We start from the raw sequence: 143884 nt of genomic DNA, 5'->3' as shown, positions 1-143884 counted from the left end.
AGTGCATGTGACTCTTCAGGCCACAATAATGGGAACCAAAAAAAAAGTAACTAGTTTCTGAAAGACAATAGTGATTTCTACTCAATCTACCTTCCCAAAGTGCTTCATGTAAAATGCATCTTTATTTCACTGTGTCACATTAACGGCACTAAATCATTCAGAACATTTGATTTCATAAATGAAAATTGGATATTGTAACCTACACTCACCTAAAGGATTATTAGGAACACCTGTTCAATTTCTCCTTAATGCAATTATCTAATCAACCAATCACATGGCAGTTGCTTCAATGCATTTAGGGGTGTGGTCCTGGTCAAGACAATCTCCTGAACTCCAAACTGAATGTCAGAATGGGAAAGAAAGGTGATTTAAGCAATTTTGAGCATGGCATGGTTGTTGGTGCCAGACGGGCCGGTCTGAGCATTTCACAATCTGCTCAGTTACTGGGATTTTCACGCACAACCATTTCTAGGGTTTACCAAGAATGGTGTGAAAAGGGAAAAACATCCAGTACGCGGCAGTCCTGTGGGCGAAAATGCCTTGTTGATGCTAGAGGTCAGAGGAGAATGGGCCGAGTGATTCAAGCTGATAGAAGAGCAATGTTGACTGAAATAACCACTCGTTACAACCGAGGAATGCAGCAAAGCATTTGTGAAGCCACAACACACACAACCTTGAGGCGGATGGGCTACAACAGCAGAAGAACCCCCCGGGTACCACTCATCTCCACTACAAATAGGAAAAAGAGGCTACAATTTGCACAAGCTCACCAAAATTGGACAGTTGAAGACTGGAAAAATGTTGCGTGGTCTGATGAGTCTCGATTTCTGTTGAGATATTCAAATGGTAGAGTCAGAATTTGGCGTAAACAGAATGAGAACATGGATCCATCATGCCTTGTTACCACTGTGCCGGCTGGTGGTGGTGGTGGTGTAATGGTGTGGGGGATGTTTTCTTGGCACACTTTAGGTCCCTTAGTGCCAATTGGGCATCGTTTAAATGCCAGGGGCTACCTGAACATTGTTTCTGACCATGTCCATCCCTTCATGACCACCATGTACCCATCCTCTGATGGCTACTTCCAGCAGGATAATGCACTATGTCATAAAGCTCGAATCATTTCAAATTGGTTTCTTGAACATGACAATGAGTTCACTGTACTACAATGGTCCCCACAGTCACCAGATCTCAACCCGATAGAGCATCTTTGGGATGTGGTGGAACGGGAGCTTCGTGCCCTGGATGTGCATCCCACAAATCTCCATCAACTGCAAGATGCTCCTATCAATATGGGCCAACATTTCTAAAGAATGCTTTCAGCACCTTGTTGAATCAATGCCACGTAGAATTAAGGCAGTTCTGAAGGTGAAAGGGGGTCGAACACCATATTAGTATGGTGTTCCTAATAATCCTTCAGGTGAGTGTATATGCTTGTGGGCTGTAATAGTACGGGGCAGATTTACTAAGCCAGGTGCTAAATTACAAGTGCAAACTGAAGATTTGCTTGTGCTATTTGATGCACATGATGCTCTTATTCCTGACGCAGTTCTACCAGGCCTATGTAAATGAGAGCTTAGCATCAGAATGAAAGAGCACACGTGCACACGTAGGTCTTCAAAATATGTTCTCCGCTATGTCTATTTGTGCTGTAGCATTTTCTTCTGTCAATAGAATTAAATCTAGCTTCAATTTCCCCATTTTTAAACCATCAGCTTTACATCGTGCTCATTGCACCTGTGGGCACATAAGCCTCGTGCGCATTGCACAGCCAAATCCAAAAATGCGTCAAGGAGAAACAGCTGAAGCACGTGCACAAGAGACGTGCTGGGAGACCCAGAAAAAACCTTTACCGTAGCTTACTAGTGCTGTCGACAATACCAAGTCCAGAACATGTTCCACTATATGTGAAATAGCGGGAGAATAAAAGTGCAGGAACAAAAGAGTGGCATGCACTTGGCCATTTAGGGCTGGCACTGCACGTGAGGACCCAGTTTGATGGACAGTGCAGTTGTTGAAATGCTCGCCTCTTTTGTGGATTACGAGGGCCAGGGCCAGGTGTCACAGGTAAAGTGTGTCATTCTATTACGCCAACGCTGCCTTCTGAACAATACAATTATTATGCTATTCAGCTTGGTGAATTGGGAAGTGTAATCTTGAGCACTTTTATTTCACATCACTTTTAGAGCCCTGTTTGTGCACAAAATGTCTATTTTCATAGGTTTTTGCTCTCGTCATTTTGATAAATCAAGGATCACCCACAAAACAACTTCATCGGCATTTTCTTCTCGTTTTTTCCACTTTTGGGCCAAAACACCCAATTTTGCGTATACATTTGGTTCCAGGAGCAAAATCTGCTTTGCGTCTGTAAAGCGTCTATAAGAACTGTGCCAGCTTTTTAGCGTGTCCAATGTAATTAGCACCAACACAAATGCTTAGTAAATATAGTCCCAAGTGCACACCAGAGCGTGGATATGCTCCAAACTTTGACTGCAAACATTTCCAAGAAGAATATAAGTACAGTGCATCTTAAGAATGAATCATGTTTCAATCTAAATATAGAGATAAACAAATGTATCATTTCTCATCTGGTCAACAGCAAATCTGCAGGGTCCAACTGCAGTGAATTATTGATATGGCACAGATAGTTTTATTACACTCGGTGCCCTAAATGCCAATCTCATGTCTTAAAATGTCACTACATCACATTGTCTTCATATTGAGAGGTCTTCATACCAGTTTCTCTTATACAATCAACTCTTATCTACTGTTGACCTCCAAAATATTGTTAAAAATGTCTGATCTTATCATAAAAGCGCTCTGGCCTCTTTTTTTAGAGCGGCTGAAACCACAGCGCCATAGAGACACTCTTCAAAATATCAAACATAGAAGCCGTCTCATTGCTTATTAATGTGAAAGAATCATTTACACTTCAACACTTTGGTATTTGCTGTCAGGACTTTGAACCAATGAAACAAATACAGTACAAGAGGCTGATGTTTGCAGCGATTTACCCAAATGAGTTGAATTTGAAACCACTGGCTCTGCTAAATTCCCATTAACCCCCATGCACTGACAGACAGAGAGAGGAGCTTTTAACAGAATTCAATATTTTAACCGCAGCCGCCTGACGACGTGTGTCCTCTGCCCCGCTCGGCCTGTCACTCTGCTTAATTACTCCTGTTGGAAAACCTATCACCCTCCAACCAAGTCTATACCAACTCCCGCTCTGGTCAATACTGGTGTAAGAGCAGTGCTGGAGTAGATTGGTACATGTGGTGATGAAGTATTTAAATGCAACCAACGTGAAATCGTAATTGGAATGGTCGGTGTTACTGAATCTCAAAAACGTGTCAAAACGTTGTGAAATAGATGTGATTCTTGTTTGCATCAGTTAAACAGTTCATTTACTCAACTCTCATTGTAACATTAGTTTGAGTTTTATGCATTATTTTAGTTCAGTTTGATTCCTTTCCAGACACAGAATCAGTTTAACATTACTTTAAAGTTTAAAACCAAATGTAAAACCAGATGTATTATAGACCAAACCAATACTACCATTATAGGCTACTCTCTTTTCAATAGGATTATCCAGTGACCAATGAGCAAAAAGGTCTGGGAAACTCTGTACTGTACTAAAAAGTTAAAAAGTTATACTTAAAGGTCCTATATTACACAAAATTGACTCTTGTGAGCTTTAAGCCATGTTATAATGCTGTTACTTACACCACTGTTAAAACATACCTAGAGTTGTGTTTTGTTTCATTCACAAACGTTTAAGTAATCCTTTATTATTAGTCCGTCTCTAACTCCAAAGCTCAAAATGCTCTGTTCCACCTTGTGATGTCATGCTGTGGGAGTTTTAAAGTGAACAGCTACCTTTTACCTTTAGTTCAGTAGAAATGGGCAATTCCAGGGCTGAAATCATCTAAATTATTCTAGCGAAGGTGTAAGGCGTTTAAAAACACAGTTGAGCACTTCCTGTATTACCACATGACATCACAAGGTGAAACAGAGTGTTGATGATGAAACATTATCACATAGATCAGAAATTAGCGTAATATCAACTTTAGCAAAATACTGAAAGTTCATCATTTCAGCTGTGGAAGTAGAAAGATAATCCTAACTCAAATTGAACTGATCTTGTTTGTTTGGGACAAATAAACTGGTGAAGTTGTAAGCTGAAGCTGTTCCATGTTTGAAAATTCTGACCTTGTTAGTTGTTGACTTCTGCAGAAATCCACAGCCCATTACTGCACCAAAAGTTTTCCGATTCCCTTCAAACTTGAGTGTGTATCAGATTGTACTGGTCCTTATGGGCATTTGGAGCTCAGATCAATAACATTTGTAGATAATGTTTTGGATAATTTAGGGCAAATCAAACAGAACGTGGTTTGAAGTGAGGCCCCCTGTAGTCTTTAAAGCTAAACTCTGAGGCATCGGCTTCTTTAGCACGCTGATTGGACTTACTACTGACTCAGAATCAGAGAGAATATTTGCCATTAATATCCAGCTGTGAAGAACCTGAAACACATACTGCATATTTTTGTATTGCCAAGTTAAACAACAACTGGAGGCACTAATCATATCAGGTCAGTTTCTCTCCCTAACTTTGCTACAGTAAACAGTTCATCTTTAATACATATACACTGAATATGACTTTTCTGCTTGTCTCAATGGGGATATTATTTCTGAACTATGTTATGTTTCACTGTATGGCATCAAGTGATCTACATGGAAATAAACAGTGGTAGAAATCAACTTATATGAGCTTTTGGTTCCTCGTCATTAGTTTCCTCAGAGTCCTGTATTGTCCTGCTTTAAGTATTTGTTCTTGCAGTATTCAGTGTTGGAAGGTAATGAAGTAAAAGTTGTAAAGTACTGGTATTTTTAGGTATCTGTACTTCACTTAAGTACATTTTACATTGTATACTTTTTGCTTTTACCTCACTACACATGAGAGCAGGTATCTGTACTTTCTACTCCACTACATTTTTTAACTGGGCTGAAAAAGTGAAAAGTAGTTTTTATAAGATTTGAGGGGTTATTTTTACCATGTTCTTGGTAACATCCTGACTGAGGTTTTCGAGTTCAAGCTTCGGCTTTTAGCAAAAAAACCCCAAAAAACACATAAAATTCAAAAGAAAAATAAAGAAATCATCAGCACTTGTGTGAAATACTTAAAATACTTATATATTTTTAAATGGGTATTGAAATACTTTTACTTAAGTAGATTTTTCATGTTTGTATCTCTGTATCTGTACTTGTAAGTAACACATTTGAGTATTTCATTCACCTCTGGAAATAACTTACACTACCTTTGTTATGTCTCATTCTTGTATTATCAATAATGTACATACTGTGTACATAACTGAAATGACCAAACTTTACATAACATACTGTCAGTGTTGGATGAAGCACTCACTTTTTGGAAAAGTACAGATACAGAGGTAAAAAGTTACTCAAGTAAAAGTATCATATGGAAAAACCTACATAAGTAAAAGTATTGAAGTACCTGTTTAAAAATATACTTTAAGAGTAAAAAGTATTTCACAGTGTTTCAAGTGTTGCTAATGTGTTGAAGTGTTAAATGCAGTGATATTGATTGAAAAATATACATATTTTGGTCAACTGTAACAATATGAATCAATGTCTAAATTTTTCTGATGAATTTTGTGTGTTTATTTTTGTTTGCTCTAAGTCGAAGCTTGAATCTGAAAACTTTAATCAGGATGTTACCATAAAAATATAACCCCTCAAATCATATAAAAAGTACTTTTTACTTTTCAGTCCAGTTAAAAAATGTAATGGAGTAGAAAGTACAGACACTGCTCTCAAATGTAGTGAAGTAAATAAAAGTAAAAGTATCCACTGTAAAATGTAATTAAGTAAAGTACAGACACCTAAAAATTCTACTTAAGTTCAGTACTTTACTACTTTTACTTGGTCACCTTCCACCACTGCATACTGCAAGAACAAATACTTAAAGCAGGACAATACCTGATTACTCAAACCTGCATGAATACAACTGCGAGGAAACTAATGACGAGGAAACAAGGCTAAAAAGGCTCATAAAAGTTGATTTAGTAAAATAAGCCCTCTTTAAGCACTACTGGGGCCTATTCACCGACACTTAGCCTTCCCATTCCCCATATGTGATCACGCAGATCTGTCCCCAATCCAACAATCCCATTTTGAGATGCAAGGCCAGTATTTCACACCAGGTTGAGTTGTTGTTTTTATTTCCCTCCATCCTTCCAGCGATTGGTTTCTGCCCATAATCGTATCCGCTGACAACTGTTGCCATCTGTCTCCACTATGGCAGATCTGGAAATAGCATGCGGTCCGTGTCTGATGCACTGTGTCGGGCTTGTTCCATTTCAAATCTGCCTTCTGTGCTACGTCTCTATCCCATTGTAATTCAAGCTGCGATGGTTTTTTCCCCCCCTTACCTCGGACCACGGCGCGGGCTGAGAGTGGAAAAAACGCATTCTTCCCGCTACTCTCTGCATCCTCTTCATGCATAAATTGTATGTTTTCAAGTGGTGTGGTTATTTACAGAGCCTCCAATAGAAACAATGGGATATGCGTGTGCGAGTGTGTCTAATGCGTTTTGGGGTGCGCGCCTATCAATTGGAAGCAGGACAAAAGGGAAGGTCTTGGCGAACCTGGATGAGATTTTTGATGTGTTTTTATGGAAATCTTGCAGTGGTTGTGGAGGACAGTGTGGGCTGATTTGATGCCCCCCAGTACCTGCCGATGGAGTCAAGTCCCAATCTGCATACATGAATGTTAACAAGTGCATTTTACAAGTGTCCTCTGGGACCAGACGTATGCAATAATAAAAAAGACACGCCGCGCTCCAGACGGCGTCAAGTGTCTTTTCAATCAGCGAGATAAGTCAAAAGCAAAAGTTTATGTCTTCTTAAAAAATGGAATATATTTAAGTTATAGCTTCTTCTGTAATCAGATGGTGTGATAAGAAAGAAATTGTGTTCTTTAGAAGCTTCTATGAGTGTCTGTTTGACCTCTCAGGATAACAAATTTTGAGCAGGGGTGTCCGCACTTTTCTCATTAAGGGCCACAAAAAGTAAACAAAGCTGAGGGCCGACTGAGGGCGATAAACTGGTCAACAATACAGTGAATACTTCAAATCTGCGTTATTATTACAAGTTAGACTGAACCACGAGACTTTAATTCATGCTTACATCCTCAGTGGGACACATTAAATATTTGATATGGGCTTGTTAAAGTAGATTTTCAGAAATGAGAAAGTAAAAAAGCACTGTATTTGACACTCGGACCACAGTTTGGGCATGTCTAGTTTAGAGAAATATTGCAATGAACAATAATACTGAAACTACTTTATGCCACTAATTACGATTTAAATAATGCAAGATAATCCCCGTCTTGTTTATTATTTATTATTAGGTCATCTGTTCAATGCTGTATTGTTTTGGTTTGCCGATAAAGTTCGTACAAAGTCAGGCGCATCACTTCCTGTTTTGTGAGGCCAGGAGAGACAGGGAAGCCACATAGCCTGCAGCCATGGATCTGTTAAAATAACTGGATAGGGTATTGCTAGCTCAGAGCTGTCTCGAGTTGGAACTGAAGAAGTGGCTTGGATGAGCAGCGAAACGTCTTCACTCCTGCAACGTTTTGTCCAGTTGACAGATTTTACTTTGGCTTTTACTACAAAATGCTACTTCGTTTATCTCTTTACTGTGAATGGAGTTTTGCATGGTGTTTAGTCTACGGTTGTTGCACCTTGATGAGAGCACTAGAATCCCTGTAAACCATTTTTAAATAGACTGTTAAATTAAAAGACATGAACTGTAACAAATAAATAGCATAATGTACCAATAATTTCCCATAAAACTGACTAATTCACCTTCCACAGCTTAAATCTTATTGTATTGCGACAAAAATACCTCAAATCTCCCCATTTTTATACAGAAAAAGTACTCACGATAAATATTGAGGCTTGTTCCAGCTTATTGTTCCAGCTTTCATAAACTGAAGGTTAAGTCAATATAATTAATTATTGTGACAGGCCTAGTTTCTATTTTCTTTGTCTTTGGAAAACAGTGGGTTACAAAAGCAAAAGAAATCAAAGTGGAAATAAGTATGCTTTACCAAGAGTATATCTAAAGCATGAACGGAAAAATGCTGTAAAGTCCACTGATCAAAGTTAAATTAATTCAACTAATTCAGAGCAAATATGTTAACAGAGCATTACACAGCAACGTGAAACTAAAGGGCAAATGACTCACTGAAACAAAGATCTGAAATAGATAGAATGTGGAGAACAAAGTAATTCTGTGTAAGAAATCAGTTAAACATATGGGATTTCAACAATAGAAATGTTAATTAATTCTCAACTGCAAAAACATCGTCCTTGATGATGAAGATGTTTTCTTTTACTGTTTTGTTTTGGCTCTTGAGACGATTATCCATTCCAAAAGCAGGGTAAGATACTCATGTTTGGTTGCCAGATCCTATAACAAAAAACAGTTGGGAAAAAACTTTAAAAAATTCAACCTCTCAAAATGCTCTGTTCCACCTTGTGATGTCATGAAGTGGTAGTTTTCAAGTTAACGGCTACATTTTACCATTTGTTCAGTAGAGATTGGCAATTCCAGGGCTGAAATTATCCAAATGATTCTAGTGAAGGTGTATGGAGTTTAAAAACACAGTGGAGCACTTCCTGTATTACCACATGACATCACAAGGTGGAACAGAGTGTTTTCCATTTGAAAAAAAGAACCTAAATATGGACGGTTAAACATGTCTAAATGAAACAAAACACAACTCCAGGTTTGTTTGTGATGAGGAAACATAATAACATAGATTGGATAATGATGTAATATGTGCGCTTTAATCTATATTTCCCCGTGCTACTATGTCTTCTGACATCAAGATCATTTCATTCAACCAGAATAACCAGTCTTTTCTTCTTCATAAGTCTTACAACAGATCCTTTCATGTACTACAATTCAAATGCAGCCTCAGCAAAAGCCTGATATAAAACCCATTAGGCCTACGCTTCCCTTTTAAAGAGTCTAAACAGACAAAAGGACGATTCACGATAAAACCCAGAGAAAGTGCTGACAGCGGCAGAACATCAGGCTCTTGTTAACTAAAGTCATTACCACAAACCTGCAGCCAGTGTGTCATAATCCAATTAGCATTTGTGCATTTATAATCTGCAGCTCCCACTCATCACCACATTCGCTGGAGAGGAGAAGGAAAACAAGAGAGCACAATATAGAGGCAACGTATGTATGTTATTAATTGGTGATGGCGGAAACATAAAGCCTTTTGCGTTATTTAAAAATGGAAAACTAATGCTCACATATGGTTATTATAACAGTATATCATTTAGTTCCTATGAGAAATATTACACAAATTCACTGTGCTTCAAGAATTTTGAATAGTTGAGTAGTTGACTGATCTAAGCATACTGTTCACAAAATTCAGACTGTAGATGCAAACTTATTACATGTATTATGCATTTTTTTCAGAAATAAAAGCATGTGGGATAAGGAAGTGAGAATCAGTTACACAAACTTGGTCTGTAAGGCAAATGGATCTTTATTTATTTAAAGCAACTTTTTGGGGATGACGCGCCGCCTGCATGGAAAAAGAACATTTTAATTTCATGGAGATGGGTATGTTTTTAAAATAATACTGTGGAAGATAGCCTAAAGAACAACATTTTAATAGAGACAAACAGGTGAAGTAAGAGTCAGGTTTGTGGAGATGCAAGCCCTCTCACGGTAAAGATACATGTTTTAGGCTGAGATCAACATCACGGGGCTACAGATGAAAAATAGTCTTACTAGCTCATTGTGTCGTGTTTACAGAAATGTTAATGAATCGGCACTGTCTCTGAAATGAAAACATAAATCACAAAATACCAGATAAAAGCAGGATATGTCTTCTTTAATTAAGCCGGTTCTCACTGAGTGAAGCTGGTATCTTTCTCAGCTAACAGAGTTAAAGAGCTTTTACTTGTGCAGACCTACACTACAGTACAAGCAGAGCCATTGCAGAGGAAAAGTGGAAGCCCATTTAAAGCAGCCTAAGTGCTTTGAATTGAAATGCATTGCAAGTTCTGAGCGCTCTTGTTGTTCTTTCCACTGGACTGTGACAGGATTTAGACTCAAAATCCAAAAGTGATGGAATATTAAAGCACATTTCTTTTCTCCGGTAAAAACTGGGGTCTAAATGTGTCCGATTTTGACCCGTTTGCTCCGGTAATCTCCCGGCTTTAATTAAAAGTTGGATTAAATGCGCACACACACACGCACGCACACAGAGCGGTTGGTTTCTTGGTCGCCGTTCCCTGACAGAGGCCATTTGCTAAATCCTAATGGAATTCATTAGTTTCTTCATTTGTGTCCACGGAGACTGGAGACTGACGATGCTCCGGTAATCACCTCAAAGTCAATGAGGCACCCACCGATAACATGCCCAAAAATGTGGCTACCATGGAACGATTTCTACTAAGAGGGAAATTATGATGTTTGTTTTTTCTGTTTTTTTTGGCAGTTTTTATGTCAATAATTGCAAGCATAGTCAGGTTCTGAAGTCGACTCCTCTTTGGCTTAAAGAATCTGAACTTCTAAACTACAAGCAAAAGAAAAACTTTAGCTTCTAGAAATATGTTATTAACAATTTATTTAGCCGATTCCAAACTCTTACGAATTGCATCAAAAGAACATCCAACCCAAAATCAATCAGCTACAGCCAAGTTTAATGCCATACATTTGAAGCCAAGTTGTAATATCTTTATAGACACAAGCAGGTGGTGGATCCTCAGGCAGAAAAGTTACATAGTTTACCTTTAGTTCTCTTGTCCCCATGTTCACTGCAGCACTGGCCCGTCGATAGAAATTTGGGGGCCCAGGGCAAAAAGTCTCACATGGGCCCCCTCTAATGTAAATTAATAGGAAAAGGGTCCAATTCTGGGCCCTTAAGACTCTGGCTGCAGTGTGTTAGTGTATTGCTGACACAGACGTCCTAGTCAGCATGACAACAACACTGTCACATTATTGGGTTAGCACATTGCTGACTTTGACTTCTGTGCTGATGCATACTGTATATACATACTTTTTATACGGAGGTCTCCAGACACACAGCAAAAGTATACTGTATATTGGTTTCCATATAACTGTGACATACTACAACTACAGCACTTGACTGTTGTGCTTGTCCTGCACATTTTGGCTCCCGACCCTTGACCCACTTATTTAGAGACTGTCCCATATTTTCACTTTACACCCATATGAAATGTGCCTATTTACAAAATTCGCATCAGAAAAGCACGTAACAATTGTGACTTTCTCCCCATTTCCATCAAAGCCTTGGAGCACATAACTTGTATTGGTTACCTGGTCTCTGGAGCTTCCTGTCTGCTGTGCTGTGACAGCACTAATCCTACAGAGGACACAGCATGCATAGATTGATTGGTTTGTCTTTGATTGGTTTGTCTTTCTTTCTTTCTGTTATTTAGCTCTTTGCTGCATACATTTGTGTTGTGTCGAAAACTTATCATATTGTTTAAACTGTAGTAATTCTATAAATATTACTACCAAAGTAAAGACTGTTGACATGCCAAAGCACTGCACTGAAGATGAAAAGGAGTGCCCGCTGAAATCCTGCCACATAATCATAAAGTTTCTGAGTTTCTCCATTAATGAAGATTAGACAGTGTTTATGTGTCTCCGGGAAAGTTATTAGTTGGCCAACATCTTTATTTAGTTTCTACTTCACTCATTGTGCTGGTAATGCAACAATGTTTGTCTGGCTCCTCTGGAGGATCTTGGCCAAAAATAAACCATGGTGGGATTATTTTTGTTTTGTTCATCACATGTGTCCACTCTGGTCCGGTGTGGACATGTGTGTGTAGTATGACAATCACTTAGGTTTTGTATTTGCTTAATGAGCTTATGCTGCTAAATGCATATCCACTTTAACTGTTATGCGCTTGAATTAAAATCCACCTGCAGCGAGCAAATAGATAAAATAAGGGTTTTAAATGCAATATTTGGAGTTTACACACTCGTTACTTATGCAAAGCTCAAAAAACAAGTAGCAAAACATTTTGTTCTGAAATTCAGTTTCAGTATTCCATTCTCCTGCGTTAGGGATGATAGAAATCTGAAAATCATATGGTGTTATTGATTAAGTTTGAATGTGGTGTGTAAGTGAGTGTTTGGTGGAGGTCGGAGGGGCTGATGGCACATACTGGCAGCCTTGTTTCCACCAGTCAGCTCCAGGGCCAGCTACGGCTACATGGAAGGAATATTGATATTTTTTTTGGTGAGGAAACAACATAATCACATGCATGACCATTCCACTCCAGACGGCTATTTGCTTTTTACAATTGGCACTTGTGGAGGCAGATGTGTCTATAAAACTGCAGATATCATGCAGATATTGAATGAGATGCTATGTTGTGTTTTTATGTACCGTACACAGGCCCAGACAACTCCCTGTTGGCACGGTTCATTTTATTTCCCTGTACCCTCCATCTTTAGTAATATGTGCTCAGACAGTCTGCTTCCAGCTGATATTGCCTTAACTGGATCACAACAAACCTCCTATTTATACCAAGACATCCTGTGTTGCTTTATTTCTCTAAGGAACCGTATAATGCAGGTTACAGCTCAGATACATACACCAGCAAGCTACATCAAACCCATGTCAACATAATTAACTTTTACCTCCAAACTGCAAAACCAAAAAACCTTTATACTAAATTCCAGTAAGAAACATTGTAAACTATACAGTATATCAATTTCTGAAATCTTAATGTCTCAGGATGGTGCCCTGGTTCATTCATAGATAATCTTATGTTAGAGTAGGAGTGTAATGCGATATTGGTGATAATGTGTGTGCAGTATTTGACGAAAATAAATAAATAAATATACTGTATAGCAATAAATCGTGTGTTGGATAAGGTGGTTACAAAGAGAGAGAATGAGGACAGAACTAAAGGATGTGGACTGGAGGATGTTATTGCAGCTAATATGCAAAACAAGCACACCTCACCTGAAGATGTGCTGCTTCCAGAAAGTACTTCCAATGAGCCCCTCAAACAGGCCGTTTACTGTGTTCCAGAGTGCGACTGCTGGGTTCAAATCGGTCCAGGTGCATTGCTCTCGGAGCAAATGCTCTTTTACATCGATCTAATTAGTTGCAGTGTGAAAACAACTTGAGAACCTGAATTTCTCCAGAATCAACAATTGAAGCACCAAACTTGTATCATTCAAAACAAAATATATAACTTATTTTACCTGAGATAAATACAAGAATTTTTGAGAGATGTCTTCCACATTTGGCAGACATGTACTACAAATTAGCGGCTGTGGTTGGATCGTCCTAAGTTAGGATGGAGGTTTATCACACTCTATGGTCTGATTCATGACCCCTTGGGATTCAAACAGAATGTAAGAGGGACTGGGTGGTCAGTCTGATTTTACGGTTTGCAAAAGACTGGATAATGGAGACTTGAGGATGGGGACTGGAGAACTGGAGGAGCCTCTAGTCTACTCCCAGGACAGGACTCTATACTCATGGTAGAGCAACAAACTTGATTACGTATTTATGTATAAACTTCCCAAATACACAACAATGCAATTAATCAACCATATACTAACACATACATAGTGTAGTGAGCTGATATTTTGTGTTTAGTTCAGAGTTGACACCTTTTGTTGTTAATGTAATGCTTTTGTATGTGACACTCGGTTGCTATGCCGACAGGTTGATGTGAAAGTTGCATTTGTCAGTTACAGGTCTGTTCTGGAGACTGGCTCTAGGAGTTGAAACCGCTGTTGTTTTGCTCTTGTTTTGGTGTAAGTTATGGCCTAAAGTAGCTCTTGTGTTCAGAACATAAACAACCAGAAGAAATTCGGCATGTTTCCTTACACCAGAACGTCACAATACTACACAATCCAGTGTCCAGCAGGCACTCCCGGGCTCCAGAATACTAAGCACACTTGCAGTGCATCAAAGCAGAGAGCTGCGCAGATGGCCTTAAATAATACATAATGCAGGGCCCATTGGTGAAGCGCCTGTGTCAGGAAGTCCATTACGATAATGTGGAGATCTAAGAGGGATCTCTCCATTCGCTCCTTGTTGTGGTTTTGGAAGAGTTGTTTAGCCAAATGGAGGCTTTATGTCAAGTGTAATTACCACAAATACCATACGGTCTACAAAGGCTACAGGTTTGTGTGGTGAGATCTATGGACACGTGAGACAAGGTATTTCTGGCATCATAAATGACCCATATACAGTTTTTGACTATTGGTTGCAGGAAAGTGGAAAACTAGCTTTACAGCTTCAACATTTAACCTCAGTAAAAAGAGATAGAATGTCATAGAAAGATGTAATTTTAGTTGCGTTTGTTTACATTTAAAAACCTGGTGATTCATAACTAACAATAAAATATTATGATAAACCTGCCAGGACAGCACTTTTACTTTTAATACGTTTGCTTCTCCCGAGAATAAGATTATTCACTGTTATTACTTAGACAAAATGACTTAACAAATTACAATGCTTAGAGGAACAATGGAATATTATCTAAATTGCGTTGCAGTTTGCTGACGTGGCGTAAATGGTGCTTTTGTTTCATAGACAATAAAATACACTGTTGCATTAATCTCAATTCAGGCTCACACCTAGTTTAAAGTCTGCTTTGTGAATCAAATGAGTGTTCTTCTACGTTAACTTTGTTTTGTCCTACCTGATAAAGGGGAGAGTGCTGAAAGGAAGAAAAGCCACTTTCTTTAGTTTAAACTCGGGGTAAAGCAGACCTAAGGAGATAACAGAACACTTGGCATTAGCAGTTTATCTATTACATGTTTATGGGAGATAATGTTCTGATTTTCTCCACAAGGACAATACTGAACACAAGGCTTGCTCTTCTGGAACTTTCAGGGATGCACTTGTCATTGGTACATGGTCACATTTTTATATAACACTTTTCCACCTTCAAGGCACACAAAGCACTTTACATCAAGGAACCACTCACCCATACATTCACACACCAGTCCTTACTGTCCTTATTATTAGTTTAGTGTACAAGGTTTTGTGCCAGTTTGATTTATTATAAAGGCATCCAAAAACAAAATACCTATAATTTGCAGTCACTTTTCACCATTCAAACTGGAGCTAGGGATAATGACATGGTTTCCAGATCAAATATGTCATTGCATTTCATAAATATAACTAATTAGGTTCCCCAGAAACACATTTCTTTGAATCAACCCTAAACATTGACAAAAATTATTAAATTTATATTTTTGGGAGTACAGTACACGAATAACAGCATTCAGAGAGTATTATGTCAATTCAACATAAATGTGTACAGAAACAGGTCTGTAAATGTATTAGTAGGTTTACAGATTAGACAAATGTGAAATGACTGTAAAATCACCTACAAAAGTTCAGAAATAACACTCCATACCCTTATTTTGAAATTTTCTATTTTATTTTTAATCAACTCTATTTGCAACATTCTATTTTCCGTAAATCTACCCTAAAGACACACATAGTAAAAAAGTACTTTTTTAAGGTTCACAGTGCAGATTTTAAAGACTATCCAGAGTAATAACATTTATGAGACTGAAAGATGAACTGCTCAACAAATAGCTCAAGCAAAAATTATTCAGGAGATGTTTGTAGAAATCTACTGAGTTTGCAAATCCTGTGGAGACCTGATATTTTGTTGTTTGCAGAGGAAATTACAAATTAATAAATACAACTCTTGCAATTTACCAATTATTACCAATTAAATAGCTATTTCAAAATGACTGCGATGAAACTTGCAGCCCTTCTTAGTTTCCATTCCTTTGACATGCTGTGTATCAACAAGAACACAACCCATAGGCCTTGTTACTTTGTTCTACACTTGCAATCCCCTTGTACTTGGCACACTGTTCAATATTCATTTGGTGTTATAGATGTAACCAAAACAACTTAAGTGTTTATCCCCTCTTCTTGTTTGTTTGCTGCATATTAATGAGAAAATTAAGTGGAATTGCCATCAGTGTCCTACCAATGATTTTGTACCAATGCCTTGTACACATGTAGCCCGAATGCTTATCCCCACCGGGCCACTATCCACAAAACACAATCAATGGTACTTCAGACTGGTTGGAATAATTAGCAAAGCCAGAGGAGGGAGTTAGCATGTTACCTTTTCCCTGTACAGCTTTCCTTTCAAGTAGGATTAGGCCTCAAGGCTGGAGATAGGAGAATCGTTAGCAAGACTGAAATTTCAAAATGGCCACTGTAATGTTACAGAGTGAGGGATAGAGAATATATAAAGGAGTGAAGAAGCTGGATTCTTTTATGAGAACTAAAGTAATGGAGGATGTCAGACAGGGCTGGAACAATTAATAGGAAAAAACATATTTTTTGTATTGCATCGTTATCTGGACTATACAGACTCTAAAACACATGCCAGACAGAGACAGCTGCATTATTATATCAACATAAACAAGGTCCAATTTTCATCAACAATACACGTAGTAAATATTTTCTGTTTAGTATTCAGAAGCATTCCATCACCATAAATCAACCTTTATTTGAGGAAAATTATTTTAAAACTCTCAAAGTACAATAAAAACCATTGCTGGCCATCAGAAAACACCGTTTTACAAAGTCTGCTCACAAGCCGCTCTGACATCAGCAGCCACACATCTGCACAGGGCCAGCCTAGCCTTTAGGGCCCCTAAGCTGAATTTGCCCTTGGGACCCCTCTTCACTTCAGTGCCACATATTCATATTTTACAACATTAAGACATCATCACAACCAGTTGTTAAAAGACTGAAAATTTTAGAGGCTCACAACAGCAATAGCCAAAAGTATAACAGTATAAAAACATGTAAGTACAGAGAGTCTGCCAGAGAAATGTAAAAATTCTGGTGGATTTTATTGTGTTACAGTTGACTAAAAGGGGATTACATTTCTCAACTCTTTATGCCATAAAATGCAGAATTGAATAGAGTAGCCAAACGATGCACTTAAGCAAGGGTACACCTGCTTCAAAATCATATCAGTCAAGCAGTACAAAGTAGTGATCCAAATTAAGAGTTGCACAAGAGAAACAGGCTGGTCATAACATCAAATTTATAATAATCAGATCATTTGGAAGGACTGGACATTAAATAAGAGAGGATTTTAGGATCACATCATTTTTATGTTTATTGTTAGGCTTTGGATGCAATTTCACCTAAATGCACATATTAATGAGTAGGGATGCACAGATACCGATACCAGTATCGAGTGCCAGTACTCGTACTCGTACGGGGTGTCGATACCAAGAGCCGATACCACTGTAGCTGTGCTGCCTCTTGTTTGACTCCCAGCTCATCTCTCACAGAGCAGTGAGCTCTGGACATAAAGCTGCACATTCACTGTTCTGCACATTAAGCACAGCTGTGATCATATGTGACTGTCACATGAAAAATACAAATATTTAGGACTCTGAAGGGGTTTATAGTTCACAGATGATATCAGCGTAGTGCTTGCGTTTACAATAGTAGCATGCTAACGTTGCTAAGTAGCGCTGGCGATTATTTGCTTTTGCTGCATTGTAACTTATTATAATTGACGAACACATTTAGCGATTGAATAGAGCGGGTTCAGAGCTTTTACAAGAGGTACACCATGTCCATATTGGTGGAAGTGTGGCCCTGGTAAAAGTAACACAACTGTCACTGTTATGCTAACAGTGGTTTGTTAGCAGTTAGCTCGTTAGCAGTTAGCTCGGGCGCAGTCTGCAAAGAGGAAGGGGTAAATATTAAAGCCAGGTCTAAATACATTATATTTCAATTATACCTAACTACAGTGATTTCAGAAGATGAGTATTGTATGATGAAAAAGTAGTCTATATTATAAAAATCACACGAAATGAATTAGATTTACAAGTATAATCAAACACCAGTAAAAATTGTGTCGGTATCTGTATCTTCCCTCTGTATTAGCGAGTACTCAAAATGAAGTACTTGGTATCAGTGCATCCTTATTTGAGCATTCACAGCACATTCAGGAGTTGTTCACAGGTCATTCTTTCGTTCAGCAGATGTAACATAGAGGTTTCTGCCATAATCAAGTTTTTAATCTGACACAGGATCAGTGACGCTTTAACTACACTCACAACATCTGATGTTTAGAAACAAAAGGACAAGGCACAACCAAAAACAGCCTAAGTAATAAACAGACTCACCTGCTGTCTTCGTGCCGTTCTGAGGTGTGTCCTGTCTGTCCTCTGTCCGTCTGAGGCGTGTCCTCTCTGCAGAATTATACACGTCCAGCCTTTTATCTGTAGGGCCAGTAATGTAAAGTGGGGACATATTTCGAGTCCTCTCTGAAAAGTCCTGTCCCCAAAACGATCTCCCTTTGGGTTCTTCATACATTGTCCTGTACTTTAGATAAACTTACCTAACTAAAGTATTTTCGTCTGTAAAACAGCCATTCAAATGTCCCTTTAGTGCCTCAGTGCACCCGGAGCACACCTGGAGGGGAGGGGTCCTTCACACTGGTGTAAACACGTAGCTGTCCACACCACTGCCCCACTCAAAAACAAATGTAGGCAGCACATATTTAGCTACTGGAAATAAAACACACCTAATCGTTAAAGAAGGAAATTAAGACTAGTATAAACACCTGAGCTCTGTTAAGGTTTCAGAAAAAAGTCTTTTCAATCATTATTTTCAACATAAATGCATGAGCTCTTGGGGGCCCTCTGGTGGCCTCGGGGCTTAAAGGCTGGGCTGGCCCTGCATCTGCAGTTGACCACTTTACTAAATGGTGTGATGATCATTACTTATATGATAATGTGAACAAAACAAAGGAGGTTATAGTGGCCAACTGGAGCCAGTGATGAGGTAACGATACATGGACAGAAAATTGAACAAGTCTCAATTTATAAATATTTAGGGGTTCAAGTGGGCAATCATATAAGCTGGCATGAGCATGTGACATGTGTGTGTCCCGAGATACACCAGCGCCTGTAGTTTATTAGGAGATTAAGGGTGTTTGGAGTCAGCCAAAATATGATGTTCCATAGAGCTAGTATAGAGTCTGTGCTAAGGTATGGAATAGTCAGCTGGTTTGGAAACCTGACTGTCCCTCTCATGTGCTCAACACACGGTATGAGCTACTGCAGTCTGAGAGGAGATACAGGGTTCCTTTATGTAAAAAATCACAGGTATAAAAAACTTGTTCATTCCCCCGTCCATAAAATTGATTAACAACATGGAAGTGTGAAGCCTAAGTGATCGTATATTGTCCAGCTCTTTTTGTCTTTTGTCAAGTCAAATCTGTATGTTAATCCTACTGACCCCTGCTCCGAGTCAAATTTGTCCATGAGGAGAAGAAAATAAATTAAACCTGAAACCCAATTGTTAGTTGTATCCATACAGACAGAAAGTGGCTTGTCAAGTATTTTACAAAGATTACAAAATAGTCGCACTAACTTCACGTATATGTAAACAACACGATTACAGAGGATAGTTCAAGACTTCGAGATAGTTCGAGATAGTCCAGCACTGGAAAAACAGTCTAGTTAAGATTGTCTTTTAAGTAAACCAAGACTTTTAAACAATGTTTTGGGTTTTTTTAAACTAACTTATCTACTCAGCCAGCGACATGTCCAGGGGAAGGAACCAAGGGAATTCTATCTGTGAATGCTGACGGAATTATCAACAAGAAATTAATGAACTACGAGCACAAATATTTGTTTTAGAATCTGCTTACCACTGGAAATCACTGGATGCTACCAGTGATTTCCAGTGGTAAGCAGAGGGTGAAAAAGCTGATATTTTCAAGTTCAAACATAGTGATGGCGTGTGTTTTCCAAAACTCTGTAAAGACCAACATGCTAAGTCAATGCAGCCAGTAATAAAAGACAATGCTAACATTGTTACATTGATTTTCACCACGGTCACCTTTTTCTGTTTGTTAACATAAAAAAGAAAATGCATTTTCGTCACAAATCAAGACCAATGAAGATACGCTACTGTTAGGAGATGGTGATATCAGTGGTGTGAGCCGCAGAGGAATGGTGGGGTTCAGGTGGAGTGAGAGTGCTGATGAATAACCTCCTCCACGCTCTGAGGCATTGGCCTGGACAGGGTCCTGTGCAGCCAGTGAGAGAAAAGACGAATGAGAGAAGCATTTCTGCTGCGCCAGAGAGAGATCAAGCTTATGTGTCAGCACCACCAGCAGCACCACAATCACCTCCCCCAGCAAAGAATTCAGCTTCACCACCATGTCCACCTCCCCCAGAGTCAGCAGCACCACCAGAACAGGAATTAAGACAACTTCTGTCACACCTAATAAAACATAATTAAGATTTCTGGCATCAACTATGCTGAACTCTTCATTGTACAAAACTGTCTCACCACCAAAGGCCCTCCCAGCTATCCCACTTTATCTTTCACCCAAACTCCCACCTGCTCTGCCAGCTCAATTTGGAACATTCCCAAGATCTTTAAATACTGTGGTCATTAACCCTCTCCTAAAGAAGAGCAGGTTTAATGCCAGGGAATAATTGAACAATTACTAACCCATCTCAAATCTGCTGTTTTTGGGCAGATTTGAGAGTCCTTGAAAAGGTTGTTTACCAACAATTTAACAAACTTCTTCCAAATGAACAACTCCTTTGATGTTTTCCAGTTAGGTTTAGACCCCACCACAGCACTGAGACTGCTCTTATCAAGGTGACAAATGACATCCACCTGAACACTGATGCAGGCAAAGTTTCAGTCTTGATCCTGTTAAATCTGAATGCTGCTTTTGACACTTTTGATTATGGAATCCTCTTACAGAGACAAGAGGACTGGGTGGGCATCTGTGGTACTGTCCAAAATTGGTTCAAGTCCTATCTAGAAAGCAGGAAATTAGAAACTGTGTCTCGGGTCACATGGCCCTGACATGTGGTTGTAACCCAGGGGTCAGTCCTGGGACCCATTTTATTTAATCTCTATATGGCGCTGTTAAACCAATAAATTCACAGCAATAATGTGTCCTATCACAACTATGCAGATGACACTCAGATCTATGTCTCACTGGCAGCAGGTGAATATGGACCAGTGGATTCACTCAAAACAACTTTCTCCAGCTAAACTCAGACAAGACTAAAGTTATCGTCTTTAGCCCACAAAAACAAAGAGAAAGTGTCATCCATCACCTCCAGTCTCACTCTCTAAAACCTTCAAATCAGGCTAGAAATCTAGTCATAATAATGGGCTCAGACTTGAATTTTAACATCCACATCATATCAATAACATCTGCAGCTTTTTACCATCTAAAAAACATTGGAAAAATCCAAGGTATACTGTCTAAATCAGACTCGAAAAGACTTGCAGGAGACCGTGCATTTGTCTACAGCAGGTTAGACGTATAGGCGCATACGTCCTGTGCTCAGGTCTCTGCACTGGCTCCTGTGGCTCAGAGAATAGACTCTAAAGCAGCTCTGCTTGTGAACAAGTCTCCCCAGGGCCTAGCACCCAAGTATCTTCAACATGTTAGTGCCATATGAACTATCTCGCACTCTGAGGACCTCAGGGACTGGCCTCCTACTGTTGCCCAGAGACATGACTGAGCATTGGGAATCAGCATTTCAGTTTTATGCAGCTAAAATCTGAAGATGTCTACATTAAATATGTGCCATGCCATGTTTACCTTTAAAACAGCTTTAGTGCACAATTGGACCTTCTTTTCAATGATGTAGCCTATGGCCATTAAAATAGTGAAACAAAATTCACCAAACAGCATTAAAATAGAGAGAAAAAATGTTTTACGAATATCACAACCAATCAGTTTTATTTAATGTCAAGCTATAAAACAATAAAATTGAGAATGCATCATGTGGTCAACATAAAAACATAATTATAAAAAAAAATTCTTATGTTCATCCTCTTCCATACATCCAAGGTTGCTTGTACTACTTGTATTCCTGCTCTTTCTGTCCACATATTTCTCATTTTTCTAAACCTTCCTTTGATCATGCTCCTCCTCTTTGCTTTCTGCTGACCGTGGCACAGGCTTTTGTCTCAGAGACTCCAAACTCAGGGCCTGTCTTATCTTGTCTAATTACCAAATGGAGCTGACTCCTTTGTGAAGAGGGAGACAATGCAAGAAAAACAAAGGAAAAGTACTATGGATGCCTACGCTGAGATTATAATGGGGTCTTTGTTATGAGACAGAGCCAAATATATTATTCTATGCCATTATATGTTACATCAAGAATTTTCATGCATGTTATTTATCATACCTGGACAGGCCTGCCTTTATTTTTTTTTTCAGTACCTATACTTAAAGGGACTGCACCACATTTTTTATCCAAAGTAGTAATAAGCATGCAGCTCTTAGGGTCAGAATAAGACAACTGTGTGCCATAATTATGAAGATATAGCCTCCATCAAACAGGAAGGGTGATGGTAGCATGCTAGTTGTAAGAAGAGACATGACGCTGGAGTTAAAATGCGCAAGAAGTTTATTTGCCATCAATACAGGACCTGGGACCTGGGACCCGCAAATATGAACCTTCAGTATTTTCCATTCAAGTCAAGTCTCGCTATGCTTCCGTTGTAGGGAGTATTATACTTCTAATCATGTAAGCCAAGATAAAAACTGAGCTGGCAGTAAGTGGCCTTTGTAGAACACAACTGAAGTCTAGGGGATTTGTTGAGGTTCTCAAACTGTGGTATTGATTCCATAGTGGTACACAGGCTCAATAGAGCTGTACTTGAATACAGCAGCTCAAAAAATACAATATAACAATATAAAGGCATAAAATAAGTAACCTCTGATGACTCATAATATGTGTAATAAAATAAAGAGAGCTTGATTAGGTCTTATTGATGCTTGTATAGATCGCAGGATGTGATGGATTAGGTGAGTGTACTGAGCCCATTTCTTCTGCCTGACTTCACCATGAATGTAAACGCACTGCTCCTCTCATTTAGCGTCTGGGTGGCTTTTCCAATCAAACTCAGTCATCTTATCACCAGTTTGTTTTTCCCCTGGAGCCCCACGTGCCACGGCTCATTTATGCACCAATATAGATTATATTTAGAGATGATCATTTATCAGGGGAACTGAATTAAATCATTACTTTTAATGACAATCTATGGAATGTTTATTTATATATTGCCCATCTTTATCAGGCTCCAGTGAGCTCAGAAATGACATTTATGATATATTTTTTTACAAAGGGATTAAGACATTTGTGTGTATGTATTGCCACAGATTGGGGCTCATAATGTGACAGCAATGATTATTGAATAGTAACGGCTAATATATATTTCAAAAGGGAAAAAACTCAACTTCTTTTATGGCATGAAGTGAGAAAAGATGCTGTAAAAATAAAAATAATTAGACCTACATAACCATTGACCCATTTTATATAATTGTTAATTCATCAACGTCAACCTTGTGCTCAGAGAATCCTATTTTAATCCCTTCAGTGTTGCTTTTTGAACATACCAAAGTATACTACTGTTGTGTCTTTAGGCAAAACATTGCCTTGCCTCCAGTTATTACATTTAAGAAGTGTTTGAAGTCTGGACACATCTGAGTTAAATTTGAGATAATAAATGGAATCATATTGACTCTTAATTCCCTGCATGTTTTCGTATACTAGATATCTCTTGTTTATTGATCTCCATTTAAAAAAAAAACAAAAAAACCCTTAAGACGCCACTCCACCATGCCCCTAGGAGCTGAAACCAAAAAACACAAGAGTAAAAATAACATTCTAACAAGATAGTTCTTTGCTACATGCTTTGGAGCGATCAGCTGCTAATAATGACAAACAAAACAATGAAAGGCGAAGGGGGCTCGAAGGAGAAGACCCCCGAGCAGAAAAACAAACACACAACCACAAACAGCTGGAGAAATCATAATTATCGGATGTCTGGCAGCGCTGCTACAGTCATCAGTGACCTGCACGGAGGGGACATATGACCCAGCCACAAGGAAGGACGCTCTAAGAATGACAGAGAGGGACAATACACACTTTGGATGGATCTGAAATAGTTGGACTAGTCAATAGGGCTGCAAGATTATTCACATTTAAATCAAAATCGTAATTTGAATGGACGCAATTAGCAAATCTCAAAGACTGCAGGTTTTAAGTACTATAATTTTCCCCACAAACAACAAAATATCCTGTCTTATTCTGCATAAAGTGGCTAATCCTTTAGATCTTTAGATCTTGTTTAGTTTGTCAGTTGATATTTCTTTGTGTCAATTCTTATGGACATGTTTAAAATGGAAAAATAAATGGCAAATCTAAGTCTTCTTAGTGCTTGTCAGAAGTATCTGAAAAATTGCATTTGATATTTTTCCAACTTTGTTCAGCCCTATTAGAAAGAAGTGAGAAGTGAAAGTTGACTGGGACAGTATGGTAAAGGCTTGTAATGGACTAGTAAACAAAAACTGCAATATCTATAAACCATCAGAAATTATAATATAAATGTTGGCTGCAAAATTAAGAGGTGGGTTAAAGTGCATCTAGTAACTTTTCTAGTGGAGCGTCTGTCAATACAATATAAAGTTTGAACAAATACAATCAATGCGAGACAGACAAAATGCGCAGAGGTAAAAATGCTTTCTTCATTAGACACATCAGATTCTGTTCTATGCACTGATACAGTTGTCAATGCTGAAACACCTACTTGTATCTGTATCTGACCTTGGTATTTCTCTGTATAAATGTCCAGTCTGGCAGCGCCACACTCACTGAATGACCATTGTTCCTTCTGTGTTGTCCCTCTTTTGCATAAGATTAAAATAACTCTTTTGGCTCAAGACCATTTCATTCTAAACCCCACCACACACTACAGAATGTTTCAGATTTAAATGATTTTTAAATGTGCAGCAAAAAGAGCAGACCACAGACACAAAGAGAATTGGATGAGATTTTAAATCTCCAAGCGGGATATGGCAGCGAAGAGACCATGCAACGCAAGCTAAAAGTTGTGAGCACAGCTCGCATCAGCTGTTTTCGGTTTAGAGTAAAACAACTAAAAAGACCAAAAAGAATTCTTCTAACTGGATCAATCATGTTTTTTGTGGACTGGGTGTAGGGATGAAAATGCTGCAGTATAACTTTACAACTTTATGAGAGGTGAGTAATAAGGTTGTCTTTAAGATATTTTTGCTATTTCCCGAGTTTGCATCTTGCGCCTCTGTGTCTGTCACTCTGTCCGTGTTAAAGATCCAAAGTCGGGTCATGCCTCCCGAAGTCAGAGAGAAGCAAATCGGGTCTGAAATAAACTAAATTATCCTGTAGTGTGTAACAGGGGTTACTCAATTGTAAGACAAAAATTTCTGCATCAAACTTGGTGCCAGAAGTGGGATCCTAAGTTCGATCGCTGATGACCAGCGGGGCATGAATTTGATTTTAAACCCAAATGCCTCCACCCAAATTTGCTGAAAGATGAAGGACCCTTTCTGTCGCTCCTGGACTGACGCTTTGATCCAAAGTACTCAAAATTGCAATTGGCACAAGAAAAAAAATGTATCTACTAAAGACTATGACTAAAGACTAATATGATCTAAACACACCATCCCCCAAAAAAGATACATAATGTACCTCTAAGTATAGTGTGTTTGCACATAGGGTTAGGGGTAGTAAGATAACTCTCCAGACTTGTTCTACATATTTATTTTAACCCTATAGTGGCGGATGCTGTCATTGCCGATAGATAGCGGTTGCGGACATTACCGTAACTCTACAACCAATTGTGCTCTCATGTAAATTTAAACAGGATTTCAAAGCAGAGGCATGGGGCTATTTAAATATTTTACTGTCATTACGGTAAACTGCCTCCGTTGTCCCTCGAAGGTGACGAATGAGAGTGCAGGTGCCGCAGGGATTTTCCCAGTCACTTATTCAATGTGTCAAAGAAAAAATACAGAAGGATATGTAAATAGAGGCAGTCGTGTGAAAAAATGCAGTAAGTCTAGGCGAGCTATAAGGGTCTATAGTGCGCTCAGTCCAAATTTTAAGCTAATTCTACCTGTCTTACCAAGTTTCAGACAAGATTTTGCTTTTTTCTTGCTATGTGTGTATATAAAAACCTGTTTGTAACATAGGTCCTATTTGTAGAATTGTAACAATGTTTTAGCACTGATGCATTTGTCATTTGAACTGCCAGTGCGAACAAAGAAAACCATCATCACTCCCAAATCAAAGTGGTCATGCAGTGCTGTATGCTGGCATCTCTCACGCCTATTTAACAGATCTTAATGAGCAAGCACCCAGCAACACCCAGCCCAGCCAAATGCCACCAGTCTGCTGCCTGTTCATGTCAGCACCATACAAATTATTTATTTGGAGTAAGACTTTCAGAGCTAAAAATTCTCCACATGCCTTTTGGCGATGAAATTTAATGATAGAAATCTGGCAACAAAATTGGAAGATCATCTGGTTTAATAATTGATGTTATCGTCATGGATCCAAATTGGACTAGCTGGGTTTTATATTTGATAAGTGCTTGTGGGTTTTGTCTTGGATCATGTAGTTATCCTCATGTGTGCTTTTGTTCTTTTGATTATGTCCACAAATCTCTTCTACCTTGAGGATAGTGTCATGGTGGAAGTGGTAAGAGCGGCAGAGCACTGGTCTCACACACGATACTGGACATGGATAATACAAGATTTATGTTTCTTATCTTTGTGAAGTTTGAATGTACTGTAGTTTAGGTCACTACTACTCCTTAAAGGACTCCAGGCCTTGTCAAGTACCTGATCGAGACCTGGAAAGGGCAAAATACAGCTTTTCTTACATGGATAATACCATACCATTCCAGGTACCGTTTCTGCGTATTATGGTGTTGTTTCGCAAGACATTATTTTATCTACTCAAAATCAATTATCAACTAGCATCTGAGCAACATGTGAAAATAAGAGAAGTGACGTACCAAAGGGTTTGTGAGAGCTTGAAACCCAATAAATAGATAGAAATGTCTACTTCCTCCTCTCATTTTTTCAGAATATACCCCAGAGTTCAGTTCAGCTACCCCCATTCCCTCCTCCAACAATTTTGATTTGAACATTTCGTTTATTTTGAAGGCCACGCAATCTCTCCCTTATAGTTTTTTCACTTGACTTAAAACGCATCACTGCATTATTTATTTTCTGGATCCAATCTACAACCCGTTTTAATCCGGGAAACCTTGTGGCATAAATCGTGCTGGCTGACGCTGATAAAACGCCCGGGTTGAGGTATTGCTGTGTTTTGTGATTTTGTCTTCGAGCCTCATCACTGATATGGCGGTTTGTTGTTGCCAAAAAGCCGATGACCTCCAAAGCTTACTGCTGGGAGCATTATGTCACCTGGAAATCTGGTTGTAAAAGAAAAACCTTCCCGTGTTGCGTCGCTTAAGTGAATAGATGCGGCAAGTAAGCGTGATTTATCTGGCGTATTTGTCACATATTTCAGTGCTATCTCGGTTTCCGCTCCTCTCCCGTGCCTGTGTGAACTCGGGGAGATAAGGGCGCGTTCACTCACTCTGATGGAGGAGCTGCTGTGTACAAAGCCAGGGCCGGGTGCACTTTAAGACACATTTTATTGCGGTCGTAGCCAGATCCATCTTGTTGATACGGTGCCAAGGAAATGCACATGTAGAGAACACCAAAGAAGCAGGGCGCGGAGAGCACGGGGAAGGGATTTCAATAAAGACAAGTGTTTGAAAATGATCATATTTACACGACAAGATATACATGAAAAAGATGTTGGAGGAGGAACCGCAGCCTGACCAATGCCTTTAAAGATATATTCCACTGTATGGCATTAAACGCATCTATTTTATCAATTACAACTGTTCGTATCGCTAAAATAAGCTTGAAAAAAAGGTATAATTTTTGCTAAGTGGGCTCGCCTCTTCATTGTTTTGACCTATATCTTCGCCTGTGGTCAACAACCTGTTCGTCTCCATGGAGATAGAATTTTAATGCCATATTGTGGTGCACTCCAGGCAAGTTCCCATACATATCATCATTCGAGTCAAATCTTTTAAACACAGAATTGCACTGCTGAGCCACTATATCTCGCTCAGCACTACAAAGCATAAAGCGTCCTCCATTTTGGCTCTAAAGCAAAGCTATAGGCACTAACACCCATAAATAACCAGGGCGTTAGCAAACATTGTAAAAGACATTAGAAACACATATTAAAATTGAGCTAACGGGCCGATGTGAACACTTTGGACCAAGCTAACATTGTATTTCTCATTTCAACTTTATGAAGTCCTCAAGGGCCTCATTAAAAAAGCATCAAGCTGCGTACCTCCAGAACATCACTAAATTGTTTCAGATGCTCTAAACCAATCAGGGTTAGCTTTTATCTATTGTATGGCATGAAATAGCAGAGGCTTGTGTGCAGAAGTGCCAACTGGTATTGAGTAAAAAGCAGTGATCATTAAATCCAAGGGGAGAAAAAGATTATGGTATCTTTAATCTGTCTTTTATTTTATCATTTTGAAGTTTGCCTTGATATGAATATGGGACAAAAGGGGGTTATAGTTATAAAAGAAACTATACAATCTAAAGGCAGTTTGTGTACACCCCTGTCTTTTTATTTTGCAACAGTATCTCAGTTAGTAGAGTGTTTGTCCGTTGATACGAAGGTTGGCAGTTCGAATCCCGCTTTTGGGACGCCCACTGATGAATGTCCTTGGGCAAGACACTTAACCCGCCTCACACCTAGTATCTGTGTGTGTGAATGGATGAGTGGCTCCTAAAATGCTAAAAAGTGCCTAGATTTGGAAAAGCGTTATATAAAAATCTGACCATCTGACCATATTCTTTTGATATGGTATGGTATGGTATGCTTTTATTTGAAACAGGGACAGTGCACAACATTACATTGACCTTAAAAAACAGGAAAGATGTCTGGTGCCAGGTTATAGCATAAATTCTAATTTCCACCTGTAGTCCCTGGACAGGCTGATGTTTAGTAAAGATAAGTTTGGTGTAGATGGATGAGAATCCTGTAAATCTATGATACATATATCAAATACAACACATCTCACATTCAAATATGACATTTCTAAAAACATTCAGCTCACACACACACTTCCATACCAAATTATTCACACACACAAACACTGAGTTTCAAATATGCAAAAACTCTTTCTTTCATACACATTCACTAATGAGTGCAAATTTGCTTTGATATTAGCCATTCCTTTGTCACCTGTGCAAACCGTTGAAAACTTGTACATGCTATAATCTCATTTGGCAAACTATTCCACTGACTCACAGCAACGATCGAGAAAGCCGATTTAGCAAAAGAAGTCCTACGTTTTGGAATGCTGCACTCTCCTCTAGAGGTCGCCCTAGTGACTCTAGTTGTTTTTTCTGAGCTCAGTGAGACAAACCTTCTTAGAGGAGGACTAGCAATACCATGAATAATTTTAAAAAGTAGACAGATGTTTGCATATATTAACAGATTATTAAAGTTTAGAAAACCATATTTGGAGAGGATCTGACAGTGGTGATACTGTCTGGATTTTTTGTCATGAATCTTTAGCGCACATTTATACATTGATTCAAGAGGTATATAATGCAGTTGTGTCCTTAGGCAAAACACTTCACCCACCTTGCGTAGTATGGACGTGGTGTGTGTGAATGATTGATGGTCGTCGGAGGGGCTGATGGCGCAGATCGGCAGCCTCTAATTTAACCCAGGGCAGCTATGACTACAAAATGAATAAGGTATAATATGTCCAACGTGTCATTTAGAAGAGCAACGATACCCAAACTACGCCCTCCATGGAAAGAAGAGGTACTGCAAGGTGTTACAAAAAATATATCAAACACTTATGAAACTTATGAAAGAAATTGCTACTTAGTCTATAAATATAAGATTATAACTGCTTTCAGGGATCATTTCTACAGTTTGAGAAATTGCTATTAAAATTGTGCAGACTAATGAATGAATGTGTGAAGCCTGCAGCTAACTAGCCATTATCCTGTGCGTCTCTGCTCCAGGCCCATAGTTTCTGGGAAAGGCAATTAACATAAACAAGGAATGAGAACTAAAATTAATTTGCTTCGCAGTAGTGGATTTAGATAACCAATGGCTAAAAGGCCTCTTATAATTGTGATCATACTTTTGCAGCTCATTTTGCAGAGAAGGGCACGGGGGAGTTTGAGTGAGGCACTTTCACATCATCATTAACAGGCTTGACCTAAATTACCGAGGACAACTTGTTAATACATGGCCAGGAACGTTTAAAATGCTACTTTTTCTCAGACTTTTTGGGGGATTTATTTCATCTCAAAGTCACACCGCAAGTACTTCTGAACAGGTTGCGGTGTCTTGCCAAAGGACACAACAACAGCTTGCCAATTTGATGAGCCCAGAGATAAAATGACATTATGAAGAGAAATAACTTGAATAAACGAATGCAGCCAGAGGAAGAAAATGTGTTGCATTATGAATATACAACAGCTTAGTGTTGTCATGATACTAATATTTCAAATTCGATTGTGATATTAAGGAATAAACGTGATACTCATTCTGATACCATGATGATAATGAGAAACACTCCTTATTTAGACAATAGAATGCCATTTTCAACATTAAACATATTACTTTCTTTTGTATTACCACGTGGCCTTATATCTGTGTAATCCCTCAGTCGTCCAGTAGGTTTCATTCTAAAGTTATTCAGAAAAGGTTCATTTCTGTCCTGTGAATATGACTTTTTTAGTATCGATACTTGTTCAAATGAGTATCTAGTTTCAATTCTAGTTTTAGTATCGGTTAGTGTCTGATTTTCACTGCTTTTAACAACAATCAGATGCGCATAAAATGAAATTAAGAACAGGAAAAACTAGCAGATCGATTGGCACAACAAACGAAGTATTAAAAAATGGCATCTCAATGTAAACATCATTGGTTGAGCGGTCACTGATCCATAGGTTGGCGGTGCGATTTTAGCTCACACAGATGAATGCTGTCATTGTGTCCTTGGGCAAGACACTTAACCCACCTTGCCTCCAGTACAGTACGCCGCGTAATGTGTGTGGTTCCTTGATGTAAAGTGCCTTGAAGGTGGAAAAGCGTTATATAAAAATCTGACTATTTACCATATCCCTGCTTTATAATATCAGAATTCCCATGTCTACTATCTAAACTTCAGTGCAGTTTCACTCCAGTGGTCCCTTCTATTCAAAGTACACATGCCCATAGTGTCAGAGCAATTAAGTGATTGATGGAGAATGATGGAGAACACACACTAGTCTGCCCATAGCATCAATACACTAATCACTTTACACTTGACTTGGCAGAGTTTGATGATCAAATCACTATTCAGTTGGAACAAACAGAGCTGTGTGCTGATTTCCTGGATGCCCTTAAAGACTAAAACACATGACGTTATTTCTCTGGTTTCCATGGAGATGCAGATGAAGGAGTTTTTGTCTGGCATGAAGATGTTGAGATTAGAAATGGTTTGGTCATAAAGTCGATCATAATTTAAGGGAGAAAAGAAGATACATAGAACAATGATAAAATATTTAACAAAAGTACATAAATGGTACAGAATGGGCTCGCACTGGTCTAATATGTACTACTCTTAGGTTTGTCTTAGATTATTTTTTGTCATGGCAACCACAAGTGTGTGAGACCGGACCCATTCTGCTTTCTGATTGGAGAATTCGCCTGAGAACCTAAACTTAAGCTTAAACACCATGATATCATTCAATCTTTTTAAATTAAACTGATCTTTTTCCATGGAGACAAGCACCTGACATCACCAGGCCAAGTGACAGGTCAGATCTGTGGAGAAAATGCTGTAAAATGACTTGTTGCTAAATAAATTAAAGAGGGTGTAGGGTATTTTACTTAAGTGCTAACACATAACATATTTAGATCACCATGTCACTTTTTATTGTTTTGAAAATGCTACAGTCGCCGAAAACGTGTTGACATGTTTTCCTTTCATTTTTGACAGTCTCCCCTTTCTTTGCTCTCTGTGTTAAGTCACTCCCCCTTCAGAGCACTATCGCAACACGATCGGGGTGCGTCCTGCTAATGAAGCTGATGAAACTACCGCACATCTAATCAGGTTTGTGAAGTTGTTGTACAGTCGTGTGGGAGCATGGAGGCTTGTGGGCTGAGCGTTGGTTCAAATAGAGAGATCACTAAATTACTGAGACGTACTTGGATGACATCTAAAATCTCTTCAGGCGTGTTTTTAATGAGGGAACAACGTTATAGCATGGTAGAAAGCTGAAAAAAACAACAAAAAAAACTGCATAATACTGCTTTAAATAGAGATTAAAAAGCTACATTTGTGGTAATTGGTTGTAAAATACTTGTGTTTTACTGCATGTAGTGGACTGGGTCATTGCCAAGATACTGAAATGAAATCAACCATTACTATTCTATGTGACTTGCAAAAACTATACAGCAATTAGTAACACGATCAATTGGAGTCTTTAACATACATTTAAATAGCATTTTGAATATTTGGCTTGACCTTTCAGTGATAACTTTATTTATAGCTGATTAATTGCATTCATACACGCGCAGTCAGGCAGCAGCAGGCTTTCTTTTGCATAAACTCGGCTTCGTGGAGCCAATTATTTCCCAACAACGGAAAAAGTCAAGTGAGTCATCTTAAAAGTCAAGGACACACAGTGAATGCTTAATAGAATAGGCTGGTTTTATGCATTCACTCTTTACCATATGTCACACAGAAACATGTATTAGCACGCGTTCAGTATCGCCACTTAGAATCACCTTGGGTTTCATTCAATGCTGAAAAATTCAAACTTTGCCTCAAGCCAAAGGTGTATTTAAATTTGGCATACATGAATATATGAGAAATACGGCTAAAACAATTGTGCAGATGTTATGTAAAAAGTGCAAAAAGTGGAGCCAGTCTAAACCACTTGGGCTAGAAGAGGAGGGAACATATTTTTACAGCCCACATTTGGACTGTTTTTGATGGGCAGGCTATAAAAGGCACAGAGCAGCGAGGAGAAATGAAAACTTTATTTCTGAAGTCATATGAAAAATGCCCTCCAAGCTACTGTTTTTATATCTTTCAATATTTATACAGTGTTATATAAATCATAGTACCATCTACGGGCATCTTAAAGTTGCCCATTCACTGAACACAAAGGAAGAAAAACAAACTTTTAAGGTCCAATATTTGTGGTGGAGGGCATGCTTTGCTTGTCACCGTGGAGATGTTATTGCTTGACCTGGAATTTTACACAGCTACGAGTGACATCTGTGGAGAGGCACACCTGCTCACAGAAAAAAAAAAAAAAAAAAATTGCAGTGTAGGTAGATTTAATCCAAGACCACGCAGGAAAAAAAATGCAAAATCCCTGTAAAAACTTCACTATGTCAGCTAACCCCAAGAATCAGTTCGTATCAGTAGGGAATCGGCATCATAATACCTGAGACTGAAACTAAATTACTGGTATTGCCCATAATTTCCCACAACCTTTTGAGCTAGACCAGATTTAAGCAATTTGATGGAGTATGTTTAGAGAATGTGCAACTTGACCGAGCCAATTATGACTGAGAGCCACACTACAAGCCCATCTCTGTAATTAACCCTCAAAGCTAAATAGAAAACATTTAGACTAGTTTACACACACAGACTCCCATGGCTGAACTACATATACAGATGAGCCCTGGTCCAATTAACGTCCTTCATGACAAACACGTTCCCTCCATCAATAGGACTGTGACATTGTTGATCTGTATCTGAGGAGTCAATGTGGAGGCTGTGGAAAGGTCAACACAACTGTGGTAAAGCCTGGGATTTACTGTGGAGAGAGCGACAGACTACTGATCAGATACACAGAGGGAGCAGACATCTTTATGTGAGCAATGTTCTGCTATTAGATCGTTATAATATGGGCTGCTTGGGGCATGGCATTGTAACTACTGACTGGTGAGGACATGACTGTATTGTGTTTGTTAGTGGGTTCAAATAAATAAAGCCAAAATATTTCAGGAAGGAAGTTACAATTTGATTTGAAGGTTTTAGAAAAAGAGACTGGAGGTGACTGCTGACACTTTCTCTATGATTCTGTGGGCCAAAGACTATGACTTCAGTCTGGTCTGAGTTTAGTTGGAGTTGTTTTGCATCCACACACTGATCTGTTGGATGCAGTGGCAGTTACACAGTTCTACATTTTCACTGCATGGGTTTCAAAATGTTGCCATAGCAATTAACAATTTAAATCAAAATATCCCATCTTTCCTGTTACGGGCACTTTTGAGAACTTTGGACCATTTATTTGACAGAACTGACAATGTTTTATTTCTAGCAGTCATGGCAACGCCCCTAATTTTGTATCACTTGAAACCTATGGATACATTATAGTTTTGGAGTGTGTGGTTACACCGGATGCCCTTCCTACAAGACTGCGCTTCTTTTACATTTAAATTGGACTACAAAGAATTATCAAGTGCTATGAATAAAAAGATTAATGGATAGGAATAGGATCTTTTTTAAAACATAAAATAAAAATAAATACATAAATATTTTAAAATGTATTCTTATGGTACCAAGTGCAGTACAGTGCGGTTTAATTACAACCAATTTGTACTGTGATCAGGATTCCATTCACTGCCTCATTCCCTGTATAATTGAATAACAAATGCTCTGTTTTTTCTTCTCTTTTAGCAGATTAGTGGACAGTGTAAGCAGAGCAGGCTGGTGCTTGCCAATGCTCTTTCTTTAGCATTGCTTTCAATTTCTTTTATTCGCAATTAAACTGTCTGGCAGCCCTCCGTAATCATCCTCTGCTTTTGGTTCTGCTCTGGTGAATTTTCTCTGTGTAGGCCTATATTCCTGGTAGGCTGTAACTGTATTTTCAACATTTTACTTTACTGCCAATATTGCAATATGCTCACCAGGCCTCTGAGCCAACCGCCCTGCAAGCCCCCGCAGGTGCACAATGATCTCTCCTGAGGCGCAAAAAACAGCAATAATGCCTTAGATTTCTACAACACTTTTCAAGATACTCAAAGTACTTCACTGCATTCACTCCACAGTCTCTTACTTAACCACAGCTGTCCTGGGGGAAGCATGACTATTAATCTGCACCACGCACATTCAAGATAAGTGAAGTGTAAGTGAAGTGTTTTGCCCATGAACACAATGGTAGCATCCAGTTGGCGCCAGAATTCGACTGCTGACATGTACATTTGTGTATTTGCATATGCGTCACACTATCACGTCCAAAAATTCATTGAAATAATAACCATGTTTTGTCTTTGTAGGTGTTAAAGTACTTTTGGTAACACTTTATTTAGACTTAGTAAAGCAAAAAGCAAAAAGAACTTATCCATGAACAACTACTTCAATATTAAGAATGATCCAGGCTTCGTAACTACTTTATTCACACAATCCCCCCTTAATTAAGTAGTGATTAAATCCGCCGTATCTAACTTTTTTAACATGCATCCTTACAGTGAGCAGGCTTGCATCTCCACAAACCTACAATAGTACCTCCTCCTGCTTGTTTCCATAGTAACCTTTTACCTTTTACCTTTAGCCATAATCTTTCACAGTATGGCATAAAACGTATATGGCGCTCCATGGAGAATGCTCTGATGTATAGTTTTAGCTTTCTATTTCCAGCCTCCAGAATGTTACACACTGTACCTTTAAGCATGATTCATTCCATAGCAGCACTGTACTTCTTCATGGTTTAAAGCGGAGGATCAGTAGAGTCGCTTCCTACCACTACTTATAGCCACAGAATGCAATATAGTCATTTCATAGACGACATTGAGACAAACTGTAAATCCCGCAGCATCCTCATGTCCCAGCCTGTGCTCTCTGACAGGCTGTGGAAAAATGAAATATACTAACTTTGTGTATGTGTGCAGCGGCCGTAATCATGTTCACCAATAAAATGTGGTTTATTGTAGAGCTCCGATGGGGACTGTACTATGGCGGTGGAGCGCACTGGGAAGGCAACGGAAAGATGACATATCTCATAATAAAAGCCGGCCACCCAGAGCAGAGGCAATAACGTTTTATCTGAGCATCCATGGAAAATCTCTCCCAACAGGAAGTACACAAAAGGCCGCTCTCCACCCGTGCCCACCACACCGCAACTTCAAAGTCTTATAATCAGGTTTTTTTGTCGAGGATTTTACTGCGGCGGACATGTATTGTTGCGATAAATTGTGTTCCCATGGACTGGCGAGGCTGGGAACGTAGCGGGGTGTGGAATATAAAGATATGGCTTAATGAAGAAGCATGGAATTATGGGGGATATTTGATCATTACTGAGGAGACAAAACAATAGATGAAAAGTTCCAGGAGATGGGAGAAATTTCTTGATGGAAGGTGACACACGCGCACACACACACCAACACACAAGCACACACACTCATGTTGGGTTTCCATGCTTTTTGGGGACATTACATTTACTTTCACTGATTTCCGAAAGACTGATCATAATCATAATCTCTACTTGCCTAACCTTAACCTAAACCTTAAAACTTAACTTATTTTAACTCATATCTGAACTTCTTCAAACCACGTTATTAATCTAATACTGAAGAACATACCTGTCCCATCGGGAGGAGGGCCCGAGGAAGACCTAGGACACACTGGAGGGACTATGTCTCTCGGCTGGCCTGGGAACGCCTTGGGGTCCCACTGGAGGAGCTGGAGGACGTGTTTGGGGTGAGGGAAGTCTGGGAGTCCCTGCTTAGAGTGCTGCGTCCGTGACTCATCCCCGGATAAGTGGAAGAAAATAGATGGATGGATGGATACCTGAATTTTTCCTCATTAGTGTGTATACAGATTTTAGTTCCAACAATGTCATATATACCTGCACACTCACAAACAAATCCATCTCAAGTTTCTGAATTGACTAAGTTAGCTCCAATGTGATCTTGCAATGTTTTTTTTTTCTTTCATTTTTTACCCTTTCCCTTCTTTCTTTTTATATATATATATGGAGACTCTGCACTGAATATAATCCTTCGAATCCCCTTCATATTCACACAGATAGCCAGACGCCAACGCTAAATTAAAATTGTATATTAGATTTGAGTTGCGCCATTGTATCCTTATGAGTCATAGAAGTACCACGGTCCACTGCTGCCTGTTCCTTATCCATGGCGCTCCCTTGTCAGAGCTTCAAAGAGCAGCTTAGCTCCTCATACGACTCCTCTGCCTTTTGCATTAGCCTACAATTACACTTCTATGAGACACGAGAGGGGCTGGAAACTCCCATCAAAACTGTTGTATTGTTGACTTAAAGCTTTGTAGCAGACACAAAACACAAAACACATTGGTCCAAAAGAAATACTAGAAAAATTACCGAATGAATGTAATCCCCTTGAAAACTGTCGGACTTTTCAGATTCAGCCCATCGCCGCCGGCAACGCAGACCACCGCAGGGAGAGATATGGACTTTAAAATCTCCAAAAAGTTTTTATCTACGGAAAGGAGGAACTTTTGTGAAATGATTTTTTTTAAATGCTAGAAATAAATTATAGGGATACAAGGAATAATTGGAATAAATGTGATGGTGAACTTTGTCATTCTTTTCAATCCTAGAGGTTCATTGCCACACTCTGACAAGCATTTATAAAATATAGCCACTGTAGAAGAACATTCAAACTTTTAAAATGTCAGAGCTGGAAATGTATAAAACCAAACAAAAAAAAAGCACACTGCAATACATCCCATACACACACAGTCAACCAGGTCATCTTCACAACTCAGATTGTCGTCACTTTGCAGTAAATCCCATCTATATTCCACCTACACATAAAAACACATACGATTTGTTAGGTAATCATATAATCTTTCACTCCGCTCGCCATGCTTAGTCCAGCGCGATACATTCTTGCGGAGGTGGATTAGAAAGAGGAACTCCCTACAGTGCACTTAATATAACATAACTAATAACATCTAAACGGAGCGCGCTAATAACCAGCGATGGGTTTTACTCGTGTAGTATTAGAGGTCGGGCTGATCTGACCCAGTCTCTAATGAAGACACCCACTCAGAGTTTTGTGCCTTGTCTGTTTCCATGGGTTTCAGAATTATATATATATATATATATATATATATATATATATATATTTAAAGAAAGAAAAGTGAATCATTGCCATAGTGATTAACAGTGATAAAAATAGCATTTGAATGGAAGAAGTCCTCAAAATGTTGCATAAAACAGAAATCTGAAGCCCAGGTCCAAGCTAAAATCCTGATGGAATATTCAGGCCTTAACAAGTATCACAGTTTAAAGTAGAAAGTCGCAAAGCAATGTGCACTCTGCCGTAATGTAATCAAATACAGACATACCTTCTATAAAACGACTAAGTGCGATTCACCTTCAGCTCACAGTCAATAGAATAAGAGCAGTGGGTGAAAGACACTTAAGTCTGCCACAGCACAAAGGGTTCCCAGAAATTTATTATAAAATATAAATGTGAAACCGGAATTATATTTTGAAATAAGAAATGTGTAATGTTCTTAAAAGTTCAACCTCTGAAAAAGTACTGAAATAAAGATCAAGATTTAAAAGGGGTTATGCACATTTTTTATTTTATTTTTTCATGTACAAAAAAAGTTCTGCTCCAGTGCATATATATTGTAAAAGTAGCTCTTAAGGTGAAAATGAGACCGCTATGTGCTGTCTGCATCTAATTAAAAGATAAAGGGCTTTTATTGTCCGCAAACAAGGAAGCAAGCCTGGTGTTCTGTTAGCATGCTATTTGTTGTTAGTATTACCATGACGCCCAAACTCCTCCCTCGCCTCTGAAAGCTGTGAAAAGCTCCTCATGATGAATAAAAGGATGAAAGAGAGCAATAAGTTTTATGAGTAGTTCTGTTTTTTATGTATTTAAGACAGTAATTCAGGTATAGCAACTTTATTAAAATATCGGGTTGAGAAAGATATATTTTTTGTTTATTTATTTATTTTTATATTTATTTATTTATTTTTATTTTTTTATTTGTATTTATTAATTCATTTTTATGTATGTATTTATTTATTTTATGAAATCTCCGAAATTAAAATGCAGCTACACCAAATAATACATAATAAACTAGATGACACTGAATGAGTAAAGATTTACATTTGACTCTTTATCAACATATGTGCAAATAAACTGGAAAAGTGCAGTAACAGAGTCCTTTGAGCAGTGCTGGGAGATGTGGAGCTGTCCGTGGTGCTGACTGACTTCTTCAATTTGTTTTGACTGTAGCACGTCATTTACCAGAGCCCCAACTACAGTCAGAGACACCAGGGGATTCAGGTGCTCTGAGGACGGATACAGTTTTGTCCCAAGCCTTGATGAATGGAGATTACAATACATCCACTCATCCGATAGAAATGTAAAAACTTCGGTAGCACTTTACACTAACTGCACCATTTACAGTTTTAACTTTTCAATTTCAATTTATATTATAATGAACACAGGGTTTATGAAGATGATTCAGGCTTAGCAGGATATTAATTAAGAAGTTACTAATCTTGAGTCATTCTTAATACACTTAAGGCTAATTAAGGTGAAAGTTGTTATCAAACCTTGCTTTATACAGTTTTCGTTGAGGTGTAACTTAAAATAAACTATTACATTCAGATGTCAGCAGCTATACATGAAATATACAGAGCCATAAAAAATTATGTAATGTTTTCAAATCTGCTGCCCAAAAAGCTGTCTGCGTATAAATGCATCATCAATCATACTTTTATTCGATACCATTTCTAATTTTCATAATGAAGCATTTGATTACAAAGAGGACTCACATTCAAAAATGCAAATGACGGACATGTTTGTAGTTTTAGACTTGGAAAGTGACTCCAAGGGCACAAGCTTCATTTTCACTGCAGCCTCTGAGCCACTAATGAAATGATCTGGTGTAGGATTCAGTGTGAAAATTGACAAGATAAGTGCGATGTGTCTCTCAAGTTAATTCAGACCTAAATCCCATTATGTTGCTTTACAGAAAACATTAAACATGACACAGCCACAACTTCTTAAGGTGCAGAAAGAGGAACCACGTTTGTCTAACTGTTTGCCTGTTGTGTTGTCCTTTAGCAAGACACATTACCCAACTTGCATATTTCAGTCAAAATATGTGGCTGCTGGAGTGACTTTGCAAAGTAAATCAAAATATATGATTTAGATACACTTTATACTTTATATACTTTATACCTGTGTAGCTTTTTTGATAGAGGTTCCACTACCTGCATGTTTAGAATGTTCCACAGTACGGCATTAAACTATCTTGCATACATTTCATTGTCAGTGCTTTTATGGCTCAAGTGGGGTCAACTCTCGCAGCAATAATAACAGTGCAGACCTCCACCCTTCATATTCAAACAGCAGCACAAACACGGCTCTTCGCTCTCTGTGGCTCCTACTCTGAAACTGACATGTGCAAATGATCCTTAACCTTATCTGTGAGTGAAATGAGAGGACCATAAGGGCACAGTGTTTCCTGGAGATAGGCTTGTTACGGGATCTTACATCATTAAGTTCACACAAGCACCAGGACACACCAGGCTTTCATTTGCACTTGGCATTTCTCCATCTTTTTAAACTACAGTCCTTTCAAGGAATTAGCTGAGGTTTGTAGTGATGGTTCAAAAGCCTGTTTACTGCAGAAAGATCAGGGCAGCCAACAAGTGGAGTGTTTTGAGGGTTTTTTTTTTTGGAACAGAAAAAAACAGAGTGATCTGCTTTAAACGTCTTTATTTTATACTATTGGCTTTGGCATGAAGGACTCTGTTATGTACTGGGTTAAAACGTTTTTGTTTGTTTTGTTTTTTTAAAGCGGTGAATCTTTGATCAAATATTTAGTTTATGGGATAGAGATATAATGATCAAAATGATTCAGCACTAGATGTTTTAAAGATCAAAGGTCATGTTGTAACATGTTTGAACAGAGAATGCCAATGGGAGACCCAGTCAAAATGAACCTTTAATACTGCCTTCAGTCAGCAGTAAAACAAAGGCACTGATGGTGTGGCTAAACTTGTGATTTTTGTTTTCATCAGCTCATCTCTAAAGTCACATTTGAAACAAACATGCAGAGAAAAGGCAAAGAGGCAAAAATATTCCCTGGAGTGAGAAAAAGCGCTGATGTGCTGTCATGGCTGACATCACACTGTTGCTGAAATCCTGGAAGAGCAAGTTTTTGTCAAAGAAAGTCTATTTTTACACCGTGTTTGTTTGTTTAAGTACAACAGAATAAATGAATTTGCTTTCTATTCTATTGCGTTCAACAGACGTCATACCGTAAGCCATAGTACATGTTTTCATTTCCTGATATACGTACACTGTGTAATGACCAAACAGGAGACATAATGTGAGCCGCAGATAACATGGAGTCACCACTTCTCCTGTGCACGCAGTCAGATTATTATTGGATTTGTCAAAAAAATGACATGTAAATCCAGCTAAATCATTAGACTTCTTTTTGATCATAGTCTCTCTGATCACTCACACCAGACTGTGTGGTTTACAAGTAATTTAAATTATGTTAAAGGTCCAGATATCACATCATAATCTGATTTTGGTGTGCATGTGAACAAAGCCACTGACTGCTCCACTGAGCTGGTTGTGACGCCGAGACCAAAGAAAACAGAGAGAAAAACAGACTGAACAAGAGATTCATAACACTAAGATAATGACACTGAAAAGTTGTACTGGCAAATAAACAGAACAGAATGTTAGAAATGCAACAGATGTGACTGCAACAACAGTGAAGCATGAGTGATCTCAGAGCAGAGAGAGCGTTCTACTGTGAACACATTAACTCATTCATCATGTTTTGGGTTTAGTTTTAAAGTTTGGTTTGTTTTTAAGTGGTTGTCTGTGATTGTATTGACAATAAGCCTCATAACGGAGGGAGTCTAAGGACATCATTTCTGAGTTTAAAAGTAAAGTATTCAAGCTGTAACAAGCAGGTTTTGTTCCAGGGGTTGATTCCAGCTCTGTGGGGTGGAGATAAATATATTTATAGATTCTGAATGTCACTGGAACTTTCCTGGTTAAATAAATGGTGCTGCATTATGTTGTATGTTTTGATAGTTTAGCCACAGAGGTAGAACTAACTCTTGTATGTTTTCCATATATTATCCACAAAACTTAAAATAATCCTGATTACTCATGACTCATGTCTTGTACAAGTTCTACCTCCAATCTCCTAAAGCCGTTATTTTCTGTCCTCTCATTTGTTTTGTGCATTCACACTGGAGACAAGAGAGTTGGTAATGAAGGTGCACTATTTCTGCCACAGCTCCTCCTCCAGCTCTGCAAAATAAGACAGTTTGAATATTCAGCAGCAGCTCTGGAGCAGAAAACCCCTCATTTTGCACTTGCAGATATGGACACAGGCAGTCATTTGGCAGCATTAATTAGACACAGAGGAAGGAGCTGGAGAACGGGGCCGTGTGCACAAAATGGAGGTTTGTATGACTCATGTATTCAAATGGTGTTAATTAGTGGGACCGTGGTCTGGAGCTGTCACATCATGGTGTGGCTGGAGACAAGTGCAAGAATAAAAGACTGAAGAATTCATTAAAATAAATCTTAAACTTTGGTTTGCAATTTAAAATGTCCAGCCTTCTACTTAGCACAAATACATATTCATAGTTTATGTGTATGTGGGAGTACAGCCTGCAGGCGAGCTCTGACACTTAGACGCTCCACTTTCATTGGTCATTTATGTCAGCTGTCAGTCAATATAAGCGCTTCACTCATGCTGTTTAACCTTTGACCTTACCCACTTTTGATCCCCTTTTGTTGTTGTCCCTCGTTGCCCTCGTCTCCAGGGCGCTGCAGTGCTACTCTGCTCCTGTGTGTGCTGTAAGCTCCGGGATGTTTTTAGAGGTGACTGGGCAGTGATGCAGTGTGTCGCCGGCCGTCTCTGTCAGAGCCAGATAATGCCCTGATCAGTGGAGGAAGCAAGTCGAATTTTTAGGTAACTGTACTTTACTTATGTACATTTTACAGTGAATCCTTTTTACTTTTACTTCACTATATTTGAGGGCAGTATCTGTACTTTCTACTCCACTATATTTTTTAACTGGACTGAAAAGTAAAATATAGTTTTCAGAAAAATTAAGACATTGATTCGTATCGTTACTGTTGACCAAAATATGTATAATTTTTAATCAGTGTCACTACATTTAACAATATCAATTGAACTTGTGTGAAATACTTTAATGTTTTTACTCTACTTTTTTAAACGGGTATGCAAATATGTTTACTTAAGTGGATGTTTCCATGTAATACTTTTACTTAAGCAACTTTTTACCTCTGTATCCGTACTTTTACTTAAATAACAAAACTAAGTACTACAGGTGCCATGGAGGTCCTGCCTGCGGTCTTGCCTTTTTAGGTCAATTTTGCCCTTTTCCTTGGGACCATGAACTGTTCTCAATGTGCAAAAAACTTCAAGAAACAGACTTGTATGAACTGTGATGAAGAATGAGTGAAATGAAGAACAACAATGGGATTTTAAAAAACTATTTCAACCTAACTTATCAAGTTTATAGCCAACTTATAGTCAACAGCGACCTTGTGTGCCTCAATCTAAGGTCCTGGGCCTGTCTCAGGTGCCGTTGTTTGGCAATTATATTTTGTTAAAGCTAAAGTTTAAATAGTATCCAACCAACCATTCTGCCAGATATATATCACTGCAGCACATTCTGTTTCAAACCTCGATGGTAACACTTAAGAACTACATTATTAACAGCCTTAAGTAATACCCCTAATACCTTAATTAAGAGGTTATTAAGGCTGAATCACTCTTAATAAACAATCGAAATCGAAATTGACAAAATACGCACGGTAGATACAATTCACAGGTTTCAGTTATTTATAGTTACTTATAGATGCCATTTTGAGGACTTGTCACCATGTAAAAGGTGTAGTATTTAGTTTGGAACTGTAAATTACTATGTCAACTGTTCATTTTTCATCACTCTGAAACACATTAATAGTCTTGATGAAATATGTTAAACATCCCTTGAACCTGAAAAACAAAAAAAGCACAATAGCAATAGATATGAACCTTGCTACACCTTTGTTAGGCTTAATGAAGTTTAAGCAAAGGCTAATGAGCAGATCGTTTATTAAGAATGATTCAGGTTAAGTAGCTGCTTCGTTAAGGGGTTTGGAGTTAGGGTATTGGTAAAGTATAGTCACAAACGATTTACCAAACAGAAACTAACCACTAACCACTCCTGTCCCCTGTAACCCTCTCAGTTTCTAAAAACAGCACAGAAACGACAGACAAACAAACATTGGACTTCTGGATTCTGAGCAAAACACTTGACATTCAAAGGCCGTCTTTTGCAGAGTATTTTTCTGGCTCCACGCCCACACACAAAATCCACAATTCTTCCGCTTCTGTCTTTTGTCGGATGAGAGGCGACAGGTGGCAAACACATCAGTCACGGAGAGAATTCACCGGCAGTGAACGTCTCATGCTAGCACAAAGAAGTAATTACTATTTAGCAGTGCCAGTGGATGGAGGCATGTCAGAGAGAGAAGGAAATGGAATGGAAAGATTCAGTCTCAAGTACAGAGGAGGAGAAGGGAAGTCGGGCGAGTTCAAAGTCTTGACGAAAGCTGCTTTGAGGAAATACCACATAGAGATTAGAGTGTTTTACGCTTTTCAATAGGCATTACTATAAGCTTTTATGTATGGGAGTTAACATGAATGAGTGAGGAAGTATTGCTGTTAAAAAGCATATTCACAGTATTAGTTATACATTTAAAGTTGCATTATGTAACTTTTCTACTGGAATGTATGCCTTGCCTTGATATGATGGTGAAGGAAATATAGCCGATATATGATACCACTGACACAAAAACCCAAAAGCTCATTTATACTACAAAAACTATTCTAAATCTACAATGTTTTTTTTTAAAAACATGAGCTGCAATAAAAGAAACAGCAGAATGAAACACTTTTCGTCTGTAATGAGTCATAGAAATGATTAATTCAACCGACTACAGCTCAAATCTTATACAGGCGCAAAAAAACCAAGAAAAAATCCACATGATAAATACTGATCGCCAAAAATATTGCTCCTTCTAACATATATTTAACTATAAGTCGATATAGTAATTATGGTGACAAGTCTAAGTATTGCTAAAAAATACCTTGAAAAACATGCATTTTTACTGTAAGTGTGCTTGCCTTTTCATATATCTGACCTGTAACTCTGCCTTCTGCCTTCAACTGCTGCTCTGGCTGGAGATAGATACGTTTAATGCCGTAATGCAGAAAATCATTCTTAAGTTTTCACACAATCTGCACCATAAGTACTGCCACATAATGATAGTGATTTACATACAAAACAATGCCTTTGATGCACTTATCATAATGAGGTTCTGTGAGCACAAACAAAAGATTATTGTCCCAAATATGTTCATGTAACTATCCAATATTATGATGCTTACTGCAGTATAAGGGCTTAGACTTACTGTATAACTCCACAGTTGCAGTATAAAAGCATTATTAGTACTGCATGGAAGTATCGGAAATCAGATACTAATCAAAAACTAGTGCAAAAACTAGATACTCATTCAAGCAAGAACGGTAATATAAAAGAAAATACTACGATTTAACGTTGAAAACCACACAAAAGAGTGTTTTTTATTATCATTGTGGCATCAGAATCTGTATAAAGTATCGAGTTTATTCCTTACTATCAAAATTGAGTTTGAAATTTTAGCATTGTGACAACTCTACGTGGTAATAATTCCAAATCTGTAAACGAATATGTCGCCACTGAGTTTACAAAGCATGTTTTTGTTTATGAACCGAAGACCAGCCGCTTCACCAGATCGACAGGCAAATCAATAAATCACTCCGAAGCTGTGGCCTCATTATTTGCCATTTTGTTGTGCTCAGATTCGAGACAGATGAAAATGTCAAGTGTCAAGTGAAGCTGACGAATGAAGAGCTGGCGTGAATGAGGACGTGTTAGAGGAAATGTCATACGCTCATCTGGGATTCTACACTGTTCGCAGACAAATGATGCAAGAGGTCAGGTATGACACAATATATATACTGCCTTCTCAGTGAAAAGAGGTTATCAGCATGCAGAATGTAAAGTTGATGTTAAGCACTGACACTGTAGCGCCTCTTGTGGAGTTGGTTTGTTCTTACATCTCCTCTCTACACCATAAAGCGCGGGGAACAACGTGCATCTGCTTTTGTGCTGTCACGCGTAGTGTTGTTCCTTTTAGGGCCTTTTATTCATGCTTACATCCTCAATGGGACAATATTTGAGATGAGTAAGTAGATTTTCAGAAATGTACAGTAAAAAGGTAATATGGGCCAATTCAACTAGGAAGCCTGAGGGCCAAGAAAATTTGGTGTGAGGGCTGCATTTCGCCCCCGGGCCGTAGTTTGGGCATGCCTGTGTTAGAGTTATCATGTGCTCGCGTAATGCCGTTTAAGACGTAAATGCAGGACGGATTTAACAAGTGTTCTAAAATATCAACTCACTTTTTAGACTAATACAAAAAGCTTGAAACTCGACCCAAAAAATACTTTCATTCTAAGGTAAAATGATGTGTGCTAATGCCGTGTTAGAATCATAAAGACATGCAGTAACGACCGGGACATATCGCTGCTGATATATTGTGATATAAATGAGGATTATATGAAATTTGCAGCAGATATTCCTCTTTAGTCGTGAGGGGAGGCACACAGAGATGGTGGCTATATGCTATTGCTAAAGGCTGTAACAATGTAAACACCGACTGTGGAGGCTAAAACTCTAATAATGAAAGAGATGTGAGGAGGGGAAGCAGAACTTGTAGTTATAACTTATATCGCCTGGAACAAGGAGATACAAAAATAGATACAAAAAAAGCCAGAGTTATGATGCCGTATGTTTATTAGTATCAAAAATGTATGCCATATTGCTGCTTTTTCTGAGAGTTGATACTGTCATTATAATTACTATATTGACTTATCATTCAGTATATGTGTATAGGTGGAACAACAGTTTTTGGGGGTCAATATTTATCCGGGGTATTTTTTCTTTGTGTTACTGGGGAACATTTTGGTATTTTTCTGCACTATGATAAAATATGAGCTGTGGAGGGTTGAATAAATAACTTTTACGACTCATTATAGATGCAAACTTACTACAAAAGTTTGTCTCATTCTGCTGTTTATTTACAGCAGCTCATGTTTTTAGAATAGTTTTCGGGATAATCCTTCTTTAGGGTTATTGTACCAGCGGCATAAATTAGTTTCAGTATTATTTTTTATCGTCTATATTTACTTCAGCAATATATTGCACTAAAAAATGTCATATGGTGGCAGGTTTAGTCATATCCTCCACAGGCTGGGGCTTAATTACTCCAGATATGAAATTGTTGCTTTGAGTTTACAGTCAGGTCTATTAATAGCATCTCTACATTTGACATCATTTGTTTCCACTCATCATGTTACTGGGTCCACATGAATTCCCTTCCCATGCTGCGCCAAAACATTTCCCATAATCCTCAGCGCTACTGTATATCTCCCAAAGGTGTTTCATCCCGAGCTAATTTCCAGTGTTCTGCCTTCACGCTGTTACATTACTCTGTGTAGAAAAGATCTGTCTCTAAAAAATACGCCACACGTCAAAACTTATTACCATCTCAGTTTGTCATCCAGGGACTTTTGGTTCAAAGCAACATTTAGACTTTCAAATAACTCCGAGCAGGGAGATCATGAATCCCATTTACTCAAAATATATGTTTGCTTCACAAGCACAGGTAATTTTATGCGGGAGGATGGGTCCAACAGAGCAGAGTGTACTGTAAATATAAGACTATAGATTATACCGTACTTAACTTTCAAGAGGTGGAGGAGCAAAACACTTCAAACAATAACTTAAGTATATTTAAATATATTTAACAGTTTGTGTGTGTGTGTGTGTGTATGTGTGTGTGTGTGTGAATAGGTGAGTGGTTCCTTGATGTAAAGGAAGGTGGAAAAGTGCTATATATGTGACCATTTACCATTTAAATAAAAACAGTTAGTATGATTATTTATAGAGTGTAGTATTTCAACCACAGAGCACATGGGGAGTAGAGGCAGTAGTTATACGTGTAGCACAAGCACAAGTCAGCCAGCTTCCCTTGGGCAATACAGTACACCAATTTATCTTGCCTGCATGGATGGTGTTTTTTTATTTGAAAAACCAAGAGCCAAGAGCAGGGATTGAATAAAATAATGCAAATCAAAAGTAGAAATAGAAAAAAAAAAGTATTGCTATTAGCACAAGTTGCCGAAATCTTGAGAAAAATCTTGATTCCAACATGTTCAATGTGACATGACGTTACGGCACAGATGTGTGTTTGCTTAGATGTTACAATACTGAACATGTGAATGCTTTAAAGGACACATTATGCACTTTTTTGAGCTTTAAACCATGTCATATCGTTGTTGCTCCATCAGAAAACATACCCGGAGTTGTATTTTGCGTCTTCTCTGAGCACTACAAAATGCCGTTTGAATTTTTTCCCCAGATTGTTGCGTAACAGGTAAAAATCCAGACTTCTCTTGTGCAGTTTGTAAACCTACAAACCATCACTGGACCCATTCTGTGGTCAAACTGTGTTAAAAAACTCATCTCATTCACGTCGACTCACTTTGAACTTCATTTGTTTATTGTTCCATTGTTCATTCTCGTTGCTGACAGCAGAGGGAGCTCCAATGCGTAAATAGCTGATGGAAACAGAGCTGAAGTTTGAATTACTTTGTGTATGAATTATTTAAAGTTAGAAAATGTGAATAGCCATCCCCAGGTGACCAAAAACATGTTTAAAAGAGAATTACACCAGAGAAAAGAATGCATAGACATACTGTGACGCCATGATGATTGACATGTTCAGTTGGTGTGGTTGATTCATTTTCTAATTAATACGCTCAGATCTCCTGGGAAATCAGAACTGCCACATGGAAGCCATTAAAATGTGTTACTATAATATAAACAGAAAATGATTTGATGGAAAACATAAAACAAAAGTCAGAGAGCAGAAATAATGCACATTAACGATTCACTCTTTATGAACATGTCCAAAATGGAACGATGGGGAATACAATTATAAAAGGTTAATTAAAAACATACACAAATTAGAAAATGTGTTTTTATGTAACATTAGCATTCATACAAGTTTGCCTTTTGTATGTGGTGGTCCCAAACAATATTGAAATGATTACATCTGCTTGGCACATCATCATTAGTTTTATGGTCTAACATCTTTTGCTAGAAAGTTTTTGAAAACAAATTGTTAATCTTATATATATCCTCAAAGCCACTTTATATTTGTATATAAGCCACAGCTGCCCTGGGGTAGACTGACTGATGCGTAAATGTCCAACTGCCAAAAAGTGCCACTAACCACCAACAATAAGTGACCCACGCGTCATTCATTCAAAGCTAAGATGAATGAAGTGTCTTGTTTAAGGACACAAGGTCAGAAAGCACCATTTAGAATCAAACTATATATTTCTGAGTTTGAAGCTGAGTCACTGCTGTACAAAATATATACAAGACACACAGACTTTATAAATCTCTGAAGCCGTGGGCGATATTGGCAAAAAGGAATAGCTATTTTCTTTCTTTTCTTTTTTTATTCAAATGATAACAGCAATGCATCAGAAATATGGAAACGTGTGTGTGTAAACATGTAGTTGGGGCTCAAATATTGAAAATGAACGAATCAATGGTTAAATTAAAACACAGGACAGATTTAAATGTTTTGTTTTTTTTCTTTTCTTTTTTTGATCTCCGAAAACATTACGACATGTCTATTTGTAGCTGTCACCTCTTTTCACATTAGCATTCAAATGGCTAAATAGTTCACTAAGTGTGCTACGTACAAGGCCAATTCCACCAAATCACTAAATACAAAGGGTGGATTCCTGAGTTAATGAGACCACCCTCCACCTCTCCCCCCTCTCCCCCCTCTCCTCCTCCTCTTCACCCCGCCTCATGTGTCATGTCCTGCGCCGGCTGAACTGACTGCAAGATCAATACAGGACTAAAGAGGCTGTTCGCTGCAGAGGTGCTTAATTGAAGAGGGGCTCCGTGTGGGAATAAAGAGGAACCAGGAGAGTGGTCATGGGAAATGGTCTTTTTCTAAACTTTCTCACTCTGTCTCAGTGATTTTACATTGAAATTTCAGTAGTAGTATTTGATTAAGTAGTAGTCATAGTATTAGTAGTAAGTATTTGAGGGGCTAGTGGTATTTGAGGTAGAAGTGAAGGATATTTGAGGAAGTAGTAGTGGTATTTGAGTTAGTAGTGGAAGAAATGTTTGAGTTAGTAGTAGTAGTATTTAATGAAAGATATTTAAGAAAGTAGTAGTAGTTTTTTGCCAGGCCATAGTAGTGCTATTTGAGTTAGCAGTGGTAGTGATATCTGAGTTAGTAGTAGTGGTATTTGAGTTAGTAGTGGAAGAAATGTTTGAGTTAGTAGTAGTAGTATTTAATGAAAGATATTTAAGAAAGTAGTAATAGTTTTTTGCCGGGCCATAGTAGTGCTATTTGAGTTAGTAGTGGTAGTGATATCTGAGTTAGTAGTAGTGGTATTTGAGTTAGTAGTGGAAGAAATGTTTGAGTTAGTAGTAGTAGTATTTGATGAAAGATATTTAAGAAAGTAGTAATATTTTGCCAGGCCATATGAGTGCTATTTGAGTTAGTAGTGGTAGTGATATCTGAGTTAGTAGTAGTGGTATTTGAGTTAGTGGTAGTAGTATTAGATGAAAGATATTTAAGAAAGTAGTAGTAGTTTTTTGCCGGGCCATAGTAGTGCTATTTGAGTTAGTAGTGGTAGTGATATCTGAGTTAGTAGTAGTGGTATTTGAGTTAGTAGTGGAAGAAATGTTTGAGTTAGTAGTAGTAGTATTTGATGAAAGATATTTAAGAAAGTAGTAGTAGTTTTTTGCCGGGCCATAGTAGTGCTATTTGAGTTAGTAGTGGTAGTGATATCTGAGTTAGTAGTAGTGGTGGTATTTGAAGTAGGAGTGGTATTTGACAAAGGGCAATTGAGGAAGTATAGTAGTGTTTTTTTGAGTGCCGTAGTAGTCGTATTTGAGTTAAAAGTAGTAGTGATATTTGAGCTAGTAGTAGTCGTAGTAAGAGTTGTAGTAGTAGTTAAATCACTTCAATAATCAACACCCTTTCCAACCACCATTAATATCTAAGACACACCTAAAGGCAAGGTGGGTGAAGTGCGTTGCTCAAGGATTCACCAACAGTACGCACTGGTCGGAGCTAAGATGTACAATCTCTGCTCCAGTGTGTACCAACCAGAAGGGATACAAAAAGCTGGATAAAGTTTCTTGCCGGAGGACACAACAGCAGTATATATCGTACTTGGATGGTAGGAATTAACTAGTAACTTTGTGGAAACAGGGTGATTGCGCTACTTCCTGAGCTGTTGTCAATATTCTTTTTCATGAGGATAATTACGAGGATGTTTGGGGGACGCTGTTGTATTGTGTGTCCAGCTGTTGTTTGTTTACATAAATTCACTGCTCTGACAGATGTTCCTGCAGTCTGGACCAACTCTTTTTATGCAATATTTTATCCACTGCAGTTCTACAGTTTAATAACTCCAGTTTGAAATGGTAAGTTTTGAAGCTCAAGAAAAAAAACGACAAGAAGATTTATAGGAATTACGCTTTTACTGTAGCTACAATAAAGACTAAAATACTGCAGTGAGGCGAAGGCTCTCATATATCTGACAGATGGCCAAAGATTTTTTTTTTTAAATGTGAATTCGTTTTAGTCCCAATTTTCTTTTTTGCCTTGTTTTGCCTAAGGGCACACCACCTGCAATCCATGAAGACAGAAAACTCATACTTTAGAACATAGTAAATACGTTTTATGCCACACTATGAAACATTTGAGGCAAAGCACTGAGATCAATATATGAATTACTTTCAAAAACACATTGTAAACTGCAAGTATTTAAGAAATTTGCATGTCTTCCAACCTCCAAAACACTCTCTTTATCTGCTTTATACGCCTCATCTGCTTCATATGTTTCATCTGTTTCATATGTTTCATCTGTTTCATATACCTCATCTGCCTCGTGTGCTTCATATACTTTGGTCCTCGCAAGACATAAACTGTTCATTATTATCACTTTATATCTCTGTCTTTTTCTCATTGGTCAGATCATCTCAAAGTTCACTCTGGGGAGAATCGTGATTGCCAGACACGACAGCCCAAAAACAAATTAAAGCTGTAGGCCCAGGGCTCATTTAGATATTAAAGGCATCCCAGGTGACTTCAACATGAGTGATTATCCACAGGGTTTTCAAGTTCATCAGATCTGACTGGAAATCTCTCCTGTATTTTGAGAATGGAAAGATGCTAAACTTTGGACCATAAGCAGAGTCTATTCAGATGTGTAGATGCGTCTCAGTACATCTCAGCCTCTCAGGTCAGTACAAAGTAAGTATTTTCAGTAAGGATCATATTTTGAGTGCAACTGTGACTTGCAAGGTGAAGCAAATTTTCAACTGATACGCTTAGTCATACACTCTTGTAATACACATCATCTCGCTTATATTGTATTTATTTGAGTTTTTTTAAAGGGCTATAAAGCAGAGTTTATGTGAGTGCTATTGACTGCTTATCTTTGCTGACTACACAACACATGCTAAAGTAGAGGTGTCCCCAGGCCCAATCTCAATGAGCTGTCCAACCTGGGTTCATTACAGGTTATGGATCAACCTGTGAATCAGTAATATGTAAAGTGGGTGTCTTGCCCAATGACAGAACAATAGCGTGTAGTGAGAGCTGGGATCAAACAAGCAGCTTACAGCAACTGGCTCTGGATCTAACAACAGTAGGATTGTAGTCAGCTAAAGAAATTCTTGGTTGACTAAAGACTTGCCCTGTACATTGATTGATCAACTATAAAGAGGTACAAGGCGATGATGACAAAGGTTTCAAAATTATTACTATAAACGACTACTACTGGTCAACAGCATCTTTAATTTATAAACTGGGAGTCACCCCAAAAACCCCAGCAAACCCACTCCATACAATACTAATTCTAATAGTAATAATCCCGTTTGATCGTAATAAAACAAATACTCAACCAACGCGAATTTTGTTCGACCAAAACTCCATGGACGAGTAAAGGACTAGAGGCCTACAGAGCAGATCAGAATACAGCCCACGTTCCAGCAGAGCCTGAACACGGAGGAAATGTCACTACAGTGTGGGAGGAGAGTTAGCTTGGCTCACCCCTGGAGCGCAGAATGTCACCACACTGGAGACTACAGGAAAGGGAGGGACCAGAGGAGAAGAGGAGAGGTATACCCCCCAGCTCCGGTCCCGTCAGAGGAAAGCAGACATCACAGACTCTTTAGAAGGTCACATCTGAATGTCACTCATTGATTATTAAAATACAGCCCAGAGGAGCCGTGTACAAGTCTGTCGGGATATGAGATGGTTTTAGAATGGTATTTCAGATTTCCTATTATGTTGGAAGTATAATTAAAACTATGAATTCTATAACTTACTTACTACATTTTTTAATACACATCACATTTTCATCTGGCCAACATTACCTTGTTTTGAGCATCATCTTATTGTGTACCTTGAGAAATATTAAATATAATTTTGTTCTTTATATTAACCTCATATTTACAGTTAATACTTCTACTACGACACTTTGTTTAAACCTTCAGTACAAAAATATAGTGATAGTAGGCTACAGAATATTATGTAATTGTTTTCCACTGCTTAATGATGTTATAAATTACATTGGATTTCCCATTGACACATGAATAGTTGGTGAGCTGGTAATTTGCTACATGAAGGTTATTGGCTTGGCTCACCACACCAGCATGACATTGGACTGTTGTGCTGTGTCCTTGGTTAAGACACCTCACGGACCTTGCCTGTATCAATATTGTCAAAACTGTGGCTGTGGTAATTGGAGAGATTGGTCTGCCTCAGGGTTGCAACAGCATAGTACAAGAATGACAAATGTGTTCTCTCCGGTTTTAAACTCAATGACAAATTATTATAAAGAAATAAAAATATAAGTTGTACAAAAAAAGCAAGAGGAACGAGTATCTAGTAAGAGTATACACTACTGGTCTGTGTGAGTGATGGGGGAGAGATGGTGGTCCAGGGCCCTGTGGAGCTGAGCTGAGGCCGGACTCCCCAGACGAGGAGAGGAGGTGTGAGAGAAGAACAGGCTCAGACACATGGAGCTCAAACAGTCTGAGTAAATCCTCCACCGGAGGGACCAGCGGACTCCCGTATCCACCATGAGAACTGACTGGAGACTGCACCAGACCAGGATTAGACCAGGACTACAGCACTGACAGGCCACAGCTAGAATACTGATCAGAACTGGGGAAGTCCTATGTTATATTTATGTAACAGTTCGACATAGTAAAAGTGCGAATTTGAATTATTAGCAAGAAGAGTAGTTATTGGTAGTTATGTGTACTATGTGTAGTGGGAATGTGGCAGTATTTACATTTTAAGGACTTGGAGCACAGAGCATTTTCAATTTATTAGCAATTTCCCTGAGAGGTGGTTAAAGCCATATTCTGGTTTAAGCCAAGTGATGTTTGCCTTTAAGTGTTATTTGCCTGTCAATATCTCCACCCTTAAACTGTCTATAATGACACATAGAGAGTGGTCAGGGGGTGTAAATCTAAATCTCTCTCTATATAAATGCATTTCACTACTGGAAAAGTATAACCAGGCTCACGTCAGACTGATAGGCCATGTGTAGCACTCTGAATTGAATTGTACACATCAATCTCAGACAGCTCTCGCAGAAAGCAATCAGAAAACACTAAACGCCATGACGATTATTTGAATCTGTTAAATTCAGAGAGAAAAGCACACACATCTTCCCTGTCCACAAATGCACAAAGTGTTTACCTTCTGCACATTTTTTACACAAATAAAATAGTCCATATTGATGGTAAAATAAAATAGGCTGAAGTGTCTGTCAGCGTCACCGTGTTGGTCTCGGTTCATCTGAGCGCTTTGCTTTTGGCTTCCGCACAAACCTCAGTGCTGTTCTGTGATTGGTCAAGCTGGCAATTTGACCCATTTATCAACTTCAGCTGTCAACACCAAACCAAAATGCTTGTTGACACCAAGCACGGACTTCACTCTCTCGATAGGTGTTCACTTGAGTTATTTCAATGGAATTATTTATGGCTGCAAAGAGAGTAGGCCTTAACTGTAAATTATGCATAGACACATTTAGAGTGGGACAGAGAGGACAGTCTATTTTCCCATCAACACTAGAAGAGTTTGAGAAGTTAAGCAATTTATTTTACAATGTCTCTGAGTGAAAATAGTTTCATCAACCCCAAACATGAACTTTATAATTGTAGGAAAAGGTCTCAAACAGGCTGTTTAAATTATGAATGAGAGAATTACATTGGGTAGGCAAATTGAGTTCCAAAAGAATGGCAATGAGCAGAATTTGCATTTTTATTTTTGTTGGAATAGTTTTTCTTTCGTTAAAGACAATACAGGATCTATCAGTGGGCTGAAAATATAGCCCAATGGTATTCACCTAATTTCCATCCCTACTCTAGCCGAGAGCATTCTTTTTACCATGCCAAAACATTACCAAATGAAAGCCTGATCAAGTGGCATAACTAAGTCAAACGGTTTACTATAAATCACCCTGACACTTGGCCAAAGTTCACCAACATTCTCACGCTCGGTACAGCCACAGCAGGTTAAAGTGAAGTTTACCCACAGCGTGTTGTAACTTTAGTCCGCCTGTCAATCCCAGTGTCCCAGCAGCTCCACAAAGTAATAAATCCAAACAAAAGTGAAACGTGTTCAGATTTCAAACAAGCTAAAATAATTCACAACCTCTGTACACTCACGACGGCATGACTGGGTCGAATTCAAGTTGCCGTGTGACGTCACATAAGGCGCAAGGATCTGATTACAAAGTCTGACTTACCCATTAGACTATAAACTTTCAGATCTGTATCCCTTTTCACCCAAAATTAAATTATTTCACCCCAACTGAGTCTATTTTCTGGAATCATGTAGGTGACATGCCACCTCCTGAAAATTACACTTTTATTATTGTTTTAAGTTCAATTATAGAGCATGGTTTTTGAATGCTGATCTGTAGCCTACACGCTGAGAATCACTGGAGCTACAGAATGATAATAATAGAACAGAAAAAAGTGCAAAATTATAAACAAAACCCCCAAAGTAAACTCCACAGTACAAACATCATCCCACACATCCCTGCTTAATTTCACTGCATTATAATCACATGATCTACTCCCCCACATGACATCACATGACACACAGGAGGGATTTCTAATGTCACCCTAGCATTTTCTTGTCCGACTTGCTTTTTTAGACATAATGACTATCCTTTTAAACATAATCAATCAAAGTCTTGGCCTTTCCGTTCACAATAGAGCCGGATGGAGCCTGTCTAATGTCACACCTGGGTTATTATGTCCTCATCTGCCTTCATCCATTACAGCAGCCTATTCAAACGTCGGCCGGCCCGCTCTCACTCACTCTGGTGCGGAGGGAAAGTCGATGCTTGGGTAATGATGCTTCTCCCTGCGTTGACCTTTCCATACAACAGGAGACATACAAGCAGAGTCAAAGCACATATCACTCTCAGTGGGGAATCTGTTATCGTAAGGGGACTGGGAAAAAATACTAGCTGTGTATTGTAAATTGGATCATTTGTGGTAATGATACAGTGGTGATGATCGAGACATGTGGGACCTAACCTTTATGTTTTTTTCTGTTCTTTCAGTGTATCAAACTGGAAAAAAAAAAGGTCAGTTGAAACATCAGCTTATCTAAAAAGCGTTTTATAGTTACTAAACCAGGTTAGAACAGGCATTCAGTAATAGGCAACCTCACTGTTAATGTCACTACTTCCTGTCCAGTTTTGTCTCTGTGAAGTTTTTGCCAAGACAAGCTAAAATTAATAAATACTTAAAGATCAGAATGTAAGTATTCTACATTACAAATAATTGGGTAGTTTTTTTTTAATTAACTTGAATTTAAATAGGTTGTTTATGTTTTGTTTTCTGATTTTAATAAAAGTGACTGTTAGCTTTGATTCACATTGAGCTAGCTGACATGCTTTGTGCGCCCTATTTCACTTTATTTATTTATTTCATTTTATTTTAATTGCAAGTAAATTAAAGAACAAAAATCATATCAAATCATATTATGCCTCCATTTAAATGAATATTCAAACACTATTGTATTGTCTTGTACTGACTGGACTGAATCCAAAACATAGATTTTCTCATGGATTGATTGATTGATTGATTTATTTATTTATTTATTGATTTATTTATTGATTTATTTATTGATTTATTTATTTTTATTTCATTTATTTTTATGTATTTATTTATTTATTGATTTATTTTTTCCTCAATATAATGATATGTTATGTAACTTTTCTGGTAAAAGGTTCACCACCTAATTGTCTCCATGAAGATGTTATTGCTTTGCTTTCTACAGTATGTCACTATGCCTGTATCCATGGGAACAAGTAATTGATGCCACCAGACCAAATCAAATTACAGGTTACATCTGTGGAGAGTCAACCCAGCTCACAGTGAGAACGCATTTTTCCAAGGGTTTTCAAGCAATAAAGACAACCGTAACTGAAGTGTCTTACTGTGGAACATTCCAGGCAAGACTATAACATCAGAAAATTGTATATGATCAGTTTCGTTTAGCCGTGATCACAATTAGAACCAATATTTTTACATAACTGTGAAGCAGGACATATACTTTACTTGCATATACAGAATTTGAACTCATTTTCCATCTTCACAGCAGTTCACAGGAGTCCCCCTCCCTGTGAGTTTCTTTATGAGATTATGATCACATTTAAAAGGAGACAGTGATAATGATAATCCAGTTAATCAGTGAGACAACAGCGTGCTCTGCCTGAGTCTCTTTGGTCTGGCTCTAAATGACAGCTAAGCCATAAAGAGGATTAACACAGATTAGTCATAATTCTGTGACTGCAGGTTATGGGCCAATGAAAGGTGAGTGCAGACTGTAGACGCTAATTGTTTTATGGGAACACAAATACAAGCTCAAATGTCACAGTTCAGACTGGTTCAATGAGGAGACGTTAGCAAATTAGCAAAATTCAAGTCGTAAAGTGCGCAAATAACACCCTTTTCTCTGCAAACAACTATGTCAAAATCTCCTAACCCTGTTTTTTTATGTATCACCAAACATGCTCTGAAATGCATTTTTGTCTCCATGGATACTGTTACCTGGTATACTCCACAGTATGGCATTAAAACGTATCTATCTTCAACAGGCCAAGTTACATCTATGGGATCTATTAAGAGCTGGCCCCGGTATGTCTACGAAATACTAATACCTATAATCAAATAAGATAAATGCAAGACTGATACCTGTAATGCCATACTGTGGAATATTCCAGGTAAAGCAATAACGTCACCACCAGGAAAGTTACATCGTGCACCTTAATACTCCTGGCTCCTGCTATATACACATGAGTTCTGAATGATTCCTACTCTACTATTAAAACATTAAGCACAAATCTAATCACAGTTGTAATACTTGGTACATTCTGATACTTTTTTCAAAATAGTTCAGCCCTTGTTTAATGAAGGAATTAGCAAAAATAAACAGAAGGATGTTTTTTACAAGAGAACACAATATCGTAATAAAGCAGTAAACAAAGCTAAATCCGCTTAGAGCTCAGTTTACAACTTTTATAATTTGATGATTTGCCATAAAAACTGTTCAATTATTTCTTGTACCTTCAGTGAGAAATGTAATTAAATAAACAGCCATTAAACATGACAGGAAGGCTCAATTTCCAAATGTTTGAATTGTTCCTCGGAGTGAAGACGTTGTATAAAATGGGATGTGTAATTTTAGTTGTGGATTACTGGTGGCGTGCATTCTGATGTGGACCTAAAGAAATTTGCAAAAAATACGTTTCAAAGTTTTAAGGTGAATATGTCCGCAAAAGTAAAAACTCTTAAACTTTGTCTAACATTGTGTTTTGTTGTCCAAAGTCACAAATGGAGTCTGATTCACAATGAACAATGGTGCCCGTTCTGCAAAATATTGACTTTAGCAAATGGAAATGCAAATATGAACTCCCCATAGCACAAAGCCGTATCAATACAACGCGGGGAACGTACAGTGTGAACAAGCTGACACGTCTACCTTCTAAATGAGCTTGCTGAGGTGGTTGAGCTGGTCAACAAAAGCTGTTATAGTCTGGGGACCTGTACAGAAAGATTGATTAATGAGTTATTGAGGATACATCAAGGTTAACTGTGGAATTGCACTGGTAGGTAAAGACATGCACATCTGAAAAGAAGTTCCGACTGCGTGCTGGGTCCAAAGACAAAATGGCAGAAATAATGCGAAACGTCATTGTTGAAATTAAAGTTAAATATTGGGAGCTCGAAAGAACTGGAGTGCGGATGTGTTCTTTTTAACCATGGAATCGCAACAACATAATACTGATTTTTGAGTTATATTCTAAACCTCAGATACTGATTTTGTTGTGTAATTTTACCTTTCTCCCATATATTTATCTAATTATAAAGCAATGTATTGTTTTAAAATTGGAAAGAAAAAGAGATGAGCTGTGCAAGGGCAGTATTCCCTGCTTCACCATCCAAAAAACAAGTTCTAATATTGTGCTCCTGCTCGGAAAATGTATTTGCGAATAAGGATTACACAGACAACTAGCAACAGACCAGAGAGTTAGCTGTGTTAAAGCACTAGAACAAAAAATATCTTCTTTCCTCTTTTGCATTTTGGAAATGAGGTGCCTCTGCTTCAAGATTAGATTTTCCACATTTGTGACCTTTCGTTATTTATTGCTACTCAACTTATCCAAGTAAAAGAACAAAACAAGCAAGTCCTCTTTAATGTCTATGCAAATCCATTTTGTAGAGTATGATTGTATTGGACAGGAGAAAACCGTTGACCTTTTGTTGCTTTGTAAACAAAAGACTAAAAAGGTTACGCATCTGTCTGCATAAATGTACAGTATATCTCCCTGGTTCTACTCCTGTTCAAGCCCTATAAACTTCCACTCCAAGTTTGAGCTGAGTTCATGACCTGCACAAAGAGCCTCTCTCAGCCTCAAAGTGCCATCCATCCCGCTGATAAGAACATTCATTTCTCTTCATCGCATTGTCCTCCAGGAAAAAAGCCTTGGGGATCCTTGTGCAGCTCTGACAGATGAGGCCCCACCTCTGCCTCTGTCTCCTCTAAATCAATGTGTGCTGGTGTCTGAGAGCTGAGATCCAGTGATGAGAGTGGACTGAGGGCCTGACAGGCACATCCCGCTACTGAGAATTGTCTCCAAGAGTCCAAGATGGAAATATTCACAATGAAAATTTAAGTGAAGGGTTTCTGCCTGAAGTCAAAGAATATTCAGATCTTTTTTTGCATTTTACATTTTTAACTTGCACTATAAATCTGAAAACTTCAACTTTCAGAGTTTATTAGCTTTCGTAGTTTTTGGCTTCTCAAACTTCACTTTTACAATACACCATCAGTCCTAGCGACCTCTGCTGGTAGAAAATTAAATGCTAACTTTGGCTTGGTGATATTTCTAAACACATGCATAAGTGATCCTACAAGACACCCCACAAGACTATGTTTAAAGGCACACTATGTAACTTATTCTAGTGGAGGGTCTGCACCTGCTTGTCTCCATGAAAATGTGATTGATTTGACTCGAATATTCCACAGTATAGCATTTGTTCCCATGGAAATAAGCTGACATTTCCAATACAAATGCCTGCAATAAATGGGAGATTCCAGGTAAAGCATAAACATCTCTATGGAAACAAGCAAGTACAGGACCCTGATCCAGAAAAATTACATAGTACACCTTTAAATCAACTGGGCAGTAATATTTCATTTATTTAAAAGCCTAGTCTCAATTAGCGGTCATCTTCAGGCTTCACTTCAACTTTGAGTGATTACAAAAAGCTAGGACATTTAAACCATTTTCATTTACGCTTGAAGCAAAACCCGCTCACCTAATTGCCCCATGAAGTTTACACCCCCATTACTCCGGATGCCTAATCGGAGAGCGTAGCCACATACCTGGAGATGGATGAAGCCATTTGCTATTCCAACCAGGTTCTGCTTGTGAAGCCGTGCACTCTGGACGACAGGCGAGGGACAGGCGGGCCGGAGCTCTGGTTACTAATGAGCCTTTATAACCATCACAGAGATGGACTCATGCATCTTTCATACCCCAACGTGCCCGGACGGGTACACAAACAGGCCCATATGATGCATAGAGGTAGCGTGTCCCGTCCTTAATGTGGGTCACCGCCCTGAGCAAACACACACACAAAACATGACAAAGTAGTGAAGGTGGTTGACAAGGAGGTGTAGAAAGCAGAGGAATACCAATGGATAGAATAGTTTTAATAGATATTTACATGTTTATACAGATGGAATGGATAGTGTCTAAAAACAGATGCTTGGATCCAACTGAATAATAACTGGCTGTTGATGCGTTCGTATGGAAAATGTTAGTTGTCATTTTAGTGAGTGATGATTGGTAAAAATGTGCAAGGGGATATCAAAATTGTTCAGTCAAGAAAAAAGAAAATCGATAGTCCAAAATCATGTCCAAAATGTTACATCAAATGATTATTCAATTCCATCTTCTAAATAATTCTGAAATTATTCCAAGTACCCCCGATAAGTGTTTCCCCAGGGGTCCATGTACCCTTGGTTGGGAAACACTGGTATACACGTTTGTACATGTTTGAATAGCAGCATTTATAAAGTACAAATAATGTAGTTTAGAAATGTTTTACAAAATTATTTACAACTTTAAAGTTATTTACAGAACATCCACAAAAAACACAAATAAACTTTACAAAAGATAGTGAACAGTGGCAGATCGTCAGGGCCAGCAAGACCTTCTCTGCTGGCCTAAACCTGCTCAGAAAAGGGAATTTGTTTTATTTTATTTTCATAAATATGTAAACAAAAATATTCTCTGTTCTCTGATCTCTTTATGTCATATTATATCCACTTCATTGAGCGGCTTCCAATGTTGTTTATTGTGATAGAGTTTTTATCCAATTATATTTCAGCTGCTTGTGTTGTCAGGCAAATTTCATTTTCCTGGGGCCTTCAGAATAAACAGAGCAGGCCCCGTCCACTGTATTTAGACACAGACACAGTCAGTTTCAACAGCCAATCATATCTCAATTCTACATTTCAGGGCTAGCTAGAAGGTCTTACGCAAACTGGACATGTCCTGTGATTGGATACACATACACATTGGATACAGCGTGAAAGGCAGTAGTTTGCAGAACTGCGCTAGCTAACCTGTCCCAGCAAGGAAAAGAGTTTGTCATTTCCAGACAAGCAACTATGAACGATACCGTGGCTCACAGTTTCTGAGAAACGCTGCAAATTATACTGTTGTTGGACAGCTGGGCACTTACAAGCTGCAGTGCATTTAAAAACGTGTGGAGACACTCGAGCGGAACTGCAGGTCAACAGCACGCAGGGAGACGGAGCTCCACAATGAAAAAGTGAGTTTATAATGTTAATAATAACGTGGCGCATTGAAGTCACCTCAGTTAAAACTGCACTAAAGTTTGTTCAATCTCAGCTGCGCCACATTTTCAGTTATTTGCTGTTGTATAGCCTATTGTCAAAAAATGCAAATAATCTGTTTACTTTATTTTCAAAGAATAGTTTGTTTTTGTCTGGTTGGCGCCTTATATGAAACAGTGACATTGTGCAGTTTATTGGACAGACTTGTTTAAACTCACAGTGTAATTTTGGTGGCATTTTGTTTGGCATCTTTAAATCGCATTTTTATTTTTAATCTTTGACAGTATCTGTGAACTTAGTTTCCTACTTTCCTACTTAATTGTGAATGAAATGCTGCTTACTGTTTTTGAATGCTCATAAAATTAAGTGTTGCTTGACTAGCCTATATTAAGGTGATGATGTAATGTGTAAGTGGGACGTCACTGAAGGGCCAAGGGTGAAATGCATGGCCCGCCACTGATAGTGAAGCAATAGTAACTTTCAGTCGGCCATTTCAGCATTTCAAAAATATGCTGACCTTCACAATGTTGCATATATTTCACAAGTTAATAATGCTTTTGATAACCAGTTTAGGAAAAACAGCTAAACCTTTACATAGATATTTTGCGTATAATTCCTTCATCTAGATCCCAGCATGGTTCTGTTAGCAACTTAGCATATAGCATTTTTTAGGTTTCCATTCTGCATAATTTTGCAAACGTCATATCCACCGTTTCTCTATGTGTTGGATCACGTCTTCTCAGATGCAGCAGTCTTTACAGTGACAACGGGATCTCTCTCATCTGCCATTTCATCACCATAAAACACTGCTCACATACATATTCAGCACACAGCGGTCTGCAGTGAAGGATTCTGGGAAAAAAAAAAAAGCCCTGGTGATGACGAAAAGCCACTGGGTAAAAAGCAGGTAAAAGTTTGATAGCAGAGAGTAGTTCTAGTCAACAGGATTACAAATGTTCTTCATGTCGGTGAGGACCATGTCTCTGTATTTGTGTTCCAGATCTTCCATAAAGTCCAAGTAGTCGCAAACTCTGAAACCTCGGATCGGCTCCTCCTGTGGGAACAAGAGAAAACATTACATCTGTTCATACCATTGAGTGCACTGTTAAAGCTGGAGTTCCAGACTTTTTTATTGTAAAAGAGTACATTTTGTTTAGATAGCTTGCTGTTGCTGTTCCTGTTGTTGTGGCACCCTATTTTGCTTTGTCACGTAGAACATTTTAAACGACCAACCTGCCAAGTAAACACCAAGTTTCTTCTTGAACTAGTCTTGGTCTGGACTACCAAAGCTTGGAAACTGGACAACTCGAGGAAAAAACATCCAGACACAGGGAGAAACAAGTAAACTATGCAGAGAAAAGCCTTGTACCAAAAACACATTTAAATTGGTTCCAAAAATGCACATTTTTGTGACGAGTGGAGTGCACAAATGTATCACAAGGTTTCTTGAGTGACACTGATAGATCCTCACATTTGTACAGACTAACTTGATGCACAATTACAATAAATCAAACCACGATCTTCTAACAACGACAACAACTCAGCAAAATAAAGATATTAAGAATTATAAGTGTAATATACAGCATATCTTCCTGATATGGTTCACAAGGGGTAAATAGTGTCAGTATGGTGCCAGGATATAAAGAAACGTCAAGAAAACAGTCCCTGGAGCTACACCAAATGAACAGTACATCAGTTTGTTCAAAAGGGAGCAGCATCCTGTAAAACATAAAGAAAAAACTCTGAACAAAGATGATTTTATCCATCTGAAGTCTGCGATTGTCATTCGTGAGGCAAGACAAGTGTGAATAAATTGAAGCGAACCTTTTCATTAAAATGCTTTACATTCAATCTATTTCCAAGTCACAAGAAATCAAATTAAATCTGCGAATTGAATGCAGCGCAGCATCTGTAAACAACATCCTGGCTTAGTGCAGGGGTAATGAGGTTTTGACGTGGCATGGTTATCGACGAGCATCTCCAACACACGGGGGCAACAATGAAAAATGTGGAATTAACCAGGTGCGTACTTTTAATTTGAGATATCATTGGACAAAACAAATGATTGGTTGAAAGAGTGAGCAGTCTAAATCCAGAATTGTACTAAATAATGACTGGTGGTTTTCTAATTTCCTTTAGTTCGTTCCGAGGCTTATTAAGGTCAGGTAAACAGCGACAGTGACAAACAACTATAATGAAGCAGAGGAAGAGATTTCATAAAATTCTCATAAATCTCCATAAATCTCCACCGATATGGGCTTGGGTCATTAAAAGTTGGTTCCTTGTGGTTTTATACTTCAGGGGTCATCACGGAGAATCTGACCCTGTCCCCTGTATCCTCACATAAACTTATACCATATCATCATTTCTATATTATTTATCAGTTTATTGATTGGATTTACATTATACTATAGATTTGACTACAGGGTAATTGTTCATTGAGAGTAGTTGCTACAGGGGTGAATTTGGAGTCGAGGTCCATATTTAGAATTTTGACCGCAAGTATCATATCAACCAAAGAGCCAATCAGAACCGAGACTACTGAATTTATCGCTCCTTCCTGCCCAAAATAAAATTGCTAAATAAAAACACCAGGTCATGTAGAGCAGGTTAATACGAACATTTTAAGACCAAAATGACAAGTCTGACAGCAGCAGTTACAGAGAGAGGGGCCACGTTTTTTCAATAGAAAGTGAACTGAAGTCAGATTTGATGTAGCCAGATGCAATCTCATGCTCACTTCCTGTTTGGAAAGTGGCCTAGCATGTTAGCTATGTCCATTTAAAATGTACAGTCTATGGTGACCACTTTTTTTCTGAACAAGTTACAATAGCATCTCATATCCACACTGCAGCTACAGAGGAATGAATAACATCCATGACTCCATATCCAAGGTAGGACCGTTGCCACAGCAAAACTAAATATTATGTTTTGGAATCGAAAAAACGTCTTTTGCATTTTTGCAATTTTTGCATATAACAACTGGAAACCATTAATAGATACTAACACATATGTATTGCTAAGTATATTGTGTTGGACTCATGCATTTGTTGTGCTACTTATTAAGGAAAAGGGTTTACTGGGATTACCATGCTTTATAGTTACTGCAGGCGTAAAGTGGTCCTCAGTGGGTAAGGCAGGTTTACTTGTATAGCACAACTAGTACACAAAGTAAGTTCAATGGGATTTACACAATAAGAAAGACATTAAAATCAAAATACAACAAATCAAAACACACATAATCATCATAAAATGACTTATTGTTCATAAGATATTTTTTTTCATGAGCCATCTCTTTATTTTATTATTAACAAGAGCCAATGGGGATGTGTACCATACTATGGTAATTAAAGTAACAGTTATGACAAAATAAAGTGAGTCAACAAAACATCAACATTATATGACAACATAAAATATATAGTTGCTCATAGACAGGACTTGCTGAATCCTTTATTAAAGCCATATTTCTTTTCAAATGGAGGCTATTTCCACATAATCAGAATTTATTAGATCTTTTATGGGCCCAACAAACCAAAGTAAGTTGAACAAACCACTTCCACTTTCATATCCTGCATAAGCCCAACAACGTCCTCTATATTTCTTCTCACAACATATCAGCACTTATAAGATCATTAGGTGCCGTAATGAACGCACTAATTACACAGATTTCTCCTTTTCTCTGGCCTGTCTTCACTTGACAAACGAGTGGCATTATAAGTGCCATGACTGAGCAAAAAACATGGAAGGCTACATCAATAACAGCTACTATGTTTAGCGAGAGACTACTTTATGGTTAGATAACATAATCAGCCTGAACAAAATTGGAAAAACATAATCTAATATTTTTGGGAACTAATATTGCTCACTATTATGTTGAGTAATTACTTTTTTCTTCAATATTACAAAATCATATTAACTGAGATGTATCTAATAATAAGACAGGCATTAATATCCAACCAAAAAAAAAAAACAATTTGTGATCTAATAACACATATATATTAATGCCTGTTTGAGTTCTCAGGTTTCAACTTTTAATAGCTCTTTTTATAGTTGCTAAAAATAGATTATGACATCACATCGCAAAGCATTATGGGATACCCCCTTAGACAAACAAACTCTAAAGTAAACCTGGTATGTCTTCCTCTGTTAAAACAACCTCTTCATCCTCCTCAGTTTCTGTGTTTCAATGTAGAATGCATACAATGTATCTGTCTAAGGTTGTGACATCTGTAAAATCGGTTATTGATATAAAATATAGATCTGCCTCCTGCTGATTGAATGTTTAAAAATTCTGTAAAATCACCTCCTCCTCTCCACCCTCTTCCTCTCCCTTTTCCCCCACAACTTCTGCTTGGTTCAAATGGGGACAGAAGTGGGGTGAGTTTGTGTCGGGTAATGCCACTCATTAGAGGAGCTTCTACAGATAAAGCGTTATAATTGATGTTTTATTCAGAAAAGTGTCAGAGGGCCGACGAACAGCAGGGCCATCAGAGAAGACACTGCTTATTGAGTAATGAGGATGGGACCATGGCTCACTTACGCTATTTAATGTTATTTCAGATTTCAGATATGAGGCCTCAGGATTTCATTCAAGTTAACTTAATGCAATGACCATGCTTTGCGGCGTGTAGTTCCAAAATAGAAACTTGCAACACTTCATCGTGACTAATAGTTACTAATAGCCTTAATGAATACCCCGACTCCAAAAGCCTTACTTACTGAGTCTGAATCATTCTTAATAAATCATTAAGGCCAGTGAAAGTGTAGTTATTGCAATAAGACAGCAAGATCCTGACTGCTCTGGTTGCTGAAATATGACATATCTTCTTTTCGTTTCTGTGGGATCAAACAGATGCCTGCCCTGCCAAAGGGGGCGACCACGACAGTGCGTTAAAAAGACGTGAAACCTATTTTTATTTTACTTTACAAACTCTTAGCCCAAAAGGTTTAAATGATGAATTGTTGTTTAATGTAATGTTATGATGATGAAGTGTTGTAATGAAGAGCATACATTTATTTGCCCTCTCTCTGAGCCGTGAGGGAGGTTAATGTAAATGCTGCGATGCACCACTTATTTTGTTAAAAAATGTCAGAATAATAAAATGCAACTTTTACCTTTTTAATGGTGATAATAATCCTTATGTATGTCTAATTATCCATGTGTTTTAACTCACAAGACTGGTACAAATTGAATTATGTACAAAATTGTGGTTACACTGGGGTCTAATTGTAAATGTATTTTCTCACTGTTGTGATTGGTTGATTATTCTTAAGACTTCTCTCTTAAGAGTAATCAACCAATCACAACTTAACTTAACTTATATAAGGGAACTGGAAGTCCTCATTCCCAAGGAAGGTCAGAGGGACTGAAGCGTTGTACTAATAAAAGTGAACCAAGAGTGAGACAGTGTGAGGGAGTCTTCTTAACAACCTTTTCAGCTAAGTGCCTCTCCTCCAATGCACCTGTCGCCCAGTGAAGTGTGCAGAGTCTACACAGAAATGAGACTCAGAGCGGCAAATACTAAAGTTAAACTTATAACACATGCTAATGTTTTATAAGTCAATGTTTTATAATATAAAATCTGTTTGCTATGTAATATGTAATGTGTATTTTAGTATGTCTTGATCAACAATAAAGATGATTTGAATAGACTTTGTATAATCTCTTTTGGGAAAACATTTTACATAAAAGCAAAACATTTTAAAGAGGAAGAAGTTCCTACCATATTACAATAAATCATAGGATAAGTGCAAATTTTATTACATTTACTACATTATTGTGCTTGTATTTTCAGTACAAACCAGAAGGTGGAAACAAACAAAAGTGTAACTGTTATAATTTTCCTCGTGTTCATTTACTTGTACTATTGATCTACGCAGCTTGAAAGCTGAAGATCTCCACTGTGGGACAAATAAAGGATTATTTTCTTTTATATTGCTTTGTAAATCAAGCCCTAAGTGTGGAACGGCTTTGCTTCTTGTCTTGTCTCAGTTGGCCCGTTAAAAGTCAATGTAGCAACTTTATACAACATTACAAGTGTTTGCACAGGCTATTAGGTAAAATAAAAGTTTTGTTTTATGATGAGGCTCCTACTGTTGTTATGATACTAAAATGTCAAACTTGATTTCTATACCAAGATAAAGGCTATGACCAAAACAGTCCTTTTTAGACAATAGAATACAACATTCAGCACATGATTAAGTGATACTACATTTGCTTTTTTACACTTGTTGGTGAAAAATTACGTTGGTTCAGCCTGTGTATTTCTAGTAAATAGTAATAAAAAGAGGTTCTTTACTTGTGCCATATTGTCTTATGCTAGTTCTGATATCGATCAAAACCTTTCTAAACCCACTCAGGAAACATGCAACTTTGTCCCATTTATGTGTGATCTTTTTCCAGTATTGATAGAAGTTCAAATTAATATCTTGTTTTGACACTTGTTTTAGTTCGATTAGTATTTGAGTATGTATTTTTGCCAATCCTACAGGCTACAGTGGCATACCTTGAGAAAGACCTGCAGCTCTTGGGACTGTGTCTGCTGCAGGATGGCTGGCTGCAGGTGCTTGAAGAGGGCCACACACATGTAGACCTGGTAGTCAGCTCCCATCAGCACACACGTGGAGAGGTAGTGCACAATCTCAGGCCAGTCCAGGTAGTTCCACAAACACTGCGTCAGCCAGTGGATACACATCTGAGGAGGGCGAAAGCAGTAATGCCATTAACCCAACACGGACAGAAAATCTTGTTATAAATTAATACCATACTGTGGAACATTCCAGGCAAAATGGTATTATTTTCATGAGACAAGCAGGTGATGAACCCTCCACTACAACTTTCCCAGGGCACCTTTAAATGAATTATTGCAATATGTTTTTGTACATAGTTTCATTTCCAATAATACAATATTTATTTGCAACAAAAGAAATGTATGAACTATACTTAAAAGCCAAAAAAGAAGATTAGAATCTAAGAGTCTAAGATTAAAATAAAACTAGCCAAATATTTGACTGCAAATTCTAAAATAGTATGTGGGTAACAGTTGAAATTCAAAGCCAGATAAATAAGTGCCAGGGAATATGGGAAAAATGCATATTGTTGTATTTTTTCTGAATAAAAACAAATACCTGGACTTCAATATTACTGTCACAAATATAAAGAAGAGAAAGTTTTAATCAGTACCCAAAACTCGCTTTTACTGACAGAGGGATGGCCATAGACCTGTTAATTAAAAAGTCCCATGCATATCATTGATTATTTGAAATAACTAATTTGATTTGACTTGATTAAAACTCTATTCATTGCACTGCCCCTACTGTAAATTGCCATGATGGTCTTCATTTGTTAGCCACAAAGAGTTCCTGATTGGACCTTTACTTTGGAGTCTATCATATATTTACTTAATTTGACTCATTTGTTTCACCAGGCCTTTGTAAAATGACAGTGTGGAAACAAGATAAAAAAGTGCTAAATCTCTCTGGTGTTTGGTATTGAGGTGGGACTCGGGGACACTGACTAGAGCAGATGCATGCTAATGTTTATTTGTGCAGCTGATGATGTGTTGATGTGTGATATTAATGAGGCAGCTGCTTCCCAATAGTTTCCAGCTAAAATAAATGAAGCTATAAAAATATTTCACAGCCAGAGTCAGATATGAATTACATTTTAATGCTTAGGTTCTTGTCAAACGGGCTCCTGATCCTTGTAAAAAACACGAATATTCATGTATTAGTTTGTGAGTAGTTTTTTCAAAATGTAAATCAATTAAACCAATAACTGTTATGACCAGTGTTGAAACAATTGATGTCCTCCCCTAAAATACTGACTTAAGAAGATAAAATTTAACTCAGACTTTAGCCTTGTTTCTGACACAACCTCACAATTCATACATTTTCAGACCTGAACTATTAAACAGAATGCATTTTATTGATGGGCAAGATTCACCAATACAATACAGGTATCAGTATTGGTTACGATCCAAGCAGGAAGCTAGATTGACTGTAGTTGTAGTGTAAGTCTTATGTTGAACATCTTATAATATTTAAACTGATATACAAAGCTGTTCTGTATTAAGTAATTAACCAATTAAAACTGCTCAAAAAGTAACTACAGATGGGCAGTTGAGCCTTTTTATCAGTTAACTGTGTTTTAACTTTCAAGGAAATAAATGCTATTTTTAGACAATTAAAACCAAAGTATTGATATCAGTATTGCTAACTGGAAACGCTGAATCAGTACATCTCAAATTCACTGTCAGGGAATTTCAGCAAATCTTCTGCTACACAACTTATCACTGCCTATTTTGAATATCAGTGCACAAAAAGAATCATTCATCATATGTTTAATCTCAGTTTCATTTTTTCTCAGTTGAGAGTGAAAACAGGCGACTATAATACACTTAAAGAAGAGGTGACCTGAATGTAAAATCCACCTGGGAGAGTGAAGGTTCACTGCGTCTGATGAAATGCAATATTTTATAAGGCTCTCCTGTCGCAGTGCATTATGGGAGACCCTAACTGTCAACACCGCAAAGCCTGGATCAAATAAGGAAAGTTTCAAAGTAAGAATTGTTCATTTTTACTTTGTTGATAATGGAGAAGTCATTGTCAAAAGAATTGAAAGCACCGGAGTCAAGAGCCAACTTTAAAGAGGAGGAAATAGACTGGAGGGTTTTGAACTGACAGAAGGTAACCATGAAAGACAATGTGAAATGTGGAATTTGTAATTTAGGTTTATTTTTTTTTAGAATTGATACTTTGCAGCTGATGTCATCAACATTCCCTCAAGGTGTGATGCTAACTAAAGGCACTACTCTGTCTGAAGCTGTTAGAGTTTAATCTGAGATTTGTTTTAAGTGACTTAGCTGGAACTACAACAGGATCAGATTATGCAAAGTATGAATAGGTACACATACTTTTTGCTATGTGACTTTCAGTGTTCACGGATCACGATTACAAGTGGCCGAAATGGGTTTCCTCTGCAGGGTGGCATGGTGCTCCCTTAGCGATAGGGTGAGGAGTTCGGTCATACGGGAGGAGCTCGAAGGAGAGCCACTGCTCCTCCATGTCGAGAGGAGCCAGCGGAGGGGACTCGGGCATCTGTTCAGGATGCCTCCTGGACGCCTCCCTAGGGAGATGTTCCGGGCATGTCCCACTGGTAGGAGGCCCAGGAGAAGATCCAGGACACACTGGAGGGCATATGCCTCTCAGCTGGCCTGGGAACGCCTTGGGGTTTTGTTTGTTTATTTTGTTTAGCGGTGGGTGGCATGAACAATTAGCACTTAATTGTAAATTATTTAATAGACTATTTGTTCAAGGCCAGTATTACTTTATGCTACCTAAATGCATTGCAATTCACAAATGATTGATTCATAGCTTTTCACAACAAAATGGAAAAAATTATGAATCTTAACAAATGAGACGATTAGTTTCACAAATTAAGAGTGAAAAAGACTATTTTGAAAGCTACAATTTACAAATAGAAAACCAATTGTCAGTATCATTCACTTGGATCGGAGGAAGCTAATTTTAGCTGCCTGACATTTAGCCATCTGACAAATTGACTAAACACCTGATTACGATTCTCACTACAACACCAGCGAAATGTTATTGAGTGTGAAATGTCACTAGTAAAACTGACATAATCTTATGCTTATCTGAGTCTGTCACTCCAAAACCTTTAGCGATATCTCTCACCACCTAAAACTACTATACAAAATGTTGAAACTGCAGTGGTAGAACTGTCACGATAGTTACTATATCAGTTTACTGTTCAATAAATGATAGATATGGAACAATCATTTTTGAGGGTCAATGTTTATCATGGGAATTTTTTTTTTTTACTAATGGGGAACGTTTTGTTTTTCTGTAGCAAGATTTGAATTGTAGAGGGCTCAATAAATCAATAAATAATAACTTCTATGGCTCATTACAGATACAAAACTACTAACATTATATATATATATATATATATATATATATATATATATATATATTTATTTATTTATTTATTTATTTATTTATTTATTTATTTATTTATTTATTTATTTATTTATTTATTTATTTATTTACAACATTGTATATTTAGAATAGTATTTTTGATAATCCTGCTATATCGTGTCAGTGGCATAAATTAGTATTAGTATGGTAAGTTCCCACATGCAGAAATATAACAAAACCAAGGAAACAAAAGTACACAACAGACATGCTGTCCCTTATTTAGTGCTCTATCGAAAAGCTGTTAACATTGTTAATTGTTAGTGCCCCTTTATTTAACTATTATTGGATAACTGAATTTATCCTACAAAATGTACATCAATTGAAGTTCAGGTTTTTAGTATTTGGAGGAACTACTCTACCTGAGATGGGGTGAATCCAGATATCCTGAAGGCTGAGTGGACCAGGGGGAGCTCAGACTTCAGTAGCATCTCTACATAGTGTGCAGTGCACCAGTACACCGGACCAATCCCAGACTCAGCCACAGCCAGAGGAACATGGACCTGTCAGAATAACAGTGCAGGTGAAGAACATGAGACTAAAGCAATGTGGAAAAGTTTTACACAAACCCAAACGTGTGAAAAACTTTTAATTATGCTTTATAACACTTTTATGTCACATTGGTTAAAAAAAAAGCTGTAATTTTAAAGGCCCCGTTTAGAGCTAAATTTGTCTTGCCAAAGGACAGATGTTTTCTATGAGCAGTTTTTGATGTCAAAACAAGCAGCATCTAATTAGTATTTTATTTTCCGATAATTGTAAGTATGTGTTAGCATGCTAGTTGCTGTTAGTTTCACTGCATGTCAAAACTCAGCACTGGTCTCTGTCAAGAATAATTATGATGCTTGGAATGTATAAGGTAAGTGAGGATTAACGCTGGACAACTGCAAACCATTTAAAATGAACTAGTGATGTTTATTGTTTTAAGATGGTATAAATCAGGTACAGTACTTTTAAAGTAATCTCTAGTTGTGCACTATTGTTTTTTTTCAAATCTTTTCAAATTTATAGTTATAATCTCACAGAAACCCCAAAAAGCTTAACACTGTTTGTATGAATGACAGTTTTGTTTACCTTACTAAATTGTATTTTGAAATCATTCCAGGCCATTCTACTCTGTGATATTGACAAAGTTGACTATGTTGCAGAAAATTGTGAGGAAACGGCATTCATCTGGATCAAACACACAGCAGGCTCCAAACACACAAGTTCAATTGAGTTGTAATTGGCTTTGATGAAAGACCATGAGATGACAGGTTGGTGCGGTGAAAGCAAAACTTCATCTGGCGCCTTACAACTCCCCTGCAATTTGGATCGATTGAAACTAGACTTCAGTTCGTCCAAGGGGAAAAAAGTAAAATGCTTTTATATTGCGTTGCCTTGTCTGTTTATCTCTTTAACTCATCTTCCTCAAATTACACATGGATATCTGGAAGCTGTTACTAGCTCCACTGAATAGTTGTGTAATGATAAAGGAAGGCTAAAATAAATGCTATTATGTAAATACCAACTGCATTTGAAGTTTATGTGAATTAAAATTTTATGTATGCTATTTCAAAAGGCGAAAATAACTCCACAGACATCAAAGAGCAACACATATTTAGCCCAAATGAGAAAAGTCCACTTAACAATCTCACCAGAGGATCTGAGGCTGAGACAAAGAAAAGAAGAGGATTAAGCTTGTTACTGAGAACCCTACCATTAAAAAACTGCAAAGATGAGTCAATATAAGATATTCTTATATTGTGGAATAGATGTTTTGTATATTTGCATTAAATAATTCTATAGCAATTGGTGAACAAAGTTTGTTCTTGCCATTACATTGTCTGTTTACAACAAGAAGGGCATGGGTATTAAATTCCCCAGGTTAAAGAACAAATATAATGCTTTTTAAAAAAAATGTGCTCTTGTGTACTTGTGATTTGGCCTTTTCATCTATTAGAACTTAAAATAACATCTATCTTCAGACAAAAGACAGCTTGTTTCTATAGATGCGCTCTCAATACTGACTTTTACCTACGACGTAATGATCCTAGGAAATTCAAAATTGCGTGTTTTTTGAGAGTTACTAAACAAAATTCATCAAACAAGCGTGAATGTAACAAACTCCAGCTACATTTTGAATGAGAGAACAATGTAAACATGATTAAAAGCTCATATCTGTTCTTTAAAAGCATTGCCCTTTTTTATGAGAAATATGTTTTTTACAACATGGCACAGTTCACACTATTGATATTTAGACATAAAACAGTGACAGAACTCTGACTAAAGCTTGTGTGTGTTTAATGTAGTACTCACTGAAGCATGTATCCTGGCTGGCCATATAAAGGCTGAGACCAGCAGAGATGAGAGGTCCAGTAACAGGCGCAGTGCACGGTCCATGTCCCCCTTCATCACAAGGAACACTGTGGAGCTCAGCCAGTCGTATCCTGGGTAGCTATCCTGCAGACAGACTGAGGGGGGCGCTAAGGAGTCAGGCCAATGAATGACAGGTTATTGTACTTACTTACTATTTACATCTTACTTTTTTCATCAGGAGTCAAGATGTATATTTTTTATAATTTACTAATGATATGAAACTTTTTTTTGTATAAGCACAGTCATAAAAGTCCATGCACTTTTAGTTATAGTTAAGCAGTTATAAAGCTATTTATCAAAAAAACATTTCCTGCCCTTTATCTAAAGTACAGCTTTTGACTGATGTTTCTTACCTCAAACTCACTTTACTCACATTATGCCAAAGCCCGCAGCAGTATTTTAATTTTAATTTATACAGTTTTATAATTCAAGATCTGCTGTCAGTATGTAACAGCGCTAATATGCAGGTGTCAGGAGAACTGAAGAGCAATTAACTCAAAGTGAAAGACAATATGGCCCAATTTCAGAAAACAACCCTAGGCTATCAACATTTTCAGAGCTTTCAAAGAGGATGTCTTTTTTTTTCCTTTTGTTTAAATAGATCCATAGGAGCCTAAAACCACAGTTGATGCTCAGTAGCAAGACTAGTGGCAACCAACTTTATGTAACAACTATGTAAGTTAAGGCTGAGATCTGAGAGCAGCAATGCGAGGAAGAGATGTCTTGCATGTTGAGTTACAGTTCAGAAAGAAAATGGATACTCCAGCAAATAAAACATTTTGTCTCGTGTGTCTCGTTCACACGGGCTTATGACAATAACTCAAAAAATTGAGAGGTTCTTATGAAATAAGGACAAGAAAAATACTTTATGCATCCAGTGAGAATTAGATGTGGACAGAATGTGATAACAATAACATGACAAATGTGATTACTACTGTTTGAAAATTATGATCTGTCAAATGTAGGCACGGGATAATAATATTGAAATGTTGTGTCAGGATTATCATGTCCAAAATACTTGTACAGTGCAATACAGTTTAAAATGTTATGGATATTCATATTTATAATTTTAAAATTGTGAATAAGTTCCATGTTTTAAATTACACCTTTATTAAAGTTAAAACAACAACAACAACATAGAAAAGAACATCATGAATAAGTAGCTTTTTTCTGGTCTGGTTTGGTGATTATCATGAGTATACAAACTGTTACATCCTAAGGCAGATAGAGAAGGATTTTCTTTTCTTGTTTCATTCTTTATTTTCATTTTTTTTATCTTGTCTTTGATAATATCCAAATAACAGTCCCTTAGAGACCCAGAGTGCAATCATAGTTTGGACGTAAAACAGTTAATGCATTTCCTCTGGGTTTAAAGGGCCTCTCATCTAACACTTGACTCAAGGCCCTCAGCAGAAGTGATGCAGCAGTGATTACATTTTACCTGTGTTTCCCAAAGGCGTGCAAGTGATGTGAAAGGATACTGAGGCGTGAAGTGCTTTTCACTCTGTGAGAGCTCAAAAAGACCTTCATGTGTTTCATCAGCAGCGTCAGATCAGCCCCTGCGTCATCTCTGAGCAGCTTCAGGAAGCAGCCATATCTGTGGACACAACAGTCAGGTGCTTGTTGTCACTGGCTTACATAATGTTTGGGGAGTTTACAGTAGATGGCTTCAATCAGCAAGCAATAATTACTATTATGGGATGGTTATGTAGATTCTGATGACTAGAACAAACACTGAGAATGTTTTTTTTTTTTTTAAGTTAGTAGTAGTAGTAGTAGTAGTAGTGGTGAGTAGAAGTTTTGATCTTGGGCTACAATGAGCTATTTACTGACCATCTTACAGACATTTTTACAGTATCTACATTCCAACTTATAATTTATATAGTTTAATATGACAAAAATATATTCAAACTAAACAACACATACAGTATAGTTCATTAGAAACTGAAACTGCACAGAGGATTTTGGTATTGCATGTCATATTTTTCAGGGTGTTGTAAATAAGCTGTTGACACTGCTTGGTGATTAACATCCCTTGATTTTATGCTGTTAATGTCTACTTTACTGACTGTGTATAGGCCTATACAAGATACAAACATATATATATATATATAGAAAAAGTAATGTCAGGACTGATCCAATTCAGCAGGCCTGCGAAGTCATGGAATAATTATAAATTCATATACCACAACTTTTAATCCTAAACGGCATGCACAGTTTGTGCATGTGGCACTTTTCTCAGCTGTGATTACTGTAAAAATGCAAACCTGACACTCTGCAGAAGCCAAGTCAGCAGCTTGAAACAGCTTTTAGAAAGAAACTTATATTTACTTACTGAGATGTAGCAGCACCACTGAACTGAGTAAGAAAAAATGATTCTGTGATCATTTTCTAAAATGTGTGTTGACAGGCTTTGCTTTATATGAGATGGGTAGTGATTGCATAGAATTAGCTCTTTGTTTTGCATTTGTATCTATTTTGGTTGGTGAGATGGTATTTGTCATTCTAAATATTGCATGTAGCTTTGGTCTTACCTTTACTGCAGATGTCCCAGAAGGCCATTGTAGTAATTTAATATCATTTATGCTCCATAAACTAACATGGCGCTTACCTGAGACAGATGTTGATCCCCAGCTCCTCCACTGACAGCAGAGCAGCACTCGTCACAGTTTTCTCATCGGCTATAAAACAAACCAACATGTGTTTAATGGACAATGTGCCAATAACCTCACACATACTACCGCCTTTAAGGGTGGGGAAAAGTGCTAAATTATTTCTAATGGGCATATTAACAGGGGAACAAGAAATACCATTCCCTAGTGCACTGAAGCACTACAGATGTGATGTCATTTAGCAGTGGTTAGCAGCTGTTCAGTGTGGAGTTTACTTGTGATGTAGGTAATAACACGGTATCAAGGTGACTCTGGGAATTCCTATTAACACATGTGTTATACCCAGTTACAAGCACATTGGACAATAAAATGGAAAGGATTTAGGAGGAGAGTGAAAGCGACAATACAGTACAATACAATACAAAAAGTGTAGTTACCAGGAGCTACCAGGATGCAGAATTTCCAACTGTTAAACCCCACAAGACAGGCCATCACTCAGTCTATCTTATTTATTAGTTAATTTTGAGAGAGACAGTGCACATTTTTGTACATGTGCTAGCATTAGCTGTACACCTACTTTTCAACTTTATCCAGGCAAGGTGTAAATTGCAGATAATATAACAAACCAACTCATTGCAAATAATAAAAGGTCCATGTCAAGTTCAGCTGTCAAGAAGGTCTGGATTTGGGAAAACAAGATACATTTAATAGTTATCTAAGTAAAAGTAAGAATTGATACTGAAATATTTTGGTACAGAGGTATTCCTATTGTATATAAGCAGAATTTCCTTTTAGCCAGTGTTTTGTGTAATATTACCAACTAAACAATCAAAGTTTACTAGTTCTACCATTGTGAAATTAAAAACAAATGAAGAAAAATTTTAAACTGTGACTGGTTCTTTCAAGTGTTACATTTTGGCAGCTCAGAGAGATCTGAGACTTCCACGGTTTGTTGAAAAATATTCCAAGAAGTCTAGTAATTAATCTAAGAGATATCATGGTAGCATCAGCTGCAAGAACAAACTTCCAATCCAGTGAGTTAACTGGCATCAAGATATTTCATGGGAATATTAAAATGTCACCCATAATCTATAAAGCATAGTGATAATTCAACATTGTTAACATCCACAAATCAGCGTGGCGTAATTACAGCCCATTATATCTTGGACTCTTTATGAAAATCAGACTTTGATGAGGTCACAAGCCATGGCCAGACAACACGGCATTTTCTCTGGCCCTTATTTCGAACATATTAACATCTATAAAAACCCCTCGCTGATAGCAATTACTGTCTAATGGAGATAAATGCTACCTCGTTATATTCTTTCCCTCCCAGAACCATTCATTTTTGTCCCCGCTGCACTGTTTTTGCATCATAACTATGAACATAATCATTTAAGGTGGCATGTGCAATGCATCTCTGAGGTTATTTGTGACTCTATGCTCTCATTTGCTTTGAAAAACAACCCTGGTTTTAATGAGAAATATTACAGCAATGCACCATATTGCTTTAGTTTGAATATTACATGGAGTACCCCGATAGGAAATAGAAAGGACTCAAACCATTTATTAGGTAAATTAGAATAGGTCTGTGATGTGAATGGACATGCATAGATCTACAAAAACTAAGGACGAGTTTTGTTCTAGATTAATGATACATAACTAATGTTTGGGACTGTTGGACTTGACCATTTGTCCTAAACATTGGTGCCATAGAACAGTCTTCGAGTCCTTAAATGTGCACTATGTAACTTTTCACTTGCTTGCCTACATGGTGATGTTACTGCTTTGCATCCACAGTATGGCATTCCATGGAGACAAGATGGTGGCACAGAGTTACTAGTCAGATCTATGGAGAAGTGATGCATGGAACATAGACAAAGCAATAACATCTCCATAGAGACAAGTTACAAGTATAAGTGTGTATTTTTAGCCATTCAAGTCCATGGTTAGAACTAGATTCGGGATGGTGAAATAATAATAGCACATTATCTGAAAAAAGCCCAAAGAATTTAAATGTATATCTGCTCCAAAAGTGTGGAAAGATATGCAAAACATATTTTAATATTTCAAAAAGGCCGTATAATTTGAGAGGGAGCACAGATCTTGACGTGACCCATTAAGATGTAAAAGTCTCTCTCTCCTTTTTCATGACCACCCAATTTCAGCAGCAGAACTAAATGAGATGGTTGGACGTGTGCCTGGGGGCCTGAAGACTGGAGATACAAGTCTGAAGAGTAGACTGACAGAGGTTAATACTTAGCAAATGAGTGGGCTCTTTCTTCACAATGGGAGCACTCCACTAGGGCAGAGAGGCTGAGACTGTAGCCCACGTCACTCAAAGCTTCTCCCCCGCGCGCTCCCCCAGTGCATTGTGGGAAACGACAAGAAGAGCCCTGACAGCTGCCTGGTCGCCTCTCTGACTCTTCAGTGGGAGGAATATTAAAAGGCAGAATGGCAGACGGAGAGCAACGAAAGTGAAAAAGGAAAAAAGGAATCTACAGTAGCAGCTTCAAGATTTACAAGTATGAGGCAACTTTACAGATGGAAGAGGAAATGTTGTATTTGGTGATTTAGACAACAGCTGCTGTGTATGAATATTGACAAGGAGGAATGAAATATTGTTGTCAGAATTAAAATCTTTGTTGCTTCTAATCATCTTGAAGCCTGCAATCTTACTGTTTTAACAAAGATACAACAGTCACAACTGAACCTGAGTTTCCAGTCCCTTAACCTGCCAGCGGCTGCACTAGCACTAAATAGTACTGGGTTTTACTACTACTTTAGTGCTGTACACTACAAAAAATAAATAATAAATATATAAAGTAAAACATAAAAAAATATAAAAACTAATACATAATAAAATAAATCAGTAAGACCGGTTAATGACGTAATCACATAGTACTTTTTAATTATACCATGCAAGTAGTTTCTAATGTTAAATTGATGATTACGGAACTTCTAACTTTAAAATCAAAGATTAAATGACAGTAGTGTAACATTCACATTATGCCCTGTATTACTGTGTTATGTAAATAGATACAATTAGACTTGACTTTATCATCAGGGCACACCTGCTGTTAAGTCTTAATGATAAAATACTAATCACCACTAAATGTGACTACAGGAGATGTAAAGAAATGTCAGCTCATTTAAGATGTGTTTTCCCGTCATCGCGCTCCGTTGTGATTGCATAGATATTTCGGCCGCATATTAACATGAAAATATGTATTAGCCTTTTAAAAGAGGAAGTGTTTACTTGATGTTTACTAATTAGCAGATTTCCATTCTCGCGCCCATCAGCCTGACTCAGATGTTTATCCTACTGGCAAATAAACAAACCATCCAGTTTTATGGGACTTGGCTAAATAAGAACTTTTAGGCTCTTCGGAGATATATAACATTTATGATTTTGAGAGTACAAGCTACTTTACACCAAGTTTATGCAATTTTACGAGGGCCAAATAACATCTAAAAGTGTTTTTAAGATGTACAGCAATAGTGAGGGCAGTAATAGCAGCAGAAGCTGCTAAAGTAGTAGTGTTACAGGAAATATATGATTGAAAACTTAACAGAAATAAGAACAAAGAAATAATCTGATTAACAATGTTGCTCCTACTTTGTGAACTAAACTAATTTGTACTTAAATAGTCCACTGAATGTAACTAGGGAAGTATCAGGTAGGAAAAGAAAAACATTTAAACTGTGGATTTGGATTTGATAAATAATACAACTTTTGCACATCTAATTAGCCACCAATTAGAGGACTTGAAAGTAATGTCCTGCTCTCCTGAAGAGCCCATTCGTGAGTAAAACTAGTAATTATTCCAATTCAAATTGAACAGCTTTTAACAAGATCAGAGATGTGTGGTGTTGAATAAAATTTGAATGCAATGTGGCCTTGTTTGTTGTAAGCATAATTAAGTACACTGTGTTTTTATTTAAGAAAAAAGGTTTCTTAACTTACCTCTGTACAAAGCCTGAGGAAAGAAGCATTCAGAGTATGCGTTGGACAAACGAGAAACGATCATTTCCAGAAGATCAGCCAATACTGAAGAGACAAAATAAGTAGAACACATTTATACACTGTCGGTTCAAACACTTTTTAATGTTATTGAAGTTTCCTTTTTTCAAAATTTGACTTAACTTCCAAATCTAACTGTCCTATTTATTCATCATTCTAAAACCCATGCATACCCAGCTGAATTCATGCATTAACAAACTGAGCTTACGTCCCATTACAATACTAAAAGATAGGCCGCTGTGCTGAGACAAGTAATGGTTCTTGTGCAGTGAGACTTGGGTATTTCTGTCTCCATCTGTGGACAATGTTCACATCCGTTTATGACCTGCCTGCTCCTGAGCGGGCCCTGATGGTGTTGTATCGTGCTGCAGTGTAAGCAAAGCATGTAGCCATTGGGGGCACTACAACTGTACATAAAAAAGGTAGAGAATGAATAAAAGAGAAGGCTACTCATCATGAGTTTTATAATTATTCAACAGAGTAATCTGCTGTTTATTATTGAGATAACTGGATTATAATTACTTTTTAAAGATGACATAACACAGATGCAACATAGTTACAATGGCAAGTTTCTATAATATAACAAATATCACATTTATTTCTGTCATTGTAGTAAGCTTCAACTATTACATGTAATTTGCTTGACAGAATAGGAGCAAGACACTTTACAAGTGGTGTGGTCTCTACCAGAAAAGTTACATAGTGGACATTTAAACAGCCTCTTGGCCATAAACTTTTCACTTCCAAGGCGAAAGCACCGCTCCCCGTTCCTTAAAAGTCCTATAATAATCTTTTTGGATAGCTTTTTGATAAACTTTTTCCATTTCTATGTAGCACCAGATGATGCTTATTAAACTGCTCTTTCCAGTCGGTTGCGTTGAAGAGGACACTCATGACACATTTCTGCTGTTTATTTTTGTAGTAAGGTATTAAATTTTCCACCAAGTATGATGGATTTCATATAAACTTATCTATTCATGAGTTACAAAAAATTGTAATTTGTCTCCGTTGCTCCAAAAATTCTTGTAGTTACTGACTCATTCTACTCATTCTTAACTAGATCTGATCTAGCCAGGACAAGACCCAACTAAATGAGTCTCATTGGTATTCTGTTAAGGCGAACCAATTAAGCCATCATTACTGACAAGATGGAGGGGTATTGAACACTTGAGCATTTCTAATCATGATCGCCTCATACTGTACTATGGTTAATCACTTTCATTTTGCTGCTGAAAAGAAGCTTGTCAAAGATACAAGTGAAAATCAGAGCCAATAAAATGCTTCGGAAATTGCTTGTTTGGTAGTCGACACATAGAATCTACTTATAATATTAACAAATGATGGCAAAGTAATTTTTAGAATTTAAATGAAGACTTAACAAATATCTGTGTATCGTTTAGTGAAAGGTCTTAAATGAGCACAGAGCTTGCGTTGAGTCCATAAAAGATGTAATCACGCTACAGTACATGCATTAATGATGTTATTCCCAACACGATCCAATCTAGATGCATTTTGAATAGGGATCATTAGAAAAAATAGAAGAATGTAAAATGGAACTGATGATAGGTGCTTCAAAAATTCATGAATATAGAATGTAGCAAACACAGTATGAAGAGGCAGGTGGCTTTATTTACTGAAATATAATATAATCCCTGTGGCTCTTTCATTCCTGTTGTTATCACAGTGAATATTAAGCCCTCAAAAGGAAAGAAATTGCTTTTTATATCTTTACTTCAAATCGACTTAAAAAAATGAAAAGACGAAGAAGAATACAAGAATTTATAAGAATTTAAATAGAAAAGTTTGTTTACATCAGAGGGAGAGCTAATATATGTTTTGGAGATAAAATCAGAGAAGGTTAAAAACACTGTACCTGATTTTTACAATCTTAAAAAGGTGAAAAAACAGAACTACTTCACTTATGCATTCAGATCATCCTAATTAATTTCAGTTTTTCTTCTCACAACTTTCAGAGACCAGAGCAGAGATTTGCCATAACTGTAAAGCGAACAATGACTAGAATGCTAGCTTGCACTTCCTGATTATCAGCAGCTGAAATATTTTACCTCAAGAGCTGCTTATACAACAACAACAGCTCTAGTGGAGGAAGACGCATTTTGCAACATGGAGAGGGAGACTAAAGAGGAGATTTAAGTATTTAATGAAAGTTGTGGTGACAAGCTCAAAAAAAGTATTTGACAGATGGAACTTTGATTGAGAACAAGTGTTTTTGCGGTATGGATAAATGAGCCTACAGACAAATAAACCAATGTATGTATTTAAGATTTTTTAATGAAATGTTTATGTTGATACCTACTATAAGGAAATGTATGAAGTGTTGTACCGTAGCATCTGATAATTTCTTACCCTCTCCAGTTAGCAAAGTGGGTGTCTTTGCCATAATCCTGCGATAGTGACTTCTGCACACCTCCATCCAGCTCTCATCACTAATATCCTCAGCTGACGCCAGGAACGCATTCAGTTCAGGATCTATACAAGACAGAGAAAAATCTATAACCAAAGGACTAAAAATAAACTAATAGGAAATACTAAGCCGATGCTTTATACCTGAATGTATTTGGTCAGTCTCTTTCAACTCCAGAGCGTAGCACTGTGGTACAGGGTAGCAGCTAAACATAGGCCAAGGAAAAGGGTCGTCTCCCTGTTGGAAAGAGTTGTGACTTATATACAACAAATGCAACAGAAAGAAAGTGAGTACATTTGAATTATCTGCAGTTACTTGTTGTTTAGCCCCTCCTTTAGTTGAATGATTTATGAGTTCGCTTTTGAATCACTGCTGCAAGTCTCCAAAGGACTGCATTGTTGGCTGAGAAATGAACATGTCACTAGGTGGATGGGACTGAATTGTTAGCTTTTCTTTGGAATGTAATTATCCCCAAACTGACTGATGACTTGTGTAAACATTTTCATAAATCCTAAAAACAATGTATTGGCAGTCGTTGTGGATAAATTGTACCTAGATTGTCAGTTTGTGTTGTTTTTCCATGTATGACCTTGTTGGACCCAATGCTGCAATTCATCAACAGCCATTGCACTATATAAAGCTTGTCAAAACAGTATAATTATATGATATTTTCTTGTCCTGATTATTTTATCTGGACTACAAAGATTAGGGCATATCTAATACAGTCTTATCCTAGTATTTGCATGTAAATCAAAAGTAATTTTCACACCCCAGAATCAAATCCTTTTCATATCCTTTCTGTGACCTCATCTTAAATTAGTTTCAGAGGAGAGTCTGTAAACAACGGCTAAATAATTGATAACTTTGGACCAAAACATGCTGGTTCAAACAACATTCCAGCAGCTGCTGGAAATCATTAGGGCAACTTCTAATACCAGAAGCCAAAATATATTAAAACATACTAAAAATGGGTCCACTCAACACTAATATATTGGTCATTTTTAACTTTATTTCAACTGAATATTGTGGTTGGTTAGCTTAAAGGTGCATTATGTAACTTTTCTGGTGGAGGGTCTGCCACCCCATTGTCTCCATGAAGATGCTATTGATTTGCCTAGAATGTCTGTCTTGCATCTATCTTGAAAAACATGCATTGCTACTGTGAATGTCACTCACTTCTCCATGAATCTGATCCTGCTTGTTTCCATTGAGACAGATTAAATGTGATGCCTTTTGGTGACAAGCAGGTGGGAGACCCTCCACCTGAAAAGTTACGTCGTGCACCTTTAAAGCGTGACATGTAGAGCTAGAGATTCGCAATGAACAATTTAGACTCACCTTTAAAGATCTCCTAACATTTTTATATGATGAAAAGAAGCCAGTGTATAAGTACCAATGTAATTACAAATGTAAAACAGGGTACCGTATTTTCCCGACTATAAGTCGCACTTTTTTCATATTTTGCCCGGGGTGCGACTTATACTCAAATGCGACTTATATGTGAAATTATTAAAATATATCATTTTACATCTTCGTTATTGTCGCACTGACGACTGCACGAGGGCACTCTAGGCTTGTGTACCAGTATGACAGCCATCTACTTTTGGAGCAGCGCTTTGTCTACTTCTGGAGCAGGCGGAGTTGAAGTGACACAGAGGATGAAGATTTCAGTGGATTTTGTCCTGATCCGCACTGTTCTTGTTCCATGTTTTGTCTCCTGCCCTGTTCTTTCCCTCCCCCACCTGCCGGAGCTGGGCTGAGCTCCTGGCTCCTCCCACGCGCACCTGCAGCTCGTCAGCGCAATTATCTCCACCTGCCGTGGATAAGAGGAGCCAGGACCAGACATTCGGGGCCAGATCGTCTGCGTGTCCATGTGAATATTCCAGCTTGCCTTGTCTTTTTGCAATTTTTGCTTTTTGTATCCTGCTCACTGCATTTTGTATGCCACCCTTCAGATCCGGTTCTCTGGACCATCCCGGCTCCTGCGCTCCCGGCTCCACTCCAGCCCAGCCTCCCCATCCTGATACAGTCTTGTCTCGTCTTGTTCCCCGCACCCTACGTCTCTGGACCCCGCTCCGCACCCTGCTCCCTGTCTTGGCTCTGGTCACCCTGTCTCCATCCCTGTACTCCACATTCCCGGACCCGGCTCCCGCTCTGCTTCCCGCCCCAGTGCTCCCCACACTGTCAGCTCTGCGGCGCCACCCACTTCGCCCCTGGACCCTGGCCCGCACCCCGTCTCCGGTTCCCCGCCAGATCAACTCTTATTATTGAACTCTTATTCACTACTTGTAAATAAACACTGTAAACCTTCTCTGAGTGCTGCATTATTTGGTCTGATTTGCCTGCCATTACGACAGGATTTAGTGATTTGAAATGAGTATACTTGTTAGCTAGTTTTTATGCTTTAGTTATCTGATTATCTGTTACTATCTTACGTTAACATACCAGACACTTATTCAGTTTGCTGTCTATGCTTCATGTAGTTGAATAAATATGTATTATTAATTACCTCTTATTTATTTCCCCTTCATTTATAAGACCATAAAGGTGAGATTTTTTTATTTGGAACAATAGTGTAAATGTTTAGTTTATCTTAAGTCTAGTTAAAGGTCACGAAAACTACTTCCTGTTTTCCGGTTCAGCCTTTTACGCTAATGCAAAGTCCTACCCGACAGAGCGCTATTTTAAGAAAAAACTGTAAAGTTAAGTAAAATATAAAGTTTTCAATTCACCGGTTTGTTTACTAGCAGGCCAAAGTGGTATGTGTATTTTCCAAGCATTCATATGTAATTTTGTGTGTATATGTAATATGAGCCCCTCCCCGAACCGCCACCTTAACGTGGTGGAGGGGTTTGAGCACCCGAATGATCCTGGGAGCTATGTTGTCGGGGGCTTCATGCCCCTGGTAGGGTCACCCATGGCAAACAGGTCCTGGGAGACGGGTCTGACTAAGAGCGGTTCAGAAGCCCCCATGGAAAGTAAAAGATCAAGGCCAGTTACGTCGCCCGGACTGGCGTTACCGGGGCCCCACCCTGGAGCCAGGCCTGGGGTGGGTGCTCGCCAGCGAGCGCCTGGTGGCCGGGCCTTTCCCCACGGGGCCCGGTCGGGCCCAGCCCGAAGGAACGACGTGGGGCCGTCCTCCCATGGACCCACCACCTGCGGGAGGAGCCATGCGGGGCGGGTGCAAAGAGATCCGGGCGGCAGTCGAAGGCGGGGACCCCGACGACCGGATCTCCGGACATGGAGACTAGCTCTGGGGACGTGGAACGTCACCTCGCTGGGGGGGAAGGAGCCTGAGCTTGTGCGGGAGGTTGAGCGTTACCGGCTAGATATAGTCGGCCTCACCTCCACGCACAAGCTCAGGCTCTGGAACCCAACTTCTTGAGAGGGGTTGGACTCTCCATTTCTCTGGCGTTGCCCGCGGGGAGCGGCGGCGAGCTGGTGTGGGCTTGCTCATTGCCCCACAGCTCAGCCGCTGCGTGTTGGGGTTCACTCCGGTGAACGAGAGGGTCGCGTCCCTGCGCCTTCGGGTCGGGGACAGGTCTCTCACTGTTGTGTCGGCCTACGGGCCAAACAGCAGTGCAGAGTACCCGGCCTTCTTGGAGTCCCTGGGAGGGGTACTAGACAGTGCACCAACCGGGGACTCCGTTGTTCTCCTGGGGAACTTCAACGCCCATGTGGGTAACGACAGTGACACTTGGAGGGGCGTGATTGGGAGGAACGGCCTCCCCGATCTGAACCCGAGCGGTGTTTTGTTATTGGACTTCTGTGCTAGTTACAGCTTGTCCATAACAAACACCATGTTCGAGCACAAGGGTGTCCATCGGTGCACATGGCACCAGGACACTCTAGGCCGGAGGTCGATGATCGACTTTGTTGTCGTGTCATCTGACCTCCGACCGCGTGTCTTGGACACTCGGGTGAAGAGAGGGGCTGAGCTGTCAACTGATCACCACCTGGTGGTGAGTTGGATCCGCTGGCGGAGGAGGAAGCCGGACAGACCTGGCAGACCCAAGCGCATTATAAGGGTCTGCTGGGAACGTCTGGCGGAGCCCTCTGTCAGGGGGGTCTTCAACTCCCACCTCCGGGAGAGCTTCTCCCTGATCCCGGGGGAGGTTGGAGACATGGACTCCGAGTGGGCCATGTTCTCCACCTCTATTGTCGATGCGGCTGCTCGTAGCTGTGGTCGTAAGGTCTGTGGTGCTTGTCGCGGCGGCAATCCCCGAACCCGGTGGTGGACACCGGAAGTAAGGGATGCCGTCAAGCTGAAGAAGGAGTCCTATCGAGCCTTGTTGGCTCGTGGGACTCCTGAGGCAGCTGATGAGTACCGGCGGGCCAAGCGTGCCGCGGCTCGGGCAGTCGCAGAGGCAAAAACTCGGGGTTGGGAGAAGTTCGGAGAGGCCATGGAGAAGGACTATCGGACGGCCTCAAAGAGATTCTGGCAAACCGTCCGACGCCTCAGGAGGGGGAAGCAGTGCTTCACCAACACTGTTTACAGTGCGGGTGGAGAGCTGCTGACCTCGACTGAGGATGTTGTCGGGCGGTGGAAGGAATACTTTGAGGATCTCCTCAATCCCACTGTCACGTCTTCCGAGGAGGAAGCAGAAACTGGGGACCCAGAGGCGGACTCGTCCATCACCCTGGCTGAAGTCACTGAGGTGGTTGGCAAGCTCCTCGGTGGCAAGGCTCCGGGGGTGGACGAGATCCGTCCTGAGTACCTCAAGTCTCTGGATGTTGTGGGACTGTCTTGGCTGACACGTCTCTGCAACATCGCGTGGCGGTCAGGGACAGTACCTGTGGAGTGGCAGACCGGGGTGGTGGTCCCTCTGTATAAGAAGGGGGACCGGAGGGTGTGTTCCAATTATAGGGGAATCACACTCCTCAGCCTTCCCGGTAAGGTCTATTCCAGGGTACTGGAGAGGAGAATCCGACCGATAGTCGAACCTCGGATTCAGGAGGAGCAGTGTGGTTTTCGTCCTGGTCGTGGAACACTGGACCAGCTCTATACTCTTCATCGGGTCCTCGAGGGCTCATGGGAGTATGCCCAACCAGTCCACATGTGTTTTGTGGATCTGGAGAAGGCATTCGACCGTGTCCCTCGTGGTGCCCTTTGGGGGGTGCTCTGGGAGTATGGGGTCCGGGGCTCTTTACTAAGGGCTGTCCGGTCCCTGTATGACCGGAGCAGGAGCTGTGTTCGCATTGCCGGCAGTAAGTCAGACCTGTTCCCGGTGCATGTTGGACTCCGCCAGGGCTGCCCTTTGTCACCGGTTCTGTTCATTATATTTATGGACAGAATTTCTAGGCGCAGTCAGGGGCCGGAGGGGGCCTGGTTTGGGAACCACAGGATTTCATCTCTGCTGTTTGCAGATGATGTTGTCCTGATAGCTTCTTCAAGCCAGGACCTGCAGCAGGCACTGGGGCGGTTTGCAGCCGAGTGTGAAGTGGCTGGGATGAGAATCAGCTCCTCCAAATCCGAGGCCATGGTTCTCGACCGGAAAAAGGTGGTTTGCTCTCTCCGGGTGGGTGGTGAGTCTCTGCCCCAAGTGGAGGAGTTCAAGTATCTCGGGGTCTTGTTCACGAGTGAGGGAAGGATGGAGCGGGAGATTGACAGGCGGATCGGTGCAGCGTCTGCAGTGATGCGGTCGCTGTATCGGTCCGTTGTGGTAAAGAAGGAGCTGAGCCCAAAGGCAAAGCTCTCGATTTACCGGTCAATCTACGTTCCTACCCTCACCTATGGTCATGAGCTCTGGGTAATGACCGAAAGAACAAGATCGCTGATACAAGCGGCTGAAATGGGCTTCCTCCGCTGAGTGGCCGGGCGCACCCTTAGGGATAGGGTGAGGAGCTCGGTCACACGGGAGGAGCTCGGAGTAGAGCCGCTGCTCCTACACGTTGAGAGGAACCAGTTGAGGTGGCTCGGGCATCTGCTTAGGATGCCTCCTGGACGCCTCCCTAGGGAGGTGTTCTGGGCATGTCCCACTGGGAGGAGGCCCCGGGGAAGACCCAGGACACGCTGGAGGGACTATGTCTCTCGGCTGGCCTGGGAACGCCTTGGGGTCCCACCGGAGGAGCTGGAGGACGTGTCCGGGGTGAGGGAAGTCTGGGAGTCCCTGCTTAGACTGCTGCCCCCGCGACCCGGCTCCGGATAAGCGGAAGAAAATGGATGGATGGATGGATGGATGTAATATGAGCTTATGTTATATTTTACGTTTGCTAGTTCTACAGTGTGAACTGTGATGAAGTATGACCACAGTAAACATCAGTGAAAAGAACTCTGGTGTCTCTCGTGTTTGTGGACAAGCCTGCCTTTAAAGATAAAATGTCTGTTCTTGGTAATTTTGTAAAATAAATTTCCCCCAAAATGCAATTTATAGTCCAGTGTGAATTATATGTTTTTTTCTTCATTATTATGCATTTTTTTGCTGTTGTGTCTTACACTCTGTAGTGGCGTATAGTCCGGAAGATATGGTACTAACAACTGTTCCACTACGTTTATTGTAGTTTTTTGAATAGTCCAAAGTACTGACCTCTTGTATGGAGCGAGGAGGCAGTTTCCTTTCAGAAGGACCTCCAACTACACTTACACTAACCAGCACGTAATTCCTCTCCACCGATAAACTGTCCAGGATGATCTCCCTGTCAAAAAGACAGAATTTTTATTTATTTTTTGTCAATAATGAAAAATCATAACATTCATAACATATTTATGAAGTTGAGTAATTAAGTTATAATTGTGTTATTCACTGGTACCTGGGCATCTATTCAGAATCTTTGGCAGTTCAAATCAGATATTTTATTATTTGGCAGAATTTAGTCCTGGTTGTATTTAAGTGATAGTGCGGCACAGCAAGTGAATACTATAAACTATAACAGATATTTTGTGCATCTAGTAACTGCACATTACAACAATTGTATGTCTTAACCCTAATAACATATGAAAAACTCAACAACTCCAGGTGAGGTTGTGTTTTGACGACTTTGAGCATCCAGATGCTCAAGTGAAGGAGAAGTGGTTAAAATGAGAATATAGGGTGCCAATGCCAGTGGCCATTACGGGAAGAGAGTAGGAGAAGGGCCAACAGAAGAAAATAGAGGAATAAATCATCACCATCAAGACCTGGCCAACACTCAGACATTTGATGTGGCCTGGCATTTCACAGCCTCTTTACAATTCAGCGCCCGGCTTCAAACTTCTGACAGCCTTCTGAGACAGCCTCTTTAACACCCACTCTCACAAATGCACTCTTCACATTGCCTCCGCTGTCCTTTATTTTATGTGTGACCACCAAGGTAAACAAATAGTATTCTTTCAGCCAAGCAGTGGTTACATTTGAAGTATCATGTGAAGGTTATGGAGGGAGCTTTGAGTGAGAGTTCAATGAGTGAAAATCAAAGAGTTCGAAAAAAATAAAAATGGACACTACTTTTGGTTTACAACAGAGCAGCTGGGCACTTATAGAAAGGGCTTTAAAAGAGGCATTCATTGCTTGTAAAAGTGTCTATTTGTTTTGTGTTATTGCAGCTGTAGTGTCGCAAACAACTGAATAATACATATGCAAAATGTAGTGTAGGTTTTTATGGGGAAAATATGTTTGGGAAAAATTCTCCAACAGGGACAGGGCTTTTAGGTGGAGAGAATAGATATGACCACTCATCATACAGAATAAAAGCAGGCTCCAGAATATCATGAAGGCCTCTTCCAAAATCATTGGACTCCCTGTAAAATCTCTCTCCTCCTGTGAGCAACAAATCCTGAGGAGAAGCACCAAGATCCCAGACACCCCATGTTCCCAGAATTTATTTGGCTCCTGTCTGGACGTCATCTGCAGTATCCAAGATGCAAGTCACAGAGGAGGAAGGGCACCTTTGTGCTTTTTCCCTCCTCAATCAGACTGCCCAGACACAGAACCGCTTGACTCTTCCCTCCTGATCCTGACCCATCCTCCTGTTCACTTCTGACTGATTCACAATGCAAACATGAATATGGTTTAAAAATAAGTGCTTTAATCTACCCTATAAAGCAGTGTTCTTTTAGTGTAACTAGGATTCTAGTACTACAACTACGCTTAAAGTAACGTTCTGGCTCTTTTGTTGTACTTGCTTTTAACATTTATGTGCCTTCTCCTCCATAACCAAAACATAAGGTAATGGAAGTAAAGAATATACAGTGGACTACAAAAATTTGACGAAAAATGGGGTTGTGAACGTTGTCAACTTTCCTTGTAAGCAGTAGTTGATAGTAGTGGGTTACGTAGTATGATCAATTACGCAATTAGCAGTAGTAGTAGTATAGTAGCAGAAGTATTTAGACCTGTGACAATAATTAATATATTGAGTTTTCATTCAAAATATGATTGAAAGAACTTTTGAAATAGCTTTTTTTTGCAATAGTGGGGAACTTATTGTGATGTTTACTTTCACATTGTACAGGGTTGAAAAAATGACTGCTAGCTAACTTGTTCAGTTTTTTTTACTTACTTTACTTTACTAGATTATCCTGTTTTGGGGTTATTGTGTCAGTGGCATCTGGTATTTTCCATATTATTGTTTATCGTGATATTTTCTGCAGCACTATAACGCATATCAAATTGTGTTATTGTGACAGGCCTAGTAATAAAAGTAGAGGTAAAATCAGTAGTAGCATAGTTGACTACAAGGGATACTACTTGTATTTTAGAATAACTATATGGATTGTCAGAAGTTCATTGATGTGTGTACCCTGTGCCATTGGCCATCTCGGCGACATTTTCCTTTTGCCTCTGCAGCAGCATGGAGCAGATGTTGTACTGGCTCTCCAGCAGCAGGAACGTGTCCAGATTACAGCAAAGCGCACTGAGCACCCTGCACACAAAAATATACACAAATACATACAAAACACAGGAAATGCAAATATGTTAAGAAGACATCTGGGTAGAGGAGATAGTGTAGTAGCGCTTTCAAAATAAAAACGTATTGTAGGAACAAAGCAGACATAACTTCATTTGCTTTCCCGATTTCCCTAGGCCTTTTTGAGTGTGTCTGGACTCAAGTGCTGGATCAGTCAACACTTTTTTTCTCCAAATGCCAGCCGTAGCCAATTGGAGGCTTTGTTAAGAAGGAGCCCTTGGGAGAAGCTTCATGGTTCATTTTCCGTAGCTGGTAATGACACTGAACTTAAGCAGGCTGTTAATCTGCTACAGCCTTTAGAGACACAAGAGAACGCGGTCGAAAGATACAGATTTTTTTTTTTTTTTTTTTTACCCCCGCTGGTATAAAATAATCAAAGTACACCAATTAAAATACAATGCATGTAAATGAACCAACAAACCATGAAAAGATACAAGATTTCTTAGATAACCTTCACATAATGCTGTTGTGATGAGCCCATTCTGTTAGGATTGGTCAAGGCTACCCTGAATTCAAACATAGTAAGTTAAGAATTACTCAAGTCAACAGCAAGTCAAGTCAATACAAAGTGAATTGGAGCCAGAGTCGATGGACCCAGAAGCACGCCCATGCTCATTTCTTATTTGGAACACGGCGGCTAGGAGATTAGGTATGTCCATTTATACAGTCTACTATTAATAATGGCTATTGGGGAGGGGGGTGGGTTACTGGAGATCCCAATAAGCTTAAGGCATTATCCAAGTTATCTCAAAGAAAAAAGTCAGTTAACAGTAGGGTTAGGGTTAGAACACATTTATTAATATTCATTTAGTCACCTCTCGACCTACAATCTTCTGTCACTCTGTCACTTCGTACAGTTTTAACTTCAGTCTAGCAAAAAAACTTTACATCTTTTTGCCAACTACTATTTAAAGTGGAACCATAAACTGTAAATACAAATAAACATAGCTAAACTGCTAGCCACTGCGTTCCAAATAAGAAGTGAGCATGGATGCGCTTCTGGCTGCGTCAACCCTGCTCCAATTCACATTAAATTGGAAAATTGTCACCCCTCTCTGTGTAACTGAGCAGTGAAATTCGTCATTTTGGTCATAAAATGTTTGCATTAACCCATTCTGGCTAAACCAGCATTTTTTGACACTTTTAGACCCTAAAGCTGCTAACTAACTCAGCTTATATTACAAAAAATGACAATGAACAGTGGAAAATGCAACAACTTACATAGTTATTGGAAAAAAAAGTTGATTTAGTCTCTAACAACAGCATAGTATATCAGCCTATACATTTGGCTTCGTTTGACCTGAAAACATTTAATGAAAAGACAACAAAAGACATCTAATAGATACATAATTCCATTTTCAGAGATAAATCAAGTAAACACATTCCCAGAGCTTCTGGATAATAGGGTTTATGTAACTGCTTTGTTCAACACCCAACAATTCAACTTTTTGAGCACATTCATTTGAACACAGTTTCCACAAAAAAAGCATTAAGATAAAATAAATGTCAAGCTTATTATGTTGTTAGTTTCACAAAATGCCATTTCCATTTCACATTCACTGCGAGCATGTCGAGTGAATGTGAGCAGAATATGGGATAGATTCCCTGAGATGATGGTTGGTATGGGCGGTACGAGCGGGGCCATTGTGGTAAACAGCTGTTGGATTTGCCGGTGTGTTGGGCAGTGACTGGGAGCGGTTTGACTGACGTGTTCTCTCTGTGCTTCTGACAGCAGCGCCGCGAGAGGCTGAGAGGCTGTCAGGCTCTGTGACCTCCGGAGCCTCAAACACACACTACCAGGATGGCCGCACTTTATCAGTCAGATACGGCCTTAGTATTAAGTGGAGCAAGACTTGGCTGTCTACATGACTCTGTTAAGTACAGACAACCATATTAGTTCTTATTTCTACAATAAATAAAGAGAGATGTGTAGTACTTAGTAGCACTTATATTTATTTGAGTGACTTTTTAAAGAAATTCTTTTCACAATACTCTTCTAGAAGCATGTTTTTTTACTTCTACTTAGCAGTAGTATAATTTTTTCAATTATATTTTATTGAAGTAACAGTACTTACTTGAGTAAAAGTTTTGGTTACTCCTCCCCGTAAGTCTACAAGTGACAAAATCTTCATGTTGAAATTTGCGTTTCTGGCCCCCCTTCAGATATGATTTTGTTTTCCTCTGGGTGTTATGTCCAGTGAGACTGATTCATTAAAGGGGCACTATGGAACTTTTCTGGTGGAGTGTCTGCCACCTGTTTCTCTACATGGAGAGAAGCGGACTTGCTTTACTTGGAATGTTCCACATTTATCTTACCTATCTTATCTTATTATCTAGTTTTTTTTTTTTTATTAGAGCAACTTTTTCAAGCTTAAAAATACTTTGAGAAGCATACATTCTTGAACTGGCTTGCCTATACACAGATCTGACCTGTTACTTGGCCTAGGAGCTCACCTACTTCTCTCTGAGCATGTAGAGTTTAATAACACATATGGAGAATTATTCTAGGCAAAGAATACCATCTCTATGGAGACAAGCACGTGGCAGAACATCCACACGAAAAGTTACATAGTGCACATTTAAAGGGGATTGTTTTCTAAAGGGAGATGCATCTACAGTTGCCAGCTATAGATTATTACCATTGGTATAAAACCGAATCAGGAAATAGGATGGGTATAGTTATTTGATAAACTTCTTGAAAAATCACAAACCAATAAAAAATATATAGTGATGAGTGTAACGTCTTACAATTGATGTATGTGCTGTACTTAAAGGGAAAGTGTAAAAATGACCACAATCCGAAGTATAGGAGAAATGATGGAGCTGCCGTTGTCATGACAACAAAGAGGCTTTTTAACAATAAGGGGAGCGGACTGTGGATTTTAGCTCTCTAGAGATCAGCGGGGAGGAAAGAGCGACTTATATTGTAAAGGTTTCTGCATAAGGAACATTGTTGCTTGACGATGGCACATGTGTTCACGTCTACTACAAGCAGGAAGGATATTATTAACAGGCGTGTACAGGTAAAGGCTCTGATCTTTCACTGAGTATAAGTATTTAAATTTTTCTTCTTGGAAATATATTACTGCTTGCTAAGTGACTTTTACCATTGAATAAAAACAAACAACAGTGATACGAGGCAGCCTTGTGGAGAAAACAAATGACCTGCCTGGATCGGCCATGTTTTATTCATCATGTGCTATTTGTGACATATCAACAGCTGAGCAAATTAACCTGCAGCCCAGGTCCCCTCCAGTCAGTGGAAAGGTGAAGATGAGAATTCAAGCCATCAAAAGACAAAACAGAAGTAGATCTCTGAAGAATTTGGACAATTTGTATAACACTGTATTTTGATGTTGATGTAGCCAAATGCATATAGCAGCTGAATAAAAAAAACAAAAAAAAACATAAATAAAATATAGTAGATTCTGTCATATCTCTAACTGTCAATGGTCAGATGGATATTAATGGAGAGGTCTACAGCTGGTCCTGTGTCTGTTAAAGCATACATTTTGGAGCAGAGTTCTGACTTTAAAAGAAAAACATTAACCTTTGTTTTGTGAATATGACATGGATTAAAAGTCTGTATTGTTCAGGAAAATAACTTCTAAAAGCAATTTGATTTAGTAAGGCAAAATAAATTAAAATCTGAAATGATTAATCAATATGAGGAGTATTGTGATTTTTTTTTTGTCATCACCCAGTCCTAATAGAAATACTCACTCTCACTCACTGAGCTGAGAAGCACCCTTCTCTAATGCATTGCTCACTGACTGTAACACATATCTTTTGTATATAACATATGATGATATCTTGCAATGGTTTACCCATGTTGGCAGACAGCATCAAGCCCGATCCAATTGATTAATCTGGGGCCAGCACTGTGACATTGCCTCTAAATGGCATGCACAGGACAGAATAAATGAAGCTGGTAAATAGTAAACTGCTCCTTCAGCAAATACTGTAGAATACGGCGACCAGGCAGAGTGGTAATAGACTGGCTCTACTCGCTGACAGAGACACACATTTTAAGCCTCTGAGACCTACAAGTCAATTCAAAAGTAGCCACCAAAGCATCAGCAGCACAAGGATAAAGAAGACATGCAGCGGATGTGACAGGCTCTAAGAGAAACTTATGGTCTTAAATAGAGTCGCTCTCGTGCTGCAGTCAAAATCTCACTGGAGTAGCCACACTTTTAGCCTTGAAGGGAAACAGTTACACTAAAGCAATATTATTCACACTACGCATTTTAATCAAATCTAACTGCCATTTATGCAAATGTATGTTATAATAGATCAATATAAATATTTAGTTGGATTTATGGACAAAAAATAAGTATTTGAATTATTAAAAAATAAAAATGTAGAGCACAGAGCACAACATTTGAGAGGTCTGTACACTGCAGGTCAGATACTCTACAGTCTGCTAAGGGAGCCCTAGCCCTTTTCATGACCATGGAAATTAATCTTGAAGAAAAAAAGTAACATAAAATATTGGTGTGCGTATAGCTTTAAACTTAACTCCCTAAGAATCTCTGTGTCTAAAATCAATAAAGATCAAATTACACATGACTTGGATTTATATTGTGCTTTACAAGTTTAAACGCTTCTCCAAGAACAATAGTAGGACACTATTCATTTCCTCTCCCCATTCTGTAGTCATAGTTACTATTCTAGCTACAGAAGCTTTGTGCTGATTTATAGAAACATGGCTGCTAATCTGCAACAACGGTCTCTCCGGCACACACCAAATTCACTGTAGCTCCAATCAATACATTGTAATTCTAACTACAGCTCTGACCCTATAACCTTAATCCACCCTTTCCATATAGGTCAAATTCAAGTAAAAATAAAAAAATAACTCGTATTATGAAGGAGTGCGAATAAAGGTGACAATATATTCAGACATATACGTGCACAAAGCCCAGCTTATCCACAGAAATCTTTTCATCAGCTTTTCAATGGTGGGTAATCAAAGTCTAAAGAACTATGTCAAACTGCCATTGCTGGGGGCTTACGAGTGCCAGTGCGTGTGTGGTTTGTGCAGTGGCCAGGTGCTAATCTCTTGTGTGTGCTTTCCGCTGGTGTGCTTGTGTGCTTGTGTGCTTGTGTGCTTGTGTGCTTGTGTGCTTGTGAACTTGCGAGCTGGTGTGCTTGTGTGCTAGTATACCTCTGCGCTGGTGTGCTGGTGTGCTTGTGTACTGACATGCTTGTGTGCTGGTGTGCTTGTGAGCTAGTGAGCTAGTCAGCTAGTGAGCTAGTGTGCTGGTGTGCTTGTTTGGAGGTGTGCTGGTGTGCTTGTGAGCTGGTGTACTGGTGTGCTTGTGAGCTGATGTGCTTGTGAGCTGGTGTACTGGTGTGCTGGCGTGCTTGTGAGCTAGTGTGTTGGTATGCTGGTGTGCTGGTGTGTTGGTGTGCAGGAGTGTTGGTGTACTTATGAACTGGTGTGTTGGTGTGCAGGAGTGCTGGTGTACTTGTGAGTTGGTGTGTTGGTGTGCAGGAGTGCTGGTGTACTTGTGAACTGGTGTGTTGGTGTGCTGTGTGCTGGTGTGTTGGTGTGCTGTGTGCTAGTGTGTTGGTATGCTGGTGTGCTGGTGTGTTGGTGTGCAGGAGTGCTGGTGTACTTGTGAACTGGTGTGTTGGTGTGTTGGTGTGCTGTGTGCTAGTGTGTTGGTATGCTGGTGTGCTGGTGTGTTGGTGTGCAGGAGTGCTGGTGTACTTGTGAGTTGGTGTGTTGGTGTGCTGGTGTGCAGGAGTGCTGGTGTACTTGTGAACTGGTGTGTTGGTGTGCAGGAGTGCTGGTGTACTTGTGAACTGGTGTGTTGGTGTGCAGGAGTGCTGGTGTACTTGTGAACTGGTGTGTTGGTGTGCTGTGTGCTGGTGTGTTGGTGAGCCTCACCTCAGGCCAAACGTGTGAGATTGCTCAAAATGGAACAGCGAGTGTATCTTGGCATCTGAATTCACAGCAATCAGCCTGTCAATCAGATCCTGCAGAGCAAAAAAATAAGTTGTGAAGAGGATTGCAGTGGCTCAGGTGCAAAACCGTTGTCATTAAGATTATGGCGGAAATACACATTACCTACAGTGCGTTGGCTTCATGTATGGATTTGTGAAAGGATATAAAAAGTCTGCATGTAAGTAGGGAGTGAATGTAAAGTGCAAACATGTCCTCTAGTGGTTTGAATAGGCACTACAGTGGTGTATTAAGCAACACAAAGTGCTGTAGACTCACTGGGATGGATGTAGGCACCTCTCTCAACGTGTATTCATCCATGTTGGCTAGAGTTTGATGTCCTAGCAGTTCCCACACAGACTGGGAAGAGGAAAGGAGGTTGACCAAAGATAGGAATGACTAGGGAGAAAGAACACAATAACACATAAACCAATTTGCACCTATAAATTATAGAAGGACTCAACACTTTAAACATTATGACCACTGAAACCAATAAGTAGGTAATTTGTGAATATGGTAACAAAGCAGAAGCAATCCATACACACTAAAAAGATTCTGTCAACTTATTTACATATACGTTTTTCTTATAATATTATGTCTTACTCTTTCTTTCTTTCTTTCTTTCTTTCTGAGGAAACTGTTTTTGAGAGAGCTACATATTATAACAAACACAGAATGAATGGATTCCACCTATTACGGATGTTAATGTGTTCTCTAGATGAAAAAGACCATTGATATACAGAGCCAAGCAACAAAACTGCAAAAAAATGATGTTACTGCAAGCTGCAAATAGGCTTTCATGGATTTGAATAAGGATAGTGCATCAAAGGAATATAGCATAAAGGTGCATTTTACATTATAGCAACTTTCATTTACTAGTTGAAAGCTAAGTACAACAAAGTGTTCATGGTTAATAATACACATTTGCTATGCATTTTAAAACGTATTCTTTCATCTTTTTCTGGTTGTTTGATGTATTAGACAAGCTTCTCAACTCTTTTTCATGTGTTTAAAATTAAAAGTTAAGCAACAGTTTTTTTATGGTACGACTCAGGATCTTGTGAAAAAGCATACTTGGAATGTGTCATTCAATAGAGACTATAGCCTGTACAGCTGAAGTTTGGTTGTTCATATTCACATGCCTCCTTCACTGAGAGAGAACAGACTTGGCTCCTGTCTGATGCCAATATGGCACACTATGCCTCTCTACAGCTTCAAATAAATATATGCAAACTAGAGTAGTGTTCCAGCCTGTAAATATCTTTGAGTCTCCGCGCTAGTTTAACTTTTACTCTGACTCTGCTGTTAAATTTTCACATAAATTAAAAATGAGCATTGAAGCACTGTAAAACTTGGTTATCCGAGTATCTGATGACATAGTTCAAGAACATTTGTGGGTTTCCTTTTTGCTAGAGGGGCTTCCAACAATCACATGACCACAATTTAAAATTTTATGTGTGTGTGTGTGTGTGTGTGTGGGGGGGGGGGGGGGGGGGGGGGGTGTGGGGGTGTGTGTGTGGGGGTGTGTGTGTGTGTGTGTCGGAACTACCTTATCGTAACATAAAACATTACAAGCACAAACTGAAATGCCCTCTTAACTCTTAACAAATGCAATCATAAATAATCACTATAGTAAACCACTGGGAATATTAGCTTTTATTATTGGCAGTTGTTACAGCAGCAGCAGTGAGGGCTGTAGACACAGACACAGAACAGGTTTAAATTTTACCTTCAGGCAGCTTCGGTCAATAGGATCCATAGGGGTTGGTTTTGGACGAACCACCCTTACATCTTCATTCCCACATTCCAGGACTGACCATAACTCAATCACCAAAGCCTTAATAAAACCTGAAAAAGTCAAATATTAACACAATTGAACCAAAAAAATGTAAAACAGAACATATTAGTATCAAAAGTGTTTTTTCACCTGAGCTGCTCAGAGCCACGACACCAGGAGCAGTCGCTGCAATCTGTGTCACCATCACCCCATAGCCAAACTTTTCACATCGACTCACCTATAAAAATTATAAAAAACAACTTCAGACTGACAGTGATGATCTGTGACAATGGTAGAAACAGGAGACCATTTTAAGGACAGGAGTGCAACTTTGCTGAATTCACATGCATATACAGACTAGACCACTGCTGGCATAACTTATTACAACTCCAAACAATAGAAACTATTTTGCAAACTGATTTTGAGCGCTTCTAAACACTTCATTAATTACCAATACACCTAAAAATAGGCAAAATATAATTACATTCAATAATTTAAGTGAAGTACTAAACTCGGGGTAGCAATTATGGCAGTGCACAAACAATGGAAGCAAATTAGGCCCAGAGGGAATTAGCCAAGGTCTGCAAAGGCTGGCTATGTACATGTCTGCAATATAAATCAAGATAGTGTACCCTCTGTGCAAGCCAAAAGCAAGGTGAGAGACCAAAAATCAAACTGTCCTCAGATGTTACAAAAGTTTAGTGAACACATTTGTCAATTAAACCTGTGTTTACAAGTCAACAATAGATAGTCTACAGTTTCAACAACAGCCTTCTGCAAAAATAAAATTTGGCCACTGATGCTATCACCGATGACTAAAGCCAACCTTGTGCCAAAGTGAATTCCTGCTGGGCATCCATAAATGTGATAAAATAGTACCACTAAACCGCGTCTGTATATCTGCTATAAAACTGCATTGGACTTTCAGTGAAACTTATCTGGGGTGAGACAACATAATTTAAAATGCTTCAAGGGTTGCACCATATTTCCTTCTTCCTTCTCCAGTAGTAGGAAGAGAGAAAACAAATGACTGCAGTAGTGCCTCCTTCATAATTTTCACGAAAGATCATGGTTTGATCTGTATGCAAAATTAAAATATCTTAATATGCATTTGTTGTCTGTACACTTTTTATGCATTGAATATATCACATCTTTTCATAATACTGCTTCGTGAAATTGTGTGCAATCATTTTACATATCAGACATAAGTGCTGTGCTTCCAGATAGCCTTCACACGATTTAGTACCTGCAGCTTTTTGGTAAAGCGAGAGAACATGTATCCAACACACTCATTGATGGCTCCAGTCTGCTGCAGAAGTAGAAGACCTTTAGGAGTCACTGCAAAGTTCAGCAGGCTGTCCAAGATGGTCTCCTCCCACATAAGCCTGTCCCAAACGGAGGGAAAAACATGACATAACTTGGTGCTTACAACCATGGCTTTAATGGTCAAATAGTGCAATGTTCTTATGAGAATAAACAGCAGGAGTTAATATAAATAGATAATTTTATTTTGCCCTTCATTTAAGTTCTGTCTTCTGACTTCTACTGATTGTCTCGGAGCTGCTCTCATCTCTTTACGGCAAATTGTACTCATTATAACCTCCATAGATGTAGAGAAAAGATATATTATTATGGCCTTTATCTTTCACAAAGGACTTCAAACATCAACTACACATTTTTTTTTAAATATATAGTTGTAACTGTCAACTATATATTTGTACTAGAGATTAATCATGGTGTCAACATAGCACAAAGGTAATCATTTTGTACCTGGCAATCATTGGCCACACTCATGGAACTTTAAGTAATTTAAATACATCTATAGAATACTATAGAATTTGCATGTGTTTATATTTCAAAACTAAAAGTATGTATGTTTACTGACTACGATTGTGTACAGAAGTAATAGATATAAATCTTTTCTTTAGTCTCATGAAGACAGCCTTACGTGTTTTCACAATCACTGTTCAATCCTTGATTGGTTCCGGGTGCTGGTGTCTGAAGCCCTTCCCTGATCTGAAGTAAAAAAAATAATAATAATAAAATTATAATAATAATGATAATAATACACAATAAACAATAAACACATGTGCACTATATGCAACTTTAATTTATGTTATAGTTATCATGGGTGCACAGAGGTCAAAGCTAGGAAGGATACAACACTAATCACTGATTATTTTAGTGTAAGTGGGAAAAAAAATAAAAAATGAAAAGAGTATGGTTGAGTGAAAATCTTTTCGTCCTTCTAGATAATTAATAACAGCCCACTTACTGCCAAGATATTAGCCCTTCTCATCATCTATAAAGCTCAGTCGTGTGTAATGCAGAAGTGTAGTCACCTGTCTCCAAGATGTGGCCAGAGCTTTGTGCAAGCCGTAGGGTCGGAGCTCCTGCAGACCCTCACAGGTGTTGTACATCTGTCTACACACAAATATGAAGGCGCCACATAAAGAATAGGACACCTCAGGGTCACTCAGCCCAGGGATCTGTTTATTCAGCAGCTTCAAAGTGAACTGAACAATGACATGTGCCGCAGAGGTCCTGCAAAAGAAGAAGCAGGCTTTTTGAGTTTATATAATACAATTCAAACGTTAAGCATTAAATTAAACAGGGTCTCACCTCTGACTGTGGGATATCATTAGATCTTTCTTGTGTAGGAAGAGATCTAATCCTTTGTTGGTGTTGGCGATTCGAGCCAAAACATCAGCAATGAGTGTTAAAGTCGCTGGAGGAGACTTTAATTTTGTCTGTGAAGCATGGAAAAGGAAAAATAAACATCTTCAAATTAAAACCACATAGGAAACAGAACTGGACCTGCATAAAAACTAAACCAACAAAAACTATTTGTTATGAGTGCATGAGAGTTATCATTTTATAATAATCTAAAAATAGCATAATGTAATAAGTGAGGTGTAAGTGTGTCTGACCTTGTGTCCACTGAGCAGTGCTAGAACAGGTGCCAGTAGAGTCTCTATCACTGGGCTCATGTGTAGGCAGTCTGCAGCACACTCTGTCCTTTCACACAGCCTCCACAGCACTTCCATCACCAGACCACTGGGAGACAACATGTCTGAGAACAAGCAAACTATTGACGTTATACATAAGTACTACTCATGTTATACTACAAAGCAAGACCATCAACTACAGGAAACCTTAACATGCATTTGCAAAGGGAACTCATAGTAGTCAATGTGAAAAGGGTATTTTATTTTTATATATAAAGAAAGCATTCAAAAAGAGGATTGATAATTACTATTACTTTATGTTTTTCCTTCCAAATACATTAGCTTAAAATTATAAATAAATAAAATTGATATATACAGCACTTTTCAAGACACCAAAAGCTCTTTGCATGCATTATTCATTCATTCTAGTCAGTTGTTGTAACCTAATATTGTAGCCAAAGCTGCCCTGTAATTGACTGATAAAAATTAGGCTGCCAATCTGTGACATTGGCCCCTCTGATCACCACCAACACTCACGCACGTACACCACATTAATAAATAAGATGTTACGTCCAGAAAGTTACTCTTACCATTACTTATGTTTGAGTAGTAGTTTCTGCTAAATACTTTAATTTGCTGAGTAATATTATTTTATTATTTTTATGTAACTACTTTTACTTGAGTACAATTTTTGGCTACTTTAACCATCTCTGTTGAGAATGGACATGTTTGTCAGACTGGACAGCATTGATACACTAACCACACCAGAACAGCATTGTAATACCACAATCACATAATAATGAAAAGCATTAGCAGTAGTAGCACAAGACTTGTTCGAAGACAAAACATGACTCAGTACAAGGTTAGTGATAAAAGATATGCTGTGAGGACAGTTTCTACTGCTCATAGGGAGGGTCACGGCGCTCTCTCAATACTCAGTCTGTACAAAAGCCCAATAAGAGGGAGTGCCCACTGTTGACCTCACCTGAGTGTGAGACATCCCTGTGAGACGCCTTTGGGTGTTGGTACATGATGTTAATGAGGATGACAAGCAGCTCCGTCAGAGTGACTGGATCTGAAACATAGCAATTATAATTAACTAATCAGACAGCTTATTAAAGTTCAAAAGTTTTATTTATATTGTGTGTGTGCTCTTTTTTTTGACCATCTTGTGACCGATATGGATGCAAAGCTTACAGATGTTCTACTCCTATTTGGACAATTGTGCATTCTAGATCTCAGGGAAATATAAAGGTAGAAAAGGGTAGAAAGATAAGTCCCTCTTAAATCTTTATACCAGTCAGTCACTTACAGCCATAGAAGACTCATGCATGGAGACAGTGTGTTTGTTATGTAAGTTTACAGCGTATGTGATTATTATGTGGTGTGTCTCAAGGCACTGCACTAAAAGGGAGGAGTGGTGCTGATAATGAGACATTCCATAGTGAGATTGTGATAATAAAAACTGAGATTTTGCTGTCAGTGACGGAGAGACAACCTTGGAAACAAGCTATAATTGTCTATTTGTCTTTAAAATGACTACCATTTAAAATCCTTTAGTGTATATTGATATAGTAGACTTTGCGAAGTAGATATGCATCAATTAGTCATAAACTTTATGTCTAGGCATGCATGAAGATCTGAATGGCATACGTTGTTCAATAAACTATACTTTACCTTTATACTTGTGTACTTTAACTGGGAAGAGCCTTCTCCCATTGGTGTATATCAGCAGCATCCCCAGTACGGACAGTGAGTGCACAAAGAGGGCATATTCAAGCTCTGTTTCAGTGTAGAAGCTTATCTGACCTGAGAATAGGAATAAAGTTATTGAGAAAACATGATAAAATGATAGATAAATGCTCCTTGATCCAGTGTTTGTCGAGTTGTCCAAAGTAGAATTTCTCATCTGGTTCATTGTCCAACACCTCAAATCAAAAGCAGTCTCCTGCCATTGTTATCTACTTGCTATGTCCCAACTGTGCTGGGTGGAGGTCCATTTAGAATCTAAAAAGGATCTAAATTTTAGATCCTTTGATCCTTGTGCTGATTTAACAGGGTTCTGTTCTATATTATTACTGGAAGATTATTGTTGCTATGTAATAAGTGCGGTAATAAATTGGAGCAAGTATTAATTTCATGGACATAAACAAGACAGACTTTAGATCAGTGTCTTTTAACACAAAATAAATTGTCAAATTCCTTCCTCCAAAGTCTGGAGTCTAGTTCAATGTGGTTTGAAGTGGCTTTTACTGACATAAGATTAGAAAAAATCACTGACTGATCTCAACTGAACCCAGATTGCGATTCAATTGCCCATCCCTAGCTTCAGGTCTTGCTTCTGTTGCATATTGTTTATTAAAGATTTGAAATCTGATCAGTCAACATCTCTGAAGAAGATTTCCACTTCTGGTGTGTTGAATGGTAACTCAAACAACTCAATTTGCTGGTTGCATGTCAGCTTGGATCTTTTGTGGTGTTAATTTGTGTGTTACTGGAGCTGGGTTGCCCATTGAGTTTTTTGAAGATAGGCCACTTAAGTTCTCTAAAAGGGCTCTCCTAACAAATTCTGTCCCAGGGTTCAATTGAAGCACTTAGTGAATTTTGACTGGATGCAGTGATTCATTTTTGTGTTGAGGAGCTGGTAAAGGTTCCTCACAGCACCAGAGACAGGTGTAAGACTAGTCATCTCTTCAGAGAACCTCTGGAAACCTACCATGCCACTGTTTGAATGAACCATAACAAATCACTTCAATCTGACTGAAGAAATACTCACCAGCTTTCTGTTGATCATTTGACTCTTTTTTTCCTTCCTTGCAATTTTCACAGGATTCTTTGTAATATATACACTCCTGCAGTGCCACCATAATCTGAAAAACAACAAATCTTGGATGAGAGAAGTGTGACTCGTTTGGGCAGAAGGTTGGTCATCATAATTCTAGGATAATCCACTCAACAAAATTCAGTGAAATGCTGTTGATTAAACAATCCTTTTTAAATGGCAGACAACTTACTAAGTCTAAAAGTCTCCATATCAATGTATATTAAAGTCTGCTAGCACGTTCACAGTGGCCTCAAACTGGAGAGTAGCAAAGAATATGAAAAGTGAAGGTAGTCTTAAAATTATTCCAAGCTAACACAGAGGAATGGCGTACCGGCTTCCTGCGCTTTGCCCAAGGTGTCAACAATATTAAACTTGCTGTAAACCTTGATCTTCACGATGAAAGATTGATTTAGAGCACTTTTTGATCTTAACTTGGTAGAATTATTGGTGGTTTACTTTGAGGAAAACTTTGCAAAGATGTACAAAGCTGAGGAGTTCAGGTTATTGATTATTGAATGAATCACTCACCAAAGACTTGTATTTTTTCTCAAGAAGTCTGAGAACCACAGTCCTGCTGTAGTGCCCATGCTGAGAGGCAGAAAGAGTGAAGGCAAGACAGAAAATAGTTTAGTAACATCTGAGTTATCTACAGATGACAAGGTAAAAGTACAAAACAGACATACCATCCACTTTTTGAACCAAGTGGCTTTAATATCTAGTAAGGCTAAGAGATGCAAAGGTTCCAGAAGTTTTACTGATCTCGGTGAAGAAGCACTGTCAGAATGAAATGCCAACAAGGAGAAAGTGCTCTCAATGACTTCCTCCATGTACCTGCAATGAAAAATCAACAGTAAATCAGCAGGGGAAACATACAATATTACCAAATACAAATAACACAACACCTGAACTGCGGTATAGTAGGTAACAAACAAATAAGTACAGGAACTCACTTCTCAGGATGACGAATCCAAAATGTGGTTACTTCTTTTTGAAAATCATTCATTAATCGAATCTAAATAAAAAGGGACAGAACAATTGGAAATTATTTGTTTCAATGAAAAAACTATAAAACTATGATTTTGTTCTACCTGTTTTACAAGTCGACTGATTTCAGGCCTGTTTATGTCAATGCCACTGGAGTGGAGTGGGACCTTCAGAGAATGAAAACTGGATTCCACAGTTTGAGCTGTAACAAGATAATCACTTTTTTTTTTACACGTTCTAACATTCTAAGCATTATTGTGAATGAAATTTAAGCTGGTAAAATTAACATAATACATCACAATCTTCTGTCTTACCTAAGCTAGTGTAGATCTCTCTGGTGACATTCAGAGGTGATGAGGAAAAGCTTTTGGCAAAAAACTGTAGTACGTGATCCTACAGAAATATACATAAATACAGTATTACTACAATGAGACTTGAGAGTACAAGGGGAACCATATAGCTAGTGAACAACGCAGACAGACTCACACTGAGGTCTGGCTCAGTCAGGGCTGCACACAGGTTTCTGCGCAGACTGCTCCAGCTCTCGCAGCTCAGGACATCTGATGGTGGAGCAGAGCAAAGAGCCTGAAGAGCTTCCCATCGCACCTGAGAGGAGAAACATGTTCAGATTACATATGTGCTCACTTTATTACAAATGAAGGCACTGCGGTAAATCAACTTGAACCTCTTTGGGTTTGCTTGAATCAAGGTTTTCAGTCAATGCTTGCAGCTGCTCTTGTCTGATAAACGCATAACTCTGAAAGCAAAATCCAAAAATTATAGAAAGAACAATACATTTCAGGCCCAATAATTATAATTATTATTATCATTACATATATGATAACATGTGAGTTGTAGTTGATCAAATAATTAACATCTATGACACATTGTAGATGCTAGAACTAACTACTGAAGCTTTGAATTGTGCCATTTATTTATTGTTGGCTGCACTTTTTACTATATGTTTCATTTAAAAAATGTTTAATGGGATTCTCCTGCTTTAGGTGTAATTATGAGCATCATAAAGTAGTTTCAATATTATTGTTTATTGTGATATTTTTTGTGATATAGCAATACTGTACAAACATTTTTTAGACTTGACAAGCCTAGTTAGAGGCTATGGAGGTCAACAGTGACAACCCGCCCCTGGTTCCAGAAATAAATTTCCCATTAATTTTTCTCAAAGACTAAAAATAAAAATACATGTATTAATAAGCTTGAAATCTTGTTCAGGGTTAACATGGTAACTAATGACCACAGGATCTATAATTTTATTTAAAATCTGTTTCTAAAATTGTATAAACCGTTTGGCCAAATCTTGTGTTTTAAATGTGCTTTTTAGACTTAAAACAATTGCGTTATGGACATTAGTTACCACGTGGCTGATTGGCCTTGTTTTTGTTGTTGTTTGTTTGAGGAGATAACAGCATTGCTGGCTTAAAGGTCACAAGAATCCATTTAATATACTGTAGGACCTTTAAGCTTATTAAGGTCACAGAGTGCAGCATATGCACCATCATAAAACAATATACCAATCGCTGTTCTTCTTACAGCACCACATTAGTTCTGATAATAAATAAATTAGAATGAGTCACTGGCTCCACAGTTGCATGTGGTCTGACCTGGTTGAAGGAGGAGTCACTGTCAGAGCAGTCGTTGTACTGAGTGTTAGACTGTGTGTGCTGTGCCTCTCTGTGCATCTCCTCCTTCCTCAGCTGGTCTTCTTCAAATTTACTGATTAAAGATTCCACCACAGGAACCATGGTGTTCTTCAGGGCTTGCATCATTTGTTGGTACCTAAAACCACACATATTCAGTAGTATTGTTAAGGTTGTTTCTTTTAAGTGCTCCTTTAATAAAGTACTCACATTAATCCAGCTGTAAATAACAACTTACTCTGCTGACTCCCTTGTTTTTCGAGTGACAGAGTGGACCACCGTGTCCTGACCCGATCCTACAGCATGTTGTCCATCTCCTTTGGTTAAGTTCTTAATCTCCTCCTCCACCACAGTCCCCAGTGAAGTCTCCATGTACTGGCGTAGGTACTTTACAAACTCATAACTAACAAAATAAACGCACAGGAATGAAATCATATACAATGTAATACTTGTGGTGCATAAAAGGTGAATATTTTTTACTTGTGGAAGTTTTTATCAGTCTCCTCCAGATGAAGAAGGACCTCCTCGGCACATTCGGTTGATGGTGCATTGGAAATTCGGTCATTGATGCTCTGGAGGAGTTGTTTGAGGAGAGACTGCAGCTGCAGCTCATCTTCAGGTGTCAATTGAGACATTTCTACAACAAGTTCTTAAAATACAAGATATGAACTGAATCAAAAATTGCTTACTATTAGATGTTGGATTATGTAACTGTTCATTTGTTTGGGAATACTCTGCAGATCCACAATGTTAGCTGATCTGCTAGAAGAAATCTGTACCAACCTTAACCCTTTGTTGTTAAAAAGAATCTTAACAAGAGAGTAGTGCAGAGTAAATTACAAAATAAATCTATGATGTCTTAAATGTCCTACTTAACTGCGACCTAAATGATGATATTTAATTCAATGAAACGCTACAGACGATATTTATACAATTGATACTGTGCATTTTTCAATAACCATACCTAGTAAAGCATCTATCCGTATAAAATAGCCAGTGTAGCGTTCTGGTGCTAAGGCTAACTTGCTGCAGAAATACAATAGATTTTAATCCCAACACATGCAGCATTTGCCTTACCAAATGAGCAGATCTTAAATTATAAACTCGATGTATTGGTGGTGTTAAGATCCCATCTGAAACAGGTTTATCTCATGTTAAATTTCATTTTGACAGAACGACATCAGTTCGATAGCTGCGTCTCTATGGAAACGTGAACCGCGGAGGATTCTGGGTTCTACTGAAGCTTTCAGGGATAGTCAAAAATAACAGGCTTACCAACACAATCGTGCGAAAAAAAAGTGCTAAAATGTTGGAGAATTTTGGAAATAGTAGAACTAGAGTTGCTTTACTGTTTTATACGTATTTGAAACACATAATCAAGAAGAAGACACGTCTCATATGTTTTGTACATGGTAATTGTGCCAGTAACAATAATTACAGTTATAATCCAATAATTGAATAAAAAACAATTATAAAAAAATAAAAAGAAAACAAAATAATAAATCCACAGAGGACAATAAATACGACTTCACATTAAAAAAAAAAAAAAACGTTTTTATTCCCTATTTATAATGAAATCATGCGTTTCTCCTAGTGTTTATGAATGCACCACTTCGACAGCCGTACTCACGTGACGCTCAATGTTTTGGTCCCTCTTCCTTATCTCCTCATGAATCGAAGAGGCGCTTTTCTGCTTAAAAATACACGGTTTACGTTTATCATAATTAGTACACAGTTATATCCGTTTGTTTCCGTTGTATATCAGTGTACATTCTTTTAAACTGCATTGCCTATGGTTTGAAAACATTGTTACAGGAGGATCTTGACTGAATTTAGCATGGCTGCAGTGGACAGCTTCAGTTTGTTGTACAGAGAAATTGCTCGATCTTGTAGTTTTTATTATGAGACCCTCGCTTTGGTGGGTGTTTTGTACACGGCCAGCAAGGCGGTCGCTTTGTTGAGAAACTGCTGCTCGCTTGTCAGAGTGCATTTTCTCCCCAGGATTTTTACCAACAAAAAGCTAAGCCACAGATTTGGGGATTGGGCTGTTATTTATGGTAAGGATCAATGCTTCAGGTTATCCAGCTGTATAGTCTTGTGTGGTAAAAGCATTAGCCTATATTAGCATAAACAACTGTGTTTGTTATTTGTACTATGCGGTATTTTGATATTTAAGTATACTTTAAATTAATTCTGATTATAGATAACAACTTTTACAACCAGTACAGAAAAACAAAATGTAGACATGTTAAAATTGTTGTATTTAAATGTGTCCTGAATGTCTTATGTTTTATCTATTTCAGACAGTGCAGCGCCTGTGGCTTTAGCTTATGCTGAGGAGCTGGCCCGTCAGGGGGTCAGTATAATCTTCATTACTGTGGACCCCAACGCTGCTAGAGACACGGCTGCATTCCTGCCTCAAGCATATGGAGTGGAAACAGTTGTTATCCTTGCTGACTTTTCCAAAGACCAGTCTGCTCTCAAAGTCATCCAAGAGGTTATTAGGGACAAAGATATTGGTTTTCTGGTGAACTGTGTGGAAGAGGCATTGACTCAGCCCCAAAACCTGATGGAAGTGAACGAGGAGAGCCTGATGGGAGCAGTGAATAAGAATACTACAGTGATGACATTAATGACCCGCTTAGTGCTGCCTGGGATGCTGCAGCGGAGTAGAGGAGCTGTGGTCAATATAACAACAGGAGCCTGCTGTAAACCTCTGCCTGGGAGAGTCATGCTCACTGCCTCTATGGTGAGACAGAGGCTCAATGCCTGTGTTTTGTATAATTTTCCTTTGAAGAGGCTATCTGTTCGTTAAGCAGTTGGAAATCTCTTGCTAGTGGGAGGAGTGTGAACTTACAAGCTTAAATTTAGTGGTTGGGTAAGGAAAGGCAAGAAAGTAAGCAGACAAAGGTTACTAATCTCTGTGAAAAATGATATTGATCAGATAGTGATATTATTTAATAAATAATGTATTATGCAATATGATGCATGCCATTATTATTTCAGGGTTACTTGGACCATTTTTCTCGAGCTCTATATCTTGAGTACAGCAGCAAAGGAATATTTATCCAGAGTCTGACACCTTTCCAGGTCGGTTGATTTTGAATTAATTTAAATTTTTAGGTTAACTATTTATAATCTGTAAATGCTATAATTTGTTATAATATTTTTGTTTTCAGATTGCCTCAACCAGACGAAACCTAAAAGAGGGCTTGTTTGTACCAAAACCACAAGTTTATGCCCAGCACGCCATTTCTACTCTGGGTGTGTCCAACTGGACAACTGGCTACTGGCCCCATACTCTGCAGGTTTAAAGCTGTTGTAACACACTTAAAATAGAATACTATATTTGTAGTTTACTAAGTTGTTTCCTCTTGTTTTGATTCAGTACGGCCTGATCACGTGTATCCCAGACTGGATATGGATTCTTGGATCACGGCTGTTCATCAGTTAATGAGAAGAACAGAGGACAAAGCACAAACTTATTATGATGCACTAAACATTCATTATTATGTATTAATATGACTTGTTTTTCTGACCATGGATTTTAGGGTTTATTCTTTAAAGGAACTATATTACACTATTTTCTGATCTATGTTTATGTTAATGTATGTTAATAATGTTGTTTCCTTATCAACTTGCCTGGAGATGTGTTTTGTTTCATTAACACGTTTAACACAGAAACTCTGCATATTTAGGCTGTGTTCTTTTCGCTTTGTTCCACCTTGTGATGCCATGTAGTAATATATGAATGCTCCATTGTGGTTTTAAAGTCCAGACATCTTCCCTAGAATAATCTGGATAATTTCACCCCTCAGGCAGTTGTTAACTTGAAAACTACAGCTTCATGATGTCACAAGGAGGAATAGAGCATTTTGAGCTTTGGAGATATAGACAGCCTAATAATGAAGGGTTTCTCAAACATGTGTGAATGAAACAAAACACAACTCATGGTATGTTTTCATGGAGGTAACAACATAACATGGCTTAAAGCTGACAAGAGTCAATTTTGTGTAATACAGAACCATTAAATATTCTGTATTCTTTTAATTTGTGAGAAAATTCCCATTTAACTAATGTTTAAGGCTATAAACCTGATAATGCACTCCACTATATAATAATATTGTTTGATTATAATAATAAAGATATTTTAAGTGAAAAATTGTTTTTTGTTATGTAGTGAGTTTTGCAAAAAATGTATTACAGATGAAAATATAGTTTTATGTAACTTCATATCAATATTTATTTAGATGTCAAGATACCAAAACTTTCTTTAGCACAATAACCACAACTGTTTATCCTGACTTGTGTTTGTCCACCCATGATATCAAAGGTTGAGTTGGACTAGTGTGCTGAAGGCCACTGTGTTTCTGCTGTTCCATCTAAACTCAGAGCAGTGTAAATGATTGACGTGCCTGACCACTATCACCTGCAGTCTGCAGGGGTTATCCGGTGTGTGCTCCTCTGCTCTCTATGCCATAGAACATTTGGAAAGACACCAACCTCCTTAAGACCAAGCACACCTGTATTTTCTACTAAAACTCAACAAATGCCATATAAAATGCAAACATAATTGTTTATTGTATCATTGGCATGTGAATTGAAGACTGTCAGGAAGTGGAAGAATTGTTTAGCAAAAGTTTAAATGTAAAATAGGCATATCATAAATTAATAATACATTAGAAAAAAGAAACACAATTTATAAAAAATAAGGCTTTGGCAGTTAATCGAACTGAGATCCAATGTTTTCAAAACCTCAATGATACACCTGAGGCTGTAGCTAATCCTGTGTCAGTAGTATGTGAGCTGGAGCAAGGTTCAGACTGTTTTTTGTGTTAAATGGCAATAGTACTGATGTACAGCCTGTCGTACATGTGTTCATGAAATTAAGATAGAAAACTATTTCATTCATTTTTAACAAGATAAATTAAAAGTGAATAGAACATTATGATCATGCGTTTGTTATGTTGACCAGCCTTACAAACTACCCCCACAGAGGTGGCAGATTACTGAAGAAGCCCATATGATATCCTATCATACTTTTGTGTCCAAACTTAAATTAAACTTCATAACTCCCTCTATGGCGTGGCCATTCATTGTTCCTCCAAAAGCCAGTTAGAACTAGAAGTGCAGATTTGTGTTTCTGCTGGAGCAGTGTCCTTCAACAGATGTGACGTTAGAGAAACAATGAGCACTTGAGAGCTGCTTGTGCATTTGGTCTGTGCATCCTCCCAAGACACTTCACTTTTTCATCGAAATACTTTCACTGGTGAGTGACTGTCAAATTCATTTATGTGTATTGTATAATTAGAGTTTTAGGAGATGTGCTTTCACAGATGATGTTTTAAAAGTGCCCTATGTAACTTTTCTGCTGAAGGGTCTGCCACCTGCTTGTCTCTTTGCGTGAAATATTCCACAGTATGACATTAAACATCTATCTCCAAAGATACAAACAGATGTAATAGGCCAAGTTACAGGCTATGTTTTTAAGGTATATTTCAGCAAGATAAACACCAGCAACTGAATACATGCACGGCAGATAAGTCTCATGCTATACTGTGGAACATTTCAAGGAGAGGAAACAAGCAGATTGCAGACCCCCCACAAAAAAATGACATTGTGGACCTTTAAGTGGATCTAATCAACTCAGTATGTATGTATTTACCATGTTGGTGTAAGCCATGGAAAGTTGCACATTTTAAGCCAATTTAAAACAATGAATGCATTTTCTACTTATGTTTCCCAATATTTTTTAGCTGTCATGCCAGAAACCAAATGTATCGCTTTTACACCAAGGTTAAGGGCCTGGTTTTGCAGTAGATAACTTGATGTTTTGGAGACTTGAAATCAGCAGCTGTGCCTTCCTCTATCTGCAAATCCGCAACTAAGCAAAAACGATCCATGTTGGCCTTGTGTCCTCAGTGTGCACGAGTGAACATGGGCTTGTACTTTTACACAGTTGGAAAGTAACTACATACTGTATCACTAGTAATGCAGTATATTTTTTACATGAATGGGTATATCTATATGAACAATACTTAACATAGGCTAATAGTTAATATAGGCTATCTCACATGCAGGGGATTTATGTCAGTGTCAATGAATATTTGTAATCTTGCAGTAGTACAAGGCTGTTAGAATAGATTGCGAATAGGCAGGTGTGTAGAAGTTCACATTTGAAGTAAGAGAAATCAGTGACATATTTTGATATACAATGACATAATATATTAATGTGTTTATGATTTCTGGTTAATAGGACGACCACTGACACAAAATGGGGGACTGGGATCTTTTGGGCCGTCTGTTGGACAAAGTGCAAACTCATTCCACAGTCATTGGAAAAGTCTGGCTCACAGTTCTATTTGTGTTTCGCATCCTGGTCCTCAACACTGCAGCAGACAGGGTACAGTAGGATCATTCCCATAATATCTATCACTTTAAATGTTTACTGACCATGTTTTTATGTCTTGCTTTGGTCCAGGTTTGGGGTGATGAGCAGTCAGACTTTATATGCAACACGCAGCAGCCCGGTTGTGAGAACGTGTGCTACGATTTGGCCTTCCCCATCTCTCACGTGCGATTCTGGGTGCTACAGATCATCGCGGTGGCCACTCCCAAACTGCTCTACCTTGGATATGTTCTTCATGTCATTCACGCTGAGAAAAAGGTAAATTATAAGAATTTACTTACTGGATCCAGTGTATCTTTACATGATGCTACAACAGCCAAAAACAATCAGTTGTAAAGGCTAATGAAAAGTATATTTTCAAAGGTAACTTATCTGAGTAACTACTAGTTGAACTGCTAATGGCAGAATTATTCACTCACTGTTTTCAATCATCCAATAAAAAGAGGTTACAATTTGACTCTTGGTAAGTCCTTTGGGAAACTTCCACTATATGTAACTTTTCTGGTGGATGGTCCGTTACATATACGTCTTTATGAAGATGTTATTGCTTTGCCTGGAATGTTCAACAATATAGCATTACACCTACATACCTTGCTATTCTAGTTGCATCATAGTTTAGTTTAGTTAAGTCTTTATTTGAAAAAACAATGTACAAAGACATTAAGCTCAGAGATGTTCTGCACCAGATTATAGCTACGTAAATGTCTATTTTCCATTTGCAGTCCCTGATTTACAGAAATAAATTATACAATGCAATTACATTCAGTCACTAATATCAGCAATTCACACTGTCCACTCTCTGACCCACACACATTTACACAATACTAATATTCCTTCTTGTCTTGAATAATAATAGACATCCTCAGAAGCCGAAACATGCCAAAGCAAAGACATTTCACCAACAAATTGTCAGTCTAAAAGAAAAAAAACAACAGATGTAATGTTATTTACTACAGTTAAATGCTATACATTCCAGGTGAAGCAGCAACATCTCCATGGTGACAAGTAGATGGCCGACACTCCACCTGCATCGAGTTCATACTCACATCACCTGTGTTATTATTTGCCCTAATTTGTGCCAATTTGTGTAATATTTCTTTATCCAATCATAAGAAGAAGATGAAAAAGCAGATCGAGTTTGACGACCAGGACTACAAGCTCCCAAAGTACACCAAGAGCAGCGGGAAAGTCAGCATCCGTGGACGACTCTTACACAGCTACATCTTCCACCTCATCGCTAAGATCCTGCTGGAGGCTCTGTTCATCGTGGGACAATACCTACTCTATGGCCTTCGTCTGGAAATGCGCTACCAATGCGTCCAATGGCCCTGCCCGCACAAAGTCGACTGCTTTGTGTCCAGACCTACAGAGAAATCCGTCCTCATCTGGTTCATGCTCGTAGCGGCACTGGTATCTCTAGCGCTGTGTTTGATAGAGTTGTTTTATATGTTCTTTAAAGCGGTGAAGGAGTGCATTTCCAGAAGGCAGGACTACACGGTGACCCCAGTGACCCCACCGCTAAAGGCCTACAAAAGCCACGATGAGATGATCCAAAACTGTGTCAATCTGGACTTGGAGATACAGGGTAGAAAGATGGCATCAGGAGGAGCAGTGAATGACGTGGCCAAAAATGCAGAGAATAACAAAATAGGGCAGGTTTTTATATAGAGCAGGGGTTTTAAACTGAGATAGTTCATTAAAACATAGTTCACTTAATTGGATTTAAGCTTAAATACAAATCGTGTTTAGTTTTTCCTAGGTTGACATTTAGGTTCATCTTCCTGGTTTGACGTGGGCCTAAGTTACACAATAGTTATAATTTGACAACTAAGAATGTGTTCTTTGCTGTTTTGTCATTTATTTTTGTTTGGAGCCCATGAGAAATTGTCCAATGATCATTGTGTGGAGGGGAGGGGGTTGAAACCAGCTTTTGCAAACAGAGCCTAGTCCCATGCTAGAGCTGCAATAACAATGTAAAGCTAGTGTAAGCCTACTATTTTGTTTTTGGTTCAATAAAGACTATTTTAACTAATCATTCTTTGTCATGTAATGTTGATTGACACAGCCTATTCAAAGTCTATCATTACTTAACTATGATTCATTTGCATTAGGATAATCCATAAAAATCCTGGCCATACATTTTCTTTTCATTTTCGTACCCAGAAAACCTTTTCCCTAATATAGGCATTTTGTGAAGTTGCGTCACAGTCTAAAGATCCATTATTCCTACGTGAGCATCCACCTGTCAATCATTACACCTGTGGATTTTGGTCATGTCTCCTGCCGTCGTGACCCTGGCACAGATGAGCGTGCGTTGTGCAATGCTGTGATCCTCACCAGTGTTTCTGCTGCTGCTCAAAAGTACACAGCAGTTAGCGATCTGTCCACGCCAAGCACAGAGGCAGTCATTTCCCAACAAGTCATTAGGTAAGAGACCAACTTTTCTGCTCCTTGCTATGAAAATAAGCACAAAACAAGCCAGTTAATGTAAATATCTAGACAAAAATATATTACTATGTCAATTTGTAGATTTAAGTTATTTTGAGTTTCTATTAATCTTGATTGCCATCACTTTAGTGAAAAAAGTGTTACTCCAAAAATGATATTGCTGTAGTGATCATTTAGTTTAATTTGAATAATAATTACTTGAATAACTAAGCCAAATGAATAGACTTGAATTGAATGCTATTTTTGAACGCTATTTGTATCAGCTCTACTACAGTGTTTTGAACCACAGATTTTCATATTATGTAGTTGAATCTTTTCGAGAATGGTTCATTAATTCACTTCTGAAAATAAATTAAGTATTTGCAAACTTCTTCAGGAAAAAAGCCAAATTCCCGTCTGACTAAATAATGGCTAACTTGGACAATAAAAGTTGTGAAAGGGTGCTGATAATTTTTAAGCCCGATTTCCTTTTATGTCAGCATATTGATTAGTTCCACTTAATAGGGTGTGGTTCCTTGCACATGGTCTGTGGCTTGAAAGATAATTAGATAATAGTTTGTAACAAAGATAAATTAGAAATAGTCTTATACTATAGCATTTCCACATGTAATTTTTGAAAATGAATTGGACTAATTGTGTGCAATGTGCTACTATTCAATATCTCGAATGTTAAATTAATCCTTTTTTTTGCAGAGAGTGAACAACAGCAGCAGAAATGGGAGACTGGGGCTTCTTGTCGACTTTGCTGGATAAGGTCCAGACCCACTCCACTGTCATTGGGAAGATCTGGATGAGCGTCTTGTTCCTTTTCCGGATCATGGTCCTGGGAGCTGGAGCGGAGAGTGTTTGGGGGGATGAACAATCAGGTTTTATCTGTAACACTCAACAGCCTGGTTGTGAGAACGTCTGCTACGACCGCACCTTCCCCATCTCGCACATCAGATTCTGGGTTCTGCAAATCATCTTTGTCTCCACGCCAACGCTGATCTACCTCGGCCACGCCATGCACATTATTCACAAAGAGAATAAACTCAGGGAGAAGCTCTCGAGTCCTGGCGGCACCCGTTTGGTCAAAGTTCCGAAATACTCGGATGAGAAAGGAAAAATTAAGATCAAGGGAAATCTTTTGGGAAGCTACCTGACGCAGCTTGTGTTTAAGATCATAATAGAAGCAGGTTTTATTGTGGGACAGTATTACTTGTATGGGTTTGTCATGGTGCCAATGTTCCCCTGCTCCAGAAAGCCTTGCCCGTTCACCGTGGAGTGCTACATGTCCCGTCCCACAGAGAAAACCATCTTCATCATCTTCATGTTGGTAGTGGCTTGTGTCTCCTTGCTGTTGAATTTCATTGAGATGTTCTACCTGCTCTGCACCAGGATCAGGTGTGGATCCAGGTCCCACAATGTCCACAAGATCACCTCACCAGAGAACCCAGCCAGCCTGTCCGGTCCAAGATGGCAGACCTCAGATGACGCACTTAAGCAGAACAAGCTCAATCTGGAGATGGAGAGCAATCAGAGCATCGGGGGTAGTCTAGATGGGGCCAAAGAGGAGAAACGGCTATTAAGTGGACATTAAAAAGGCTCTCATTACTTTAAGATTTTTAATAGGACTGCAGAATGTAATAAACAATATCAATGTAAAATGCAGTAGCAAAGATGTAAACTGCATATATTTCCCCCTAATTAACACTGTACTGTACTGCAGTGGTTTTCAAACTTTTTATCAAGCACCACTGGAGAAAATCGTTGGCACTCCTAGTACCAGCAGATCTAAACCAGTTCTAAAACAGGACTATAACAGGTTTAAATTAGGTCTAAAATCAGCAGAGTACAGCATGACTAGAGCAGTTCTAAACTAGAAATAACTCATGATACAAAATTTGAATAAAATGGACTCTAAATTAAGCAAACCCAAGAACTGCATACCACGGAACTCAAATACCACAAACACTGCAAACACCTGCAAACATCCGCTGCACTGTGATTGTTCGAATTTTGAGTTGGTGATTGAAATTTTTAAACTAATCATGAAAAGTGTGCAATATGTTTTTGTATTAAAGTACAAGAAAAGACAGAATTGTCCACTTAAATGTGTCTTTTAAGTTATTGTCATGATGTTAAGAAATATGTGTAACTAATTGATACAATTATGAAGAAAGGAGTATGTGAAATGCCTTTTGAATACTTTTTTGTATGCTTGATATTTTTAATAAATACGTTGGGAGTTTGACAACAATATTTTTGTGTTGTTGCTGTGTCTTATATAAGTCTATCTATAGTAGGTGAAAGTTTTTATAAGACTGTAAAAGTCTCTTATCATCCATGTGAAGAGTCAAATAGCTTTTTCAGACGCTGTAACAGAGTGTCGTGCCATGTGCACGTTTTAAATGATGCACAAATGACAATAAAACTATAATCTGGCATGTAGTATGTAAGTATCAGTAACAGTAGTAGGAGCAGTAACAATATAAAAGTAGTAACAGTAGACATAGTAACTGATGTGCTATTCACGGGTTTGAGAGTGATGACTCATTAGGACCGTTGCTATAGCATTTCACAATTTTATGAAAATATTATATCTGTTGAAAGGTACATTGCCCTTAAAACGTCACCAATAACAAGAAGCTAAACCCCAAGATTATTATCCTGGTAATATTATCAACCAATGTGGTTATGGTAGAAGGAAGTAACACTGCCAGAATTTTTAAAAGAAGCACTAACACAATGCTGTATATAATGGATAGGGACGGTAAAAAATTCATGATAGCAGTAAATTTATGACTAAACAGGAAAATGATACGTAAAAAGGTGTGGGATTTCACATTAATCAAAGTTGAAGTTAAGGTGATGATCAATAAAGGTATCAGACATTGGTAAAATATTAACACAGAGTAAGGCTGAAGTAAAAAATTATCAAAAGCATTTATTACAGAGCCAATTATTAACCAGAACACTCCTGCTGTTTTTCCAATGCTTTGCCCAAAAATGTCCTGAGATTTATCGTTCCCAGATGTCAGGACAACGTGACAAGGCACATGCCGCCCAAGTTGCACAATAACATTAAATCTAAAGTTCAAAGTTTGATAGACAGGATCGCTCTGGCAGAGTGGCCCCTCTGTTACTGAGCTGAACAGCTGCTGCAGGTCTGTGTCTCCACGATATTTAACTAAAAGGTAAGGAGCTATATTTTATCATTTATTTTATAATGTAAAAAAATATACACTGAGATTATTATAATAGTGCTGATTAGATTGTAATGATCATGTCAGTCATTTGATTACCTAAAGCTCAATTTGCTTCTACTGTAAATTGTTACATTAAATACAAATTTAGCTTAGTTTAGTTGCCATTTTAATGTGTAAAATATTTGTGATATGAAATTGCTGTCTTCTTTGCTCTGGACTATTTTGACCATATAGTTATAACAATACAGCAAAACTTAAAACTTAATGTGTTGTGCTCAAAATACTTGATCACAAAGATGAAGTATTTGGGCCTGATAGTTACCTGCATTTGTACAACCAGGTCTGTATCGACCACCCTGTTAATTATAGAGGGGTTTTATGAGTTGTGTAGTAAACAAACTTTCTACTGTCATAGAGCATGTACCTGTGAGGAGGCTCTGTGTCTCTCTCATCTCTCTCTCTTATATTTCCATAACCTTAAAATGATCTGTTTATTATTTATGTATGTATTTATTTATTTATTTTATACTTATAGATTTATACTGTAAATCACATTAGATGTATTTATTTGTTTGCTTTTCCAAAGCCTAGTAAACTCACTTATAACCATGCTTCCACGTGTGTGCGCAGGCGCCATGGGAGAGTGGGGGTTCCTGTCGTCGCTGCTGGATAAGGTCCAGTCTCACTCCACTGTGGTGGGCAAAGTGTGGCTCAGTGTCCTCTTCGTCTTCAGGATCATGATCCTCGGGGCTGGAGCAGAGAAGGTCAGCGTTAAGATGTTAAAGTCTGTCAAGTTCTACACAAAATAGAAAAGTAGTGATCTTTTCTCTCGAGTTCAGTCACGTCAGTAAAAATAGCACACTCTGCTGGCCAACAATTCAAAATACACCCAAAATATGCCACGTATGTGACAGTAATCTTCAAAATGTGTGATACAAAAATCGTGCATAATGCTTGTCTAATGTTTAATAAGGATCCACTTTCTCCTACAGAGCAGTCTTGTACGATTAGCCATTAAAAAAACCCCAAAAAACAAAGACAGTTTCAATCGTTTTAATGCATTTAATGTTGTAATTTCCTCTGGTTTTATTCACGTTTCTGTGTAAACTCCGCACACCCGACTGGGCGACAGGTGCGTAGGAGGTGGACCTGAAGAAGGTCAGAGCGACCGAAACGTTGTATGGAATAAATTGCATTAAGAGTGAGACAGTGTGCGGGAGTTTTCCTTTATTTTTTAGACTCTGGTTTTATTCAGAAATGGGCTGAAAGGCAAGGAAGGGGTTCCATGATATTTGTCAAAATAAAAACAATTATACACTTTTGCTGTATAATGCCATTTCAATGTAAAATAGGAGCAGACTGTGCTTCTTGGTTGATCAGCTCTCTGGAGAAGGAGGGGATAGGACCATGAGGGAATACAGTCTCATTGAAAGACTGCAGCTCAGATAAATGAGAAGTGTAAATGACACAATACAACAAATTATGCATTTATTAAATAGAAATTACAAAGTAAAACGTGAATCTTTTTTTAAAAGTAGACTATACATTTCCTGACGATCTTGTGCATTTGATTTTGAAAGGTGTGGGGCGATGAGCAGTCCAACATGGTGTGCAACACAAAGCAGCCCGGTTGCAAGAACGTGTGCTATGACCAGGCCTTCCCCATCTCTCACATCCGCTTCTGGGTCCTGCAGATCATCTTCGTCTCCAGTCCCACCCTCATCTACCTGGGCCATGTCATGCATGTCATCCACAAGGAGAAAAAACTGAGAGAATACATTCAGAGCCACTCACACAGCCAAATAGTCAAAGTCCCCAAGTACTCAGACGAAAAAGGCCATGTGGAGATCAAGGGAAACCTACTTGGCAACTACATGACATCCATATTTTTCCGAATTCTTCTAGAGGTGGCCTTCATCGTAGGGCAGTATTATCTCTATGGGTTTGTCATGCAGCCGCTGGTTGTATGTAAGCGTGCCCCATGCCCCTTCACCGTGGAGTGCTTTATGTCTCGGCCCACGGAGAAAACCATTTTTATAATCTTTATGTTAGTAGTGGCATGTGTCTCCCTGGTGCTAAATGTGATGGAGATCTTCTACCTAGCCTGTGCCCGCTCCAAAAAAAGATCCAGAACTGTGGCCGCGTCCGCCCTGGCCCTCCACCCGCATTTCCACAGCAACAGCCTCATGCAGAACGACAAGCTTAAAGAGAAGGCATAAAGAACTGCGTTTTGAAAAGAAGAACTGACTGCGGGACAATTTTACCCCATAGAAGATACACACACATTTTAAGGTCATTAGTTTTGCAATATTTAAATAATAATTTGCCCTCAAAAAGTATATTTGTGTCAATTTGATTAATATTGATCTTTTTAATGGCTTTTAGGGAAAATGCCCTATTTCAAATCAAGACCACATGTAGGCAGAGGGAGAGCACAGAGGTGTAGCATGTGTGTATGTACTTCAGTGTTTACACATTTATGATTATGACAATAAGTGTACATTTTTAACAAAAGCTTTTTTTACTTAGATTGTATGTTTTATAAAAATCGCCTGCATAATTAAACAACTAACTGTCCATTTGTTTTCCTCAATTATTAAGTTGCTCTGTGGAAGTCTGGAAGAAGTGGCAAATGAGTTGTTTAAATGAGTTTATTGTTGTTTTCTTTTCTTTTTGTTTTTGTTTGTTGTATCACACGTCTGGACTATTGTATTTTTGTTAATGGTGTCTTATAAGCCCATTTAAGGGCTCGGCATTCTTTGTATGCAAGACACAATAATAAACTAACTAACTAACTTTTCAGTGTTTCATATTTCAGAGGAAACATCTGTCTCTCACATGAGTTATAAATAAATAGAGGATTTGAAGGGTGATGTTTTATGTAAATAATTGAAGAGAGAACTGATGACTGTGGTTATAGACCATCAGTGAAGTGTTACTCTCACCCATAATGCACCTGTGCTTCTGGACTCTGAATGGTCTAGAGATATAACACCTCATGTTGTCGGCTGTGCCATGCTGACTATCATGATATCTGCAGTTTGGTCCTTTTGTCCTTGAGACTCCGTAGGTTTCACTCACAACATTCAGTTTTCTATTATAAAGCACATCTCTGCAGCTGCATGAACAAGAAGTAAGCTTCATTGATAAAGGATGAAACCACTTTCATGTTTCACAATATTTTAAGACTGAGAACAAGTCTGATGCTAAAGTTAATTTAGTATAAACTTCAAAAGTCAGTTTTTAATTATATTTTTTATTGGATGCATTGTTATCACTGTATTATCAATACAAAATCAATACATTGTAATGTCAAAACGGTGGCGGGACTACTCAGACTGTCCCACACTGGGTCTTGCTGATCTGTGTCTCTGAGCTGTGGTTGCCCACAGACACCCGACATGTGTACACCTTATGGGTGCCCCAGTCGCACGAGTTGATGGACAGAGAGCTGCTCATGTAGAAGCTCTGGTCTGGTTGTTGCACAGCGCTGCTGCTCCAGACCCCACTGTTCACTGGAGTCCCATCAACCAACCAGGCCACCTGAGCAAACGGCCCCCTCTGACGGGACACACAGAGCAGAGAGGCTCTGCTGGACTGGAGCTGTGTGAGGGAGGGGGGGAACACAGTCAGGACAGGAGCAGGGACCAAATCTGCAGGAGACAACAGCACAGGAGGTCACACAACACTACAAGAGGAGCAAATCACAGAAATATTTACACAATTACGACAAATGTTGCCACATATTCATTCATGAAACACAAATAAAGTAAATCTATAATAAATACAATCACATATGGACCATAGGCTCATGAAAATAAGATGATGAAATCAGGGATTGTTTTACACATAGTTTTTTTAATGTGAGACTGATGCTTAGAACATATTACACAACTCAAAGCAAATGAGGACTCAAAATAAACCATGAACAACTGAAGGGTGAATGTGAACAGTTAAACAGTTAAATCAACAGAACATTAACACATTATAGTTTTAATTATGTTTTAAAACACTTACATTCTTTTGCAAAGTGGTACAGGTAAAATTGTATTATATTGTGGTTATAGAGAGTGAAAAAAGTCCATACTTTAACACTGTATAAATGCTGATCTCCTGACTTTACTGTGGTTAAAAGTAGTTTAAGATGAGTTTAAGTCACTTACCGGTCACAATGAGCTTGGTGCCTTGTCCGAATACCACAGTGCTTCAGTCTGTGCACACGCTGCTACAAAAACCTCCTCACTCTCATCATGAGGCTGCCACTCCCACACTCCACTCCCACACTCCACTCTGTCACTCCACATGTGTCCCATTACCCAGGGACTGGAGAATCCAACAGTGGAAATATTCTATTCTTAGTACTTTTTCTACTTTCATTGTCATATGTCAGTCTCCTTTTAGTCTGGTTTGAGTTTGAGCTCCACATCTCAGTGCAGTAAAAGCAGAAGTGAGGTGCATAGGTTTTTGTCACAGTGTGTATCACTGTGATACGAAGTTGTTAACAGAACCATCCCATGTATTAAAGTAATAAACAGCAGAATCCACTCCATCCACATTATTGATAATCAAACGATAATCTGTTTTAGACTGATGATTAGATGTGAATTTAGGAGCTGAAAACCCAGGGCCATATCTCACATCGCTCCAGCTGTGATAAAATCTCAGAACATGTTGAGGAGCTGCTCCAGGGATCTGTTTGTACCAACGGGCAGATTTCTCAGTGACTGTGCCCAGGTTACAGTCCATGGAGGCCGTCTCTCCTCTCCTCACAGTCAGAACATCAGGCCTCTGTGTCACCGTGGTAACAGCACTCACACCTGTAAACAACAACAAGAAGACATGAAATAATCAGAGACACAGAGAAACACTCCACATGAGCTGAGGGCCTCCTACATGTGAGAGCAGCGGTCAGGGTGAGCAGGTTCCACAGCATGTTGCCACGGAGATGAGGTGTACAGCTTAGAGCAAAAGTGCAGCTTCTATACACACTCAGGCTTATAAGCAGAAGAAGAAGAGGAGAGGGAGGGGCCACAGCTGTCAATCAAAAGGAAAGATTCTTAGATGAGACCAAAGAGAAAGAAAAACTGTCAAATAATGTTTGAACTGCTCTGAAAGTTCTATTCTTGAACAATGCAGAAGACACAAGCAGTAATATTTTTAAACATTTTTTTCTTTCTTTAAAATACTTTTTTTTTTTCTATTAAAGAAGAATTTTTAAGATTACTGTGTCTAATTTTGGGATCATTAAAAAATTTACGACATTTTTGGATAGTTTTTTTCTTCTTTTTCTAATAAAGAAGAAAGAATGCTGAAGTCATATTATTTTCTGACTTTAATCGTGAGAAAACTATCCAAAAAAACGTTTTCACAACTTTAATAGCCCCAAATCTATCACAGTAATCGTGATATTTCCAAGTTGGATAATGATTTACAACAAACAAATTGGAGCGACATAATGGAAGACAGTAAAGTTGATCGTAGCTGCTGACAAATTATGATCATAATTAAAGAGATTGTGAGCAAATATTTAAACATGAGGAACAACGACAAACACAAATCCTGATCCTGGATTACTGAGGGAGAAATCACACAACCAAAGATTTGAGAACTGACAGAAACAATTTTTGTATGTAGGAAATTACAGAGGCCAGAGGGCAATAATCTGTAATGTGGAAAACTATAAACAATATTGTAAAACCAAAAGGGAAACAATCACATTTGCAACAACTTAAAATTGGAGAAAACCCACGAGCTCAACACTCTGTCCTCTTTTTTTTGAACAAGTGACTGACTCAGAGGTTTGGCTGTCATCAACAAAATAAACAATCACCACACTAAACATCATTTACACCTTTACACATCATTTATGAAAAAAAAATAAGGAAATACTGAGAAAACCTCTAACACGTTTTCACCTGAAATGGCATCTATTATATTGAACAACTTTAATCAGCAATTGATAAAGTCCAAATGGTTGGTGCAGTCTTTTTAGAGCTGAAAAAGGCTTTTGATCTACTGCACCATGATGTCCTTTTACAAAGACTATCTGGACTAAAGTTTGAGGAAACAACACCACAGTGGTTTAAGACATACCTGGAACAAAGACAACAATGTGTAATAATCAACAATGATGAGAGTGAGGACACTATGTGACTATGTGACACTGTATGTGACTATAGCACCACTTTTAACACACTCATGTAATTTCATCCAATGTTGGTTCCAGAAAAGGGGTTTTGTGTGTCCTGAGACCAGAGTCATCTCTGCATCATTTGCATAGACTCGGCTGTAGCTAAGAACAATGAACCATGTGAAACAGACAGGTGCGTCCTGCAACTGACTTTAGGATTTATGCTTCACTGATGACTCATTTATTCTGACTTTAAAATTAGTCTAAAGGGAAACTGTGGGAAACTGGCCACATTTTAGACCAGGCATATTACCATTGGACAGAGAGACCCAGGGTGAATTTATTTAGTATTTATATATATATTTTAAATTTTATTTGAACATATATTTTTTAAATATTTTATTATTGTTGATTAAATGGTGCCCATTTCACACACATTTTACTGTTATAAATTGTATGAATTTGTACATGTGTCTTTTTTAATTTTATGTACAAGAGATGGGTTTGTCATGTCTCTCCCTATAAAGAGGCTGACACACCTGTGGGTCTGTTTCAGCCTGAGGAAGGCCATGCTGGGCCCAAATGCACTGATGCATATTTCATGTCAATAGCCACGCTGTAATAAAAATGTTTTCATTTTTCTTAAACAACAGAGTGCTGTTGTCTTTGGGCATATTTAACACGCAAAATTCTGCTACACATCATACCCAAAAGAGCTGTTTACGCTGCAAAGAACCAGCTCTATCTCCAACTGACGACCCACACACTCCTGATGCTTTTTATTCTTGATTTATTTGAATGAATTTTTTCCTTTATTTATTGCAAAGGTAGAACAGTACAACAAACACACTGTTGTTTACAGACTTTAGCATGTATGACAGGACACAGTGGTCCAGGTCCTGGGACTACTCAGACTCTGTCCCACACTGGGTCTTGCTGATCTGTGTCTCTGAGCTGTGGGTGCCCACAGACACCCGACATGTGTACACCTTATGGGTGCCCCAATCGGACGTGCTGATGGACAGAGAGCTGCTCATGTAGAAGCTCTGGTCTGGTTGTTGCACAGCGCTGCTGCTCCAGGCCCCACTGTTCACTGGAGTCCCATCAACCAACCAGGCCACCTGAGCAAACGGCCCCCTCTGACGGGACACACAGAGCAGAGAGGCTCTGCTGGACTGGAGCTGTGTGAGGGAGGGGGGGAACACAGTCAGGACAGGAGCAGGGACCAAATCTGCAGGAGACAACAGCACAGGAGGTCACACAACACTACAAGAGGAGCAAATCACAGAAATATTTACACAATTATGACAAATGTTGCCACATATTCATTCATGAAACACAAATAAAGTAAATCTATAATAAATACAATCACATATGGACCATAGGTTCATGAAAATAACATGATGAAAACAGGGATTGTTTTTCAATCAAACAGAATAAACCATGAACAACTGAAGGGTGAATGTGAACAGTTACACAATTACAATAAGTCAATAGGTTAATGCATTATGCTTTTATATATGTTTTAAAATACTTAAAACAAATACTTTTTGCACCGTGGTTCAGGTAAAATTGTATTATATTGTGGTTATAGAGAGTGAAAAAGGTCCATACATTAACAGTGTATAAATGCAGATCTCCTGACTTTACTGTTGTTAAAAGTAGTTTAAGATGAGTTTAAGTCACTTACCGGTCACAATGAGCTTGGTGCCTTGTCCGAATACCACAGTGCTTCAGTCTGTGCACACGCTGCTACAAAAACCTCCTCACTCTCATCATGAGGCTGCCACTCCCACACTCCACTCCCACACTCCACTCTGTCACTCCACATGTGTCCCATTACCCAGGGACTGGAGAATCCAACAGTGGAAATATTCAATTCTTAGTACTTTTTCTACTTTCATTGTCATATGTCAGTCTCCTTTTAGTCTGGTTTGAGTTTGAGCTCCACATCTCAGTGCAGTAAAAGCAGAAGTGAGGTGCATAGGTTTTTGTCACAGTGTGTATCACTGTGATACGAAGTTGTTAACAGAACCATCCCATGTATTACAATAATAAACAGCAGAATCCACTCCATCCACATTATTGATAATCAAACGATAATCTGTTTCAGACTGATGATTAGATGTGAATTTAGGAGCTGAAAACCCAGGGCCATACTTCACATCGCTCCAGCTGTGATAAAATCTCAGAACATGTTGAGGAGCTGCTCCAGGGATCTGTTTGTACCAACGGGCAGGCGAAAGAGTGACTGTGCCCAGGTTACAGTCCATGGAGGCCGTCTCTCCTCTCCTCACAGTCAGAACATCAGGCCTCTGTGTCACCGTGGTAACAGCACTCACACCTGTAAACAACAACAAGAAGACATGAAATAATCAGAGACACAGAGAAACACTCCACATGAGCTGAGGGCCTCCTACATGTGAGAGCAGCGGTCAGGGTGAGCAGGTTCCACAGCATGTTGCCACGGAGATGAGGGTTCACTGCAGACAGATGAAAGGTTCAAAGAGTGAAGAGAGGAGAGGCTGAGAGGGATTTCATATAAGGCCCAAACCAGAGGAACTGAGGGAGGAGCCTGGCTTTGAATTAATTTACTGTTGTAACTGATACAGAAATGACAAAGAAACAAACATAACTCTAGATGATTTTGACTGGAGACATTACAAAGTGAATGAAAGATTAAAAACATATTTGTACAATATAAAAATTTTTTAACCAACTAACAAATTACAAGTTACTCCAGTTAACAAAGTGTTTTATTGGCCACGGTTCAACTTAATAAAGTGTACCTTAATATTGGCATAAAACAATAAATGCTGTTATTAATGTTGCATGGTTTACTAGTTTTAAAATGTACAACTTTATATAGAATTAACACGATTTCAAGTCAAATACCTATCCACGTGTTTTTAAACTTTAAGTCTAAACAGTATCAAATGCTTCTACTACACTGCAGCTATTGCCAGATTTAGATTTTGTATATATGTCTCTATGGTTGGCCCCATTATTCAAACTTTTGTGTTGGTTTAAATAGATTACTGCTTGTGTCTTCTGCATCGTTCAAGAAGAGAACTTTCATAGCAGGTCAATCTTTCTTTTTGATTGACAGCTGTGGCCCCTCCCTCTCCTCTTCTTCTTCTGCTTATAAGCCTGAGTGTGTATAGAAGCTGCACTTTTGCTCTAAGCTGTACACCTCATCTCCGTGGCAACATGCTGTGGAACCTGCTCACCCTGACCGCTGCTCTCACATGTAGGAGGCCCTCAGCTCATGTGGAGTGTTTCTCTGTGTCTCTGATTATTTCATGTCTTCTTGTTGTTGTTTACAGGTGTGAGTGCTGTTACCACGGTGACACAGAGGCCTGATGTTCTGACTGTGAGGAGAGGAGAGACGGCCTCCATGGACTGTAACCTGGGCACAGTCACTGACTCTGCTGCCCGTTGGTACAAACAGATCCCTGGAACAGCTCCTAAATATGTTCTGAGATTTTATCACAGCTCGAGCAGTGTGAGCTATGGCCCTGGGTTTTCAGCTCCTAAATTCACATCTAATCATCAGTCTCAATCAGATTATCGTTTGATTATCAATACTGTGGATGGAGTGGATTCTGCTGTTTATTACTGTCACACATGGGATAATTCTGCTAAAGAGCACGTATCACAGTGATACACAGTGTGACAAAAACCTATGCACCTCACTTCTGCTTTTACTGCGCTGAGATGTGGAGCTCAAACTCAAACCAGACTAAAAGGAGACTGACATATGACAATGAAAGTAGAAAAATACTAAGAATGGAATATTTCCAATGTTGGATTCTCCAGTCCCTGGGTAATGGGACACATGTGGAGTGACAGAGTGGAGTGTGGGAGTGGAGTGTGGGAGTGGCGGCCTCATGATGAGAGTGAGGAGGTTTTTGTAGCAGCGTGTGCACAGACTGAAGCACTGTGGTATTCGGACAAGGCACCAAGCTCATTGTGACCGGTAAGTGACTTAAACTTATCTTAAACTACTTTTAACCACAGTGAAGTCAGGAGATCAGCATTTATACAGTGTTAATGTGTGGACTTTTTTCACTCTCTATAACCACAATATAATACAATTTTACCTGAACCACGGTGCAAAAAGTATTTGTTTTAAGTATTTTATAACACATATTAAAGCATAATGCAACTATTGACTTTTTGTAATTGTTTAACTGTTCACATTCACCCTTCAGTTGTTCATGGTTTATTCTGTTTGATTGAAAAACAATCCCTGATTTCATCATGTTATTTTCATGAGCCTATGGTCCATATGTGATTGTATTTATTATAGATTTACTTTATTTGTGTTTCATGAATGAATATGTGGCAACATTTGTCGTAATTGTGTAAATATTTCTGTGATTTGCTCCTCTTGTAGTGTTGTGTGACCTCCTGTGCTGTTGTCTTCTGCAGATTTGGTCCCTGCTCCTGTCCTGACTGTGTTCCCCCCCTCCCTCACACAGCTCCAGTCCAGCAGAGCCTCTCTGCTCTGTGTGTCCCGTCAGAGGGGGCCGTTTGCTCAGGTGGCCCGGTTGGTTGATGGGACTCCAGTGAACAGTGGGGCCTGGAGCAGCAGCGCTGTGCAACAACCAGACCAGAGCTTCTACATGAGCAGCTCTCTGTCCATCAGCACGTCTGACTGGGGCACCCATAAGGTGTACACATGTCGGGTGTCTGTGGGCACCCACAGCTCAGAGACACAGATCAGCAAGACCCAGTGTGGGACAGAGTCTGAGTAGTCCCAGGACCTGGACCACTGTGTCCTGTCATACATGCTAAAGTCTGTAAACAACAGTGTGTTTGTTGTACTGTTCTACCTTTGCAATAAATAAAGGAAAAAATTCATTCAAATAAATTCAAGAATAAAAAGCATCAGGAGTGTGTGGGTCGTCAGTTGGAGATAGAGCTGGTTCTTTATGTGTGAGTCTCCTTTTGAAGGGAGGGACCTGAAAACCCCCATCTCCGGTAAACACAATTAAAACAAATACAGATATAATTCATAAAATGTAAACAAGTAAAATATTTGTAGAGATGCATGTCTTATAATTAATGATATTAGAAAAATATTAAAACAGAAATTTACAAATAATAAATAAATTCGCCCTGGGTCTCTCTGTCCAATGGTAATATGCCTGGTCTAAAATGTGGCCAGTTTCCCACAGTTTCCCTTTAGGCTAAATTTAAAACTCAGAATAAATGAGTCATCAGTGAAGCATAAATCCTAAAGTCAGTTGCAGGACGCACCTGTCTGTTTCACATGGTTCATTGTTCTTAGCTACAGCCGAGTCTATGCAAATGATGCAGAGATGACTCTGGTCTCAGGACACACAAAACGCCTTTTCTGGAACCAACATTGGATGAAATTACATGAGTGTGTTAAAAGTGGTGCTATAGTCACATACAGTGTCACATAGTCACATAGTGTCCTCACTCTCATCATTGTTGATTATTACACATTGTTGTCTTTGTTCCAGGTATGTCTTAAACCACTGTGGTGTTGTTTCCTCAAACTTTAGTCCAGATAGTCTTTGTATAAGGAGGTCATGGTGTAGTAGATCAAATGCCTTTTTCAGATCTAAAAAGACTGCACCAACCATTTGGACTTTATCGAATGCTGATTAAAGTTGTTCAATATAATAGATGCCATTTCAGGGGAAAAGGTGTTAGAGGTTTTCTCAGTATTTCCTTATTTCTTTTCATAAATGATGTGTAAAGGTGTAAATGATGTTTAGTGTGGTGATTGTTTTTTTTGTTGATGACAGCCAAACCTCTGAGTCAGTCACTTGTTCAAAAGAAAGAGGACAGAGTGTTGAGCTCGTGGATTTTCTCCAATTTTAAGTTGTTGCAAATGTGATTGTTTCCCTTTTGGTTTTACAATATTGTTTATAGTTTTCCACATTACAGATAATTGCCCTCTGGCCTCTGTAAATTCCCAAATAAAAAAATTGTTTCTGTCAGTTCTCAAATCTTTGGTTGTGTGATTTCTCCCTCAGTAATCCAGGATCAGGATTTGTGTTTGTCGTTGTTCCTCATGTTTAAATATTTGCTCACAATCTCTTTAATTATGATCATAATTTGTCAGCAGCTACGATCAACTTTACTGTTTTCCATTATGTCGCTCTAATTTGTTTGTTTTAAATCATTATCCAACTTGGAAATATCACAATTACTGTGTTAGATTTGGGGTTATTAAAGATGTGAAAATGTTTTTGGGATAGTAGAAAATAATATGACTTCAGCATTTTTTCTTCTTTATTAGAAAAAGAAGAAAGTATTTTAAAGAAAGAAAAAGCGTTTAAAGAGATTATTGCTTGTGTCTTCTCCATTGTTCAAGAATAGAACCTTAAGAGCAGGTCAAGCTTTATTTGACAGTTTTTCTTTCTCTTTGGTCTCATCTAAGAATCTTTCCTTTTGATTGACAGCTGTGGCCCCTCCCTCTCCTCTTCTTCTTCTGCTTATAAGCCTGAGTGTGTATAGAAGCTGCACTTTTGCTCTAAGCTGTACACCTCATCTCCGTGGCAACATGCTGTGGAACCTGCTCACCCTGACCGCTGCTCTCACATGTAGGAGGCCCTCAGCTCATGTGGAGTGTTTCTCTGTGTCTCTGATTATTTCATGTCTTCTTGTTGTTGTTTACAGGTGTGAGTGCTGTTACCACGGTGACACAGAGGCCTGATGTTCTGACTGTGAGGAGAGGAGAGACGGCCTCCATGGACTGTAACCTGGGCACAGTCACTGGCTCATCTGCCCGTTGGTACAAACAGATCCCTGGAGCAGCTCCTCAACATGTTCTGAGATTTTATCACAGCTGGAGTGATGTGAAGTATGGCCCTGGGTTTTCAGCTCCTAAATTCACATCTAATCATCAGTCTGAAACAGATTATCGTTTGGTTATCAATACTGTGGATGGAGTGGATTCTGCTGTTTATTATTGTAGTATCTGGGATGGTTCTGCTAAAGAGCACGTATCACAGTGATACACAGTGTGACAAAAACCTATGCACCTCACTTCTGCTTTTACTGCGCTGAGATGTGGAGCTCAAACTCAAACCAGACTAAAAGGAGACTGACATATGACAATGAAAGTAGAAAAATACTAAGAATTGAATATTTCCACTGTTGGATTCTCCAGTCCCTGGGTAATGGGACACATGTGGAGTGACAGAGTGGAGTGTGGGAGTGGAGTGTGGGAGTGGCAGCCTCATGATGAGAGTGAGGAGGTTTTTGTAGCAGCGTGTGCACAGACTGAAGCACTGTGGTATTCGGACAAGGCACCAAGCTCATTGTGACCGGTAAGTGACTTAAACTTATCTTAAACTACTTTTAACCACAGTAAAGTCAGGAGATCAGCATTTATACAGTGTTAATGTATGGACTTTTTTCACTCTCTATAACCACAATATAATACAATTTTACCTGAAGCACTTTGCAAAAGAATGTAAGTGTTTTAAAACATAATTAAAACTATAATGTGTTGATGTTGTGTTGATTTAACTGTTTAACTGTTCACATTCACCCTTCAGTTGTTCATGGTTTATTTTAAGCCCTCATTTGCTTTGAGTTGTGTAATATGTTCTAAGCATCAGACTCACATAAAAAATCAATATGCAAAACAATCCCTGATTTCATCATGTTATTTTCATGAGCCTATGGTCCATATGTGATTGTATTTATTATAGATTTACTTTATTTGTGTTTCATGAATGAATATGTGGCAACATTTGTCATAATTGTGTAAATATTTCTGTGATTTGCTCCTCTTGTAGTGTTGTGTGACCTCCTGTGCTGTTGTCTCCTGCAGATTTGGTCCCTGCTCCTGTCCTGACTGTGTTCCCCCCCTCCCTCACACAGCTCCAGTCCAGCAGAGCCTCTCTGCTCTGTGTGTCTCGTCAGAGGGGGCCGTTTGCTCAGGTGGCCTGGTTGGTTGATGGGACTCCAGTGAACAGTGGAGTCTGGAGCAGCAGCGCTGTGCAACAACCAGACCAGAGCTTCTACATGAGCAGCTCTCTGTCCATCAACTCGTGCGACTGGGGCACCCATAAGGTGTACACATGTCGGGTGTCTGTGGGCAACCACAGCTCAGAGACACAGATCAGCAAGACCCAGTGTGGGACAGAGTCTGAGTAGTCCCAGGACCTGGACCACTGTGTCCTGTCATACATGCTACAGTCTGTAAACAACAGTGTGTTTGTTGTACTGTTCTACCTTTTCAATAAATAAAGGAAAAAATTCATTCAAATAAATCAAGAATAAAAAGCATCAGGAGTGTGTGGGTCGTCAGTTGGAGATAGAGCTGGTTCTTTGCAGCGTAGACAGCTCTTTTGGGTATGATGTGTAGCAGAATTTTGCGTGTTAAATATGCCCAAAGACAACAGCACTCTGTTGTTTAAGAAAAATGAAAACATTTTTATTACAGCGTGGCTATTGACATGAAATATGCATCAGTGCATTTGGGCCCAGCATGGCCTTCCTCAGGCTGAAACAGACCCACAGGTGTGTCAGCCTCTTTTTATAGGGAGAGACATGACAAACCCATCTCTTGTACATAAAATTAAAAAAGACACATGTACAAATTCATACAATTTATAACAGTAAAATGTGTGTGAAATGGGCACCATTTAATCAACAATAATAAAATATTTAAAAAATATATGTTCAAATAAAATTTAAAATATATATATATAAATACTAAATAAATTCACCCTGGGTCTCTCTGTCCAATGGAAATATGCCTGGTCTAAAATGTGGCCAGTTTCCCACAGTTTCCCTTTAGACTAAATTTAAAACTCAGAATAAATGAGTCATCAGTGAAGCATAAATCCTAAAGTCAGTTGCAGGACGCACCTGTCTGTTTCACATGGTTCATTGTTCTTAGCTACAGCCGAGTCTATGCAAATGATGCAGAGATGACTCTGGTCTCAGGACACACAAAACCCCTTTTCTGGAACCAACATTGGATGAAATTACATGAGTGTGTTAAAAGTGGTGCTATAGTCACATACAGTGTCACATAGTCACATAGTGTCCTCACTCTCATCATTGTTGATTATTACACATTGTTGTCTTTGTTCCAGGTATGTCTTAAACCACTGTGGTGTTGTTTCCTCAAACTTTAGTCCAGACTTTGTATAAGGAGGTCATGGTGTAGTAGATCAAATGCCTTTTTTAGATCTAAAAAGACTGCACCAACCATTTGGACTTTATCGAAGGCTGATTAAAGTTGTTCAATAAAATAACAGTTGGCCATTTCAGGTGAAAACTGAGGGCAGATCTCAAAGTGCAGAGGATGCAGTACGTCATTAGAGTGTAAGAATGACATGAGCTGATTTGCCACAATCTTCTCTAACAACTTGGAGAAAACTGACAAAATGCTAATTTGTCTGTAACTGCATGCCTGATTTGAGACACCAGGATAAATATTGGTATAACTTTTGATTATTTCCAGTCCTTTAGGAATTCTCAGGGGTTTTTTTAAGAGAAATTTTTCAAATGAGTTAGTTTTGCCAGTATTTCCTTATTTCTTTCCATAAATGATGTATAAAGGTGTAAAAGATGTTTAGTGTGGTGATTGTTTATTTTGTTGATGACAGCCAAACCTCTGAGTCAGTCACTTGTTCAAAAGAAAGAGGACAGAGTGTTGAGCTTGTGGGTTTTCTCCAATTTTAATTTCCTGCAAATGTGATTGTTTCCCTTTTGGTTTTACAATATTGTTTGTAGTTTTCCACATTACAGATTATTGCCCTCTGGCCTCTGTAATTTCCTAAATATAAAAATTGTTTCTGTCAGTTCTCAGATCTTTGGTTGTGTAATTTCTCCCTCAGTAATCCAGGATCGGGATTTGTGTTTGTCGTTGTTCCTCATGTTTAAATATTTGCTCACAATCTCTTTAACTATGATCATAATTTGTCAGCAGCTACAATCAACTTTATTATCTTCCATTATGTCGCTCCAATTTGTTTGTTTTCAATCATTATCCAACTTGGAAATATCACAATTACTGTGATAGATTTGGGGTTATTAAAGTTGTGAAAATGTTTTTTGGATAGTTTTCTCACAATTAAAGTCAGAAAGTAATATGACTTCAGCATTCTTTCTTCTTTATTAGAAAAAGAAGAAAGTATTTTAAAGAAAGAAAAAACATTTAAAGAGATAACTGCTTGTGTCTTCTGCATTGTTCAAGAATAGAACTTTCAGAGCAGTTCAAACATTATTTGACAGTTTTTCTTTCTCTTTGGTCTCATCTAAGAATCTTTCCTTTTGATTGTCAGCTGTGGCCCCTCCCTCTCCTCTTCTTCTTCTGCTTATAAGCCTGAGTGTGTATAGAAGCTGCACTTTTGCTCTAAGCTGTACACCTCATCTCCGTGGCAACATGCTGTGGAACCTGCTCACCCTGACCGCTGCTCTCACATGTAGGAGGCCCTCAGCTCATGTGGAGTGTTTCTCTGTGTCTCTGATTATTTCATGTCTTCTTGTTGTTGTTTACAGGTGTGAGTGCTGTTACCACGGTGACACAGAGACCTGATGTTCTGACTGTGAGGAGAGGAGAGACGGCCTCCATGGACTGTAACCTGGGCACAGTCACTGACAAATCTGCCCGTTGGTACAAACAGATCCCTGGAGCAGCTCCTCAACATGTTCTGAGATTTTATCACAGCTGGAGTGATGTGAAGTATGGCCCTGGGTTTTCAGCTCCTAAATTCACATCTAATCATCAGTCTGAAACAGATTATCGTTTGATTATCAATAATGTGGATGGAGTGGATTCTGCTGTTTATTACTGTAATACATGGGATAAATCTGCTAAAGAGCAGGTATCACAGTGATACACACTGTGACAAAAACCTATGCACCTCACTTCTGCTTTTACTGCGCTGAGATGTGGAGCTCAAACTCAAACCAGACTAAAAGGAGACTGACATATGACAATGAAAGTAGAAAAATACTAAGAATTGAATATTTCCACTGTTGGATTCTCCAGTCCCTGGGTAATGGGACACATGTGGAGTGACAGAGTGGAGTGTGGGAGTGGAGTGTGGGAGTGGCAGCCTCATGATGAGAGTGAGGAGGTTTTTGTAGCAGCGTGTGCACAGACTGAAGCACTGTGGTATTCGGACAAGGCACCAAGCTCATTGTGACCGGTAAGTGACTTAAACTTCTCTTAAACTACTTTTAACCACAGTAAAGTCAGGAGATCAGCATTTATACAGTGTTAATGTATGGACTTTTTTCACTCTCTATAACCACAATATAATACAATTTTACCTGTACCACTTTGCAAAAAGTATTTAAGTATTTTAAAACATATATAAAACCATAATGCATTAAACTTATGACTTATTGTAATTGTTTAACTGTTCACATTCACCCTTCAGTTGTTCATGGTTTATTTTGAGCCCTCATTTGCTTTGAGTTGTGTAATATGTTCTAAGCATCAGTCTCACATAAAACAATCAATGTGTAAAAAAAAATTCCTGATTTCATCATGTTATTTTCATGAGCCTATGGTCCATATGTGATTGTATTTATTACAGATTTACTTTATTTGTGTTTCATGAATGAATATGTGGCAACATTTGTCGTAATTGTGTAAATATTTCTGTGATTTGCTCCTCTTGTAGTGTTGTGTGACCTCCTGTGCTGTTGTCTCCTGCAGATTTGGTCCCTGCTCCTGTCCTGACTGTGTTCCCCCCCTCCCTCACACAGCTCCAGTCCAGCAGAGCCTCTCTGCTCTGTGTGTCTCGTCAGAGGGGGCCGTTTTCTCAGGTGGCCTGGTTGGTTGATGGGACTCCAGTGAACAGTGGAGTCTGGAGCAGCAGCGCTGTGCAACAACCAGACCAGAGCTTCTACATGAGCAGCTCTCTGTCCATCAACTCGTGCGACTGGGGCACCCATAAGGTGTACACATGTCGGGTGTCTGTGGGCAACCACAGCTCAGAGACACAGATCAGCAAGACCCAGTGTGGGACAGTCTGAGTAGTCCCAGGACCTGGACCACTGTGTCCTGTCATACATGCTAAAGTCTGTAAACAACAGTGTGTTTGTCGTACTGTTCTACCTTTGCAATAAATAAAGGAAAAAATTCATTCAAATAAATTCAAGAATAAAAAGCATCAGGAGTGTGTGGGTCGTCAGTTGAAGATAGAGCTGGTTCTTTGTGTGTGAGTCTCCTTTTGAAGGGAGGGACCTGAAAAAACCCATCTCCGGCAAACACAATTAAAACAAACACATATATACTTCATAAAATTTAAAGAAGTAAAATGTTTGTAGAGATGCATGTCTTATAATGAATGATATTAGAAAAATATTAAAACAGAAATTTACAAATAATAAATAAATTCACCCTGGGTCTCTCTGTCCAATGGTAATATGCCTGGTCTAAAATGTGGCCAGTTTCCCACAGTTTCCCTTTAGGCTAAATTTAAAACTCAGAATAAATGAGTCATCAGTGAAGTATAAATCCTAAAGTCAGTTGCAGGACGCACCTGTCTGTTTCACATGGTTCATTGTTCTTAGCTACAGCCGAGTCTATGCAAATGATGCAGAGATGACTCTGGTCTCAGGACACACAAAACCCCTTTTCTGGAACCAACATTGGATGAAATTACATGAGTGTGTTAAAAGTGGTGCTATAGTCACATACAGTGTCACATAGTCACATAGTGTCCTCAGTCTCATCATTGTTGATTATTACACATTGTTGTCTTTGTTCCAGGTATGTCTTAAACCACTGTGGTGTTGTTTCCTCAAACTTTAGTCCAGATAGTCTTTGTACAAGGACATCACGGTGTAGTAGATCAAAAGCCTTTTTCAGCTCTAAAAAGACTGCACCAACCATTTGGACTTTATCGATTGCTGATTAAAGTTGTTCAATATAATAGATGCCATTTCAGGTGAAAACATGTTAGAGGTTTTCTCAGTATTTCCTTATTTCTTTTCATAAATGATGTGTAAAGGTGTAAAAGATGTTTAGTGTGGTGATTGTTTATTTTGTTGATGACAGCCAAACCTCTGAGTCAGTCACTTGTTCAAAAGAAAGAGGACAGAGTGTTGAGCTCGTGGGTTTTCTCCAATTTTAAGTTGTTGCAAATGTGATTGTTTCCCTTTTGGTTTTACAATATTGTTTGTAGTTTTCCACATTACAGATTATTGCCCTCTGGCCTCTGTAATTTCCTAAATATAAAAATTGTTTCTGTCAGTTCTCAGATCTTTGGTTGTGTGATTTCTCCCTCAGTAATCCAGGATCAGGATTTGTGTTTGTCGTTGTTCCTCATGTTTAAATATTTGCTCACAATCTCTTTAATTATGATCATAATTTGTCAGCAGCTACGATCAACTTTACTGTCTTCCATTATGTCGCTCCAATTTGTTTGTTGTAAATCATTATCCAACTTGGAAATATCACAATTACTGTGATAGATTTGGGGCTATTAAAGTTGTGAAAATGTTTTTTTGATAGTTTTCTCACGATTAAAGTCAAAAATGATATGACTTCAGCCTTTTTTCTTATTAGAAAAAGAAGAAAAAAAATATCCAAAAATATCGTAAATGTTTTAATAATCCCAAAATCTAACACAGTAATCTTAATAATTCTTCTTTATTACAAAAAAAGGAAGTATTTTAAAGAAAGAAAAAAAAAGTTTAAAGAGGTTACTGCTTGTGTCTTCTCCATTGTTCAAGAATAGAACCTTAAGAGCAGGTCAAGCTTTATTTGACAGTTTTTCTTTCTCTTTGGTCTCATCTAAGAATCTTTCCTTTTGATTGTCAGCTGTGGCCCCTCCCTCTCCTCTTCTTCTTCTGCTTATAAGCCTGAGTGTGTATAGAAGCTGCACTTTTGCTCTAAGCTGTACACCTCATCTCCGTGGCAACATGCTGTGGAACCTGCTCACCCTGACCGCTGCTCTCACATGTAGGAGGCCCTCAGCTCATGTGGAGTGTTTCTCTGTGTCTCTGATTATTTCATGTCTTCTTGTTGTTGTTTACAGGTGTGAGTGCTGTTACCACGGTGACACAGAGACCTGATGTTCTGACTGTGAGGAGAGGAGAGACGGCCTCCATGGACTGTAACCTGGGCACAGTCATTAACTCTGCCCGTTGGTACAAACAGATCCCTGGAGCAGCTCCTAAATATGTTCTGAGATTTTTTCACAACTGGAGCGATGTGAAGTATGGCCCTGGGTTTTCAGCTCCTAAATTCACATCTAATCATCAGTCTGAAACAGATTATCGTTTGATTATCAATAATGTGGATGGAGTGGATTCTGCTGTTTATTACTGTCATACATGGGATGGTTCTGCTCAAGAGGAGGTATCACAGTGATACACAGTGTGACAAAAACCTATGCACCTCACTTCTGCTTTTACTGCACTGAGATGTGGAGCTCAAACTCAAACCAGACTAAAAGGAGACTGACATATGACAATGAAAGTAGAAAAATACTAAGAATTGAATATTTCCACTGTTGGATTCTCCAGTCCCTGGGTAATGGGACACATGTGGAGTGACAGAGTGGAGTGTGGGAGTGGAGTGTGGGAGTGGCAGCCTCATGATGAGAGTGAGGAGGTTTTTGTAGCAGCGTGTGCACAGACTGAAGCACTGTGGTATTCGGACAAGGCACCAAGCTCATTGTGACCGGTAAGTGACTTAAACTTATCTTAAACTACTTTTAACCACAGTAAAGTCAGGAGATCAGCATTTATACAGTGTTAATGTATGGACTTTTTTCACTCTCTATAACCACAATATAATACAATTTTACCTGAACCACGGTGCAAAAAGTATTTGTTTTAAGTATTTTAAAACATATATAAAAGCATAATGCAACTATTGACTTATTGTAATTGTTTAACTGTTCACATTCACCCTTCAGTTGTTCATGGTTTATTCTCTTTGATTGTAAAACAATCCCTGATTTCATCATGTTATTTTCATGAGCATATGGTCCATATGTGATTGTATTTATTATAGATTTACTTTATTTGTGTTTCATGAATGAATATGTGGCAACATTTGTCGTAATTGTGTAAATATTTCTGTGATTTGCTCCTCTTGTAGTGTTGTGTGACCTCCTGTGCTGTTGTCTTCTGCAGATTTGGTCCCTGCTCCTGTCCTGACTGTGTTCCCCCCCTCCCTCACACAGCTCCAGTCCAGCAGAGCCTCTCTGCTCTGTGTGTCCCGTCAGAGGGGGCCGTTTGCTCAGGTGGCCTGGTTGGTTGATGGGACTCCAGTGAACAGTGGAGTCTGGAGCAGCAGCGCTGTGCAACAACCAGACCAGAGCTTCTACATGAGCAGCTCTCTGTCCATCAGCACGTCCGATTGGGGCACCCATAAGGTGTACACATGTCGGGTGTCTGTGGGCAACCACAGCTCAGAGACACAGATCAGCAAGACCCAGTGTGGGACAGTCTGAGTAGTCCCGCCATTGTTGTGGTTACAATATATTGATTTTGTATTGATAATGCAGTATCTAATAACAATGCATCCAATAAAAATATAATTCAAACTGACTTTTGAAGTTTATACTAAATTAGCTTTAGCATCAGACTTGTTCTCAGTCTTAAAATATGGGGAAACATGAAAGTGGTTTCATCCTTCATCAATGAAGCTTACTTCTTGTTCATGCAGCTGCAGAGATGTGTTTTATAATAGAAAACTGAATGTTGTGAGTGAAACCTACGGAGTCTCAAGGACAAAAGGACCAAACTGCAGACATCATGATAGTAGATAGCATGGCACAGCTGATAACATGAGGTGTTATATCTCTAGACCATTCAGAGTCCAGAAGCACAGGTGCATTATGGGTGAGAGTAACACTTCACTGATGGTCTATAACCACAGTCATCAGTTCTCTCTTCAATTATTTACATAAAACATCACCCTTCAAATCCTCTATTTATTTATAACTCGTGTGAGAGACAGATGTTTCCTCTGAAATATGAAACCCTGAAAAGAACTAACCTGTGAAAACTTATGAAACAATCATTATGCACACATGGACAAAATAGTTGGTACCCTTTGGTTAATGAAAGAAAAACTCACAATGGTCACAGAAATAACTTGAATCTGACAAAAGTAATAATAAATAAAAATAAATCTATGAAATTTAAGCAATGAAAGTCAGACATGTCTTTTCAACAGAATTATGAAACAGGCGTGAACAAAAAGGACAGTATACTTAACTTAATATTTTGTTGCACAACCTTTTGAAGCAATCACTGCAATCAAACGATTCCTGTAACTGTCAATGAGACTTCTGCACCTCTCAGCAGGTATTTTGGTCCACTCCTCGTGAGCAAACTGCTCCAGTTGTCTCAGGTTTGAAGGGTGCCTTTTCCAGACGGCATGTTTCAGCTTCTTCCAAAGATGCTCAATAGGATTTAGGTCAGGGCTCATAGAAGGCCACTTTAGAATAGTCCAATGTTTTCCTCTTAGTCATTCTTGGGTGTTTTTAGCTGTTTGTTTTGGGTCATTGTCCTGTTGCCCATGACCTGCGACTGAGCCCAGGCTTTCTGACACTGGTCAGCACATTTCTCTCCAGAATCCCTTGATAGTCTTGAGATTTCATTGTACCCTGCACAGATTCAAGACACTCTGTGCC

The 143884-nt window shown here is 38.7% G+C and overlaps 11 protein-coding genes across 11 annotated transcripts; 8 read left to right on the top strand and 3 right to left on the bottom strand.

Moving 5' to 3' along the window:
• Positions 1-63254: 63254 nt before the first annotated feature.
• Positions 63255-110302, bottom strand: tbc1d32 (TBC1 domain family, member 32). Its single transcript, XM_055232325.1, has 34 exons — positions 110171-110302; positions 109574-109742; positions 109332-109496; positions 109058-109232; positions 108121-108192; positions 107922-108041; positions 107750-107828; positions 107540-107637; positions 107402-107463; positions 107135-107282; positions 106980-107039; positions 106404-106497; positions 105305-105436; positions 104613-104702; positions 103610-103752; positions 103302-103429; positions 103022-103223; positions 102628-102695; positions 101926-102064; positions 100830-100917; positions 100632-100750; positions 99182-99301; positions 98849-98937; positions 92782-92904; positions 90591-90699; positions 84207-84300; positions 84006-84128; positions 81582-81665; positions 77614-77683; positions 76484-76599; positions 74943-75097; positions 73007-73147; positions 69155-69343; positions 63255-63702 (listed from the first exon to the last, which is right to left on the bottom strand). Exons 2-34 carry the CDS (start codon positions 109726-109728, stop codon positions 63583-63585), a joined length of 3870 nt encoding a protein of 1289 aa, XP_055088300.1. The 5' UTR covers positions 109729-109742; positions 110171-110302; the 3' UTR covers positions 63255-63582.
• Positions 110303-110833: 531 nt separating this feature from the next.
• Positions 110834-112614, top strand: hsdl1 (hydroxysteroid dehydrogenase like 1). The gene is made up of 5 exons (XM_033990872.2): positions 110834-111150; positions 111397-111842; positions 112100-112183; positions 112273-112401; positions 112482-112614. Exons 1-5 carry the CDS (start codon positions 110931-110933, stop codon positions 112545-112547), a joined length of 945 nt encoding a protein of 314 aa, XP_033846763.1. The 5' UTR covers positions 110834-110930; the 3' UTR covers positions 112548-112614.
• Positions 112615-115347: 2733 nt separating this feature from the next.
• On the top strand, positions 115348-117170 carry LOC117392773 (gap junction Cx32.7 protein-like). Its single transcript, XM_055232162.1, has 3 exons — positions 115348-115496; positions 115575-115760; positions 116619-117170. Exons 1-3 carry the CDS (start codon positions 115368-115370, stop codon positions 117168-117170), a joined length of 867 nt encoding a protein of 288 aa, XP_055088137.1. The 5' UTR covers positions 115348-115367.
• A 631-nt stretch (positions 117171-117801) lies between these two features.
• gja13.1 (gap junction protein alpha 13.1) lies at positions 117802-120191 on the top strand. Its single transcript, XM_033991103.2, has 2 exons — positions 117802-117929; positions 118644-120191. Exon 2 carries the CDS (start codon positions 118666-118668, stop codon positions 119527-119529), a length of 864 nt encoding a protein of 287 aa, XP_033846994.1. The 5' UTR covers positions 117802-117929; positions 118644-118665; the 3' UTR covers positions 119530-120191.
• An 835-nt stretch (positions 120192-121026) lies between these two features.
• LOC117393003 (gap junction Cx32.2 protein-like) lies at positions 121027-123619 on the top strand. Its single transcript, XM_033991172.2, has 3 exons — positions 121027-121126; positions 121769-121902; positions 122719-123619. Exons 2-3 carry the CDS (start codon positions 121774-121776, stop codon positions 123355-123357), a joined length of 768 nt encoding a protein of 255 aa, XP_033847063.1. The 5' UTR covers positions 121027-121126; positions 121769-121773; the 3' UTR covers positions 123358-123619.
• Positions 123620-124448: 829 nt separating this feature from the next.
• LOC117392847 (immunoglobulin lambda-1 light chain-like) lies at positions 124449-126159 on the bottom strand. Its single transcript, XM_033991008.2, has 4 exons — positions 126032-126159; positions 125622-125955; positions 125302-125342; positions 124449-124791 (listed from the first exon to the last, which is right to left on the bottom strand). The coding sequence occupies exons 1-4, from the start codon at positions 126069-126071 to the stop codon at positions 124472-124474; spliced, it is 735 nt and encodes a 244-aa protein (XP_033846899.1). The 5' UTR covers positions 126072-126159; the 3' UTR covers positions 124449-124471.
• A 1920-nt stretch (positions 126160-128079) lies between these two features.
• Positions 128080-129809, bottom strand: LOC117393018 (immunoglobulin kappa light chain-like). Its single transcript, XM_033991189.2, has 4 exons — positions 129689-129809; positions 129279-129612; positions 128959-128999; positions 128080-128499 (listed from the first exon to the last, which is right to left on the bottom strand). Exons 1-4 carry the CDS (start codon positions 129726-129728, stop codon positions 128174-128176), a joined length of 741 nt encoding a protein of 246 aa, XP_033847080.1. The 5' UTR covers positions 129729-129809; the 3' UTR covers positions 128080-128173.
• A 606-nt stretch (positions 129810-130415) lies between these two features.
• Positions 130416-132122, top strand: LOC117393020 (immunoglobulin kappa light chain-like). The gene is made up of 4 exons (XM_055232310.1): positions 130416-130518; positions 130595-130916; positions 131207-131247; positions 131703-132122. The coding sequence occupies exons 1-4, from the start codon at positions 130479-130481 to the stop codon at positions 132026-132028; spliced, it is 729 nt and encodes a 242-aa protein (XP_055088285.1). The 5' UTR covers positions 130416-130478; the 3' UTR covers positions 132029-132122.
• Positions 132123-133724: 1602 nt separating this feature from the next.
• Positions 133725-135443, top strand: LOC117393021 (immunoglobulin kappa light chain-like). The gene is made up of 4 exons (XM_033991191.2): positions 133725-133852; positions 133929-134262; positions 134541-134581; positions 135091-135443. Exons 1-4 carry the CDS (start codon positions 133813-133815, stop codon positions 135414-135416), a joined length of 741 nt encoding a protein of 246 aa, XP_033847082.1. The 5' UTR covers positions 133725-133812; the 3' UTR covers positions 135417-135443.
• A 2128-nt stretch (positions 135444-137571) lies between these two features.
• LOC117393023 (immunoglobulin kappa light chain-like) lies at positions 137572-139345 on the top strand. The gene is made up of 4 exons (XM_033991194.2): positions 137572-137698; positions 137775-138108; positions 138387-138427; positions 138943-139345. Exons 1-4 carry the CDS (start codon positions 137659-137661, stop codon positions 139260-139262), a joined length of 735 nt encoding a protein of 244 aa, XP_033847085.1. The 5' UTR covers positions 137572-137658; the 3' UTR covers positions 139263-139345.
• A 1747-nt stretch (positions 139346-141092) lies between these two features.
• Positions 141093-142789, top strand: LOC117393022 (immunoglobulin kappa light chain-like). The gene is made up of 4 exons (XM_033991193.2): positions 141093-141195; positions 141272-141602; positions 141881-141921; positions 142377-142789. Exons 1-4 carry the CDS (start codon positions 141156-141158, stop codon positions 142694-142696), a joined length of 732 nt encoding a protein of 243 aa, XP_033847084.1. The 5' UTR covers positions 141093-141155; the 3' UTR covers positions 142697-142789.
• The last annotated feature ends 1095 nt before the right edge of the window (positions 142790-143884 follow it).

The sequence above is a fragment of the Periophthalmus magnuspinnatus genome, chromosome 24 (assembly GCF_009829125.3).
Source record: "Periophthalmus magnuspinnatus isolate fPerMag1 chromosome 24, fPerMag1.2.pri, whole genome shotgun sequence".
In the NCBI taxonomy this organism is placed as follows: Eukaryota; Metazoa; Chordata; class Actinopteri; order Gobiiformes; family Gobiidae; genus Periophthalmus; species Periophthalmus magnuspinnatus.
Note: the sequence above shows the minus strand (reverse complement) of the source record. Positions and strands in the feature narration are given on the sequence as shown.

Coding starts and splice junctions, on each gene's coding strand:
- tbc1d32 (XM_055232325.1), bottom strand. CDS start 109,728: ATGTCTCAATTGACACCTGAAGATGAGCTGCAGCTGCAGTCTCTCCTC. Junction 107,829..107,921: donor TGACTGAGCCAGACCTCAGT/GTGAGTCTGTCT, acceptor ATATTTCTGTAG/GATCACGTACTACAGTTTTT. Junction 75,098..76,483: donor GAAAAGCACTTCACGCCTCA/GTATCCTTTCAC, acceptor CGCCCCCCTCAG/TCTGTCTGCAGGATAGCTAC.
- hsdl1 (XM_033990872.2), top strand. CDS start 110,931: ATGGCTGCAGTGGACAGCTTCAGTTTGTTGTACAGAGAAATTGCTCGA. Junction 111,843..112,099: donor TCATGCTCACTGCCTCTATG/GTGAGACAGAGG, acceptor TTATTATTTCAG/GGTTACTTGGACCATTTTTC. Junction 112,402..112,481: donor ACTGGCCCCATACTCTGCAG/GTTTAAAGCTGT, acceptor GTTTTGATTCAG/TACGGCCTGATCACGTGTAT.
- LOC117392773 (XM_055232162.1), top strand. CDS start 115,368: ATGGGGGACTGGGATCTTTTGGGCCGTCTGTTGGACAAAGTGCAAACT. Junction 115,497..115,574: donor TCAACACTGCAGCAGACAGG/GTACAGTAGGAT, acceptor GCTTTGGTCCAG/GTTTGGGGTGATGAGCAGTC. Junction 115,761..116,618: donor TCATTCACGCTGAGAAAAAG/GTAAATTATAAG, acceptor AATCATAAGAAG/AAGATGAAAAAGCAGATCGA.
- gja13.1 (XM_033991103.2), top strand. CDS start 118,666: ATGGGAGACTGGGGCTTCTTGTCGACTTTGCTGGATAAGGTCCAGACC.
- LOC117393003 (XM_033991172.2), top strand. CDS start 121,774: ATGGGAGAGTGGGGGTTCCTGTCGTCGCTGCTGGATAAGGTCCAGTCT. Junction 121,903..122,718: donor TCGGGGCTGGAGCAGAGAAG/GTCAGCGTTAAG, acceptor TGATTTTGAAAG/GTGTGGGGCGATGAGCAGTC.
- LOC117392847 (XM_033991008.2), bottom strand. CDS start 126,071: ATGCTGTGGAACCTGCTCACCCTGACCGCTGCTCTCACAT. Junction 125,956..126,031: donor CCTGACCGCTGCTCTCACAT/GTAGGAGGCCCT, acceptor TGTTGTTTACAG/GTGTGAGTGCTGTTACCACG. Junction 125,343..125,621: donor GTTAACAACTTCGTATCACA/GTGATACACACT, acceptor CACAGACTGAAG/CACTGTGGTATTCGGACAAG.
- LOC117393018 (XM_033991189.2), bottom strand. CDS start 129,728: ATGCTGTGGAACCTGCTCACCCTGACCGCTGCTCTCACAT. Junction 129,613..129,688: donor CCTGACCGCTGCTCTCACAT/GTAGGAGGCCCT, acceptor TGTTGTTTACAG/GTGTGAGTGCTGTTACCACG. Junction 128,500..128,958: donor CACCAAGCTCATTGTGACCG/GTAAGTGACTTA, acceptor TGTCTCCTGCAG/ATTTGGTCCCTGCTCCTGTC.
- LOC117393020 (XM_055232310.1), top strand. CDS start 130,479: ATGCTGTGGAACCTGCTCACCCTGACCGCTGCTCTCACAT. Junction 130,519..130,594: donor CCTGACCGCTGCTCTCACAT/GTAGGAGGCCCT, acceptor TGTTGTTTACAG/GTGTGAGTGCTGTTACCACG. Junction 131,248..131,702: donor CACCAAGCTCATTGTGACCG/GTAAGTGACTTA, acceptor TGTCTTCTGCAG/ATTTGGTCCCTGCTCCTGTC.
- LOC117393021 (XM_033991191.2), top strand. CDS start 133,813: ATGCTGTGGAACCTGCTCACCCTGACCGCTGCTCTCACAT. Junction 133,853..133,928: donor CCTGACCGCTGCTCTCACAT/GTAGGAGGCCCT, acceptor TGTTGTTTACAG/GTGTGAGTGCTGTTACCACG. Junction 134,263..134,540: donor GCTAAAGAGCACGTATCACA/GTGATACACAGT, acceptor CACAGACTGAAG/CACTGTGGTATTCGGACAAG.
- LOC117393023 (XM_033991194.2), top strand. CDS start 137,659: ATGCTGTGGAACCTGCTCACCCTGACCGCTGCTCTCACAT. Junction 138,109..138,386: donor GCTAAAGAGCAGGTATCACA/GTGATACACACT, acceptor CACAGACTGAAG/CACTGTGGTATTCGGACAAG. Junction 138,428..138,942: donor CACCAAGCTCATTGTGACCG/GTAAGTGACTTA, acceptor TGTCTCCTGCAG/ATTTGGTCCCTGCTCCTGTC.
- LOC117393022 (XM_033991193.2), top strand. CDS start 141,156: ATGCTGTGGAACCTGCTCACCCTGACCGCTGCTCTCACAT. Junction 141,603..141,880: donor GCTCAAGAGGAGGTATCACA/GTGATACACAGT, acceptor CACAGACTGAAG/CACTGTGGTATTCGGACAAG. Junction 141,922..142,376: donor CACCAAGCTCATTGTGACCG/GTAAGTGACTTA, acceptor TGTCTTCTGCAG/ATTTGGTCCCTGCTCCTGTC.